Genomic DNA, 144,179 nt, shown 5'->3' with positions numbered 1-144,179 from the left:
AAATATCATGTAAGAAACGAGTTGCCAGTCCAGGTTCGATCCACGATACTGGATGCTTGGGGCTAGTGCACTGGGACGATCCAGAGGGATGGTATGGGGAGGGAGGAGGGAGGAGGGTTCAGGATGGGGAACACATGTATACCTGTGGTGGATTCATTTTGATATTTGTCAAAACTAATACAATTATGTAAAGTTTAAAAATAAAATAAAATTTAAAAAAAAAAAAAAAAAAAATAAAGTTATTCACAGGGCATTCTAGAAAAATTTTGTGAAAAGTGAATATTCAGTGGTTGCTGCTAATTGCCTGTGTTCTCCACTTTGCTACTGCAGATGTGGCCAAAGACTGTCTGAATGAATCCCACCTTTGTTCCAGTTAATAATCCTGCTTTTGGGAGAAGTGAAGCCTGCTATTTAAAACAAGTAATAAATATGTGTCACGCACTGAGGGAATGCTCTCGTTACTCCATGAATAAAAAGCTGTGATCCAAATGAAAGGCTAGGTTATTTTATTGTTTTGAAAGGTCAGAAAATTCAGAGTTTTGGAGACATTTTGGCTTCACATCTTATTCACACCATCTGTAACTGATAATCATACTTTTTAAAAGTAGAGAAACTGACCAAACCTAGAAAAAACTTTGTTGTTGTTCAGTCACTAAGTTGTATCTGACTCTTTGTGACCCCATGGACTGCAGCATGTCAGGCTCCTCTGTCCTCCACTATCTCCCAGACTGCTCAAATTCCTGTCCATTGAATTGGTGATGCTCTCTAACCACTTCATCCTGTGCCTTCTCCATCCCCTTTTGCTTTCAATCTTTAAATTTTAGTAGCATTAAAAATAAACCATTTAAATCAACATAGGTACATTTTCAAAGATGGCTGGGAACACAAATGCTTTAAAAATTCACTCTAATGTCAACTTTGAAATATTGGTTCTGAGGTTTTGCAAAGTTATGACCTGGAGGGTTTACAGGGTCATATCAATTAAAGAGCCTGGGAGGCAACTCTAGTTTCATTTTTTTTCAAAATAATTTTTATGATATGTAATAGAATTTCTTGTAAGGAAAGAATGACCTTCAGCTCAAGGGTGTCATTTCTTAGATGCTCAGTATGACTATAGTTTTTCAACTACCAAATTGATTTTCTAACAATCAAATTGAACTAGCAAATGGACCATGCATTTGAAAAATCTAAATGGTATTAATATATCATTTCAAAGAAGGACCAAACTTCTGTAAATTATGAAAAGATGTTTATTTTCTGTGATAACTGGGATTACTTTTAAACACCACTTTTATTTTCTGTATCATAAATTCTATAACATTAATATGTACCTATGCTGAGGTCTTTCCAAGTCTGTGGTAACACAATTACCAGATCTACTGTTCATTATATCTTTATCTTTAATGAGGGCAATACAATCTCATTAAAACATTGCAGTAAGATTTTGTAAATACTAAATTGAAGCAAAAATAATGTAACAAAAATGCCTACCAGAAATCACCTTTCTTCTGTCAACTACATTGGAGGTGATGACGATTGTGAGTAATCTCAGTGAACTAAATATTTGGCAGTTCAGTCTCTTTTCATCGATGATTAGAACTTTCCAAGGGAAACTTAACAGTTACAGAAAATGGACAGGAAAAGCACACAGAGCTTTAATATCATCCCACAGAGGACAAAAGAGCCAGGATCCTTGTTCAGAGGATGAGGGGGATGGTCAGACACAAGGGTGCTCATTGGTACCTCTAATGCAGTTTGGCTCCCGTAAGTGATGGATGCTGAGCAGAAGACCTGTGGGTGGCATGGCAGCTACCAAGGTCATAGGAAGGGGAACGTGTCTCAGGGGCTGTCAGGACCAGGGGCTCTGGGAGTGAATGAGGTCTAGCTCTGCATAAGGCTGATCCTGTAGTCAGTTATTGCTTCACCTACAGGTGGTCGTTAGATCACCCAGGGATGGACCCAGGCTATGTGCACCCAAGAAGCATCAAGGAGTCCATGGAAGAGCCAAGGTGGCATGGACGCTGGGGAGGCTGCACAGACCTGAGAATCCATTCATCATGCTTCCTCAAGGGCCTGAGTGTCCCTGCGCTCAGAGAAACACTGCTTCAGGGGGAACCTGAAGGAGAGCTGAGGAGCTGAGCTAACAGGCTGAATTCCATCCCCACTCCCTTTCCAATCCCACATCTTGTGTGGAAGCTTGTGAGGAAGGCAAGAAAAGCTATGCAGTTGTAGTTGGAGTAACTTTGTGACATTACAGGGGGGAAAGCAAGCTGTGGCTGGGCCAAACGTGTGTGTTTCCTGCCATTTATTCCATGCCACTATTTCTCAGACTTTTCTTTGACATTTTTATATATTTGTGGTGATACTATCATCCAACATTGACCCACATCTTCAGTTCAGTTCAGTTCAGTTGCTCAGTCGTGTCCGACTCTGCGACCCCATGAACTGCAGCACGCCAGGCCTCCCTGTCCATCATCGACTCCTGGAGTCCACCCAAACTCATGTCCATTGAGTCAGTGATGCCATCTCACCATCTCATCCTCTGCCGTCCCTTCTCCTCCTGCCTTTAATCTTTCCCAACATTAGGGTCTTTTCAAATGAGTCAGCTCTTCGCATCAGGTGGCCAAAATACTGGAGTTTCAGCTTCAACATCAGTCCTTCCAATGAACACCCAGGACTGATTTCCTTTAGGATGGCACATCTTCACTTCGCCCTAAAAGTGGTGGCCTGGATCCATAGTGGAGACTGACAGACCCAACCCCCCCACCACCCAACAGTTTGGAGAGAGCAACCAGCAGTTTCAGATGGACACACCTGCAGAATCAGCCCCATGAATGTGAGAAGCACAGTCCCTTCAAGATTGAGAGGCGAAGCCTGAGGAGGGAAGGAAAAGCCATCAGCCTCCTGGGAAGTATAGTGTTGGTGACGGTCCTGAGCCCCCCCAGCCCAGCCCCAGCCCCCGGCCTCAGTGACCACGGTGGGGCTAGTGGGGGGTGTGTGGGATAAAGGCTGGTTTGTGGAAATGGACATCAAAGGCAGCCTGGAGTCTGCTGTGCAGGTGGATGCTCCTTTGGGCATCTCACCTGCTACTCAGCCAGAGGCCCATGTGGGTAGGGGCAAAGGTGATCTGGGGGAGAAGAGGCTTCCCTGCCATGTCATCAGGGCAAGAACTTATGTTTTCATGGGTCAGATGGAGGTCTCCTGGGGCTGAGCTGCACTCTCTTTCTTTTATTATTATTATTTTTACTTTACAATATTTATTGGTTTTGCCATACATCAACATGCATCTGCCACGGGTGTACACGTGTTCCCCATCCTGAACCTCCCTCCCACCTCCCTCCCCATACCATCCCTCTGGGTCATCCCAGTGCACCCAAGCTTCCTGTATCCTGCATCGAACCTGGACTGGCGATTCATTTCTTGTATATTATACATGTTTTAATGCCATTCTCCCAAATCATCCCCCCATCCCTCTGCCACAGAGTCCAAAAGACTGTTCTATACATCTGTGTCTCTTTTGCTGTCACGCATATATATGGAATTTAGAAAGATGGTAACGACAACCCTGTATGCACTCTCTTTCTTTTGTAATTTAATTTTTATTTTATAGTGGAGTAGAGTTGGTTTATTCTGTTGTGTTAGTTTCAGGTGTACAGCAAAGTGAATCAGTTATAAATAAATACGTATCAGGCCATATTAAAGGGAGGGAGCACAGCCCCACCCATCAACAGATAATTAAAAATGTATTGAGCCTGGCTCTGCCCACCAGAGTAAAACTCACTTTTCCCCACAGCCAGTCCCTTTAATCAGGAACCTTGCACAAGCCTCTGAAGGCAGACAGAATGGAAACCACAATCACAGAAAACTAACCAAAATGATCGCATGGATCACAGCCTTGTCTAACTCAATGAAACTATGAGCCATGCTGTGTAGGGCTACCCAATACAGATGGGTCATGGTGGAGAGTTCTGACAAAATATGGTCCACTGTAAAAGGGAATGGCAAACCACTTCAGCATTCTTGCCTTGAGAACCCCATGAACAGTATGAAAAGGCAAAAAGATATGACAATGAAAGATACCCCCCCCCCAGGTCTGTACGTGTCCAATATGTTCCTAGAGAAGAGCAGAGAAATAGCTCCAGAAAGGAGAAAAGGAACAATATACCCATGTGAACGCAGAGTTCCAAAAATAGCAAGGAGAGATAAGAAAGCTTTCCTCAGTGATCAGTCCAAAGAAATAGAGGAAAACAGTAGAATAGGAAAGACTAGAAATCCCTTCAAGAAAATTAGAGATACCAAGGGAAAATTTTTTTCAAAGATGGGCACAATAAAGGACAGAAATGGTATGGACTTAGCAGAAGCAGAAGATATTAAGAAGAGGTGGCAAGAATACACAGAACTTACAAAATAGGTCTTAATGACCTGGATAACCACAATGATGTGATCACTCACCTAGAGCCAGATAGCCTGGAGTGTGAAGTCAAGTGGCTTTAGGAAGTATTACTAAGAACAAAGTTAGTGGAGGTGATGGAATTTCATCTGAGCTATTTCAAATCCTAAAAGATGATGGTATTAAAGTGCTGCATTCAATATGCCAGCAAATTTGGAAAACCCAGCAGTCATCACAGGACTTGAAAAGGTCAGTTTTCATTCAATTAAAAGGCAATGCCAAAGAATATTCAAAGTACTGCTCAATTGTGCTCTTCTTGCATGCTAGCAAGGTAATGCTCAAAATCCTTTAAGCTAGGCTTCAGTAATACATGAACCAAGAACTTCAAGATGTAAAAGCTGGATTTAAAGAAGGCAGAGATCAAATTGCCAACATTCGTTCGATCATAGAAAAAGCAAGGGAATTCCAGAAAAATCTCTACTTCTGCTTCATTGACTACTCTAAAGCCTTTGACTGTGTGGATTACAACAAACTGGAAAATTCTCAAAGAAATGGGAAAATCAGACCACATTATCTGCTTCCTGAGAAACCTGGAAGGTCAAGGAAACCTATGCAGGTCAAGAAACAACAGTTAGAACTGGACATGGGACAACAGACTGGTTCAAAATTGTGAAAGAAGTATGTCAAGGCTGTATATTGTCACCCTACTTGTTTAACTTATATGCAGAGTACATCATGAGAAGTACCAGGATGGATGAATCACAAGCTGGAATCAAGACTGCCGGGAGAAGTATCACCACCTCATATATGCAGATGATAGCACTCTAATGGCATAAAGTGAAGAGGAACTAAAGAGCCTCTTGAAAGAGGAAGGTGAAAACGCTGGTTTAAAACTCAACATTCAAAAAACTAAGATCATGGCATCTGGTCCCATCACATCATGGCAAATAGATGGGGGAAAAAAATGGAAACTGTGACAGACTATTTTTTTGTGGTCCAAAATCACTGTGGATAGTGACCACAACCATGAAATTAAAAGACACTTGCTCCTTGGAAGAAAAGCTGTGACAATCCTAGACAGTGTATTAAAAAGCAGAGACATCACTTTGTGGACAAAGGTCTATGGTTCCCAGTAGTCATTTATGGATGTGAGAGTTGCACCATGAAGAAAGCTGAGTGCCAAAGAATTGATGCTTTTGAACCATGGTGTTGGACAAGACTCTTGAGAATCCCTTGAACAGTAAGGAGATCCAATCAGTCAATCCCAAAGGAAATCAACCCTGAATATGCATTGGAAAGATTGATGCTGAAGTTGAAACTCCAGTACTTTGGCCACCTGATGCAAAGAGCCAACTCATTGGAAAATATCCTTATGCTGGGAAAGATTGAGGGTAGGAGGAGAAGGGGGCAACAGAGGATAAAATAGTTGGATGGCATTACTGACTCGATGGACATGAGTTTGAGAAAACTCTGGGAGATAGTGAAGGACAGGAAAGCCTGGCATGCTGTAGTCCATGGGGTCGCAAAGAGTTGGACATGACTGAACAACTGAACTGAACTGATGCTCTTCTTCAGATCCTTTTCCCATTTAGGTTATTACAGAGTATTGAATAGAATTCCCTGTAGTATACAGTGGGTCCTTGTTTATTTATTTATTATATAATACTGTGTATGTGTTAATCCCAAACTCCTAATTTATTGTCCCCTTTCCCCGCCTTGGTTATCTTAAGTTTGTTTTCTGAGTCTGTGAGTCTGTCTGTTTTGTAGATAAGTTCATTTGTGTCATATTTTAGCTCCCATCTATAAATTGTATGTGATATGTCTTTATCTGACTTATTTTACTTGTGAAAGTAAGTACTTTATGTACTTTTTAAAAAATTTTTATTTTATTTTTTAACTTTACAATATTGTATTGGTTTTGCCATATATCAAAATGAATCTGCCACAGGTATACATGTGTTCCCCATCCTGAACCCTACATTACTTACTATGATGATCTCTAGGTCCATCCATTTTGCTACAAATGGCATTATTTTATTCTCTTATTGACCGAGTAGTATTCCATTGCATATATGTCCCACACCTTCTTTATCCATTCATCTGTCAATGGATATTTAGGTTGCTTCCATGACTTGGGTGTTATAAATAGTGTTGCAATGAGCATTGGGTGTGTGTGTGTGTGTATCTTTGTGAATTATGATTTTTCTCTGAATATATGCCCAGCAGTAGGATTGCTGGTCACATAGTAGCTCTGTCTTTCTGGAAAGCTCACTCTGTAGGGGATCCAAGTAGTAGTGGGCTTGTTGGATCATTAGGGGCTGGAGTTGGCTTGTCCTGGACACTGAACCAGAGCCAAGTTTATCATTTCAGGAGTTGTGCACTAGGGGGGCTCAAAGGACTTGATAGGTGTGTTCAAGGAGGGGCTGGCCCTGGGGTGTCCCCCTGAGAGAGGGCAATGCTGGCCAGGCATCAACGGCTAAAGGAGCAATGATGACCCTCCAGGGGGTCCTGGTTCAGCAAATTAACCTCTGCCCTGTCACTCCCTACCCCCCATCATTCGGTCAGGACGATCCAGGGCTTCAGGCTGACAAGGGCATCAGAGATGGGGGAGCTGACCATGTCTCTTTCCTTGGACAACTTCACAGCAGTAGAAGGGGAAGTGTTGAATTAGATCTGAGACTGGAATTTTAACTTGGACTGGACCACATTCTAATAAGGAAAAATATTCAGAAAGGTGTGAAGTCGGCTGTGATGACATTCAGGGACAGGAAAGGGCATTCACATGAGGACGGTTGAGAGGAGTGACTGGAAAAATACAGCCATTTCATGTTCATAGCCCCAGTGATCTGCTTTTCAATAAATGAGCAGTTATGAATTCAGATAACAGAAATGGAGACTATTTTATAAGGAAAGCAGGGAGAGTAACTTTTACTAAGCACTTCTTAACAGTCAGGTGGTTTGCTGATATCTCTTATCTTATTTATTCTTGCAGTGAGTTGCCCGCAATTCTCGCCCTTTAACCAGTGAAACTGAAACTGAGAGACATTAAATAACTTACCCAAGGGCACAGCTAATTAATGATGGACCTAGGGTTAAATTTAGGAAAATATGAGGCTAAAACCAGCTGTCCACAGCCACCAATTGAGATGGACAGTTAAACATGCTACATAATAACACTTCCTTCTTGTCTGCTTTCCTTTTCATGTTTTATCCAGAATGAAAATCCTTCTTCGAGGGACAGTTGATGCTAATTGGATTTGTCAAATGTATGTGTCAGTTCGAATATGAATTCCTGATGGTAAGTGTAGCATCTTGCCTTAGTTGTGAATTTCCTGTTTGGGTGGTGTGGTTGATGCTGGGTCAATTCTTAGGCAGGTTGATAAGAAGTCTGGGGTCCCCCAGGAGGAGAAAGGGGTCTGGGGCTCTCAAGGAGGAGAAAGGGGTCTGGAATTCTCAAGGAGGAGGAAAGGACAAATATCTTTTTTTCCCCTCTACATTCCTTAGTCTTAGTCACATAAAACGTTTTTTCTGTCTGAAACCTTTTAAGTTACAAATGGTTGTCCAGGCTCCTATGAGTGTCACAGCCTTCTCCAACTATTACTTGGGGCCCCTGGATCAGAGATCCTCAATATCAGGGTTAGGAGAATATGTTGCCTCAACAATTTGGGGATGACACCCCTCAACAGCAGGAAGTAGTTATGGAACAAAAACAACGCCCCTTTCCCCTGGCAACATAATTCTCCTAAAAGAAAATGGAGGAATGCGAGAGTCAATTCCTAGGCAGGTTGATAAGCCCAGGGTCCCCAGGAGGAGAAAGGGGTCTGACCCTCTCAAGGAGGAGGAAAGGACAAGCATCTTTTTTTTTTTTTTCTACATTCCTTAGTCTTAGTTACATAAAATGTTTTTTCTTTAAGCCTGGAATTGATGATTACACAACAAATAACTCAGTTTAAAGTCGGTACTAAGGATTATATAACAAGAATGTATCCTGCTTGAGGACAGTTTCTCCTACTTGAAAACCTTCTGACTAATCCTGTTATCTTAGGATGTATATTATGGGAATGGGTCAGGTAAGATCTTTCTATTGTTTGTTCTAATCCTGTCATCTTAAATTATAAATTGTGGGAGTGGGTCTAGTAAGATCTTTACAACCTTGAGACATTCTTTTGATATATTATTAATAATCAACTAAAAAAGTATATAACTCCCTTGCTAACACTAGCAAAGGGGGCACTCTCTGTCCCCCTTCTGATGTCTATATCAGAAGCTTTCTCTGTCCCTTTTTGTACTTTAATAAAACTCTGCTACACAAAAACTCTTGAGTGATCAAGCCTGGTCCCTGGTCTCGAAGCTAAATCTTCTTCTTTGGAGATCATGAATTGGACACCGTTCAACATAAGCTATCAATGCCATGGAGGTAAGGTTCACAGACAGATGTTAATGCAACACTACAAACATGCCCATCCTCACCATCTTCTGGAAGTGATGGGTCTGTCAGCATTTCATAGCACGTTCCCCCTGGGACTGGGGGCAAACCTTGCTTCTGGACATGTGTTCACTGGGAATGACTAGCTTCTTTTCTGTTCGTGTCTGATTTAGATTCCTAAATTCAAGTTTCAATTTCCATTTTGAAGAGTGGACAGTGGGGAAAGAAGATGCAGGATGAGGGACTGGGTGAGAAAATGGTTCTCTTAAAATGTCTGATGCTGAAGATGTTGGAAGAACAACTCTGGAGCTAAGAGTGACTGAATGATTGACTCAGATATTCCCGACTAAGGATGCCAAGATCCCAACATCACAGATTAATTTTTCTGATGCTCCTCTCTTCCCGTCAGTTCAGTTCAGTTCAGTTGCTCAGTCGTGTCCGACATCCCATGTAATTGCAACACACCAGGCTTCCCTGTCCATCACCAGCTCCCAGACTTTACCTAAACTCATGGGCATCGAGTCAGTGATGCCATCCAGCCATCTCATCCTTTGTCGTCCCCTTCTCCTCCTGACCCCAATCCCTCCCAGCATCAGGGTCTTTTCCAATGAGTCAACTCTTTGCATGAGGTGGCCAAAGTTTTGGAGTTTCAGCCTCAGCATCAGTCCTTCCAATGAACACCAAGGACTTGTCTCCTTTAGGATGGACAGGTTGGATCTCCTTGCAGTCCAAGGGACTATCAAAAGTCTTCTCCAACACCACAGTTCAATAGCATCAATTCTTCGGCGTTCAGCTTTCTTCACAGTCCAACTCTCATACACATACATGACCACTGGAAAAACCATAGCCTTGACTAGATGGACCTTTGTTGCCGAAGTAATATCTCTGCTTTTGAATATGCTATCTAGGTTGGTCATAACTTTCCTTCCAAGGAGGAAGTGTCTTTTAATTTCATGGCTGCAATCACCATCTGCAGTGATTTTGGAGCCTCCCAAAATAAAGTCTGACACTGTTTCCACTGTTTCCCCATCTATTTCCCATGAAGTGATGGGACTGGATGCCATGATCTTCATTTTCTGAATGTTGAGCTTTAAGCCAACTTTTTCATTCTCCTCTTTCACTTTCATCAAGAGGCTCTTTAGTTCCTCTTCACTTTCTGTCATAAGGGTGGTGTCATCTGCATATCTGAGGTGATTGATATTTCTCCTGGCAATCTTGATTCCAGCTTGTGCTTCTTTCAGCCCAGCATTTCTCATGATGTACTCTGCATAGAAGTTAAATAAGCAGGGTGACAGTATACAACATTGATGTACTCTTTTTCCTATTTGGAACCAGTCTATTCCATGTCCAGTTCTAACTATTGCTTTCTGACCTGCATACAGTTTTCTCAAGAGGCAGGTCAGGTGGTCTGGTATTCCCATCTCTTGATGAATTTTCCACAGTTTATTGTGATACACATAGTCAAAGGCTTTGGCATAGTCAATAAAGCAGAAGTAGATGTTTTTCTGGAACTCTCTTGCCTTTTCCATGATCCAGCAGATGTTGGCAATTTGATCTCTGGTTCCTCTGCCTTTTCTAAAACCAGCTTGAACATCAGGAAGTTCACGGTTCACATATTGCTGAAGCCTGGCTTGGAGAATTTTGAGCATTACTTTACTAGCATGTGAGATGAGTGCAATTGTGCGGTAGTTTGAGCATTCTTTGGCATTGCCTTTCTTTGGGATTGGAATGAAAACTGACTTTTTCCAGTCCTGTGGCCACTGCTGGGTTTTCCAAGTTTGCTGGCATATTAAGTGCAGCACTTTCACAGCATCATCTTTCAGGATTTGAAATAGCTCAACTGGAATTCCATCACCTCCACTAGCTTTGTTTATAGTGATGCTTCCTAAGGCCCACTTGACTTCACATTCCAGGATGTCTGGCTCTAGGTGAGTGACCACAACATTGTGATTATCTTGGTCGTGAAGATCTTTTATGTACAGTTCTTCTGTGTATTCTTGTCACCTTTTCTTAATATCTTCTGCTTCTGTTAGGTCCATACCATTTCTGTCCTTTATCGAGCCCATCTTTGCATGAAATGTTCCCTTGGTATGTCTAATTTTCTTGAAGAGATCTCTAGTCTTTCCCATTCTGTTGTTTTCCTCTATTTCTTTGCATTGATCACTGAGGAAGGCTTTCTTATCTCTTCTTGCTATTCTTTAGAACTCTGCATTCAGATGCTTATATCTTTCCTTTTCTTCCTTGCTTTTTGCTTCTCTTCTTTTCACAGCCATTTGTAAGGCCTCCCCAGACAGCCATTTTGCTTTTTTGCATTTCTTTTCCATGGGGATGGTCTTGATCCCTGTCTCCTGTACAATGTCACGAACATCATTCCATAGTTCATCAGGCTCTCTATCTATCAGATCTAGTCCGTTAAATCTATTTCTCACTTCCACTGTATAATCATAAGGGGTTTGATTTAGGTTGTACCTGAATGGTCTAGTGGTTTACCCTACTTTCTTCAATTTCACTCTGAATTTGGCAATAAGGAGTTCATGATCCTGAGCCACAGTCAACTCCTGGTCTTGTTTTTGCTGACTGTATAGAGCTTCTCCATCCTTGGCTGCAAAGAATATAATCAATCTGATTTCGGTTTTGACCATCTGGTGATGTCCATGTGTAGAGTCTTCTCTTGTGTTGTTGGAAGAGGGTGTTTGCTATGACCAGAGCATTCTCTTGGCAAAACTCTATTAGCCTTTGCTCTTCTTCATTCCGTATTCCAAAATTTGCCTGTTACTCCAGGTGTTTCTTGACTTCCTACTTTTGCATTCCAGTCCCCTATAATGAAAAGGACATCTTTTTTGGGTGTTAGTTCTAAAAGGTCTTATAGGTTTTCATAGAACCATTCAACTTCAGCTTCTTCAGCGTTACTGGTTGGGGCATAAGTTTGAATCACAGTGATATTGAATGGTTTGCCTTGGAAATGAACAGAGATCATTCTGTCATTTTTGAGGCTGCATCCAAGTACTGCATTTCAGATTCTTTTGTTGACCATGATGGCTACTCCATTTCTTCTAAGGGATTCTTGTCCATAGTAGTAGATATAATGGTCATCTGAGTTAATTTCACCCATTCCAGTCCATTTTAGTTTGCTGATTCCTAGAATGTCGACATTCACTCTTGCCATCTCCTGTTTGACCACTTCCAATTTGCCTTGATTCATGGGCCTAACATTCCAGGTTCCTATGCAGTATTGCTCTTTACAGCATTGGACCTTGCTTCTATCACCAGTCACATCCACAACTGGATATTGTTTTTGCTTTGGCTCCATCCCTTCATTCTTTCTGGAGTTATTTGTCTACTGGTCTCCTGTAGCATATTGGGCACCTACCGTCCTGGGGAGTTCCTCTTTCAGTATCCTATTATTTTGCCTTTTTATACTGTTCATGGGGTTCTCAAGGCAAGAATACTGAAGTGGTTTGCCATTCCCTTCTCCAGTGGACCACAATCTGTCAGACCTCTCCACCATGACCCGTGCATCTTGGGTGGCCCCACATGGCATGGCTTAGTTTCATTGAATTAGACAACGCTGTGGTCTGTGTGATCAGATTGGCTAGTAAGAGAAACCAATTGAGATGGTAGGTGTTGTGAGAGGGTATCAGAGGGCAGACACACTGAAACCATAATCGCAGAAAACTAGCCAATCTGATTACATCACCACAGCCTTGTCTAACTCTCTTCCCTTAGCTTCCATGAATTACTCAAAATTATTCCAATTTTGAGTTTTCATACTTGACTCTGTGCTCAGTATTTGATTGACTCTTATGTTCATGTTTCCTAGTTTATTTAAAATTGTTAGTTTAATCATTAGAGATAGGACTGAATTACACCAAATGCTTCCTTTTATCCTGTATATTAATATCTTAAACAGGGACATTTCCTTTTAACATCTGCAGATATACAGTAGTTTCAGACCTTAAGACCTCATGTGCATTTAATCTTGACATTAGATCCATTTGGAGGTTATATTTTTCAGTTGCATATCTGTATAAATTTAAATAACCTGGAATCCATTCCACCCATCAATAGCTAGTCTCATAGCAGTAGGCAAAGCTTTAGTCTCCCATGAACACACAGTTACTCTAAATTGAAGAGGAAAAATAATTCATAAATAAAGATCTATGCAAACTTAACTAATAATTTAAAAGATAAATTTCAGGTTACAATTAGGAATACTTCTAACATTGCATGTCTTATGTTTTGATCTCTAACTTCATAACTGTGCTCATGGCTGACTAACTTCAGACCAACTTCAGATTAACTTCAGGCCAACTGAGTAGTTTATTGGGGCAGGTGACCAATTTAATCTTATCCATCCTTGTTAAGTTTTTGAGACTTGTTAGAACAAGTATCAACACTTTAATTTTTGTTTCCCACTCTATTTTTACAAAACATAACAGCAGATACTTTATAAAATCCAATGAACACCACCAACAAAAACAAAGTCAAAGAACTGCACAAACCCTGCTTTACTGACAAAAGTGGTGATGTTCTGAAATTAAATTGCTGGTCAGAGGACCATCCAGCATGAGACAGCTCCAAATATTTAACTGTCAGGTGCTGTACAAATGTTTGAGTTTAGAAAACAGAAGGAGACTTAAGGTTCCCAGTGAATGATATATACAGGTATAATTTGTGTAAAATTTGAATTTTAGGAAATTTCAGTCTAAGTTTTTTACATTTGCATTTACCAAAGTCCAAGTTTTGCTGTATGTCAAGGAAAGAAAAAAAAAAAAAAAATAGAAAAGAAAAAAAAAAAACAAAAACCCATATAGATTATCTTGAATGCCCCTGCTATCAACTTTAAAGGCTGCTGTGTTACCATTCCTGACCTAATGTCTGTAGAAGGCGAGGTTCAGAAGGTCATGGGCCGTGGCCAACATTGGCGAGGATGAACTAAGAGGGAATGAAAGGTATCAGTTGGTTGATGCAGGCAGTTGGTTTGATGGAAGCTGTTTAAGAGTATCTATTCCCGATTTACCTAACCAACTGAGTGACCACGTGAATCCAGTGATTATTATCTTTAGTAGTAGTAGTGTTAGTTACTCAGTCGTGTCCGACTCTTTGCGACCCCATGGACTGTGGCCCACCAGGCTCCTCTGTCCATGGGATTCTCCAGGCAAGAATACTGGAGTGGATTGCCATTCCCTTCTCCAGAGGATCTTTTTGACCCAAGGATCGAACCCCAGTCTTCTTCATTGCAGGCAGATTCTTTACTGCCTGAGCTACAGGGAAGATCACTTTATCTTTAGTACCTGTTTACTCTTTTGAGTTGAAAGCATAGAAGTGATGGCCTGGATTCACTGTAAAAAATGATGAATGATGCCAAGTTCTTTTAGTATTCCCATGAGCCCTCTCTTCTAAAGCACCGTTTCCATCCCACTGAGTGGGTGTTTGGAAAGCTACCTTAGTAAAAACTCTGAACTGTAATTTTCTTTTTAGCTGAATGAGAACATCTGAAAGTCCATCTCCCATTTTCTTTCATTGACATTAACTCAGTTTGACAGTCTGCACCCAAGAGAACTATACATCACAACATGAACGAGAGTTAGCCAGACGTTTAAATGCTTTTCCAGCCCTGAACTCACAAGGCCATTTTTAACAGTTATTTTGTTTGTAGACTGCTGTTCAAGGTAAGTTCCCAAGTAAAGTTACTGCCATTGTTCCACATGGAGTTCACCGCTATTTGACAACCTATTTTTTTCTTATTTATTTTATTGTAAAACACTTGAGAAGCCCCAGAAGCTAAGTTCTCTTTCTTTCCCATTCAATATTCATCCACTTGTGAACTTATGACAAACTGGTGGCCAATCACAGTCATGAAAAACAGATGATACATGACAAATCAATATAAATTGTGCACATAAAGCTGAGCACATTTATATCTAGGAAGTAGAACACACACTTAAGCCTTCAAACAATTTTGTCTTAAATCAGTCTAAATTGAGGGATCCCATTTTCCCATGATTTTTTCTGGTTCTTTTGAAATTGCCCCTAAATTGAATCTATCATTTTTGTGTACCATAATGAAGACCTAGAACTGAGCATGCTCAGTTGCTCAGTCATGTCCAATTCTGTGACCCCATGAACTGTAGCCCACCAGGTTCCTCTGTCCATGATATTTTCCAGGAAAGAATACTGGGGTGAGGTGCCATTTCCTATTCCAACTTTGTGTTTTATGTTACTTTAATTTGTTGGAGCAAATGAAACTTAGAACCCACATTTTACATTCTTATTTTGTCTTTCTTTCCTTCTTGCATCATGACATTCTATGTGGTTCCAATTTCAGCAATTATCTCTAACATGATGAAAATATCTTTGGTCTCTTCATTTTTCAGTGCTTGACATTTTGATGTATGTTGAGCTGGCTGATTTCCCAAGGCAATGGGGACTTTGGCATAACATTAGCTTTACTTTTATATCTTTTTTTTTTTTTAATATTTATTTGGCTGTGCCATCTCTTAGTTGCAACACTAGGGATCTTTGATATTCCTTGTGACATGTGGGATCTTTTAGTATTCTTGCCTGGAAAATTCCATGGACAGAGGAAGTTGTGGTGGGCTACAGTCCATGGGGTTGCAAAGAGTCAGACACGACTGAGTGATTGAGCACATGCACAGAGTCTAGTTGTCTAGTTGCATCATAGTTCCCCATCCAAGGATTGAATCCAGGTCCCCTGCATTGGGAACATGGAATTTTAGCCACTGGACCACCAGGGAAGTCCTTAAATAACATTAGTTTTTATTCTTAGTCATTGTTTCTAAGAAAGGCCCCTAAATTCATTCTTTAAAAATACCTCTTTGTATCTTAATGTGCAAGACACTGGTTCCTACAGTGGAAGAATTTACCTACTGGTGTGGAAGGAAAGGCATGGACACAACACAACACAGTCTATGAGGTTCTGGGTCATCCAGAGGTAAAGGAAAAGCACTGGTGGTCCGGAGGAAGGAACAGTTGTCACAGGAACCTTCTAACCTCAGAGAATGTGACATCCTTGAACGATAGTCAAGAACTCGATGTGCAGAAATAAGGTTGAAGGCAGAAGAGGGCAGGACATGATGGATATTTCAATGGCTTGGTGTTTCTCTTAAAAAGTTAAGCTCCTTTCTTTAGCAGGCAAAATGGACATCAGTGATTTTCCTCTTTGGCTGAGCTTCAGAATCTAACCCTGAGCTTCACTTAGAGATTCAGATTAACTCATCTGAAGGTCACCTGATGAAGAGCCAGAGTTGGGACTTACTAAGGAGAGTACTGAGGCCCCTGCCTCCATCTCAGATCGCATCCCCCACCACATTCTTCCCTGTTCACTCAGCCTCCACTCCGCGGGCTCCCACCTTGCCTTTTGTTTCCCAGGAGCATCTTTCCTATTAGGATAACCTGCTCTCACCTCTACCCAGGCTACTATTTCAGAGATGACACAAGCTCATGTTTACCAAGCACTCATGCAGTCCCAGGTGCCCTATAGTACAAGGATCATGAAAGGTACTCATTCATTTAATCCTCCTTGTGGTCATATGAGACGTCCTCTTTATGTAGTTGAGGGACCAGGCACAGGCGGTGATGTTTGTACAAGTGTGCAGCTTCCCTGGCATTCAGTGTCCTTGAACCTCAGAGTCCTGATGCTAAACTCCATCAAGCCACCTCCTTTTTCCTTCATGTTGTTGAAGCCTTTTTCTTAGTTTGGACCCTGGCTAGGAAGACAGGAATATTCATGCATACTGAACCTTTTCTCAGAAGCTTTGTTAGACTACCCTTTCTAAAATATCCCCCACCTCATCCCACCACTCTGAGGGCTGGCCCTTCCCTTGCTATTATAATATTCATTTACATTTTCTCAGCCAAGTCTTTCCTCCACTCTCATGTAAATTCCACAAATCTGACTGCTTCCTCACCTCTGTACCTCTAACTCCAGAAAAATGACACACAGGTTTTCAACACATATGTTGTCAGAGCAAAGACTGGATTTCTGGTTTAAGGTGGATCCAAATGGGGATAGATTTGTTCCAGGCATGGTCTTCTCTGATGTGTGTCTGGCACAATGATGTCATGATTTGAAATTCCAAAGGGAAGACTGAGGCTAAGGACTTTTCGACTTCAGGTGCTTGGTGCCTGCTTGAACATGCTGGGAACGTGGCTTCTATGGTGGATACCTACAGCAGACACCCTGCTGTGGGCACCGTACCATCCTTTCCAAGTCCCTGTGGGCAGAGTTGTCCTGCAATTCCTTCTCCAGGAGACTTGGGTGAGCCCAGCTCCGCATCCCTGCAGGATGAATCCTGAGGGCTGGAGCCCATCACAGTGCTGCTGGTCCACTTGCCAATGACCACCTGATGGGGCAGGTGGGACAGTTCTGGCAAGTGAGACCTCAGCAAAGGTCTGCAGGGGCTCTTGGCAAAGGGCTTCTGGCTCTTAAATGAACACAAGGGAGTGGGCACCTCATCTACCCTTTGACACTGTCCCATGTGGAAGGAATTCCTGAAGACCCCTGTCCGACTTGCAAGCATAAGATTAGATAGCCTGACAGCGAAGAAGATAGTCTTCTGAATGGGATGCTGGCGTCTATCCCCAGCTTGGTCACGTGCTGGCGACCTGGTCTTGTGCAAGGCGCCCAGTCTCCCATGACTCCTTCCCCTTCTCCGTGAAGTGGAAAACATTGGATATTCTGAGAATAATTGAGTCAATATGTACTTCAAGTCCCCTCATGTGAAAATAAGAATAATAAGAGGTCTACCGGGCAGGACTGCTATGAGGATGACATGAATTGAAACACGTGTAAGGCACTGATGCTGAGGCCGGTGTACAGACGGTGTTCATGAGTGTAGTGTGAAACAAAAGAGCAGATGGCAGAGTCAGGCAGCCCCAGAGGCAGTGCAATTGAAGCCCCGATTGCACTGAATTTGGAGCTGCCTTAGCTTCAAAGTGCTTTTATATAGGATTTTTAAAAGTAATGTCATAACCTGAGCCTTTAGAATCAGGGTTTTCTGTATCATCCAGTGAAAACCATCTTAATTGATAGGTATCACCCGTAAGTGTACAAATAGTGGAGCTGATGGCCAGTCACACCTGAGATAGTGAATCATAAGCTTCTTTTTCTTAGTTTGGACCCTGGCCAGGAAGACAGGAATATTCATGCATACTGAACAATCTGCTTTCACAAGGGTAAGAATCAACGTTTTAATTCAATCTTCAACATTTAAATTTAAATGCTCTCTACCTCAAGGACCAATGGAGCTGATAGCAACTATAGGGCCCAGTTCTGAATGCAGATACTGTGAAGCATCCTAGCATCATGCAGAGTTTTAAAAATCTTCTTCTCAGGCTAAAATGACAAGAAAAGCTTGACATTTTGCTTTCTTCTCTATCTAGCTCCCATGGCTAAAATTCTCAAGTCCAGAACATGCACTGTTCAATTATCTGACAACTCTTGAATCTCACTGGAGGAAAAAGAGTTTGATTGATGGGTCCAGCTGTGACCATTGTGTAGCATGAATTTTCTGATGGTTTTAAAATGTTGGCTCTGCAGCTGTCATCTGGAACTTGAGAATGCACTAGCATTAAAACGCCAAGCAGAGAAGTGGCATTCTTCAGGGCAACATCAATATACAATTTGTTACATATTCTAGTGATGCTGTCACCAGTGTGAATGTTTTTGTTTTTCTTAAATTCTTGTATTAGTGTAATTGAGCAGTTCTGAAGGGAGTTATCTCAGGCCACTTATTTTCCCAGTAAAGGACTGTTTGCTGAAGTTTTATTTTCTTCCTGCCTATACAATGATGCTGATGATGGCTGAGATGGTGGAAAGTGATTGCTGGTTCCTGCATTTCCACAATTTGTACAGTTTATTAGGGAAACCACTGAAGGAAGGGTTAGTCTGTGTCTTCTCACCAAGACTGCCACAGGGGGATCAGGAGAGTTGAAGGAAGGACCAGAGCAGGAAAACTTCTCTAAGTCAGAGAAGCATGGAGACAATGAAGCAGCAGACTCCGGGCTTGTCTCCAAGCCATCTCTGATTGTTTAGGGCACTCAGGTGGAGTTATTCCCATCTTCCATCGAAACCACCTACCTGGTCCCTCTAGAAGTAGGGGAGAAGATGAAATTTCTACAGAAACTTTAATAAAATGAAAGACCTGGGGTTTTCAAATGGCCAAATAAAGAATGACAAGTTTTTATATAGCATCATTTAAAATGATGCTTACTTATATGCTTTCTTTGTTGTGCTCCAATGACCTGCATCTTCCCTACGTCTGTAGGAGTAAAAGCAATCTAAATGTAACTGGGGTATTTTGATGTCCGATTTTGATAGATCATTTATGTGCTTTCAATGTCACCTTTTCCATCAACAAACAAAAATAAAGCAAAAATTATTATTTAGTTGGAAATATCTGCTATGATATTATAGAAAGGTGAACAAATTTCTTTCAACCTACTTCTCTCTGAAATTTATAAACATTAACAACATGAGCCGTTACATAGAAGCCTATCTTTCTCTTCCTTTTTCTTTGAGTATTTCTGCTCTAAACCCACTCAGGTGTGCTTAGCATAGGAACAATTTGTGACCTTTGTCACCATCAGTTCCCAGCAGATGCTTGCTGCTGTTTTGGGTAATATCAAGAAAAAGAAGAATTAGCTGTAGATATGTGGAAAGCTTGGTAACATTATAGTGAGCATTTAGACATTTTTGTTTGGAAATATTCCACATAAAGCAGAAACTCCTGTATAATTTTCAGAGTTACTTACTCACATGAGGTATATTGACCTTTGTTTTTCTTTGGCTGAACAAAATTTCCCAAGAGTGGCTTCCTTCTGTTCAACCCATCACTTCCCCACAACAATAATCAATAATGATTTAAATTCTTTTGGTTCAGGGACAATTTTTTTTTTTTGTTGTTGTTGTTATTTTTCATGTCTGAAAGTCAAAGATTTAATTAAATATATTCATATTCTTTACTGTCTAGTAGGAAAGCTATTAATATCTTACTGCAGTGTAGCTGGGACTGGTCCTATGAGAAATCTTGGTCAAAGGGAAGGTGGAATGAAATGGCACAGCTGTGAAGATTCAAGGGGACATGAGGTTACATTTGGCTGATTGCTCTGAGCTTGGAATCATAGTGATGACTGTAAGAATTATTAGAAGGAGGAATGAAATAGATTTTCCTATTGTTTCCTCTTTATTTCAGAGTGTATAATGAGAGGATAATAAAAATTTACAGACCTAGGTACAAAGTGACAGAGTTCAGCAATATTGTTAGATAATTTCTGTTTTTTATAAACCTTCTTGCTATTCTTCACCATTATAGTGTTAAGAACTTTTGGTAACAAACTAAGAAAAAAGACATTATATATGAGCATGAGTCTACTTCACTCAGATAATGATTTGCATTTAATGTATGAGAATGCTTATTTTTACATTTTTGCCTAAAATACTGATTTTTTTTGTTGCTTGCCATTGAATAAATTTTTCATTATTTATATGATACAGAAAACTCTTCCTACTTTTTATGCATTTAAGTGGCCAGTTTGTTCTGCATTTATTTGTACCTGTTTATAGCATCTTTTAAAATGTCCTATGCCTTGTATAAAAAACTATCTTCTCTTCCAGTTGATTAAACACAGAAAAAAGCAAAAACAAAAAACAGATTGAAAGCATTAAAACATTGAGATATCAAAGGTAGGCTAAGATAGAGGCAACATTTATCTAATAGGGTTTCAAAAGAAAAAACAAATAAAAGTAGAGAAGAAGCAAAATTAGTATAAGTAATAGATTATATCTTGGACTGATAAAAAATAATTCCTCAGATTATAGAAGGTAGTTAAGTCCTGATATTTAATTAGGTGCTGAGATTTATTATAGAAAAACTGCAGAACAACAAAGATGAGGGTAAATAAAGTGAGCAGTGATAAATCATACATTATAAACAATTGCAGGAATTATAATTTGACTGTAAATTTCATATTAGTGAAGATCGAGGAATAAAAAAATATGACCTTGAATATACTGAGAGAACATAACTATCAACCTAAATTTTCCTTCAATAGTGAGGGTAAAATGAAGATATTTAAAATAAGGGTTAATTTTTGTCAGTCTTAAAATTTTGCTGAAATGAAAGGATGAAGTTTTTAGAAAAGAAGAAAGCTATAGTAAAAAATTAAAATGATGCTGGTAAATGCATACTTTACATATATGGGAAATATAAAAACAATTTAATGATGATAAATTAAAAAATTGAGATTTTAAATACACAGAGGGACTACTATGCCAGACAAATTTTATAATGTAAGATGGATCAAAGCTCTCTGATAGTAGTAATACAGAAATATTAATGTACATCTTTATTAAGTCAAATGTACACATAAAAACTTAAGAGTAATCAATAGAAGAATAGGTTCTTAAATATAGCTAGAGAGAAGATGAGTAGACTGAAAAGTATCAAAGTGAAGTTGCTCAGTTGTGTCCGACTCTTTGCAACCCCATGCACTGTATAGCCTACCCGGCTCCTCTGTCCATGGGATTCTCCAGGCAAGAGTACTGGAGTGGGTTGCCATTTCCTTCTCCAGGGGGATCTTCCCGACCCAGGGATCGAACCCTGGTCTCCCGCATTCCAGGCAGATGCTTTAACCTCTGAGCCACCAGGGAAGCCTAGACTGAAAGATGTATTTAAAGATATTATTTAGAATGAAGTACAAAGATTAAGCATATGTAAAAATGAGAGTGTAAGAGAAGAAGAGTGTTCAGAAAGTTGAATACACCACTGATCGAAATTCTGAAAGAGAAGAACAATGAAGAGAGAAAACTTTGGAAGTTATACTGAGAGTATATTGTTGTTGTTGTTTAGTCACTCAGTCGTGTCCGGCTGTTTCTGATCCCTTAGTCAGCAGCACACCAGACTTCCCTGTCCTTCACCATCTCCCGGAGCTTGCTCAAACTCATATCCATTGAGTCAGTAATGCCATCCAACCATCTCGTCCTCTGTCATCCCCTTCTTCTCCTGCCTTCAATCTTTCCCAGCATCTGGGTCTTTTCTAACGAGTCAGTTCTTGCATCAGGTGGTCAAATATTGGAGCTTCAGCTTCAGCATCAGTCCTTCCAGTGAATATTCAGGATTGATTTCCTTTAGAGGTGACAAAAGATTGCCATCAGCAGATTCAAGAGGTCAAATAAATGAAAGCGTATTCATCTTCTGTGAGACTGTATTATTACTCTCAAACATTTCCTGATCCTTCCTATGGAGGAAAATGCTTTTCACCCAATTAATATTGAGCTTGGCAGTGCAACTTGCTTTAGTTAATGAAGTGGAAGTATCAGTGTTTAAGGATCTCATCTAAGCTGAAGTGTTGAGAGTTAGTGTGTGTTTTGTCCAGCTGTTCTTCCCTTTCATTCTTTTCCTGCCGTGATTCCAGGAAATGCCCTGCTACTGCTGCTGCTGCTAAGTCGCTTCAGTCGTGTCTGACTCTGTGCAACCCCATAGATGGCAGCCTGCCAGGCTCCGCCATCCCTGGGATTCTCCAGGCAAGAACACCGGAGTGGGTTGCCATTTCCTTCTCCAATGCATGAAAGTGAATGGTGAAAGTGAAGTTGCTCAGTTGTGTCCAACTCTTAGCGACCCCGTGGACTGCAGCCTACCAGGCTCCTCCGTCCATGGGATTTTCCAAGCAAGAGTACTGGAGTGGGGTGCCGTTGCCTTCTCCAAGGAAATGCCCTAAATAAAGGCTTATCTACCAGTCTAGATCCCAGACAAATGAAGACATGGAGCAAAGCCATGGTCAACCCCCAGTGGGCATGTAGCATAGATGAGACATAAATGTTTGTTGTTATAATCTATTGATACATTTTGAAGGTGTTTTTGTGATTGCTGTTTAAACTAACTGGGCAGCTCTCAATGTGAAATGACTCTGCTCCCTGGGGATATTTGCAGTTTCTGGGGGCACTTTTGGTGGACACAGCTGGGGAGGGGGCTGTGGTCTAGCAGGTGGCACTGACTGAGTAAAGCCCAGGTATCTGCTAATCCTCCTACAAGATACGGAACAGCCTCCACCATAGAGAGCTATCCAGCCTCCAGTGTGACTGGTGCCAGGGTGAGGCCCCCTGACCCCGTCTCCCCTCCTGGTTATAGGCACCCAAACACAGTGCAGCTAATAGCAGATCACTACAGACACATGGATCTTACAAGGAACCACAGACAACTGGCTGATTACAATCCAAGAACTAACAGTTGGATGGTCAGCTGATTGTTCCATAGAAACCAGAGGACAATGGCTACTGCTTCAAAATTCTGAAAGAGATAACCATAGACATAGAAGTGTATAATCTACAAAACTGTATCTTAGACATGACAGCAAACTAATGGCATTTTCATGTAAACGAAAACTAGGACATTTACCACAAGTAAACCTTAAGTAAAGAGTATATTCCAGCCTCTCCTGACTAAAAGCAACTGTAGTTGAGAGGTCTGAGAGGGAAAAAGCAATAATGAGCAAGCAAAAGGGTAATCTGAGGGCATATTTCAGTAAACATGGAGTATACAACATAATACCTCACAGAGTCAAAGAAAAATGAAGATAAAAGCTAAAATCCATGATAGCCATAATGTACAAATTAGACATTGTTTTCAAACTTCTTCTATCATTTGAAGTTGAGTATGGTTCAGTATAGACATATAAACTGCTAAGGTTTCTGAAACCTTAATACAAAACCAAAATTGGCAGTATTGACAGGGGAAAAAAAAATTGCACAGTGTGAGAGTTGTGAGTTAAATTTTATTTGGGAAAATGAGGACTGCAGTCCAGGAGACTGCTTCTAAGACGGCTCTGAGAAACTGCTCCAAAGAGGCAGGGTGGAGGTGGGGAGGAAGGTCAGTATATGTGTGGTTTTGGAGAATGGGTACATGTAGTTAAGCACATATTTTGGTGGATGCTTGTTGCTAGTCACAAGGAGCAGATATCTCTGTTAATTATTTTAGTGCTTTTCTAGATAGGAGAGGAGAAGGAAATGGCAACTCACTTCAGTATTCTTGCCTGGAGAATCTCAGGGACAAGGGAGCCTGGTGGGGTGCCATCCAAGGGGTTGCACAGAGTTGGACATGACTGAAGCGACTTAGCATGCATGCATGCTAGATAGGAGATACAAGAGTTGGGCTCATGAAGTCTTTTCTCCTGAAAATATCTGTCTGAAGATCTGTTCTGCCAGTTTTCCCCAGAGCACAGAGCACCTCGTTTCTGATCTCTGCCCTGAACTCCTTTCAGGGGGTGTTGAATATTAGCAGCTACAGTGGCTACTAACCTAATCCTTGTGAAGGCAGATGGCCAGTGACAAATTTTGGTTGCCAGCAGATATAAGGAAACCGACAAATTTACAGTTATTTGGGGTTTTCCCCATCATGTGTGAGTTCATTCCATGCCCACACCCAAAGTACTTGCTAAATGAGTCTGTAAAGCAGGTCTTGGAGATACTAAAATGCAGGTTTGGCTTTTTTTTTTTTTCCAGTTTGATAGTATAAGTTTTTTCAATCCATGAGCAATATTTGACTAATACCTAGATGGAAAACTGTCAGTTAAATGAACATACATATATGAAACCCCTTCAAGGATCACAGCCTTGTCTTGGTGAAAAGGCTTCTGAAACTCAATGAAGCCATGAACCATGCCAAGCAGGGCCACCCAAGATGGATAGGTCATAGTGGAGAGTTCTGACAAAACATGATCCACTGGAGAAGGAAATGGCAAACCACTCCAGTATTCTCGCCATGAGAACTCAATGGGAAGTATGAAAAGGCAAAAAGATATGATACTGGAAGATGAGTTCACTGGGTCAAAATGCGTCCAATATACTACTGGGCAAGAGCAGAGGGCAATTACTAATAACTCCAGAAAGAATGAAGAGGCCGGGTCAAAGCAGAAATGATGCTCAGTTGTGGTGGCGCTAGGGGTAAAGAACCTGCCTGCCAATGCAGGAGACATAAGAGACACGGGTTTGATCCCTGTGTCTGGAAGATCCCCTGGAGGAGGGCTTGGTTACCCACTCCAGTATACTTGTCTGGAGAATCCTAAGGACAGAGGAGCCTGGTGAGCTACAGTCCATAGGGTCACAAAGAGTTGGACACAACTGAAGTGACTTAGCATGCATGCGCAGGTGGTGAAAGTAAAGTCTGATGTTGTAAAAAAAAAAATATTGCCTAGGAACCTCGAATGTTTTAAAAAGGAAAAGGAACCAGAGATCAAATTGCCAGCATTCACTGGATCATAGAGAAAGCAAGGGAACTCCAAAACCACTTTACTGTCTTCTGAGAAACCTTCATGCAGGTCAAAAAGCAATAGTTAGAACTGGGCATGGAACAACTGACTGATTCCAAATTGGGAAAGGAGTACATCAAGGCTATATATTGTCACCTTGCTTATTTAACTTCTATGCAGGGTACATCATGAAAAATTCTGGGCTGGATGAATCACAAGTTGGAATCAGGATTGTCGGGAGAAATATCACCACCTCAGATATGCAGATGATACCACTCTAATGGCAGAAACTGAAGAGGAACTAAAGAGTCTCTTCATGAAGGTGAAAGAGGAGAGTGAAAAAGCTGGCTTAACACTCAAGAAACTAAGATATGGCATCTGGTCCCAATACTTCTTGGCAAATAGAAGGGGAAAACATGGAAACAGTGACAGATTTTATTTTCTTGGGCTCCAAAACCACTGCAGATGGTGACTGCAGCCATGAAGGTAAAGATGCTTGCTCCTTGGAAGGAAAGCTATGACAAACCTAGACAGCACGTTGAAAAGTAGAGACATTACTTTGCCAACAAAGGTCCGCCTAGTCAAAGCTGTTGTTTTTCTAATAATCATGTAAGGACATGAGAGCTGGACCATAAAGAAAGCTGAGCACCAACGAATTTTGATACTTTCGAATTGTGATCCTGGAGAAGATTCTAAAGAGTCCCTTAGATTTCAAAGAGATCCAACTAGTCAATCCTAAAGGAAATCAATCCTGAATATTCATTGGAAGGACTGATGCTTAAGCTGAAGCTCCAGTTCTTTGGCCACTTGATGTGAAGAGCTGACTCATTGGAAAAGATCCTGATGATGGGAAAGATTGAAGGCAAAAGGAGAAGGGAATGGCAGAGGATGAGATGGTTAGATAGCATCACTGACTCAATGGACATGAATTTAAGCAATCTCTGGGAGTTAGTGAAGGACAAGGAAGCCTGCAGTCCATGGGGTCGCAAGGAGTCGGATAGGATTTAGTGACTGAACAACAACATACATGAAAATGTAACAAACAGAATTTCATGTTTGCATATTATTTCTGAGTCAGACTCTGACTACCATGTGGACCAATATTGCCAGGATTGCATCTAAGATTCATAGCTTTATTGTATTCATTGATAATGTGAATCATAAAATAAAGATAACATTTTATTTCTATGACCCAAATAATTCTATGACCCAAATATTTATATGATGCAAATAATGTAACATTAATTATTTAAAATCACTGGGAGCATTATCAGATATGCCAATTACATGTGAAACAAATGGAAATTTAAAAAATACTTTTTTTCATTCATTCACTATACACCACCATATATTACTCTACACTTTAGCCAGAGATGAGCAACAGGCAGATAGAGTTAAAGATTAACCTTATAATTGTGATGCATAGTTTCTAATTTTAATACTGAGGCCTTTGGGAAAAAGATAAAGAAAACATTAAAATTATAAAGATACTATTAAATATGCAGTTCTGGCAGGACACAAATTGGTCTCACAGAACATTTTAGTACAGGGATTAATGAGAATTTGTTGGATTGGTTTCATCTGTGAAATTAATAGCCTCCATATATTTCTTTTACTCATTTATTTTCCTTTTGCAGAGGTATTGCATGTTATTGAGTTGGCACATTAGATAAGTAGATATTTTTCTCAGACACATAGCCTAACTGGATGGACATACTGACCATTATTTTCATGTTTTACTGCAATGTGAGAAAATAAACAAATTAAAAAAATGTATTTTTCTTCCATAAATTGAAAAAAATTAAAGTATAAAAAATTTCATTTAATCAATTTTGAGCCCACTAATCACTTTCTGTAATATTCCCCACATTTTTCTGAGTTTCATTTTGAATGGTGATCTGCATGTAACAGCTCACTCAGTATCATAAATTACTATTTCATACTTAATTTTCATGCTTACTTTGGGAAAATCAGCTAGAGCTTTTAATTTCTCCAAGTCCTCAAGGTGACTCCTAGATTGCTTCTACAGCTCCATTTGCAAATATATGAACTTTCTTCTGAGAATTGAACTATGAAGACTTTCATTATACAGTTGTCAAGGGAGTAAATGAATTAGGACTAGCAGAAAAAGAAAATATAATCATAATAACAACTAAAATTTTTTTCGGGAGTTTTCCATGAGCTATACAAGTAATTTACATGTCAAATTCATCTAATTCTTAAAAAATCCAATATATAAGATTGCTATTAAACTCATTTTATAAACTGGGAAACACATAATAAAAATTTTTGCCTCAGTCCATAGAGATCTGGCCTTTGTCCCCAGTTACCAGGAAGTATCCTCTAGACTCTTGGAGTTACCTGGGGGATGAGGTATCCTAGTTATTCATGGTGGATCTTCAGGCCCGCACTGCATGGTTTGTGCTAATGAGATGATTCTGTTTGTTAGTCACTCAGTCTCCCCATGGACTGCAGCCCATCAGGCTCCTCGGTCCATGGGATTTTCCAGGCAAGGATACTGGAGTGGTTTGCCATTGATTGCATTATGCTAATGAGGAAGACTTACCATTTGATTAGAGGATTAGGTCTTTTGGCCAGGTGACCATCAGTTCAGCCTCCAGGAAGCGGGAAGCTGGAGATTGAGTTCAGCTACATGGCAATGACTCAATCGCCCAAGCTTACATAAAGAAACACAGGTATAAACTCTGAATATTGAGGTCTGCTGAGCCCCCGGGGTTGGCGACAGTCTGGGTTGGTGACAATCTGTACACACTCCTGAGAACCAGGAAGCCTCACATTTGGAACACCCTTGCACCCCTCCCCCCATTCTACTCTGCACCTCTTGCCTTGGCTGATTCTCATTTGTATCCTTTGGCTATAATTAAACAGTAATAGTAATTGCATCACCCACTCAATGGAAATAGTTTGAGTAAACTCTGGGAGATAGTGCAGGACAGGGAATCCTGGTGTGTTGCAGTCCCTGGGACCGCAAAGTGTCAAACATGACTTAGGGACTGAACAACAGCAACAGCAATTGTATACAAAGGAAATATAGACATACTGCTGCTGCTGCTGCTGCTGCTGCTGCTAAGTCGCTTCAGTCGTGTCTGACTCTGTGCGACCCCATAGACAGAAGCCCACCAGGCTCCCCTGTCCCTGGGATTCTCCAGGCAAGAACACTGGAGTGGGTTGCCATTTCCTTCTCCAATGTGTGAAAGTGAAAAGTGAAAGTGAAGTTGCTCAGTCTTGTCTGACTCTTAGAGATCCCATGGACTGCAGCCCACCAGGCTCCTCCATCCATGGGATTTTCCAGGCAAGAGCGCTGGAGTGGGGTGCCATTGCCTTCTCCAATAGACATACTAAGTATATCTAATTTTTATGAGTGCTGTGAGTTGTTGTAGGAAATTCTTCATCTTGAAGGAAGTTGTGAGCACCCTTAGGTTTAGTCAGCTGGTCCGAAGTGAGAGGGGTCCTGCAGACCCCCAACCTACCAGCTGGAGTATGAATCAAGGGGAGTTTTGTGAGGATTGTTCCTTTAGGCTTCTCAGTTTGGCAATCTTATTGCAGAACCCAGGTGGACTTTGTGGTCTGGAACCTCTGTCTGTATCCTTGAGTCTGGCTGACTGTGGATAGAAAAAAAAGGTTTATGTATTTTAGCTCATTTGCTCAAAACTCTGGAGTAAATGTTTGTGCATTTGGTACCTAGATCTAGCAGTGTAGTCTGATCCCATTCAGTTCGCCTTAATCCGCTTCATAAAACTATTGAGTGAGAAGATATAGCAAGTTACCTACATATGAATGATTTCCTTTCCAAGAGTGTGTTGTAAGTCCAATTTGTTGTAAGTCCAACAAAGTTAGCTTAGGTACCCAACTGGCATAATCAGCTATTATAGAATTGTACTGTAATATGTTTATAATGCTTTTCACACAAATAATAAATAACAACAAATACAAAGAATAAAGAAAACATTTTTGAATCTTTCAGTACAGTGCCTTGAAAAGTACAACAGCTGGCATACAGGGCTCGCATGGAGTGAACAGGCAAGAACAGTTGCTGACTGGAAGAAGGAGAGGAGGTGGGAGATGGTAGAGCTGAAGGATGGTCAGCAACAGGAGATGGGAACAATTTCACTGCATGCCTGATGTTGTAATAAAATCAATGTAATAAATGATGTTAATGAGATTGAGAAAAACCACATGATTGTCTCAACTGATACAAAAAGGGCATTTGACAAAATTCATGATAAAAACACTCAACAAACTAGGTACAGAAGGAAGCTATCTCAACATAATTAAGTTCACATATGAAAAACCCAAACCCAACATTATATTCAGTGGTGAAAGATGGAAAGCTTTTAAGATCAGGAACAAGATAATGTCTACTCAACATGGTACCTGAAGTCCTACCTACAGTGATTAAAATGGTAAAGGAAGAAAGGCATCCATATTGGGAGGGAAGAAAACAGTCTCTGTTCACAGGGGACAGTTCCAAAGCTACTGCTCTGGTCCAGGTGAGGGAGGAGAGTGGCTTGGATACTTTGAAAGTTGTGTCAGAGAAAGACTCTCTTTTGGATTGACTTTTGAGCTGAAACCAGAAGGATGAGGACAGATACATGAACAGCCAAGAATAGAGCTTTCCAGATACTTTTGCTCCAGATGGGAGTGCTGAGCCATGCAGAGAGGAGGTATGAGCCAGATCATTTCTTTCTGTTTTTTGTTTTTAAACATGCTTTCTTTTTCTTCCTTTTTTTGGCTGCACTGCACGGGGTGTGGGATCTTAGTTTCTCTACCAGGGATCCAATCTCAGTCTCTGCATTGGAGCAGGCAGTCTTAACCACGACCACCAGGGAAGCCCCAGACCACGTCTGTCCTTGCAGCCCTCTGGGGATTCGAAATGAACTCAGAAGATATTTCAGATCATGGCCTTGTGGTATACACAGCAAGACATTTGTAGAATAACAGGAACAGAATAGAGGATGGCCAAACAGAGGTACAAGAATCTTACTGCTGCATCAGAGGGAAAGAATAATCTAATTCAATTTGTCTATTGACATATATCTATTTGAAAAAAAAATAGTATTCATGCCTTGAAGGATGAGTATACTTTCAGTAAACAGGGACAGAGGGGAGCACAGACCAGACTTTGAGACTGACAGAAATAAGTTACAATGGAGAGTGTCCTAGTTTATTAAATTATATCCAATAAATATCCTCTTACCTTAAATAAGAGGATAAGGAAATGGAGAAGGAAATGGCAACCCACTTCAGTATTCTTGCCTGGAGGATCCCATGGACGGAGGAGCCTGGTGGGTTACAGTCCACGGGGTTGCAAAGAGTCAGACATGACTGAGCGACTTCACTTTCACCTTAAATAAATACTCCCCCCTCAAGGTGAAGTTAAGATGTCTTAACTTTAGCCCTCAGTGCTATACTTGTGGGTGGTACAGGGTCACCTTAGGAAACTCTGGTGACAACAGCCATGTGCGTGCATGCATGTTCAGTCGCTCAATTGTGTCTGACTCTTTGTGACCCCATGGACTGTAGCCCACTAGGCTCCTCTGTCCACGGGATTTTAGACAAAAATATTGGAGTGGGTTGCCATGCTTCCTCCAGGGGATTTTTCTGACCCTGGGATAGAACCCATGTCTCCTGTGGCTCCTGCATTGACAGGTGGATTCTTTACCACTGAACCACCTGGAAAGCACACAGCTATACTTTTCTTCTATTTTGAGAACTTGTTTGTACAAACAGCGTAGGGGAAACTGATTCAAGTTTCCAAACAAGCAGATGTACCATCTCTGCTTTGTGGACCCTGTTAAATAGTGATAAGCACAACTGACTGGTGAAGATATTAACCATGTTTTATCAGCAGATATATAGCAATAATTATGGTTACTAAAACAGGATCTTGGAGAAGGCAATGGCACCCCACTCCAGTACTCTTGCCTGGAAAATCCCATGGACGGAGGAGCCTGGTAGGCTGCAGTCCATGGAGTCTCAAAGAGTCGGACATGGCTGAGTGACTTCACTTTCACTTTTTACTTTCATGCATTGGAGAAGGAAATGGCAACCCACTCCAGTGTTCTTGCCTGGAGAATCCCAGGGACAGGGGAGCCTGGTGGGCTGCCATCTACGGGGTCGCACAGAGTCGGACATGACTGAAGTGACTTAGCAGCAGCAGCAAAACAGGATCTCCAGCTAATACATGTGAATAATGCATCACCTCACACTTCACAATTACACTTTGAAATAGGTAATATTATTATGTCAATTTGTAGATGAGTCCACTGAGGCCCAGTGAGGTCTAAGCTATAGTCAAAAGACATTCACCTGTGAAATCCTAAGCTAGAGTCAGACAAAGTCCAGCTGACCCTTGAGGCCAAGTCTCTAGTTATTATAGCCTACTGGCAATTCCGTGTTACTACTGACTTTTAAAGAATCTTGGCTTGGAATGCTGTGTAATGTCAATATTTTTAACCAGATATTTAGAGATCTAGTTGACCTCTTTTTTGGGGGTACATTTTATTTTCTGGACATTTCAAGTAGGATTGAAGTTGCTTCCAAATAAATACAGCATAAACACAACCAGAATTGTGTTTTCAAGGGCTAAGTTATTCTTTTGGTAAGTGCTTTTTATTTCAGTTCAGATGATTCTGTTAAGCAAATAAGATTAAGCTCTGTTGTATAGTTGTTTCAAAGCAAGTTTCACACCAACTTAAGAGAAGCCTTTGTAGAATGTTTGTTCCATTACTTTTGATTAGCTGATCAACAACATTCAATTTTGTTCTCTGTGAAAATGTGCAGCTTAATAGGTTTCATATGTTGTTGTTCAATTTATCTGCCTATTAGGAGAAGTCATTAAGTGGAAGAAACCAGCTTTTGGAAATAATGAGTTTTTCATTTACTGGTACAGGCATTTACTTTAAAAAGGCATCATTAATCACGTAGTTAAACCACTAATTAAAATGTTTTACTTAAATTTGCTTTATTTTCCTGAACAACATGAAACACCAATTTATCATGTGGATGGCATGCAAAAATCAAAGACCTCTGTGGTCCCAGTTGTCATTAAAAGTTAATAATAGCTCAGCTTTGCCTTTCTTTTGTCACGTGCCCTTGTGCGTGTGCACATAGCTTTGGTCACTCAATCCTGTCCGACTCTTGGCGATCCCATGGACTGTAGCCTGCCAGTCTCCTCTGTCCATGGAATTCTCCAGGCAAGAATACTGAAGTGGGTTGCCATTCCCTTCTCCAGGGGATCTTCCCAGGCCCAGACCCAGGCCTGATCCCTGGGTCTCCCACATTGCGGGCAGATTCTTTACCATCTGAGCCTCCAGGGAAGCATGTATGTATATATGTGTGTGAGAAATATTCTACTCAATCACATGTGTGAGATAGTTTCTATTAACAAAGAAATCACCTTTCAAAATATATGTCAACTTTAAAGCAAATCATCTGAATATACACAATGTATCAAAAGTAAACATTTGCCTTATAATTGCTGGAATTTTTGTTTTTATTTCTATTGGTGTCTTTTTGTTGGTTTAAATGAAAATAATTGATTTATAAACTCTCCATTAGATAAGGATCATGTTTTTAAGGAAACTAATGTGTTCTAGCTCTTCTTTTTAAATAAGATTTTGGAACATCACTAGAAGATAAGAAGCAGGATATTTGGGTGGAAAAACAATAGAATGGGAAACAAAGAGATTATTGTTTTGTTTATAACCTGCCTCCAACTTGCTATGCAGTGCAGATCACTACAGCTTCTGGGGCCTGAACTTTCCAAAACTTGCAAAATGACAAAGTTAAAGCTCATGGTTTTATTTTTGCTTCTAGATGTAATGTACCATGATGTTACACTATCATTTCATTTTTAGGTAAAGAAACACATTTTCTAAGAACATCAGTTCAGTTCAGTCACTCAGTCCTGTCCGGCTCTTTGCGACCCAATGAATTGCAGCATTCCAGGCCTTCCTGTCCATCACCATCTCCTGGAGTTCACTCAAACTCACATCCATCGAGTCGGTGATGTCATCCAGCCATCTCATTCTCTGTCATCCCCTTTTCCTCCTGCCCCCAATCCCTCCCAGCATCAGAGTCTTTTCCAATGAGTCAACTCTTCGCATGAGGTGGCCACAGTACTGGAGTTTCAGCTTTAGCATCACTCCTTCCAAGAACATAGATACACAAAATATTTCTTTTCCTCACATCCTTTGCCATTTTACAATGTTTTATATTATGTTACTTGATTTGAAGGTTCTAAACCACTGGATAAAGGTCTGATCTCAAATGAAGAAAATAAGAAAAATGATAAATGCTGGGATATCACCTGTTTTTCTTTTTCCCAAAAGATAAAAGGGAATTGTGCTGTGTTACTGTTTCGCATCATCTAAAGACAAAGACATTCCTGTCTCCGCAGTGTGGCACTGTGTGCTGAGGTTAATGAAACCTGGAAGCTTACTCGTACGGATGCACACTACAAAGCTTCCCAGGTGGCTCAGATCGTAAATAACCCGCCTGCCAATGCAGTTGATCCCCGGGTTGGGAAGATCCCCTGGAGAAGAGAATGGCTACCCACTCCACTATTCTTGCTTGGAGAATTCCACAGATAGAAGAGCCTAGCAGGCTACAGTCTATAGGGTCGCAAAGAGTCAGATACGCCTGAGCAATTTTCAAACACACTTTTCACACACGTGCCCTTCAGAGAAGAATCTTGTTTTGTTCTTTTTTTTTCTTTTTGGCATGTCAGAATTGAGAGCAATAGAGAAATATAACTGAAGGTGTAAAGAGATCATCCACATTGCTCTAATTTACTTGAAAATGTTAGCTATTTTTGGTTTAGGAGGTTGATAGCTTAACTATAATTGGTGTGAGTGCTGATAAAAGAAACCATGGCAACAAGTGACCTTGGGAAGTGGGAGGACCATTCTGCACAGCAAACCACCAGAATTATTTACTTACTGCTTTTCCTGTGCCTTTTTTCCTTCCTGAAAATATTAAATGTAGTGTAACAGCATGAGTTTTAGAGTCAGGGTTGGCTCTAGTTGCACACCTTGGGCAGCCTAATAAATCTTAGTGGATCTAATTGTCATCTGTTGTGAAATGGGGGTCAGTAGAGTCTACTTCACGGATGTGTTTCACAGTTGAGGGAAATGACATCATCCATTTGACAGCATCTATGGGGTTCCTGCTGTTTCCCACGCATGGAAGGAAAATGAAGAGTCAGAATGGAAGGGCTCCTATCCTAATGGATCTTATATTCCACACAAGTTATGAATAAATGTATATATGGTTCCTTGAAGTGATAATTAGCAGACATGCACAAGGATCTAATAGATCCTTGCTGCTGTTAAGTTGCTTTAGTCGTGTCCAACTCTGTGCGACCCCATAGATGGCAGCCCACCAGGCTCCCCCGTCCCCGGGATTCTCCAGGCAAGAGCACTGGAGTGGGTTGCCATTTCCTTCTCCAATGCATGAAAGTGAAAAGTCAAAGTGAAGTCACTCAGTTGTTTACGACTCTTACCGACCCCATGGACTGCAGCCTACCAGGCTCCTCCGTCCATGGGATTTTCCAGGCAAGAGTACTGGAGTGGGGTGCCATGGCCTTCTCCATTAGATCCTTACTCTCATGTAAATACAGCTGTTCATCTAAAGCTTGACTACATTGTACAGCACATTCACTAAATGATTGTTTAGAGTCCTCTCGAATATACAGAACTTACCTCCCAAGGAAACCCACTAACTTGGGGGGAAAGCACTAATATATAGATGGTACGAACCAAAGTCATCACCATCCCCCAGTCCTCACTGAATGATACAGTCAGATGTTGGAGACCTGAAACCTTCCCCCAATGTCATCTGTTTTCTAGACAAGCACCTTTGACCATGACCCGTGAGCAAGTTCTGGAGCCTTTCAATTTTCTTTCACTGCTTGAGTTTTCCTATTTTCTTTTTAATATCAAAACGCCATATGGCTTATGGCCATTGAAGAATAAAATACACTCATGAATCTGAAGCTAATGTTATCTTTGTTCTGGACATTTCCCTGTCTGTATACTTTAGCTTAAGATCACATTAACTCTTTTGTCAGTCAGATAACACAGTTGTTATTATTCAGATTACTATCAGAACTTGTTAGACGTTTTACATTTTCACTTCAACTTTTAGCCTGTCCTTCCTTCCTTCCCTCCTTTCTTTCATTTCTTTGTTTCTTTCTTACTTCCTCCCTTTCTTTATTTCTTTTCTAGCTCTGTTCCCACTCCTTTTCTGGGACTGCGTATTTGATGTTCTGAAACCCAGTGCAGGAACAATATTTCTTTTCATGAGACTGATTTGGGAATTATGGAGATAATCATTTCATTGTCTCTGGCTTATGTTGTGTTGATACTTGGGTGTAATTTAGCATCCTTGGGTGTGGTTGTTTAAGCAGTTGCATGTTCCCTTATGTTTGAGATGGAAATGGGGACCCACTCCAGTATACTTGCCTGGAGAATCCCCATGGACAGAGGAGCCTGGAGGGTTACAGTCTATGGGGTTGCAAAGAGTCAGACACAACTGAGCACTTACACACATACATTCCTTTATCACAACTTATATCAGTCTGGTTTAACACAAAAATCATAAAATCCATGCTCCCATCTTATCTGAGTGTGGATAGCTTGTGCATCTTAGACCAAAGCCCTTCACGTTCAGCCTCGGCTGGTGCCTCTGCCCGGTGACCTGGCCTGGAGGGCTGCTTCTGTGATCTTCTCTGGACTGGCCACCCCTCACCTCAGAATTCTTCTTTCGCTTCCCATTTGCGAGGACCTGAGACTTGTAGTTTTGGGAGTCTAGGATTTCACGTCTCCATCTCCATTTCACTTCATTTCCTTCTTCACTGCTGACTTACATTGTGTCTTGTTGTGTTTTCTAAGTTACAGCAGAAAAAGAGGAAGCTTTGTGCGCTTTATTTTTTGAAAATATAAATTTATTTATTTTAATTGGAGGTTAGTTACTTTACAATATTGTATTGGTTTTGCCATACATCAACATAAATCTGCCTTTTGTTTATGAAAGAGACTTTTGGCTTGAGTTTCAAGCTTGCAGCGTCACCCATTGGACAGTTATTGGTAAATCGACTCATCCAGTGTAGCAGCGTTAAACTTGACAACAATTTTAGTGAAGTTTTCATGCATTAGAGAGACATTTAGAAAATCATTGTTTGCCCTGACTTTGCTTCCACTGAGAGAATATACAATCATACTTACTAATTAGAACAACTCTTTCTTTATTCTGGACAAAGAGACACGGATCAGAAGCTCAACCAGCAGCAACACTCAGTGGGAGGCGTCATAATTCTATGTGCTTATTCATCTGAAAGTTGAGTGAACATGATTTAATGATGACACCTCCAAGCTCTTGATTTAAAATTATATACAATGTACATCTAATTCCTTGGAAATTCTTTTAAGAGAGTATTTTCTTTGATTTTTTAGTTTTTTTTCTCAATACCTGTTAAAGCTAGTTTTTAATTTCAAGATAATTGTAGTGATTGCATGCTCAGTTGTGTCTCTTAGTGAACCCAGGGCTGTAGCCCACCAGACTCCTCTGTCCGTGGAATTCTCCAGACAAGAATACTGGAGCAGGTTGCCATTTAATTCTCCAAGGAATCTTTCCGATCCAGGGATCAAACTCGAGTCTCCTGCATCTTCTGCATTGGCAGGTGGATTCTTTACCACTGAATCACCTGGGAAGCCTGAGATAATTGTAGACTCACATGAAGTTATAGGGCTTCCCAGTGTCTCTGATGGTAAAGAATCTGCCTGCAATGCAGGAGACCTAGGTTTGATCCCTAGGTTGGGAAAATTTCCTGGAGTAGGGGATGACAACCGACTCCAGTATTCTTGCCTGGAAAATTCCATAGGCAGAGGATCCTTGTGGGCTACAGTCCATGGGGTTGCAAAGAGTCAGAGATGATTGATCGACTAACTTTCATGTGGTTATAAGAAGTAACAGAGAGAGATCCCAGGCACCTTTATTGATCTCCTTCAATGGTAGTATTTTGTAAAGCAATCGCATTACATGTACATTAACACAACCAGGAAATTGGAATTGGTGCAGTGAAAATGCTGATCATTACCATCAGCACAGGGGTTCCTTCAGTGGCCCTTCTACATCACATCCACTTGCTGCCTGCTCACCTCACCTTTATTCTTAACCCCTGGAAACCACCAACTTGCTCTCCAGTTCTGCAATTTTGTCACTTCTGGAATATTACATGAATATAATCATACAATATGTAAACTTTCAAGATTGGATTTGATCATTCAGTTTATTTCTCTGAAGATTCATTGAGGTTGATGTGCATATCAATAGATGCTTTTCTTTCATACTGCTAGGTAATATTCCATGATATTTATATATCAGTTTTTTATATCTGTTCCATTATTTTTTATTATCTGTTCTCTCACTGAAGATGGTAATTTCCAACATGGGATTATTGAATCAAGATACTATGAACATTTGTGTACATGTTTTTGTACATAAAATGTAAGTCTTCATTTCTTTGGGATAAAAAACCACAATTGGAATTGCTAGGTTGCATAGTGGCTGCATGTAAAAATTATTTCCATTTTTATAACTATAATTCTCAAGTAACACCTCAATGATAGAAATTACATAAGAAAGGCTTTTTGAAGTTGAATGTTCATAAATTAAATCACATTTTTAATATAATACCATGACTGTATGTTTTGAAAAATGGAGCATTAAGAAAAATGTCTACATTAGTAATAATTATTCCCTATTTAGCAGCTTTATTCCATAGCTCCATAAATGCTAGCTTCATTATGTATATTGGATTTTTAATGGACAACCTCCAGTGAATTTCTATAGTGCTTGCTTATTTCACAAGGGTAGTAGTGGAGCTGCTCTTATGTGCTGCTCTGTCACTCCATAGCCATTCTGAGCACTGGTTATTATTCTGTCCCCAGGCATTATATTTTCATAATCCAGAACTGAAAATAGGTTTAGGTATTTAAGTTTTGATTAAAATGAACTTTGTCTTTCTTTTCCTCTGCATTGTTCATCATCAAAGGGTAGCAGCCTAATTCAACTAATGCATTTGGGATACAACAAAGACAAAACTCATCAGGGTCTTGGGTGGTTAAATTGTTTGAACATTATGACTTCTTTTTAAACTTTTTTCTTTTATTGAAGTATAGTTTAATACTATACAATGATTGATTTACAATGTTGCATTAGTTTCATTATGATTTCTTGATGAAGCATTTTTCTCCCTGAGGTCACAGGCATGATGTCATTCTTTACATTAAAACAAAACAAAACAAAACAAACAAAAAAAACACTTGACTTAGAGAAACTTGTTCTCCCTAAAGTTATCTATTACTTAGATATATGTTTGAAGAAAGTCTTCATTGTTCTGGTTTATTTAACTAAAGGGTTTATGTGTTTTTTAAACTTTAGTTTAAAGTAGACTTTTCAGTGTGTTTTGCTCAGTTTTTTCTTAAATAAACAGAAATACATTCATAGATTGTGCAAATTTATTCCAATTATGTAGTCTGGTTAAAACATAATTTAAAATGTAATACATTTTAGTGCTTTAACACATATTTGATTTATTTACTATTTACCTTATATATTTTTGGAAAGGACATGTTAGTTCCTCTATTGAAAGTTTATTATTATTTTTTATTTTTATTTTATTCTTTTAATATAAATTTATTTATTTTATTATAACCTATGAAATCACTGTAATTATTAACATTTCTAAAGAAAATTATATGGAATTAGCACCTGAATGAGAGAGACTTCCATCATCCAAGATGCTCACAGCATGTCATTTGTGAGGTTTACATCTGACTTTCGTGTGAGGTGGCTTCCTTCTCTTATGTGCATAATTGGAGCAAACATTTTCTAATCTATGAAAATATCTTTCTAATGTAATAGTTATCTTCTGTCTCAAGTTGTTTGATCCAAGGGGAATTATATGTACAGTAGAAACAAAATAATCATTTGCAAGATAATCTAAAGAGAATATTTATGTTATTTTGTTGAGAGTGAGTTTAACTTAGTAACTGTTAATCATTAGTGAGGTGAGAAATGATCACTGTACCTTGATCAGTCAAATAGATTTCCCTTCTGATTGGGTTTCTAAGAGTCTGTGTATGGGGAAATCTCAAGGAAAAAAATGCATTTAAATCACCAGTTAAGGGCCTTTCCCCCAAATCCTCATCTGGTTCTCATATTGTGGGCTAGTGACTTGAACCATGTGTAAACATCAAGAGTGTTTCAACTTCAGACCAGGTGCAAAGCTGTCTGGAGCTTTGTCCCTTTCCCCCAGATCCATCCCAAGGAACCACCTTAATGAGAGGACATCTGGATGCTGGCTACCAAACCAGCTGCACCAAAGTGAAGGAGAAAGTGAGGAAAATACATGAGAAAAGAAAGAAACTGACCTCAAGCAGTTCTACTTATCATTTTCTTCCCTCACCTGTAAACTCTGGTCCCCTGGATGGTCTGTGTGCAGGTCCCTGTGGACTCCACATCTTCCGTGACAACTGAGCATGTCTTCCTGTGTGTGCTCTGGGGTGGATGGGAGAGACTGAGGCACTGAACTTCCAGAGATGACAAGCCTGGAACCAGGGATATCAGAGATCACCTCACCTAACCTCCTGATGTTGTAAATGAGGATTAGGGTTTGCAGAGCTGTACCTACTTTTCCAGGTCCACAATGCTGTCTTAATTCTAATTCACCATGCTGCTCAATTCAGACACTGTTTTTCCAAATTGTCTTACTTATTCCCTAACTGAGGCTCAGTTCTTTCAGGCAGTTTCAATGTCATAGTATCAAGTTCATTAAAGCTGTATTTTAAGTTTGTGAGAGAAGCTGTGGGGTTCCACCCTCCCAAAAGAAAGAAGGAAATAAGATGAATGGCAAAGTCCTGTTCCATTAAAATCGTCCATAACAGCAGATGGCTGAGTTTTCACCTGCTGGTTTTGTTCCCTCAACAGGCCTCCATGGAGGCCATGAACATCCTCTCTCAATATTGCTAGAAGGACTGTTGACATCTGAACTGTTCCTTTATCAAAACATTCATCCTCTGCTGTTGTATGAGGTTCTTCTCTATCAAGTGTAGTGGTAAATACACTTGGTAAAATAGAAAACAGTCCCTACAAACAAAAACATAATCTATGTTACTGGTAACCATTATGAGATAAACCCCTTCATGGATCACTGCCTTGTTGTGAAGGGGCTTCTGTAACTCAGTGAAGCTATGAACTCAATGAACTCTATGACACATAGAAGAGGAAAAGGTAGAAGTAGTGACAGATTTCCTCTTCTTGGGCTCCAAAATCACTGTAGATGATGACTGCAACCATGAAATCAGAAGATGATTGCTTCTTGGCAGGAAAGCCATGAGAAACTTATACAGTGTGTTGAAAAGCAGGGTCATTACTCTGCTGACAAAGTCCCTATAGTCAAGGCTATGGTCTTCCCAATGGTCACATACGATTGTGTGACCTGTACCATAAAGAAGGCAGAGTGCCAAAGAATTCACATCTTCAAACTGTAGTGCTGGAGAAGACTCCTGAGAGTCTTGGACAGAGAGGAGACCAAACCAGTCAATCTTAAGGGAAATCAACCCTGATTACTCACTGGAAGGACTGATGCTGAAGCTGAAGCTCCAGTAATTTGGTCACCTGATGTGAACAGCCGACTCATAGGAAAAGTCCCTGATGCTGGGAAAGATTGAGAGGAAGAGGAGAAGAGGGCGTCAGAGGAAGATATGGCTGGATGGACTCACTGATACAATGGACATGAACTTGGGAAAACTTCAGCAGATGGTGAGGGATAGAGAAGCCTGGCGTACTGTAGTCCACGTGCTCTTTGCTGGAGTCGCAAAGAGTCAGACACAGCTGGGCAACTGAACAACATTATGGATAAAACTTGGGGACGAAAGAAAACAAAATCATTGTTCGGAATAAGTTGCTCAGTTTATAAATTCAGCAGAATCACAATCCAGTACTCCTTAATACCTAATGTGCCTGGGAATTCCCTGGAGTTCTTGTTAAAGTCTAGCTCTTAACCATTTTTTCAGGGTCTGAGACCCGGAAACTTGCATTTTAGATAAGAACTCTCCCACTCCCCTCACTCTCTCCAGCTGGTTCTTTTCTGACAAATCCTGAGGAGCATGGTCTTTGCTGACTGTGGAAGACCCCCTCCAAATGGGGGGAATTCTGGAAGTCATGTGCTATGGCTCCTACCTCAGCCTCCAGGATGGTCACAACTGGAAAGGCTGATGGAATTCCTGGTCCCTTCCAGATCCTCCTCCTAATGACTCCTGTGGTCATTGTAATCTGTTATTATCGTCAAACCTCATTTTCTTCCATGAAGATTATTTTCCATTTTATTTGCCTCACCTACTGTTTCAATTTGTTTATGAAGAACTTCAAATAGGTGATCTTAAAATACCCCTTTGCCCCTACAGAGCTATAATTCCCAGGTTCTGTCTAGTCAATTTAGTAACGAATGACTCATAGTTGACAGTGATGAAACAGGTTTGACTTCAGTATCATATCAGAAATGTCCAGCCCCGGGAAGAGAGTAAGAAGCACACATAAATAAGGGTATTGCTTCAGAAGCAGAGAAATCCTTATTTCCCTCTATCTCTAGGCCACTGTAATTGCTAGGTCATTGGTTACTCATATCAGAATTTTATTTTCATGATGAGATAAAGAGTTTATACATAGAATTCTATCTATTAAAGTATTTTATATGATTTATTTTTAAAATGGCAAATCTTTGTGAATAAGATAGAAGATTGACTAGACAATACAGATTTGTAAATAGGGAGAAAAGGCATAGAAGGCAAAATTTATTTTTCAAAATGTATTAGCATAATTTGGGCTTCCTAGTACAAAGAACCTGCTTGCCAACGCAGGAGATGTAAAGAGACGTGGGTTGGAGTTGGACCCCTGGATTGCGAAGATCGCCTGGGGGAGGGAATGGCTATCCACTCCAGTATTCTTGCCTGGAGAATCCCTTGAACAGAGGAGCCTAGCAGACTACAGTCTGCAGGGTCGCAAAGAGTTGGACACAACTGAAGAGACTTAGCACATGTGAACCCATTAGCATAATTTAAACTGGAACTTGAACTATGAGTGTGTGTCATTTGGAAGGACATTTTTAAGTGCCCTGATGGGATCCTGGGTAAGGTTACCATGGTTCCCTGGGGATGTGGAATATTCACGGATAAAGTGAGAGACGATTGTCCTGCAATAGTGCCTGTTTGCACATAGTGTGAGGGAAGTTCAGGCAGATTTCCCACAGCATTTATTTAAAATCTCTCACATATCTAGGGATTTCATCCCTCCCGGTTCTAGTCAGGACCCCACTGGAAAGCAATGCAAACGTTTCCATTCACAGGTGAACTTCCTAGCTTTGATTTCTTTGGGAAAAAGTAGCTGACTTTTGTCTTTCAAAGTTTTTTTTTTTCCTACTGTGAAAATGTTCTGTATTGTATTTTTGTTAGATTAATCTTGTATGCTCTGTGCCACTTAATCATGGCAACTGGAAAACAAAAACATTCTATTAAATCTACATGACAAAATCTTGTTAGTCTTTCAAAAGTATGAAAAGAGCTGATTCATTTTCACCTTTTGAGTAGTTATTGCAATACATTTTTCTGAATAGTGAATTTTCAAGGGAAAGTTATGTTACCCTGGCAGGGCTGACATGACAATTTAAAAAGCTGTGGACAATATCTCACTCACAATATAGCATCATACCTATTAGGTTAGCTGTGAATTGCGAATGGGGGAAAAAAAAAAAAAAAACCCAAAATAGGACAACCACTGATGATCATGACCAAATAAGTGGCCAATGTTATGAAAATTTAGTGAAAATTTATATATTTAATGAAAGAAATGCTGGGTTCTCAATCATGGTAATATAATGAACTGATTGTGTGATAACTTTTGTAATATATTTATTGGTAATATCTAAGAGGTAATTTATAATATTCATTCTAGATATTCTATAAACTCTTAATATTAGCACGCATAGAATCATAACTGAATACACAGTTTTTTTATGGTATAAAAGAGCTGAATAAACATACAAAAAAAATACTAACATATCCCATAGCAATGTAATCCTGCTCAAGATGTTAAACAGAGAATAAAACTGATTATTTCCAGTTTCAAATGATGTTTTTCTTGAAGAAAGAGATGTGTAGAACCTTTTCCAATTTTCCATAAATGAAAAGATATGGACTAGGAAAAGAGCATTTGTAAAAGTTATTCAAAACTGGTGCAAAAACCTAATTATTATCAGAATTTTGAGGTTTACATTCATTTTAAAAGTCAAAAGTAATAAGATTATATATAAAAATTATCTTTTTCTACTACTGATTTCATGTTCAGGACACACAATCACTTTACCTGTGTATTTAGTGACAGTAATCACTAAGGTAGTATTGGCAATCAGCAGAAATCTTCCCCCAAATGCATAAAAAGCATAATTGCTATGCATGCAAACTTGTCTTATGGGCACAAGAGCCTTTCTGTTCTTATTCAGAGATGTTGTAATTATGAAAATGAGCTGAGGACACATAAAATTTAGTGATTTAACCCCCATGAACTGGGCTGCCACTAAGAATGGGTCCCCAGGGAACTGTCAGCTCATTAACAAGTGGGAATCACTTTTATGAACAAGAGATTATTCCTTTAGATTCTCAGCGTAGAGAATGTTTCCTTTTTTCCTTTGCAGCTGGTTGCCATTAATATTTCTTAAAATGAACAACACTCTGCTTTTCAAGCCCCTTCCTCTATTGTACATTAAGAAGATAAAGATGATTAAAAGACCAGGATGGAAGGACTCCGGCTAAATATACTTTCCTACCCTTCTTCTCTCATTCAATAAAACAACTGTGGAGGAGCAGTCTGGCCTGAATCACTGTGGTTGGGTTGAGACATATCTCCATTTTGTTCTTGCATTTTAAACATGAAATCCTGAACAGAAGGAACATCCAGTCTGAGATGTGAAGAATTGGCATACAGTGTCAGTATCACTGATCAGTATTGAATCGGCCACTCACCTGTTTGTAGACTCTGCTTTCTATTCTTGCAGGACTATTGGAAAAGAGGGGTGATTTTCTGTCGTCTGTGTTTACTTGAGCGTGGATATATGGAAAAAATAGGTTTTGAGCAGCTTCAGTTTTAAGCCTGATTTTGACACTTTGTGTGTGTGTGTGTGTGTGAGAACATCTGTTATGTTTCAGCTGGAGTTTGGTAGAGAATGAAAAGGCTGTATATTTCAGACTGCTTCATATACATCATTTTATGACCATTTACACTTATTAGTTTAGGAATTATCTGCCTTTAACAGACAATGGAATTGAACCTCAGAGATATAGTGTTCAAGGTCATTGAGCAGGTACATAGTGAAGAGGGTATTAAATCCAGAGGGTGACTGGAGTCCATTGTAAAGCAGCAACTGGGTCCCCTGCTTTTACCATTTGAAGCTGATATGGACATACTCTGAGAAAGAGACTAATGGCCTCATTTGCATAGGATCAGGGAGATTCCCAGGATGCAGTGCTCTTGGTGCTGAGATTGGTATAGTCCAGGGAAAAGCATCACCATCTAGGCCATATCCCTAGACTTAGAATTTGAAATCAAAGTATTCCCTTGGCTTTGAGAAACACACAGAAAATTATTCACCCAGTTAAAAAAATCTTAATATTTCACCTGGCTTCTCTGATGGCACCTTGACTACTATCTGCCAACCAAATCTACTTCTAAGCTTTTTCCTCTTTCTAAAGAAAGCCATTAATATGAGTATTTCTTCTCCATCTCTCTCACCTGTTTCCTTTCTTTATATCTGTGGAAACTTTCAATCTTTCTTGTCTCTGTCTGCCAGGATAAATGGATATATGTAATATTAATACTTAAATATAAATGAATTCCTTTATATACTGATGATAATTCTGGTTCACTACCATTAATTATGAATTTATTTTGATCTGCTGTAATGATAACTTTTTATAATATTATATCATCTAAAATATCTAAGACAAAAAACATTTTTTAGTACTTTATATCTTTGATTTAGTCATAGTATGTGGTCTTCAAACAGTGATTGTAACTGGCATTTACAGAAAATGAAAAAAAAAGACACAACCAAAATACTATTTCAGATAGCTAAGACCTTCCCTCTTGTTTGGAATGTGAACTAGAATCTTCCCAAAGTTCTGCTTGAGTTCCTTCCCCATCTCATTCAAAGGTAATGGAATATTTATGGACATAAAACTATTCTTTATGTTGCCCAGAATCTTAGAAACCTCAGTGTGAACCTACAGCTCCACAATGGCCATTTTCTAAAATTGCTTCATTAACCTCAGAATCCCTAGATGACATTTAAGAGAATTTTATATATCAGAAGTAATAAAGACTTTTGCCTTGGTGAAATTAGTCTTTTTGTAACAGGAATGGTCTGTAGGAAAGCTCACTGTGTGAAAAGTTTTCTGATGTTCCTGCTACTGTTTATTATGATGAGCTTTTGATTTAATTTTCAGTCGCACAGTGCAAGTATCTGGGACATGCTTGCATTCATTTGGCCAGCACTAAATCAATATTTGCTACATCCAATCTATCAGGTTGTCATTTACATTCAACAATAACAAGAGAACAATATGTTTTTTTAACAACATGAAAGCAATGCTTTTTACTCCAGGTGTTTGTGGAGCCAATAAAAGTGTAAATACTCAGGCTATAAAACAAAATGCCATCAAATCATTCTTCATTACAGACCACTCTAATTAGTGATTAAAAGAGTTTCCTCTCCTCCAAAACGTGTCATAGTTTTCCCCCAAACATTTACTTATGTAACTCATAATGTTGAATAAAAACGTGTCTGATGTTTTTCTGACCAGAGTGGGTGATTTAAGGTCCACGCAAGGAAGCAAGCTGGGGGCTGGCACTCGGGCAGAGAAAGAAGTCTGTGTCCTCCTCTGAGTCCGCCTCTTCCCTGAGACCGAATGGCCTCAGAGACACAGCCTGTGGGTCCCTGTCAGCACCTCAATATTGAGAGGAGCAACCGGGATGTCCTCCAAGATCCCCTCCTGGGAAAACCCAACCCTCTCCATGGAGAACTCTTGTTAAGAGAAAAGCACAGTTAGAGAAATGGATTGTTCAAGGAAAGTTTTTATTGAGGTATAGTTCATTTTCAATGTTGTGTTAGTTTCTGGCATACAGCAAATTATTCAGTTATATGTATATATATATTCTTTTATATATTCATTGTCATATTCTTTTCCATATAGGTTATTACAGGGTACCGAATATAGTTCCCTGTGCTATACAATAAGACCTTGTGTTTATCTAAAAAAATGAACCTGTCTTTGTCCACATGATGTAATGAAGCACAAGTAATGGTAAATCTGAGTGAACTGTCTTTATATGTATAAGATAAAGTATATATTAAATAAATATTTATAATTACATAAATATAAAATAGATATATACATATATTTAATTAAAATATTAACTACATATACTATATTACATATACCTATATTTTAATTAATTCCTAAGAGCAATATGGCCTTGTTTAATGCAGCTGGACTTCTGAGCAATTTCAAGGTTGACTTGAATAGAAAATGCAACCAAAGGTGCTGTAGAGATCCAGACTGTAGCTTCTCTGACCCACATCCCTGGGGCACTCAGGGTCATGACTTATATTCTCTGTGGTAAAGGTTATACTGAGACAGGAGATAGATGGGCTCCAGGTTAGACATTTACAACCTGTTTGCACTTCTTGAGGCATGAAGAAGTGGGCTTCAGACTGGATACTTAAACTGTTAGTATTTTCCGATTTAAGAGATAGGTGGACTCCAGTTAAGGTATTTACAATCAGCCTTCTGTTTGCCCTCTAAAATGGAATTCACAACAGAAACATGGTAAATAGCCAGTGTTTGTCTCTTGTAAACACCTTAAGGTAATATCATGGCAATGGTCAAGGTAATAGGCATGGCAAGGACAAAGAGGCAAAACCCTGTTTGAGTAAAGGATTAACGGATCTCTCTCTCCCTTCTTCTGGGAACAAGGGAGACACTAAACATGCACAAAAAGGCTCCTTGCGGGTCAAAAGTCAAGGGATAATTCCAGGCCATAATGAGTCTTGTTCCTCCCAGAAGCCTTCACTTCAAGATCCATCTTTGCTGAAGGGTGTGTGTGTACCCAGGGGAGAGTCCTAGGTTAGGTCAGGTGTGGGAAAAAAACCTCAGATAATTAGCATGAAGGAAGACAAAGACCAGGAAGAACTGACCTATAAAATGACTTAACCACCTCTTCTTTACAACACTCCTACACTCAATACGCTTGCACCCTTTCTCTCTGGGTGTGCATCTCTGCCTTGTTTTTGTCTTAACTAAATAAACTGTTTCTCTGTGTGCTCTCCCACTTGTTTTATACTATGTCTCTAATAATATACTTTATGCTTGCCTTTATAGCTTCTGCCTCCATGATAAATGAATTTTTCACTACAGCAGTCAATTCTAAAGGAAATCAACCCTGAGCATTCATTGGAAGGACTGGTGTTGAAGCTTCAATACTTTGGCCACTAGATGCGAAGAGCTGACTCACTGGAAAAGACCCTGAGCTGGGGAAGATTGAAAGCAGGAGGAGAAGGGGACAGCAGAGGATGAGATGGTTGGATGACATCATTGATTCAATGGACATGAGTTTGAGCAAACTCCGGGAGATGGTGAAGGACAGGGAAGCCTGGCATGCTGCAGTTTATGGGGTCTCAGGGTTGGAAACGACTTAGTGGCTGAACAACAATAAAAATCCAAGGAAAAATAGCTTCTAGCCTCTAACTCTTGCTGGTCTGGTGGCTAGGATTCCTGGTTTTCATCCAGTCTACCCAGGTTCGATTTCTGGGCAGAAATTAAGATCTCACTTCATGCCACCACTCACTGCTGTCTCACTGAGATCAGTACCACTGAACTTTCCAAAGGACACTGAGGAGTGACTAGTCATTCAGCAGCAGGGGTGATGGGCAGAATCTTTCCTTCCTTCTTGGCCTGGAAGGATGCATTGCCATCTCTCGGCTCAGACTGAAGGAAGGGATACCCATGGCTACCATTGTATCATTTCAGTTCTTTTATTACAAATATGCCTAAAACCACTTTGTCACTGAGTTTCTGCCTTGTGGGGACACCATGTTGTCTTGCTACTTCTCTGCACTTTTTGACAGTGTGGGTCTTGATCAGTAGCATTATCTGACCCATCACAGTTTTGTGCTGTGTGGTACCCAGCCTGTGTCACCGATGGGGAATCTCCTGCTCCTGGTGATCCAAATGCGGGGTCTTGATCTCCAGCCCCACAGTCCCCGGCAGCTTCAGGGCCTCCTGTGTCCTCCATGGCTCTTGTCCTCTTGTTTTCCCTTTGTCTTCACTTGTGAGACACTGTGGATCTGACATTACAGTGAGATGTTAGAGCTGACTTTCCATTTTCTCCCAAACACCAGATCACACAAACGTTCTCAAGGTTCAAGGTGGCCAAGAGGGGTCATCACACACTGTGGAAGGAAGTTATAGCCTTCCACAGTTTTGATAATTCCATTTGTTCATGTCCCAGCACTTTCCCTGGTTGTTGATAGGAGACCCTTCTAAGATCCTTTGAGAAATGTGGACCACTCCTTATCACTGAACTGGAAGCCCTGGGATTTTGGTGGGTAAAATTTTCTCCATTGTGAGTTAACTGCTCTTTTTTGTAAGACTGAACTTTGACATGTTGTGCTGTGCTTAGTCGCTCAGTCATGTCTGACTCTCTGTGACCCCCATGGACTGTAGGCCGTCAGACTCCTCTGTCCATGGAGATTCTCCAGGCAAGAATACTGGAGTGGGTTTCCATGCCCTCCTCCAGGGGATATTCCCTACCCAGGGATCGAACCCAGGTCTCCTGAATTGCAGGTGGATTCTTTACCATCTGAGCCACCAGGGAAGCCTGAACTTTGACATATGACATGCCAAAGTAGTGCCATTATACAGTAATGCTGCTGGTCTTGGTGGACCCAGGGAGTGTCAACTTAAAAAAATGGTCAAAACCTAAAATTGAGAGTTATGTTTTATTTGAAAGGAATTTTAGGACTTTAAGCCTGGTGGACAGCTTCTCAAGTAACCCTGAGAGAACTGTTCCAGGAGGCAGGGGAAGGAGTAGGTTACTTAGAAGTTTTCCAACAAGGGATAGGTAGACTGAACATCAAAAGATTATTGTTAATTAAGGAAAACCAGATATTTGAAGTTAAGGAGTTTAGTGCTTTTCTTTGTATGGGAAGATGCAAGAGTCCGGGCTTACTGAAATCATTCCTTTTTTTTTTTTTTTCTTTTTTTAATTTTATTTTTATTTATTTAATTTTTAAAATTTCAATTTATTTATTTTAATTGGAAGCTAATTACTTTTCAGTATTGTAGTGGTTTTTGCCATACATTGACATGAATCAGCCATGGGCTTACATGTGTTCCCCATCCTGAACCCCCCTCCCACCTCCTTCCCCATCCCATCCCTCTGAAATCATTCCTTTTATATGCATAAAATGAAATAAAGTCATAGGATCAACAGAGGAAGAGAATTTAGAGAACAAGGGTGATTTGATGATTCCATACCTTTTTGAGGAGAAGAGTGATGACGGATGAATGGATGAGGAAGTGGTAGCCATGGAGACAAGTTGCTGGTCCCAACTCCACTTCACACCCTCCAGCGGGGAAAGTCTTCCCCAACAGCTAGCAAACACCTTGCAGAGGTTTTTGCTTAAAAAACTAAATGATTAATTAGGCAACAACAAACCCTTGTTAGGCAAGACACCAGAACAATAGAGACAAATGTGGGCTTTTGATGGAACACTTTTCCAGACTAGCCCACCCCCTGCTTATCCCAGAGTTGAGGCTGCTCCCAGAAGCATGGGGTTCCTAGAGATCTGCGGTCTGGGGGGCTCTGGACAAGGACATTCACAGAGATCCCAGGTATGGCAACCCAGAAGGCTATCCTGAAATGTGAGCTGAAAGCCAATGTGAGGCAAACAAAGAAGAAACTAGTCATGTGGAAGAGAAGAAATAGGTTAAAATAAATGATTGCACAATTTATTGTGGGGCAGGGAGGAAAGCACCGGATAGATTTAAGAACAGAAAGGAATGAATCAAATTCATTCAAAAGAATGAGAAAACAAAGAAAGAATGAAAATAACAAAGAGCTCTTAGATTAAAAATTATAGATAATTTTTAGGTTAAAAATTATAGATAACAAAAATTGGTTTTACTATTTGAATACCAACCTAGAGTATCAGTCACAAAGACATTTAAGTAAGTTGTTTTCTGCATCTTTTGGTTTGTTTTCTTTTTGCAAATAAGACCAAAAATTTATTGTAAATATTGTCCCTATTTCCTGAATTCACATTTCTAAATAATCTACTATTTAAAATAATCTCTGCCCTGGGCTACTCACTTGGCTTTATTGAGAAATGGTGCTTTGTAGACAATATTTTTATCTGGAAAATCTATTCAATGACATTAGTTATTCAGTTCAGTTCAGTTCAGTTCAGTTGCTCAGTCGTGTCCAACTCTTTGCGACCCCATGAATAGCAGCACGCCAGGCCTCCCTGTCCATCACCAACTCCCAGAGTTCACCCAGACTCACGTCCATCAAGTCAGTGATGCCATCCAGCCATCTCATCTTTTGTCGTCCCCTTCTCCTCCTGCCCCCAATCCCTCCCAGCATCAGTCTTTTCCAGTGAGTCAACCCTTCGCATGAGGTGGCCAAAGTACTGCAGTTTCAGCTTTAGCATCATTCCTTCCAAAGAAATCCCAGGGCTGATCTCCTTCAGAATGGACAGGTTGGATCTCCTTGCAGTCCAAGGGACTCTCAAGAGTCTTCTCCAATGCCACAGTTCAAAAGCATCAATTCTTCGGCGTTCAGTCCTTCTTCACAGTCCAACTCTCACATCCATACATGACCACAGGAAAAACCATAGCCTTGACTGGACGAACCTTTGTTGGCAAAGTAATGTCTCTGCTTTTGAATATGCTATCTAGGTTGGTCATAACTTTCCTTCCAAGGAGTAAGCGTCTTAATTTCATGGCTGCAGTCACCATCTGCAGTGATTTTGGAGCCCCCCAAAATGAAGTCTGACACTGTTTCCACCCTTTCCCCGTCTATTTACCATGAAGTGATAGGACCAGATGCCATGATCTTCGTTTTCTGAATGTTGAGCTTTAAGCCAATTTTTTCACTCTCCACTTTCACTTTCATCAAGAGGCTTTTTAGTTCCTCTTCACTTTCTGCCATAAGGGTGGTGTCATCTGCATATCTGGGATTATTGATATTTCTCCTGGCAATCTTGATTCCAGCTTGTGCTGGAATCCAGCGTTTCTCATGATGTACTCTTCATATAAGTTCAATAAGCAGGGTGACAATATACAGCCCTGACGCACTCCTTTTCCTATTTGGAACCAGTCTGTTGTTCCATGTCCTGTTCTAACTGTTGCTTCCTGACCTGCATACAAATTTCTCAAGAGGCAGGTTAGGTGGTCTGGTATTCCCATCTCTTTCAGAATTTTCCACAGTTTATTGTGATCCACACAGTCAAAGGCTTTGGCATAGTCAATAAAGCAGAAATAGACATTTTTCTGGAACTCTCTTGCTTTTTCTGTGATCCAGCAGATGTTGGCAATTTGATCTCTGGTTCCTCTGCCTTTTCTAAAACCAGCTTGAACATCAGGAAGTTCACGGTTCACATATTGCTAAAGCCTGGCTTGGAGAATTTTGAGCATTACTTTACTAGCGTGTGAGATGAGTGCAATTGTGTGGTAGTTTGAACATTATTGGCATTGTCTTTCTTTGGGATTGGAATGAAAACTGACCTTTTCCAGTCCTGTGGCCACTGCTGAGTTTTCCAAATTTGCTGGCATATTGAGTGCAGCACTTTCACAGCATCATTTTCAGGATTTGAAAGAGCTCAACTGGAATTCCATCACCTCCACTAGCTTTGTTCCTAGTGATGCTTTCTAAGGCCCACTTGACCTCACATTCCAGGATGTCTGGCTCTAGGTCAGTGATCACACCATCGTGATTATCTGGGTTGTGGAGATCTTTTTTGTACAGTTCTTCTGTGTATTCTTGCTATCTCTTCTTAATATCTTCTGCTTCTGTTAGGTCCATACCATTTCTGTCGTTTATTGAGCCCATCTTTGCATGATATGTTCCCTTGTTATCTCTAATTTTCTTGAAGAGACCCTTAGTCCTTCCCATTCTGTTGTTTTCCTCTATTTCTTTGCATTGATCACTGAGGAAGGCTTTCTTATCTCTCCTTGCTATTCTTTGGAACTCTGCATTCAGATGCTTATATCTTTCCTTTTCTCCTTTGCTTTTCGCTTCTCTTTTTTTCACAGCTATTTGTAAGGCCTCCCCAGACAGCCATTTTGCTTTTTTGCATTTCTTTTCCATGGGGATGGTCTTGATCCCTGTCTCCTGTACAATGTCACGAACCTCATTCCATAGTTCATCCGGCACTCTATCAGATCTAGGCCCTTAAACCTATTTCTCACTTCCACTGTATAATCATAAGGGATTTGATTTAGGTCATACCTGAATGGTCTAGTGGTTTTCCCTACTTTCTTCAATTTCAGTCTGAATTTGGCAATAAGAAATTCATGATCTGAGCCACAGTCAGCTCCTGGTCTTGTTTTTGCTGACTGTCTAGAGTTTCTCCATGTTTGGCTGCAAAGAATATAATCAATCTGATTTCGGTGTTGACCATCTGGTGATGTCCATGTATAGAGTCTTCTCTTGTGTTGTTGGAAGAGGGTGTTTGTTATGACCAGTGCATTTTCTTGGCAAAACTCTATTAGTCTTTGCCCTGCTTCATTCTGTATTCCAAGGCCAAATTTGCCTGTTACTCCAGGTGTTTCTTGACTTCCTACTTTTGCATTCCAGTCCCCTATAATGAAAAGGACATCTTTTTTTGGTGTTAGTTCTAGACGGTCTTTTTTTTTTCTTTCATTTTTTTCAGTCGATTGCTGGCTTTCGGTTTCAAGTCACCTGTACTCCCACTGCCCTGCTGCCCCTGCTCAGACCACAGCGCTCGCCCGGCTCAAGGTGACTGACTCACGTCCTGCCTTTAGCTCTAGAACTCGGCACACTCTCTAGACGGTCTTGTAGGTCTTCATAGAACCGGTCAACTTCAGCTTCTTCAGCGTTACTGGTTGGGGCATAGACTCGGATTACTGTGATATTGAATGGTTTGCCTTGGAAACGAACAGAGATCATTGTGTTGTTTTTTAGATTGCATCCAAGTAGTGCATTTCGGACTCTTTTGTTGACCATGATGGCTACTCCATTTCTTCTGAGGGATTCCTGCCCGCAGTAGTGGATATAATGGTCATCTTAGTTAAATTCACCCATTCCAGTCCATTTGAGTTCGCTGATTCCTAAAATGCCAACATTCACTCTTGCCATCTCTTGTTTGACTACCATTATTCTAATATTTAAAAATACTTTAAATGCAACTACCTATTCAAAGTCTGCATAAACCTAGAGAGAATAAAAGAAAACTCTGACAGTATCTTGGAACCTACTTAAAAACTCTGCAATAGCTTTTTTCTTTGTGCCTCATAGTACCCCTGTGACCTGGTACAGATTTGTTACAATGAGTATTGTTTTACTTTTGGAATGAAAATAGATTATTTAGAAAATTGTTCATTTCCATTCCTGAGGACTCCTCAGGTGATAGTTCAGCACCATCCTCCCCCTCCCTTTTCAGCATCTCTAACGAATTGATGCCTACACTTGTCCATCCAGTAAAGTAAGGGACTGAAGGGATCGTGCACATGACATCTTTAATAACTGACTCTACCTTACTCAGTCTGACTTTTCAGGGACCCCGTGTTCTAGTTACAGTGCAAAGTAAACAGGAGATGTGAAGCACTGGAAGCTTCATTATTGATGCTTTGAAATGGCACCAAGTGAGGGGAGGGAATCCTGGAGACAGGATATGCATGTTGTGAGTGAAGGAGAGAGAAAATGAAGCTATAACCTTGTAGCTTCATGATACTGCTCAGATAAAACCTTTCTTCTAACATTTAAAATAATCTTTTATAGCAACTCTGTGCTCACAGTATGCAGATTGGAGGCCCACTGTGTACAATAAGGAGGTACTCTAGTTTTTTTAAACAGCAGGACAATATAGTAAAGTAATGTTACTAGAAGTTATTTTTCTGTGTGTCAATTAGGTGGGGATGAGAAGATGGTGAGATAATAATCAGGATAATTAGGGCTTGGATAAGAATGATGTTTTGGGGAAATAATATACTAAAGTTATCATTCAGCTTTAACTTCACCAAGTGACTAGAATTAGGATAATATTTTCTTTATCACTCTTCTGGGTCTAAAGTTATACTTGCAAATGAAATAACAGTATTTACATTTTGCTTTACTAAACTTGGCCTAGAAATATTATTCAAGTTTACATAAAGAGATTATTGCTTTTTGTCAAAATTCTGTAGATTAGGCTAAAATTTGTGGTTTCTTTATTTTTTGGAGTTTTTGAATCTCTTGATTTTCAATTAAGAAAATAAAAATGAGATCATCTTGAATTTGTGATAAAAATTGTATCCTGTAATTTTATTTAACATGAATAATATTTACTTTTAAACTTGACTTTAATGCTTTACAATATATTGTTTTCTCCTAGTAGACTTCTTTTCCTGCAGCTTTTCACTAGTGACTTCATAAAATTTCAGAATAAAAGAAATATACTGAAGCTGACACTCAGTTGACTCAGTTTTACTTAACAGCCCCTACCCCCTGTGGTGTGACAGACAAGGTTTAGAAATAGGGCTTTATAGTGAACCTTCTGACAGAGCGCTAACTGGAAAGCATGTGTGGTGAGTTAACTGGTATAGGCTTTCTTATAGGGATAAATGAGTTTAAAGTGCATCCAGAACTTCAAGCCTACCATGTGCAAGAATACATTCTAATCCCCTGTGATGTTACATTCTTGAAAGTGATTATCATGATGTCAGACACAGAGTACATATTCTTTCTTTTGCTGTTCTCACATGGTGTGTTCCTAAAACAATCTACCTTCCTATAAGTAAATTCAGTAAAGAAACATCTTGTCTAATTACTAAACATTCATTGCTAAAAAATTCTCCTTTTTATGAAGGCAAAATTTGACTTTCATTTCCAACAACTGATTATAGTTTCTTTTATGTTGAGAGTGGAGAAGGAAATGTCAACTCACTCTGGTATTCTTGCCTGGAAAATCCCACAGATGGAGGAGCCTGGCAGGCTAAAGTCCATGGGGTGGTGAAGAGTTGGAGACCACTGAGCAACTTCTATCTTTATATTGAGAAACTGAAGTCAAATATTTGAAATAATATATTCCCTGATATTTTCTCTTTTTCTAAGCCAAACCATACTAGTTCCTTTTGAATGATCCTCATAACAATTCAGATATCATGCCATTCTTTAAGTTGTAGACATAAGTGTTGAGCTAGTTGTGGGTGACATGTATAGGCTGCGTTTGCTGACACTTTCTTATTTTACAGCATGTGTGTTCACTGTGGCAGATATGAAGGTGGCATCTCTTTCCATACAGAATTCAAAGTATTGCAATGATTCATCATTTTGACAGTTAAAAAAATTTCATCTTTAAATTAGCATAAAATTCAAAGAGTATTAGTAAATAACCTAAACTCAAGAAGCTAGTTATGACAGACTGGCTTCTCCTTCCATACCTGTCTTATTGTCTACTTCTTTTCTGATTACTCTACAGTACTTGCTGCTGCTAAGTCGCTTCAGTCGTGTCCCACTCTGTGTGACCCCCTTAGCCTGCAGCCCACCAGGCTCCCCCGTCCCTGGGATTCTCCAGGCAAGAACATTGGAGTGGGTTGCCATTTCCTTCTACAGTACTTGGCCACCATCAAATATCAGTGCTCTATTTGGTGATATAAGTTTTGTGGCACTCTTTGTAATATATAAAAATCTAGGGTAAATGATTTAAATTCATTCAAAAGAAAAAAAACTATGCTTATTCATATACATACTGGTATTTATAGTTTTGCTTGTGTTTGCATATTTACTGGTAATATAGGGTATATGTATATATGCATGTATATATATGACTAATGATTAACACACTCACACATGCACACGCACATATATATATCGTGGTTGAGTGACTATGAAATAATAATTCTTAGCATGACTGATTTTGTTTTAAAACAAAAAAATCAAAATAGAGAGAAATTTAAGAAAAAGAAGGGACTGAATTGCTTAGTGAAACTAACTAGCCACCTGCAGTGCTCAGTTTAGGCACGAGGGATTGAATGTCATCATCTGGTCTTTGTTTTCCAGTTTCCCAGCTTTGCTTCTCCATGATGTTACCCTTGTCTTCAGCTTCTGTAAGAAGCTTCTCGGTTGACAAGAAAACAATGCCATAAGCGACTACAGTTATGATCCATGGTCTCAGTGGAAGTGAGGGCAGTTTATTGCTGCTCATAGAAATATCTTGAGGATGATTGTTCCTAGAGATACTCAGATTACCTTGCAAACTTAAAGGTTTCTAGATATTTTCTCATGTTTACAAACTGTTCTTGATCTGAAAGAGATGGAATTTGATTGCTCTGATGCATGGTCCTTGAAGGTTCTGGCCACTCCCTTCAAAGAGACAATTTCTACATATTTAATAAAGGGAAGGAAGTTGGTCTCTCTCTCTCTCCAGTCACATACACATAAATTATGTCTGCTTAATCATTTTCTAGTGTTTCCCTAGAGAAAAGAAAAAAAAAATAAGTTGGCTTTCAGTGACTTGAATCATAAAAGAATGCCAATTGTCTGATTAATACAAGAAATGTCTCTCTTGGAGTTGTTTATCAGAGCTTGGCCAGGTTATAATCTGTTCTTTTGTCTTCCTCTTCTAAAATGGTAGATTTCTTCACTGCTCAAATACTAGAAACAAAAGAGAGAAAAAAAAGCTCAATAGCAGAGGATAGAGAAAACTCTATAGATAATATTTACTGTATATAATATTGTATATTAGAGAATAAAAGAATCCATATGAAAACTCTTGATATTTTTTATCTCATAATAATCTGAAATCCTTAAGGAGTGCTTCAGAACAAAATTACAGATTGATCCCCCTTTCTAGCATTATGACAAGCTAGATGTACTTTAGACTTTAAAATCCTGGGCTTCAATGGTGGCTCAGCTGGTAAAGAATCCACCTGCAATGTGGGAGACCTGGGTTCAATCCCTGGGTTGGAAAAAATCCCCTGGAGAAGGGAATGGCTACCCCCTCTGTTGTTCTGGCCTGCAGAATTCCATGGACTGTATAGTCCATGAGGTCACAAAGAGTTAGACACAACTGAGTGACTTTCACTTTCAAAATTCTGAATAAGATATACAAACTATTTAAACATAGTTAGTTGTGCTTGAAATTTAGAAAACTAAGAGTCCAGAAAGGATGGGTAGAAAAAAGTGTAGAGAAGTGATAAGCTGAAGCTTGTGTTTGCTTGACGAAATATGCTTTATATTCTTGCATGAAGAACTTACTTTTAAATTAGCCTCAAAATTCCCATACAGAATATCTAAGGAGCATTTGTTCACATTCAGGAATCACAAGCATATGACAATAAAAGCCTTGAAGTGAGAGTCAGATAAAAAAAAAAAATCATAGAACCAGAACTGATCTGAGTCTGTATCTTGTTTGAACTGATTTGGACTTTTCTAAGCTTAAATATGCATAACAATGTCTAGTAACATATATAAGTGTGCGTGAGTATGTGTGTGGGGTGTGGAAAGAAAGACTAGAAATGAAAAATATAATTTCCAAGCAATAAAAGAAAAAGTGAAACGAACAAAATGAGTCAATTCAACTGAAAGTAAGAAAACAGAAATGAAAGAGAAAAAAGACAAATAGTACAAAATAAAGTGAAAGTGAAAGTCACTCAGTCATGTCTGATTCTTTGCTACCCAGGGACTATACAGTCCATGGATTTCTCCAGGCTAGAATACTGGAGTGGGTAGCCTTTCCCTTCTCCAGGGGATCTTTCCAATCCAGGGATTAAATCCAGGTCTCCCTCACTGAAGGCAGATTCTTTACCAGCTGAGCCACCAGGGAAGCCCAAGGTGATGTGAAAGTTGGACAGAAGAAGTGAGTCCTGAGTGCTGAAGAATCGATACTTTTTGAACTGTGGTGGTGGATAAGACTCTTGAGAGTCTCTTGGACATCAAGGAAATGAAACCAATCAATCCTAAAGGAAATCAATCCTAAATATTCATTGGAAGGACTAATGCTGAAGCTGAAGCTCCAATACTTTGGCTACCTGATGTTAAGAGCCAACTCATTAGAAAAGACCCTGATGCTTGGAAAGATTGAAGGCAAGAGAAGAAGGGGGCAACAGAGGATAAGATGGTTGGAAGGCAGCATGGACTCCTTGGACATGAGTTTGAGCAAGCTCTTGGGAGATAGTGAATGACAGGCATGCCTGATGTGCTGCAGTCCATGGAGTCACAAAGAGTCAGACATGACTTAGTGACTGAACAACAACAACAATGATGATGGAAACAGATCTGAATGAATTAGTAATGACAAAAACCATAAGTGGAGATCTTAAAATGCTAAACTGTATGCATCTCTGAATAATAACATAGCTTCAAAATCTGCAGATAAAAAAATTGACATAAGTAGAAGGTGAAATAGATGAATCCACTAAAATGTGGGGTTTAATACAACTTTTTCCAAAATAGATCTATTAATCAGATTTCACTGTTCTTATAGTGACATGCATTGTCTACATGTTTATATCACTATTATGAAATGTTGAAAGCCAATATGATGATCCACAGATGTGAGTTTTTATACTGTTGTAGCTACTGATAGCTGACAAGTGTTAGGTTATAGGTATTAAAAAGGCTTTTCCTTCTAACCTTGCTACCAGGTAATTTTTGTAGTAGAAAGTACCAGATAATACCATAACACCAACTAATGCTATACAATCAAAGCAATAAGGCACAGAGACAGGCACTATGAGAGATGGGATGCCAAAGTTAAGGATCCTGCAGAAACAAGACAGAATCCCAAACAAACCAAGCCCCTCATCCAAAAAGATCAGCCTTAAAGACATTGCAGTGCCTTAAACTGATAGAGGGTATGTACTTTTAAAGCAGGAAAGTCATCAATTGCTCAAAGTTCTTCCACTGTCCAGAAGCTCAGGAGGAAAGACAGAAGAAAGAGGGAAAGAAAGAAGGAAGGAGGAAAGGAAAGGATGATGAAAAAAAGAAAGGAAGAGAGAAAGGAAGAAAGAAAGACAAGCCACCTATATCTATACAAAGTTGCTGAAAGAAGAAAACAGAAAATAAGAATCATACACTTATAGCCATTGACATCTCTATTGTGCAATTGGCTGAACAAACATTGAGATTATGAAGTAAATGTAGCAGTGAAAAGAATGAGATCAATTTACAAACTCGAGTGATTTCCAGGATATTTTGTTAATAAGTAAAGTGCATAGAGTATTCACACTATTATTCTACTTTTGTGGAAGAAACAAGGGCTATAAGAACATAAACATGTGCCTGCTTTTTTGTCTTAAGAAACATAAAAGGACAACTTCTATAACTTGTGTAACTTTGAATTCTAGAAACATGTTACTGTTTGATACTTCCAACAAATACAACGAGATTAATAACAGGGGAAATACCCAAATCTGAATATTAACAGAATTAGACACTGGAAGTGTGTTAACAATACAAAAATATACCTGAAAAATAACAATGCATTTTGAGCACAGTGCTTTGATACTGGAAGCTCAGTTAAAAACAAAAATAACTGCAATGAAATATCAGATTTCTTATAATAACTATGTTTTTGGTAATGGTACATACAGATGTAATAACTTGAAACTATTTTGTGTCTGTCAAACTGACAACATTACTGCATATATTGTTATTTTAGGCCACCATGGTTCTTACGGTAAAGAAAGAATACAAAATGGGAAAGGTAGGAAATAACACTATGATATTCGGTTATAGTTAGAAGTGTCATTATGAAATAATAATAATTAAAAAACCCTCAGTTTCCTAATTCTGACTTCTAAAAGGGCCTTGAAATAAGGACAACCCAATGACTATGAGAGCATGATCCTTTGCCTGGAGAATTCCATGGACAGAGGAGTCTTGTGGGCTACAGTTCAAGGGATCACAGAGTTGAACACCACTGAGCAACTAACACTTTCTCTTTTTCACTAATGACTGTGAGCACAACTAATGGTCATGCCCCCTTCCTTTTTTTCTTTCCCTAAATGACATTCCACACTAAGAATTATCAGAATTCTCTGGGAAAATATCTGATTCCGGAGCTGTCACAGGGAAGGTACAAAATGAGCTTGCAACATTTTGTGTCAGAAAATAGATGAGAATTAAATGAAGGGGGGAACCTCAAAGGACATAGGAACCAGTTTCACAGGTTTCCACAGGCCACATTATATGCAGAGTGCATCATGCAAAATGCCTGGTTGGATGAAGCACAAGCTGGAAAGACTGCCAGGAGAAATATAAAATAACCTCAGATATGCAGATAACACCACCCTTATGGCAGAAAGTGAAGAAGAACTAAACAGCCTCTTGATGAGGGTGAAATGTTGGGATCCTTTAATGAACCGGGACCTGGTGGTCTGGAGGCAACGATAAGAAAGTGAAAGAGAGAAAGAGGCTGATACTCCCTGGTTTACGCAGAAAACCAATAAAGTCCTTGACGTAGGATTTGCGTCTCTCACGAAGGCACCAGGCGCCCTCTTGAGAGTGGGTGAAGGCACAGGGTGCCTTCTTGAGAGAGTCTTAGGAGCTTGGGCAGGAGAGTGAGCAAGACGGGTCTCTGCGCTCCAAGGAATCAGCCAAAGAGAGAGAGAGAGAAAGAAAGAAAGACACGGGGACCAAAGCTCTGATGGAGCAAAGGTGCTTTAATGATTTTTCTGTGAGTATATATAGGCTGTAGTACAAGAAGTTTCTTTCATCAATGATAAAGATCAGAAAACCAAACGTACAGTAACCGTTACCAAGGGAACAAGGGCTGATGACGATCACAAGGTCAGGAGACAATCCATATCTCAAGAAAGGGGATCAAGACTAAGCAGTTTTGTCATAAAGAGAATATTTACTAAAGGAGATTCAAGCCTGTCTCACACAATGACCCCAGTTCCTGGGAGCAGCGTGCTGTTCTGCTTTAAAAGAAACAAAGGACTTGTGAGAAACAGCACGTAGGAATCCTCCTGTTAAACATTCCCTGACAGTGAAAGAGGAGAGTGAACAAGCTGACTTAAAACTCAACATTCAAAAAACTAAATTGTGGCATCTGGTTTCATCACTTCAATGCAAATAGATGGGGAAACAATGGAAACAGTGACAGACTTTATTTTCTTGGGCTCCAAAATCAATGAGCAGTGACTACAGCCATGATGGATGGTATGGGGAGGGAGTGGGGAGGGGGATTCAGGATGGGGAACACATGTACACCCATGGCAGATTCATGTTGATGTATGGCAAAACCAATACAATATTGTAATTAGCCTCCAATTAAAACAAATAAATTTATATTTTAAAAAATTTAAAAAGCTAAAAAGAAAAAGATGCTTGCTCCTTGGAAGAAAAGCTATGACCAACCTAGACAGCCTATTAAAAAGCAGAGACATTACTTTGCCAACAAACGTCTGTCTAGTCAAAGCTATGGTTTTTCCAGTAGTCATGTATGGATATGAAAGCTGTACCATAAAGAAGGCTGAGCCCTGAAGAATTGATGCTTTTGAACTGTGGTTTTGGAGAAGATTCTTGAGAATCCCTTGGACTGCAAGGAGATCCTACCAGTCCATCCTAAAGGAAATCAGTCCTGAATGTTCATTTGAGAGACTGATGCTGAAGCTGAAGCTCCAATTCTTTGGCCATCTGATGTGAAGAGCCAACTCATTGGAAGAGACCCTGATTCTGGGAAAGATAGAAGGCAGGAGGAGAAGGGGACAACAGAGGATGAGATGGTTGGATGGCATCACCGACTCAATGGACATGAGACTGAGCAAGCTCTAGGAGATGGTGAAGGACAGGGAGGCCTGATGTGGTTCAGTCCATGGGGTTGCAAAGAGTTGGACACAACTGAGCGACTGACCAGCAACAGCTTTAGCCAAACCTGGGAAAATCTGATAAATGAGTGACAGTAACAGATCATAGAGCCTTTAAATATTCAGAAGTCTATAATAGTACTTTTGTGATATTCTGATTTATAATAAGAAATATATATTTGGTCTGTGTACCCCTTTCTGGCACAGGCCTTCTATATTCCTAGGAATTGCCTAGGGAGATCAAGCTGCCTTTTGTCATGTTAATGAGGTGAGTTTTAGAAAATCTGGAGTCACCTAAGGGTAGGGGCTGGTTGCCAGAGGAAACAACACATGACTGGAGGAGTCCCACCCCTGACACCAGGGAGGAGGAGGGCTAGAGATTGAATCATTATGCATGGTCAATGATTTAATCAATCATGATTGTGTAATTAAGTCTTTCTGAAATCCCAAAAGGATGGGGTTCAGAGGGCTTCAGAGTTGGTGAACATGTGGAGATTTAGGGAGAGAGGTGAGCTCAGAGTGGGGAAGCTCCACACCCCTCCCATACCCTGCCCTATGTACTGCTTCCTTCTGACTATTTCTGAGTTGTGTGTGCACTTATTCACTCAGTTGTGTCTGACTCTTTGCAGCCCCATGAACTGTAGCCTGTCAGGCTCCTCTGTGGAATTCTCCAGGCAAGAATACTGGAGTGGGTAGCCATTCCCTTCTCCAGGGGATTTTCCCAACCCAGGGATCAAACCTGGGTTTCCTGCATTGCAGGCGGATTCTTTCCAATCAGGGAAGCCTGTTCCTGTGTTACACCCTTTTATAATAAACTGATCATCTCAATCATAAAATGTTTCTCTGAGTTGTGTGAGCTGCTCTAGCAAATTAAACCTGACGAGGGGGTTGCAGCAACCTCTGATCTACAGTCCATTAGTCAGAAGTGCAGGTGACAACATGGGCTTGTGATTCACACTTGAAGTGGTGGGGGACTGTCTTGTGGGGGAAACCCTTAGCCTGTGAGGGGATGGAGTCAGGATTGAACTGAGTTATAGGACACCCAGCTGGGATCAGGGAATCACGTGCTGGTGTGGAAACCCCTCCTTCCAATGAACTGTAACTGGGATCTGGGTCTTTTATTGTAAGAACACTAAGTAATAAAAGTAGAAGAAACAATGAAGTCAGAAAGTCATTTGTAACCATCATGTCAGCAAAGCTACATGATTTTGGAAGTTCTAGGAGAAATCTGTTCCCTCACTGGTTTCAGTTCCTAGAGACCACCTACACCCTTGGCTGGGGGTCCCTTCTTCCACCTTCTGAGAATTCATATGAGGACATCTGAGGGGATTACTCTGCTTATCCTAAAAGTCAGTTTGGAAACTCATTATCATACGTGTACATTTCCTTCAAAATAAAAATTTTATTTAAAAAGTTTACACTTTAGAGAAATTGATAATGATTTAGATCTAAAATTCTAGATTATAGTGATGACTGCCTTAGAACACAGGGACAAAGTAAAAATGGACTAGAGAAAAGCTTTCATCAGGAAATCATAAACTTAATTTATAAGGTTAAAAAATTATGTGTATGTGTAATATGCATGGTTATTGTTTCATATATATAAAATTTATGTATATATATGCATATATTTCTGGGGAGGCAGAGTTCTCATGACCTTATTGCCCCAAATATAACGTGCACACAAGCTGTGTGTTCACTTTCTCTGCTTCACAGGCTGGCGTTGGGATCCATCTCTCTGACGGCCATCAGGTATCTTTGAAAGGCCTTTCACAACCCAGAGCTCCAGCATCATCTACATAAGTAGATTTTTTTCTAGTGCTTAAAGATTTTTTATGTAGGATCATTATGATTCTAACTTTTCCCTCCTCTAAATGATTAACTGCTGTCCTAACATGATTTTGCAAGTGATCTGTATTTTCTCATGAACAGTAAATGCTGCTTTTGTTAAATTTTAAATAACTCAACTGTACCTTAAAATAGTAGTAAGGTTCAATGCACGATACTGGATGCTTGGGGCTGGTGCACTGGGACGACCTGGAGGGATGGTATGGGGAGGGAGGAGGGAGGAGGGTTCAGGAGGGGGAGCACATGTATACCTGTGATGGATTCATTTTGATGTTTGGCAAAACTAATACAATTATGTAAAGTTAAAAAAAAAAAAATAGTAGTCTCTTACCTGATTCTTTCAGATGCTGCTTTGTTGTGGTCAGTGTTTGGTTTTTCTTAGATGACTATGTTTTTGGGATGACTGTATGCTTAATGAAATCATAATGTGCTTGTTAAATATGATGAATTATGTCTGTGTCAGACTCTGATATTTAGTAGTAGGATTGAAAGATGCTGTTCCCCACCCCACCCCCCCCCCCGCTTTGGTAGACTTAAAGGACAATTTAAAAATTCATGTGGTGTACTGCAGAGAGACATAAAACTGACATTTCAAATTCATTGTACAGAGTCTCCGAGTCACATTTAAAACCTGAGCTGTAATTTGACAGGAGAAAGTTTCATCAAGAGTTGGAGCCCCACAGAGTGTGACCAGCATCTCAAGCAAGTGTTCTGAAGACCGCCTCTGACACTGAGAGCATGACTATTTCACAGAAAGATGTGTTTATGTACTGACATTCTGGGGTAATTATTTTTATTGAAAAAGAAAAATAAGGAGGGAAAGAAGGAGAGAAGCAAGGAAAATAAGGAAAGAAGAAAGGAAGGAAAGAAAAAAGGAAGAAAGGGAGGAAGGGAGAAAAAAGAAAATGAAGTGGAAAATAATTCACCAAATTCTCTCTATGGCTATCATAGCACATTGAGGGCCAGATTCAGTGGGCTCTGGGACCATATAACTTAATGTAAGTCATTACTTAGTAACTTTTTTGCAAATTATGTTATAATAAGAAACATCAAACTTCTGTTTAATGGTTTTCATCTCCAGAGAACAGGGGCATTGAAGTGTATTGACAAAAGTTATTATTTTACTGGATTCAATCAATTCGAAGTCTATGAATGTTTTCGTCCTTGACACAATGTTCTTTAAATAATGTTTTCAAAAATGAAATAACATAAAACATCAAAGCACAAGCTTTGATGTCAAACCTGTCTTTCGTCTTCTTTTCTTCTCATGCTTTCTTACACATGTCCTGGATGAGACAGTGGGTCCATCAATACCTTTTATTATTATAGCATTTCATGTAACATCATAGAAAATAACCTATTTCTAGGTTATTTTTTATAAACATGTTAAATATGCTAATGTAAAATTTTGAAGGTCATCAATTTTTGAAAATGAAATGAAGCTTGCTTTTTTTCTAAATTTATGAAACAAATTATGGGCTAGCCATCCTAATACAGATAAGTAAAATAATTTCAAAAAGATTTTTTCTTGTGTTTCATTTTTTAACACTGTAAGAGTCATCATAAACTTTGTTTTACACACTGTTAAAAACTTTATTAATAAACTCATTTTTTTTTGTTTTTTTTTTTACCAAATCCAATGACATGGAAAAATATACTGTCATTTATTATCTGAAATGTGGATTTTAGTTTGAAAATGTTACTGAGGTGAAGGTCAGTTCCTGGTGTTTTGGACCATCTTGGTTTGGCCCTGTTGTCCTGGTATAATTATTAATAGTGTCTCTTTTATTCTTAAAGTGCCCTTGTTTGTCACCCTAATCATGGTCAATTGTTTTGATTTTTTAAAGATAAGAATTTTCCAAAGTGACATCTAGAAAGATTGCAAAATAATTTCTTTCCTGGACATTTATAAATATATTTTGTTGGTGGTTGTACAAAATACAAGAAGAGTAATTGACTGCCGGGGTCCAGCCCTGGTGGATCCAGGGAATTCGAAGGGGGGACGTCTTCGGTGATCAGGATATGATAGAATTAAATATATAAAGAGTGGTTACATAAGGATAGCTCAGTGAGAAAATTCAGTGGAAAAAAGAGGCTGAATAACTTGGTTTACGTGGAAAGCCAATAAAATTTCAAGACAAGAAATTTGCATCACCTACATAGGCTGCAGGTGTCCTTCCGTTCTCCCGAAGGAGAGGAGACACTAAGGCCTCCCTGATCCAATCTTAAAAGCCCAGGCATAATTAGTAGTCTTGACGAGCCTCCATACTCCAGATGGGAATTCAGCCAGAAAGTGAGAGAAAGAATGACATGGGGAGACCAGTCTTTCCAGGAACTGATTCCATTCTTTATTTTCCAGGGTCCACTTTTATACACAGAGATGTAATACAAAAGTCACGTGGAGTCAGCAGTCCTGACTTTTATCAAAATCAGGTGCTTCATACAAATGTATACAAAGGTTTTAGGGGTGTTACATCATCTTCTGGCCAGGGGGCCTGCTAACAATTTATGACCCTCTCCTTGTGACAGCGGTCAGTCAACCAGAACACTTATTTACTCCAGGGGTGATTATTCTTAAAACAGACACCACCTTCCGAAGGCACCAGATAAAGTTACATTCGTATAGGGTGAGGGTGTAGTGGGTTTTAATTAAGAAAAGAATTTACTTAGCCTAAGGTCCAACGAGATTAATATCAAGGTTAATACTTACTTCTCTTATATGTTCAGATCAGATCAGATCAGTCACTCAGTTGTGTCTGACTCTCTGCGACCCCATGAATCGCAGCACGCCAGGCCTCCCTGTCCATCACCAACTCCAGGAGTTCAGTCAGACTCACGTCCATCGAGTCAGTGATGCCATCCAGCCATCTCATCCTCTGTCGTCCCCTTCTCCTCCTGCCCCCAACCCCTCCCAGCATCAGAGTCTTTTCCAATGAGTCAACTCTTCACATGAGGTGGCCAAAGTCCTGGAGTTTCAGCTTTAGCATCATTCCTTCCAAAGAAATCCCAGGGCTGATCTCCTTCAGAATGGACTGGTTGGATCTCCTTGCAGTCCAAGGGACTCTCAAGAGTCTTCTCCAACACCACAGTTCAAAAGCATCAATTCTTCGGCATTCAGCCTTCTTCACAGTCCAACTCTCACATCCATACATAACCACAGGAAAAACCATAGCCTTGACTAAACAGACCTTTGTTGGCAAAGTAATATCTCTGCTTTTGAATATGCTATCTAGGTTGGTCATAACTTTCCTTTCAAGGAGTAAGCGTCTTTTAATTTCATGGCTGCAGTCACCATCTGCAGTGATTTTGGAGCCCAGAAAAATAAAGTCTGACGCTGTTTCCACTGTTTCCCCATCTATTTCCCATGAAGTGATGGGACCGGATGCCATGATCTCAGTTTTCTGAATGTTGAGCTGTAAGCCAACTTCTTCACTCCCCATTTCACTTTCATCAAGAGGCTTTTTAGTTCCTCTTCACTTTCTGCCATAAGGGTGGTGTCATCTGCATATCTGAGGTGACTGATATTTCTCCCGGCAATCTTGATTCCAGCTTGTGTGTCTTCCAGTCCAGCGTTTCTCATGATGTACTCTGCATAGAAGTTAAATAAGCGGGGTGACAATATACAGCCTTGACGTACTCCTTTTCCTATTTGGAACCAGTCTGTTGTTCCATGTCCAGTTCTAACTGTTGCTTCCTGACCTGCATACAGATTTCTCAAGAGGCAGATCAAGTAGGTGGTCTGGTATGCCCATCTCTTGAAGAATTTTCCACAGTTTATTGTGATCCACACAGTCAAAGGCTTTGGCATAGTCAATAAAGCAGAAATACATGTTTTTCTTGAACTCTCTTGCTTTTTCTGTGATCCAGCAGATGTTGGCAATTTGATCTCTGGTTCCTCTGCCTTTTCTAAAACCAGCTTGAACATCAGGAAGTTCACGGTTCACATATTGCTGAAGCCTGGCTTGGAGAATTTTGTGCATTACTTTAGTAGCATGTGAGATGAGTGCAATTGTGTGGTAGTTTGAGCATTCTTTGGCATTGCCTTTCTTTGGGATTGGAATGAAAATTGACTTTTTCCAGTCTTGTGGCCACTGCTGAGTTTTCCAAATTTGCTGGCATATTGAGTGCAGCACTTTCACAGCATCATCTTTCAGGATTTGAAAGAGCTCAACTGGAATTCCATCACCTCCACTAGCTTTGTTCCTAGTGATGCTTTCTAAGGCCCACTTGACTTCACAATCTAGGATGTCTGGCTCTAGGTCAGTAATCACACCATCGTGATTATCTGGGTTGTGAAGATCTTTTTTGTACAGTTCTTCTGTGTATTCTTGCCATCTCTTCTTAATATCTTCTGCTTCTGTTAGGTCCATACCATTTCTGTCCTTTATCCAGCCCATCTTTGCATGAAATGTTACTTTGGTATCTCTGATTTTCTTGAAGAGATCTCTAGTCTTTCCCATTTTGTTGTTTTCCTCTATTTCTTTGCATTGATCGCTGTGGAAGGCTTTCTTATCTCTTCTTGCTATTCTTTGGAACTCTGAATTCAGATGCTTATATCTTTCCTTTTCTCCTTTGCTTTTCGCTTCTCTTCTTTTCACAGCTATTTGTAAGGCCTCCCAAGACAGCCATTTTGCTTTTTTGCATTTCTTTTCCATGGGGATGGTCTTGATCCTTGTCTCCTGTACAATGTCACGAACCTCCATCCATAGTTCATCAGGCACTCTATCTATCAGATCTAGGCCCTTAAATCTATTTCTCACTTCCAGTGTATAATTGTAAGGGGTTTGATTTAGGTCATACCTGAATGGTCTAGTGGTTTTCCCTACTTTCTTCAATTTAAGTCTGAATTTGGCAATAAGGAGTTCATGGTCTGAGCCACAGTCAGCTCCCGGTCTTGTTTTTGCTGACTGTCTAGAGTTTCTCCATGTTTGGCTGCAAAGAATATAATCAATCTGATTTCGGTGTTGACCATCTGGTGATGTCCATGTGTAGAGTCTTCTCTTGTGTTGTTGGAAGAGAGTGTTTGTTATGACCAGTGCATTTTCTTGGCAAAACTCTATTAGTCTTTGCCCTGCTTCATTCTGTATTCCAAGGCCAAATTTGCCTGTTACTCCAGGTGTTTCTTGACTTCCTACTTTTGCATTCCAGTCCCCTATAATGAAAAGGACATCTTTTTGGGGTGTTAGTTCTAGACTGTCTTGTAGGTCTTCATAGAACCATTCAACTTCAGCTTCTTCAGCGTTACTGGTTGGGGCATAGACTTGGATTACTGTGATATTGAATGGTTTGCCTTGGAAACGAACAGAGATCATTCTGTCGTTTTTGAGATTGCATCTAAGTACTGCATTTCACACTCTTTTGTTGACCATGATGGCTACTCCATTTCCTCTAAGGGATTCCTGCCTGCAGTAGTAGACAATGTTTATCTGAGTTAAATTCACCCATTCCAGTCCATTTTAGTTCACTGATTCCTAGAATGTCGACATTCACTCTTGCCATCTCTTGTTTGACCACTTCCAATTTGCCTTGATTCATGGACCTGACATTCCAGGTTCCTATGCACTATTGTTCTTTACAGCATCGGACCTTGCTTCTATCACCAGTCACATCCACAGCTGGGTATTCTTTTTGCTTTGGCTCCATCCCTTCATTCTTTCTGGAGTTATTTCTCCACTGATCTCCAGTAGCATATTGGGCTCCTACTGACTTGGGGAGTTTCTCTTTCAGTATCCTATCATTTTGCCTTTTCATACTGTTCATGGGGTTCTCAAGGCAAGAATACTGAAGTGGTTTGCCATTCCCTTCTCCAGTGGACCACATTCTGTCAGATCTCTCCACCACGACCCGCCCATCTTGGGTTGCCCCATGGGCATGGCTTAGTTTCATTGAGTTAGACAAGGCTGTGGTCCTAGTGTGATTAGATTGACTAGTTTTCTGTGAGTATGGTTTCAGTATGTTTGCCCTCTGATGCCCTCTTGCAACACCTACCATCTTACTTGGGTTTCTCTTACTTTGGGCGTGGGGTATCTCTTCACGGCTGCTCCAGCAAAGCGCAGCCATTGCCCCTTACCTTGGACAAGGGGAATCTCGTCACCACCGCCCTTCCTGACCTTCAATGTGGGATAGCTCCTCTAGGCCCTCCTGCGCCCGTGCCGCCACGGCTCCTTGCACGTGGAGTTGGTCCTCCCAGCCACTGCCCCTGGCCTCGGGTGTGGGGGCATGGGGTAGCTCCTCTGGGCCACTGCCCCTGACCTTGGACGTGGGGTAACTCCTCTTCTTGCTGCCCCTGACCTCCGACACTGGGTATCTCCTTTTGGCCACCCCCCTGACCTTGGACGTGGGACAACTCATCTTGGCCGCCTCCCTTCGGGCATGGGGTCCTCCCAGCTTCTGCCCCTGACCTCGGACGTGGGGTGGCTCCTCTTGGCCGTGCTTAGTGCACCGGTCGCAGCCGCCTGTGCTTAGTTATATTCATTAATGTGTATAAGGGGCAAGGGATATGGAGATGTAGCAAATATTGGCTCAACAAATGAAAAACCCTTCACCAATACAATTTCTAATCAGCCCACTATACTACACTAATAATTTCCTAACTTCTCAAAAGAATCTGTTTTTAGAAGGTTTAAAGCACCTTGTGCCTCTCACAGTTGGGAGGCTATGAACAATCACATGTGGCCCGGACAAACCTGTCAGGCAGGCTAGAGAAACTTCAGAGGAGTTTGTAGGTTGAAACACTCCTGTCATGCCCAGGAGTTATTATTAACTGGAGCTCTAAGTTAACTTCTTCTCCGAGAGAGGTGGTGGGGGACAGCCCCCTGTAAAGTCAGAGGTGTAGGTGAGAGCACAAAGCAGCAAAGTAGGCAGACACTGGTTTTGGGGGTAGATGCTCGAGAATTTCCAGGGGGACTCCTGAGGCTTGATCTTGCCTTTGCGTATGCCGATCCTCCTTCCTCATGACCTTTGCCAAGGGTGGATTTCCTCACGCTGGCTCCCAGCAATTGACCTTGGTTATTCCCCAAACCAACAGGATTGTTATTGCCAGCAAAGCAAAAATCTTTAGATGAAATACTATCCTCAATCACAGGTCTTTTTCTGGAAATTCATTTAACCATCAAAATCATTTAACCATAGAAAGGGTACTTTTGTAAATGAAGGAGATGAACTGAATCTCACCAATGAAGGCTTTCCTGGTGGCTCAGACAGTAAAGAATCTGCCTGCAATATGAGAGACCTGGGTTCGATCTCTGGGTTGGGAAGATCCCCTGGAGAAGGGCATGGCAGCCCATTTCAGTATTCTTGCCTGGAGAATCCTCATGCATCAGCTGAGAGAGACTGAAGGCAAGAGAACAGGATGAAAGAGGATCAGATGGTTGGGTGGCATCACCAATTCAATGAACATGAGTTTGAACAGGCTTTGGGAGATGGATAAGGACAGGGAAGCCTGGCGTGCTGCAGTTCAACAATTCCCATTGATTCTAATTATGTTGGATGGAAGCAATGTACAAGAAAAATATAAGAACCTTATGCATTAGGATTTGTGAAAATTCAGTGACTCATAATGGTGACAGAAATGAATTGAAAGTGAAAGTCACTCAACTGTGTCCTACTCTTTGCAACCTCATGGACTATACAGTCCATGGAATTCTCTAGGCTAGAATACTCCACTATTCTAGCCTTTCTCTTCTCTAGGGGATCTTCCCAACCCAGGGATCAAATCCTGGTCTCCCACATTGCAGGCGGATTCTTTACCAGCTGAGCCACAAGGGAAGCCATGAATTGCTATTGCTCAAATTCTACCTGACATTAGAGTCAAAGCCTTAGAAAGAAGATAAGAAGTTTGCTTTTCCACTGGGAAGGACGTTTCTCATTGTGAGCACCCAGGTGCCCTCTTTAAACTCAGGGCAAAATTTCATATGATATGCTTTCTTTTATCCTGTTGATTGTTCTTGTGTGACTGTTGGAATAAATGGGGCTGTTTCACTGTATTTAAGAAAAAAGATGAGAGGGTTAGAAAAAAGGAGGAAAGCTTTTTTAGCACTAGAGGAAGTGACTTCAATACTCAGGCTGGCAGAAGAGCCTTTGAAAACATGAAAAAACATACTGTGAGTTCTATTCATAGTAAATTTAATGTGTAAAGATGGAGGGAAAAAATGAAACAAATAAAAAACCAATCAAAAAAAACCAAAAAAGAAGTAAAAAGATGGGGAAAATGCCCAGGAGGAAGAAGAATTTGTATATTATGAAGGTTGTCATTAAATCTACTTAAATTCTTAATGAATAGTTTAGCATTTGTTTTGAAAAGAGAAATAATGTGAAAGTATGAATGATCCTTCTTTTGTTTGTGAATAAATGCTGTCAAACAAAGCAAATCTTGAAAATACAAACATACTTAGGGGCTCAGCAATTTACTTACTAAACTATGAATTCATGAGCATTCCCTGAACAGCTGCTCTCTACACAGGATGTGGGAAGAAGTCCTTGATCCTAGCATCCTCCTGGGAAAGCTACTGTCCAGGGACAACCTAGGAGCTGGCTGAGCAACATAGGATCCTGTTATTAGGATGAGATTCATGCTGTGTATGGGTCCTGAGTGTGGTGGATGTGTAGATTAAGCAGCTCATGAAGAAGAGTTACAGAAACAGGGTCAATAGCCAGTCTTTGTCTCTTGTAAACATCTCAAGAAAATAATCATGGCAAGGACAAAGAGAGGTAAAACCCTGTCTGAGTAAAGGATTAAGGGATCTCCACTTTCTCCTTTTTCAGGGTAAGGGAGATACTATATGTGTGCAGAAAGGCTCTTTGGAGTCAAAAGTCAGAGGATAATTTCAGGCTTTAGTGAGTCTTGATCCTCCCAGAAGCCTTCACATCAAGATCCATCTTCGCTAAGGTGTGTGTGCACACCCCAGGGGAGAGTCCTGAGACAAATTAACTAGGGGTGGGAGGCAGAGCAAGATGATTGGCCTGAGGGAAGACAAAGACCTAGAAAACCGCTTTCATTTAAAGCATTTAAACTTCACAAAGGCATGATTCTCTCTCTGAGTTTGCCCATGTACCTTTTCACACATATTTTTCTTTTCAGTAAACTTTTTACTCTATTCTTTACCTTCTGCCTCCTCACCTGAATTCATTCTTGACTAGGCAGGCAGGACTAGGGACTCTAGCCTTAACTGCTGGCTCCTGTGGTCCAGTAATTAGGACTCCCAGTCTGGGAAATTAAGACCTTGCTTCCATCTACCTCTTGCTGTTGCTTACTGAAAGCTGCCCTTTACTGCTGTGTGTGTCTGAAATCAGATTCATGAAACTGGCGTGAGAACTGACCATAGGAGATTGTCAGTACAGTGAAGCCAAATGCACTCTCTGTACCAATTAAGTCTTGGAGACAAGAGTTTAAGGGAAAGTAGAAAAAGACTGCTTTATTGCTTTGGCAGGCAAAGGGGGCCACAGTGGCCTAATGCCCTCAAAACTATGAGTCTCACCCTGGAGCGGGTAGTGAGGAGTTATATAGGAATGGTCCAAAGAGGGCGTGATTATATTGTGGACATTCTTCTGATTGGCTGGTGGTGAGGTAATCGGGAAGCAGCATCATCAACCTTCTGGTTCCAACTGGTCTGGGGTCTACGTGCTTGTGGGCAGCAGACAGTTAACTTCTCCTACCTACTGGGGGTTTCAGCCTCTTCAAAACAGCTCAAAAATACTGTTATGTATGTCCCTTAAGGGGGATCCAGGACCTTGCCTTAAGGCTGCATCATTGCTTCTTGATGGCTCTTCCCTTGTTTCTGCATCTCCTCTTTTCCCTGATTCAATTCAGTCAGTTCAGTCACTCAGTCATGTCCAACTCTCTGCGACCCCATGAATCGCAGCATGCCAGGCCTCCCTGTCCATCACCAACTCCTGGAGTTCACCCAAACTCATGTACATCGAGTCGGTGATGCCATCCAGCCATCTCATCCTCTGTCATCCCCTTCTCCTCCTGCCCCCAATCCCTCCCAGCATCAGAGTCTTTTCCAATGAGTCAACTCTTCGCATGAGGTGGCCAAAGTACTGGAGTTTCAGCTTTAGCATCAGTCCTTCCAGTGAACACCTCGGACTGATGTCCTTTAGGATGGACTGGTTGGACCTCCTTGCAGTCCAAGGGAGTCTCAAGAGTCTTCTCCAACACCACAGTTCAAAAGCATCAATTCTTCAGTGCTCAGCTTTCTTCACAGTCCAACTCTCACATCCATACATGACCACTGGAAAAAGGCTATGGTTTTTCCCTGATTAGCAACTGCTTAAACCTGCTTGTTGAAACTCAGGGAAAGTCATGAAGACTGAATGAAGCATATTTCCTGTAATCATGAAATGGGGGACACAGAAAGGCTTTTGTGTCCAGGAGCCCCATAAGGTCCTGCTCAGTACTGAAAGTAGCCCACTTTGAATGACTAATGCTAAACTCTGGATATTCTTTCTTTGTTTGGCAAGTTTAGAAATTTCAAAAAATAGTCTAGAAAAATAGAATTGTATAAAATTAAGAGGAAATGTCCCCAAACTTTCCCGTCCACAACTTATTGCCAATTTGTGGCCAGTTTTGTCTTTGAGATGTTTTCAAAATCTTTATATTTCCCATATCTCATATATTTATATACGTATCATTGTATTATTTTCTATTTTTTAACTCTCCTAAGAATGCATAACATTTAGTAGTTATATTTTCCCATCTTTTACCTTGTACCTTTTGTTGTTGTTGCTTAGTCACCAATATCATGTCTGACTCTTTGCAACCCTATGGACTGTAGCCCACCAGGCTTCTGTGTCCATGGAATTCTTCAGACAAGAATACTGGAGTGAGTTGCCATTTCCTTCTCCAGGGAATCTTCCCGACTCAGAGATCGAACCTGTGTCTCCAGCTTGGCAGGCAGATTCTTTACCACTCAGCCACACAGGAAACCCTTGTATCTTTTAACAGCTGATTTTTGTGAGATATATCCTCATAAGACAGCCTTGTCCCATTGAAAAACACTCAGGTTGTTACTGAGATTTTGCCAGTAAAAATTTAGGATGAATTTAAAAAATGCAGCATGTGTGTATATGCAGCCAAGTCTGAGTATGTTTAGACATAGAAGTGATAAATCAGGGAAAGCTCCTTTTAAAGACGTTATAGGTATTGCCAGTTGTCTCTTATATTGTTCCAATTTTTAACTCCATCAACAGTGTTGGAGAGAAAGGTAGCAAAAAGTTTCAGACAAGACAAGGAGGCTGGAAAACTGACAGGAAAACTTTTGAAGTTCTTTTAATTGTTTCAGACCCATGGGATCTCAGAGCAGCCTTGGGACTCAAGTCTGTCAAAAGCAACAACCTATAATAGCCATGGTGCCATCTCTGGAAATATTTTTCTACTAGTTGGTAAGTTATCTTTGGCATTAGAAGTAATTCTTAACCTCAGTTGGGCAGAGAGTGGGTCCTTGGATCAGGAATGGCATCTATATCAGTGAACTGAGTCTCAGATGAAGTTTTCCTAGGTGACCAGGAGCAAGAAGGGCTGTTTCTAAAGAAGTGGTCCAGTCTCATCACAGAGACAGAGCTGAGCCAAGGTAAGTTTTGGTCCATTTTTCATATTGTTCTGGTACCAACCTCTGACTTTTCAATTTATTCAGTTTGTAACAGTCCCTTATGTTTGCATTCATAATCAAGTTCTCTAAAATTGACTAAGTGGAAAAGAAGAGCATCTGAGAAAATCCCCTCATCAAAACTCTAAGGAAATTTAGGTTGGGATAATTGGAAGCTAAATAAAGCAACTGAATGGAATAACAGAAGGCTCCCAGTATAATGGAAGGAGGAATGGAAAAGAGTATGTTAGGTAGGATCTGCTCTTTTGCTTTGATGAACTTCAAAGAAATATGGTTTCTATGAGTGAAATAAAAAATCAATATAAGACAGTTGGTATAAGAGAAAAGGTCAGAACTATAAAAACTTTATAACTGTGATACTGTAAAAATAAAATCAGCAATACGAAGGACAAAAATGATAAAGTCTCTCAGAATTCAGAAGCAGAAACAAAGGGTTGAAAACAACCAGGAATCTATTTTACAACAAGATAATGCAGATGCTAAATACCAACTTACCTAATTGGTTAATCGGTTCTCTATAAGAAAAAGTGAAAACTTTGGAAGAAGACAAATATTCAGAGACATAAGTAAGGCAGATGGAGGGGAGGAAAAATTCTGTGTGTAGACCTCTGTTTACAGAGCTAAACAGTTAAGAGATATCAGGCAAAATGACTGGGGTGAGAAACCTGTGTTCAAGGAAAAAAAGCCTGATGTATCTTTACTAGAGTTTTTAGTGGAAAGATAATATATTTTATATAATTCTTGGTAGACACAGAAGTTAAAGAGAAAAAAAAAACATTGTTGCAAATGAATAAAATTATAGTATCATCAGACATCATCCTGAATGTCAGAATAAACACTGAAAGCATGAACTGGCAAGTCAAAAAAAAAAAAAAAGACTAATAACACAAAATCACACCTAACAACAGTTGTGTAAAGGACAGAACTTGTCTTTGTCTGACTTGTTTCAGTTAGCACGCTGCCTGCAAAGTCCATACTGCCCACAAAGCATCTGTTGCTGCAGATGGCAGGAATTATGGAATATAAAAATAAAAATTACCAATCTTCCAGAAAAAAGAGATCAGATTTATGGTTGCCAGAGGTGCAGATTGGATGAAGGCAATCAAAAGGCACAGACTTCCAGTTACAAGATAAAAAGTATTGGCCATGGCATGTACAGCATGATGACTATAACTAGTATATTTCAAAGTTGCTAAGGGAGTAAATCCTAAGAATTCTTAGCACAAAAAGACATTTTAAACTCTTTTTTGGGGGTGAACTATATGCAGTGGTGAAGTGGTGGGTTTTTACTGTGTTAAGCAATAAATCAAGTCATCGTGTGTATACCTTACACTTATCTGATGCTGTATGTCAATGACAATTCAATAAAACTGAAAGAAAAAAAAAAGGACAGGAACAGATAATTCATGAAAAAATACATGACAGAAACAAATTCAAACCTCTCCAATATGGACAATACTTCAAATACAGTGCTGACTAAAATTAGAAGTTCCTATTTTCATTACCCTCTTGACAATAATGAAGTCTATGGGTGTCCAGTGTTTTAAAACAGTCACACACACATCATTCAGTGGACAGTTAGTGTTACAGATTTATTTACTCCTGTGACTTATCCCGATGCTCCTTAGGGGCAGCTCCCTTCACTTCCACTCATCCTGTAAATTCAGAGGAACTGACCACACCCACAGGACAGGGCTTGGTGCAGAGGTGGGCACAGCCTACGTCAGGCTAGGTGAGACTTGATGCCAGCATTTCTGTTCACTGTCCTGAGGAGACTGACCCCTCTGCTGGGTTCAGTGTTGCAATGGTGTGAATCTGAAGTCACTGGGGGTGGTCAGAGGGCAGTCACCACAAGGAGACAAGAAGACATCACAAGATGGAGCAAACACCTTGGGACTGGCAAAGCTAATTGGGGGTTTCCAGTGAAAGATGATGCTGTGAAAGTGCTGCACTCAATATGCCAGCAAATTTGGAAAACACCGCAGTGGCCACAGGACTGGAAAAGGTCCGTTTTCATTCCAATCCCAAAGAAAGGCAATGCCAAAGAATGCTCAAACTACTGCACAATTGCACTCATCTCACATGCTAGTAAAGTAATGCTCAAAATTCTCCAAGCCAGGCTTCAGCAATATGTGAACTGTGAACTCTCTGATGTTCAAGCTGGTTTTAGAAAAGGCAGAGGAACCAGAGATCAAATTGCCAACATCCGCTGGATCATGGAAAAAGCAAGAGAGTTCCAGAAAAACATCTACTTCTGCTTTATTGACTATGCCAAAGCCTTTGACTGTGTGGATCACAATAAACTGTGGAAAATTCTGAAAGAGATGGAAATACCAGACCACCTGACCTGCCTCTTGAGAAATCTGTATGCAGGTCAGGAAGTAACAGTTAGAACTGGACATGGAACAACAGACTGGTTCCAAATAGGAAAAGGAGTACGTCAAGGCTGTATATTGTCACCCTGCTTATTTAACTTCTATGCAGAGTACATCATGAGAAACTCTGGGCTGGAATAAACACAAACTGGAATCAAGATTGCCGGGAGAAATATCAATCACCTAAGATATGCAGATGACACCACCCTTATGGCAGAAAGTAAAGAGGAACTAAAAAGCCTCTTGATGAAAGTGAAAGTGGAGAGTGAAGAAGCTGGCTTAAAGCTCAACATTCAGAAAACGAAGATCATGGCATCTGGTCCCATCACTTCATGGGAAATAGATGGGGAAACAGTGGAAACAGTGTCAGACTTTATTTTTCTGGGCTCCAAAATCACTGCAGATGGTGATTGCCGCCTTGAAATTAAAAGACGCTTCCTCCTTGGACGGAAAGTTATGACCAACCTAGATAGCATATTCAAAAGCAGAGATATTACTTTGCCAACAAAGGTCCGTCTAGTCAAGGCTATGGTTTTCCTGTGGCCATGTATGGATGTGAGAGTTGGACTGTGAAGAAGGCTGAGTGCCAAAGAATTGATGCTTTTGAACTGTGGTGCTGGAGAAGATTCTTGAGAGTCCCTTGGACTGCAAGGAGATCCAACCAGTCCATTCTGAAGGAGATCAGCCCTGGGATTTCTTTGGAAGGAATGATGCTAAAGCTGAAACTCCAGTACTTTGGCCACCTTATGTGAAGAGTTGACTCATTGGAAAAGACTGTGATGCTGGGAGGGATTGGGAGCAGGAGGAGAAGGAGACGACAGAGGATGAGCTGGCTGGATGGCATCACTGACTCGATGGACATGAGTCTGAGTGAACTCTGGGAGTTGGTGATGGACAGGGAGGCCTGGCGTGCTGCGATTCATGGGGTCGCAAAGAGTCGGACACGACTGAGAGACTGAACTGAACTGAACTGACTGTGTGGCATAATTTTAGCCCAGAATGAAGACACAACTCAAGTCACTTAATAGTAAGAAAGGAAAAAAAGGAAGAAAGTGAAGTTGCTCAGTGTGTCCAACTCTTTGAGACCCCATGGACTGTAGCCTAACAGGCTCCTCTGTCCTTGGGATTTTCCAGGCAAAAACACTGGAGTGGGTTGCCATTTTCTTCTCTATACCTCTAAAACTCTTGAATTATGCAAGCCAGTAAATTCTCACATGAATTATTTCTCACAACAGAAAGGATCTTAGCCAATGCATGAATACCCATAACCCACCAAGAATCTTAGGAATGTATACGGAGTCTAAGACTAAGAGGTGTGCATGTGTGTGTTGTTTATGACACAGATAGTTTTACTAAATTTAAATTGTAATTACTAAAAGGCAGCATAACCAGTGGGTGGATAAACTTTGGTATGTTAAAGTGACACTGTAAAGGATATAGGACTAATGATATAATTGCAAAGGCAGCCTTTTAATTTTTTTTATTTTTAATTAAATAATTTTAAAATTTGAAGTATAGTTGATTTACAGTGTTGTGTTAGTTTCTTGTGTACAGAACAATAATTCAGTTATACATACAAATACATATTTTTTTTCATATTATTTTCCACTATGTTTTATTACAAGATATTGAATATAGTTTCCTCTGCAAAACAATAGGACTGTATTGTTGATCCATTCTATATGTAATAATTTGCATCTGCTAATCCCAACCTCCCATTCCTTCCCTTCTCCACAACCTTCCCCCTTGGCAACCATCAGTCTGTTCTCTATGTTTGTGAGTCTGTTTCTGTTTTGTAGATACATTCAATTGTGTCACATTTTAGATTTCACATATAAGCGGTATCATATGATATTTGTCTCACTGTCTGACTTACTTCACTTAGTATGATAATCTTTAGTCCTGTCCATGTTGTTGCAAATGTCATTATTTCATTCTTTTTAATGGTTGAGTAATATTGCATTGCATGTATGTACCACATCTTCTTTACCCATTCCTCTGTTGATGGACACTGAGGTTGCTTCCATGCCTTGGCTACTGTAAATAGTGCTACTGTAAATAGAACTTAGGGATACAGGAAAGGCAGCCTTTTTAGATGTTGTTAACTAGATCATCTGCCTTGTTCTGTTCAAACTGTACCTGGAGTCTGGCTGGTTTCAAGGTCAACTGCAGATTTTTTTCCCCCTTTCCTTTGTTCCCAATGGAAATCTTGTCATCAGAGGCCTCTTTGTCTGGAACGCAACTGAGATCAGGATTTGGGGCTTGGATGAACATGCTGGTCCTGTTTCACATTTTCTATTCTCAACAGTGATCTCTAACTAATGGGACTATGGGAGTTTTAATATCTTTTATTCTCTCAAGTTTTCTACTTTTTCCAAATTTTATTAAATGAGGACCAGTCTGAGAGGCAGGATGAGAGAGGCCCAAGATGATGTCTCTGTATGGAGGGTCCCAAAGGTGAAGACTTTCAGAGTTTCTGGGGCAAGTCTGAGGGGTGGGAATCAGAGGCGATGTTACCAAGGAATGGGGGTTACAGCATCACAGATCTTCCTGCTGAGTGTGTGTTTAGAGTGGTAACCATAAATGAGAGGCCAGAATGCTGCAGAGGGAAACAGAGGGGGAGGTTTGGAGGTCTGAGGAAAAGATTTGCTGCGGTTGATATTTTAAACGCAATGTTTGTGTATGCTCAGTTGTGTCTGACTCTTTGAGACCCAATGGACTGTAGCCAGTCAGCCTTCTCTGTCTGTGGAATTTTCCAGGCAAGAATACTGGAGTGAGCTGCTATTTCCTCCTCCAGGGGATCTTCCCAACCCAGGATTGAACCCATGTCTCCTGTGTTTCCCACATTGGCAGATGGATTCTTAACCACTGCACCACCTTTAAACTCGATAGTGGAACATTAATAAATGGGAAAAATAATGGTTCTTAGGAAGGCCCAGAAGCACTTGGACAGAAAGCAGCTTTAGGAAATCTAGTTCTGGGGAGTCCTCATCCTAGTCTGCCCCAAACTGGCCCCTTAAAAGGATAGGTGAACCCATTTGCAGGGCAAGAGTAGAGATGTAGATGTGGAGAACAGATTTGTGGACATGGCGAGGAGGAGGGTGTGGGGGATGTGGTGAATTGGGAGATTAGGATTAACACATATACACCACCATGACAGACAGCTAGTGGGAACCTGCTGTATAGCACAGGGAGCTCAACTCAGTGATCTGTGATGACCTATATGGGTGGGATGGGGGTGGAGTGGGAGGGAGGCTCAAGTGGAAGGGGATACATGTATACATATGGCTGATTCACAGTGATGTACAGCAGAAACTAGCACAACGTGTAAAGCAATTATATTCTAATATAAATAAATAAATAAAATATAAAACTAAAAAAACAAAGGAAAGAACCTCTGAGCTAAACCAAAGTCCACTTTACAATTAAACAGGAAGAATGTTCATGAATGTGTCAAGAATTCCTCCCCTGATGAGAAAAACGTTCTCCTTGACAGAACATCAAAATTGGTTTCATGGAGTTGAATTAATGCAGGTCAAGTGCTTTTGAGATCCCTCAGTGGAAAGAATAATAAAACCGCCAAGCGCAAACTATTCTTTATCCTTCATCTTTGAGAGATTCCTGGATCTGTCACAAAAATAAAAAGAATTTCAACTTTTGAATAGCAAGTTTAAAGTCGATTATTCTTGATGGTTATCAGGATTTGTCTATAACAAAACAAAAAGCTACAGCTTAGTGTGTGTTTTTATGCATTCTTACTTTACCAAATTGGAAAGGAAGCAAGTCATTTATTGTTTTTGTCATTTAAAAATTATTACTAAAAGATGTTTCATTGAAGGTTTTTGAATAAGGCAATGATTTTTATGGGGCTTCCTGCTTTCAGTGATGTGAACCAGGGCCTTATTATATAGTTTCATGAGAAATACCGCCAGTGACCATAGCTTCGCTAATAATTTGTTTGCATTCTTATAATTTCTTTTTCTTTTTCATCTAATTCATTATTATCTAATGAAAGAATGGGGCGAAATAAGTATTCCTTAAGGCTCAAACATGTGAAGTGCTTTTCATTTGTTTTGTTAAGGTTATTGTTAGTCTCAGACCAAGAGATTAAGACCTTAAAAATGATATTGTATTAAAATTCTGGAAATGTAGAGGAATAGATTTTATAAGGAAAATAGCATTTTTTAGGGTCAGTTTAGATAAAAAGAATGTTTTCACTTACTGTAATTATAAGATGAAACTTTGAGCATGAGTCTTTGAGCAAGAGTCTACAATGTTGAGGAATAGATCTTAAAAGGAAAATTGGTTTTTTAGATTCAGTTTAGGCAAAAAAAAAATATTTTTATTTAGTGTAATTATAGCATGAATTTTTCAGTATGAATCATAAAGCTCAAGGATCCCCTGAAAAGTCTCTCTCTAGCCTGTTAGTCTAATACAGTTTTTTTTTGTCGTTCCTATGACTTTTAAAAAAACTTTTTTCCCAAGGGTTTTTATTTTGTATTGGAGTATAGTCAGAACTCCAGTACTCTTGCCTGGAAACTCCCATGGACAGAGGAGCCTGGTAGGCTGCAGTCCATGGGGTCGCGAAGAGTTGGACAGGGACACCACTGAGTGACTTCACTTTCACTTTTCACTTTCATGCATTGGAGAAGGAAATGGCAACCCACTCCAGCGTTCTTGCCTGGAGAATCCCAGGGATGGGGGAGCCTGATGGGCTGCCGTCTCTGGGGTCGCACAGAGTCGGACACAACTGAAGCGACTTAGCATAGTCAGTTAACAATGTTGTGATCGTTTCAAGTGAACAGTGAAGAGACTCAGCTATACATATACATTTATCCATTCTCCCCAAACTCCCCTCCCAGGCTGCCACATAACACTGAGCAGATTTCCCTGTGCTATACGGTACCTCCTTGTTGGTTATCCATTTTAAGTAAAGCAATGTGTACCTGCCATACCAAACTTTTAACTAAGGTGAAATTTATATAATATAGTTAGTATTTTAAAGTAAACAAATTTGTGGCATTGAGAACACTCTTAGTGTTATGCAATGAGCAACCCCATATAGTTCCAAAAAAGTCTTTTCTCTCCAAAGTGATTCCATATCTATTAAATTACTGTCCATTCTCTGCTAACCACCACTCTTCAATCTGTTTCTGTGATTTTAGCTGTTATGAATGTGTCATGTAAATGGAATCATACAGTGTTGATATTTCGTTCCTGGCTTTTTTTTCACTTAACATCATGTTTCCAAGGTTTGGTCAGGTAGTATACATTACTACTTCATTCACTTTTGTGAATGAATAATATTCTGCTGCTTGTATATCCTAAAATTTGTTTATCCACTAACCCATTAATTTGAGTTGCTTGCATCTTTAAGCTATTGTGAATAGTGTCACAGTGAAGATGTGTGTCCTTTTATCTGGTTGAAGACCTATTTTAATTTTTGTCTTGCACACCTAGGCTTGGAATTGCTGGGTCCCTTGGTAATTTTATGTTTAACCATTTGAGGAATTTCCAACTCTCTTCTGCAGCTTTTAAACCTTATCACCAGCAAGGTACAAGGTTTACAATTCATCTACAACCTTGACAAGATGCTATTTTTCATTTATTGGATTTCAGATATCCTAGTGTATGTGAGTGGTGCTTCATTGAGGTTTTAGTTTGCATTTTCATAATCACTAATGTATGGATGTGAGAGTTGGACTGTGAAGAAAGCTGAGCACTGAAGAATTGATGCTTTTGAACTGTGGTGTTGGAGAAGACTCTTGAGAGTCCCTTGGACTGAAAGGAGATCCAACCAGTCCATTCTGAAGGAGATCAGCCCTGGGATTTATTTGGAAGGAATGATGCTAAGGCTGAAACTCCAGTACTTTGGCCACCTCATGTGAAGAGTTGACTCATTGGAAAAGACCCTGATGCTGGGAGGGATTGGGGGCAGGAGGAGAAGGGGACGACAGAGGATGAGATGGCTGGATGGCATCACCGACTTGATGGACGTGAGTTTGAGTGAACTCTGGGGCTGATGGACAGGGAGGCCTGGCGTGCTGCAATTCATGGGGTTGCAAAGAGTTGGACACGACTGAGTGACTGAACTGAACTGAACTGAATGATGTTGAACACCTTCTCATATACTTGTTGGTCATTTGTATATTTTATTTGAATAAATGTCTATTTAAGTTCTTCTTGATCATTCTATTGCTTATTTTGACCATTTAAAAAACCAGGTTGTCATTTTCTTATTGAATTACATGAGTTATTTTTTGTTCTGATTATCAGACAGACCCTTAGTAGATCGTGACTTGTAAATATTTTTTCCTTTCTATGGGTTTACTTTTTCACCTTATCAATAACATCCTCTGATATACTGAAGATTTTAATATTAATGAAATCCAGTTCACCCACTTTTTCTTTTGACTCTAATGCTTTTGTTGATGTAACTAAAAAAACTATTGCCAAGTCCAACTCAGAAATATTTACTGTTGTATTTTCTCTATGAGATTTATGATTTCTGCTCTTGTATAGGTCATTGATATATTTAGAGTTGATTTTTGTATATTGTGTGTGGTAGGGGGTCACCTTAGGCTATCGTTTCACCAATATCACTTTTTAAATAATCAGTGTTCTTTCCCCATTTATTGATTATAACATTTTGCTCAGAATCAATTGGCTACAGATGAATGGCTTCATTTTTGGGCTCTCAGTTCTATTCCATTGTGCTTGTGCTTATACTACATTGTTTATTATTGTAGCTTTGTCATGAGTTTTGAAAAGGACATATGTGAGGTCTTCAGGTTTGTTCTTCTACTTTTATATTGTTTTGGCTCTTGAAGTTTCTTTCCAAATTCTATAGGAACTGGGTTCTCGTTCTGTTAAAAAGACTTTGGGAATTTTGATAGGGCTTGTTGAATATGTGGATTACTTTGGGAGTATTGCCATTTAAAAATTGTTAAGTGTTCATTACACAAACACTGCATATCTTTCCATTTATTTAGACCTTATTTAATTTCTTTAAAAATGTTTTAATTTTGAGCATATAAATCTTACAATTCATTGATTAAGCTTATTGTTAGGCATTTTATTCTTTTGAATACTATTATAAAAATGGACTCAAGTTATTAATTTCCCTTTGAATAGTTCATTACTGACATGTAGAAGCATAACATTTCTGTGAGACAATCTTATATCCTGCAAAGTGTTCTGAATTTGTTTATTAACTCTAGTGCTTTTGATTGGGTTCTTCTTTTCTATGTGTAGAGTTGTGTCATTAAAGATTATGAAGATAAAGATTTTTATTCTTTCTGATGTGGATGCCTTTAATTCTTTTTCTTGACTAACTTCTCTGGCTAGAACTTTCAGACAATGTTGAATAGCACTGATGTAGGTGAGCATTTTTGCTTTTTCTGTGTCAATTGAAATCAGTATGTGGATTTTTTTTTAATTGAAATCAATATGTTCCTTTATTTTATTCATGGATTACACTGATTGGTATTCTTCTAAAAAATATTTATTTATTTAGCTTCACTGAATCTTAGTTGTGGGATGTGGGATCTTTCATTGCAGTATGTGGCTTCTCTAGTTTTGGTGCACAGACTTGTTGCCCCATCATATGTGGGAACTTAGTTTCCCAACCAGGGATCAAACTCATGTCCCATGCATTGGAAGGTCGATTCTTACCCCTTGGATCACCAGAGATGTCCCCTGACTGGTATCTTAACAAGCTTTACCTACTGATAAAAACCCCAATAGTTCATAGTGTATAATCCCTTTAATATGCTATTGAATTAGTTTTCCTAGTATTTTCACGAGGAATTTTGGATCTATATTCATAAGAGATATGGTTTTTCCAGTAGTCATGTGTGGATGTGAAAGTTGGGCCATAAAGAAGGCTGAGTGCTGAATAATTGATGCTTTTGAATTGTGGTATTGGAAAAGATGCTTGAGAGTCCCTTGGACTGCAAGGATATCAAACCAGTCAATCTTAAAGGAAATCAACTCTGAATATTTATTGGATGGACTGATGCTGAAGCTCCAATATTTTGGCCCCCTGATGCAAAGAGCTGACTTATTGGAAAAGACCCTGATGCTGAAGAATGTGCAAACTACCATACAATTGTGCTCATTTCATATTCTAGCAAGGTAATGTTCAAAATTCTTCAAGCTAGGCTTCAGTATGTGAACTGAGAACTTCCAGATATACAAGTTGCATTTAGAAGAGGCAGAGGAACCAGAGGAGGAACCAGAGGATGCCAACATCCTTTGCATCATAGATAAAGAAAGAAAGTTCCAGAAAAACATCTATTTCTACTTCATTGACTATGCTAAAGCCTTTGACTGTGTGGATCACAACAAACTGTGGAAAATTCTGAAAGACATGGGAGTAGCAGACTACCTTACCTGTCCCCTGAGAAACCTGTATCCAGATCAAGAAGCATATTAGAACAGAACATGGAACAACGAACTGGTTCAAAATTGGGAAAGGACTACATCAAGACTGTATATTGCCACTCTGCTTGTTTAACTTCTATGCAGAGTATGTTATGCAAAATGCTGGGCTGGATGAATCACAAGCTGGTACCAAGATTGTGGGGAGAAATATCAATAACCTCAGATATGCAGATGATACCACCCTAACTGCAGAAAGTGAAGAGGAACTAAAGAGCCTTTTGATGAATGTGAAAGTGAAAGAGCTGGCTTAAAACTCAATATTTATAAAACTAAGATCATGGGATCTGGTCACATCACTTCATGGGAAATAGAAGGGGAAAAAATGAAAAGAATGACAGATTTTATTTTCTTAAGCTTCAAAATCACTGGGCGCAGTGATGGCAGCCATGAAGTTAAAAGACACTTGCTCTTTGGAAGAAAAGCTATGACAAACCTGACAGCATATTAAAAAGCAGAGACATCATTTTGCAGACGAAGGTCTGTATTGTCAAAGCTATGCGTTTTCCAGAAGTTATGTACAGATGTGAGATTTGGGCCATAAAGAAAGCTGAGAGCTGAAGAATTTGATGCTTTCAAACTGTGGTGCTAGAGAAGACTCTTGAGAGTCTATTGGGCTGGTTACACTTTTCACAGACAAATGATGTTAATTATTTTTGGTGTATAATTCAGAAAATTTATGTACAAAACACTAATGCTATTGGATCTTGTTTTAAGCAAGTGATATAATATTGTTTATACTAACACATCTTGCTTTGTCACTCAATATTTGGGGAATCCTTTTCTAGCAGTATACTTAAATCTAGTTCATTTAATGATTGCATCTGAAATTTTTAATATATGCATTGTAAATTATTAATTTTCCTTTAGTTTTTATTTGAAATTATTTCTTAAAATTAAGCTGAATCCTAATTTTACAGCAAAAATGATCATAGAAATAAAGAGAAAATATATTTTTAATGATCCAGGATTAGTGTACTGATCAAATCCAGGAAAGAATAATACATTTTTATTTTGAAGCTGTAGATCACTCAGAAAGAAAAGACTTGACAGATTAAAATTTTATATAATTCAGTATTTTACAAAAATTTAAAATTGTGCTTAAAAAATCCACAGTATTTTCAAGAATAATTTTTGAATGCATCAAAAAGAATAATAGCATTTGGGAAATGTTATATCAATTTTTTAAAGTAAATGAATTAGTCCTAGTTTGTTTAAGTTACTCAAAGACATTCATAAGAAATCCAAGTTCTCCAGAGACAAGTGGATGAAGTGCATTTCCCAAAAGAGGAAATATTTATGGTAAGCACACATTAACTTCAGTAGCAATGAAAAATACAAATTAAATCACACAGACCAATATCAAGAAACAATATGAAGTTGACAAATGTGATGAATGTAATACTCAGAAACAATGAAAACCTTAATTCTATAATATGTAGAAACTGAATACAAATTAGCAATCATTCAATGATAACAAATAATTAAATACATATTCTTACAGGATCTGAGAGACAAAGTAAAAAAAATAAAAATGGTTTTATGATATGTTTATGTGTAATAATTTTAAATATTGAATTTGTGTGTTATTCTTAATTTTAAAAAATAATAGGAAAAATATTTAGGTGTGAAGTTCCTAGGTCTGTCATTTACTTTTAAAGCAACAGCATTCTGTGATAGCTAATTCTCTGTTCTATCTCTATGTTGTGAGATTTGCCATTAGGTACTATTCTATTTGATGTCAGGAAGCATTTCTAATTCATCTCAGTGGTTTCCATACACAGGTGCTAACCAAAAAAACTATCAATTTAAAACAATGAATCTGTCCACCTTTTGGTCCCTAAGTGCCATAGGGAATACTTAAGGCCAGTTAATTAAATGTAGAGCTTTTCAGAAGCTGAGTGATTTCCACTTCTGAAATGTCCTTGAATATTAATAGAAAGGTGAGAAAAATCAAAACAGAAGATAATACGTGTTATACAGCATACTGGTTTACTAGGGCTGAGAAGCAAAATACCATGGGCTGTTTAATCTGAAATGATTAAAACTGCTCAATTGTAGTAAACAATACATGCCTATTTTCCTACAGTGATAGGAGCTAGAAGTCCGAGATCAAGGTGAGGCAGATTTGATTTTGCCAGAGTTGTCTCTCCTTGGCTTGCAGACAATCACCTTCTCACCTTGTCCATCCTTGGGGGCTCTTCCCCTTCCTATAAGGACACCAGCTGTACTGGACTAGGGTTCCATCCTCATGACCTCTTTGAACCTTTAGATGCCCTACGGTCGTAATGGGGTTTAGGCCTTCAGTGTATTCTTTTTGAATGGTATACAGTTCAGACCATTACATGCAACATATTTAAATAATTCATTGAATAAGTTATCATTTTCAATAGCACATTTCATAAAAATGTAGCAAACATTTATCTATTATAACTTTGAAGGTAATATCGCATGGTAACATCTCAGAATCTTTGTGACTAGAGGTCCTAGGTCAAATGACCACACTGCTTTCTCTCTCTCTCCAGAGGCCAGATGATGCACACAGGATATGTAGAGTTCACATCTTTGGATGAAACTTAGACAGTGGGAGGGTGTTGAGAAGATAAATATGGTCTCTTTTCTCTTTGGAGAATTGCACTTAGTAGGAGAAGGCAATGGCAACTCACTCCAGCACTTTTGCCTGGAAAATCCCATGGATGGAGGAGCCTGGTGGGCTGCAATCCATGCGGTCGTGGAGAGTCGGACACGACTGAGCGACTTCACTTTCACTTTTCACTTTCATGCATTGGAGAAGGCAACCCACTCCAGTGTTCTTGCCTGGAGAATCCCAGGGACGGGGCAGCCTGGTGGGCTGCCATCTATGGGGTCGCACAGAGTCGGATACGACTGAAACGACTTAGCAGCAGCAGCAGCAGCACCCTTGGATCCTCCTGAAAATCCTTCCAGAGAGGTTTCAGGTGGCGTGAAGTTGAGTGAACTCATTTTTATACTCCAGCATCAGACAGTACACTGATGCATTTTATTGCTTTGCTTCACTCTTGTTCGTGTTCACTTTGTTTCATCTTGTGTTTCCTGCTCAGACTTGCACCCTCCCAAATAAAGTGTCAGCATTTTAATCTCTCCCTCAAGCTCTGTTTCTAACTTAGAAAACACAAGTTAATACAAACAGTGTGTGAAATGATTCTGGAAAACAAATCCTCAGGATGAGATCTAGGAGTTGGATTGCTCATCCATCTGAAATCATCCCTTATGGGTGCTAAGAAGGGTGGCAGTGTACAAGCGCCTGTGTCCTTATCTTTTGAAGTAAAACGTTGACTCAGGAGTTAATGATGGGGAAATATGAAGATGTAGAAACAAAGAATAGCTGTTGGGCTAAGGAACTGGTACCAATTTAAACTGTAATTTTGCCACATAGCAGAATCAGAATCACTGAACTCCCAGTTCCCTGAAAGATATAGACACACATTCCTAAGCTGTTTTTACAGGGAGATGAAAACTGCTGACCACAATAGCATAGACACTAGACTGGTTGAAACAAGAAGGTTGAAGATGCTTGGAACTTCACATTGATGCCACCAATCCAAGAACTGTCCCCATGCTGATCATGCCCTGCTCCTTGAACACTATAAAACTCCTCACCACCCCTTCCATGGCGGGTCATGCAGTATTTGGGGTATTAGCCCACTGTAGCCCCCTTTGCCTGGCAAAGCAATTAAAACTACTCTTTTCTATTTCACCCAAAACTCTGTCTCCATGTTTCTATTTTGCATTGGTGAACACAGGCCAAGTCTCGACAACTATAGCTCTTGGAATGCAGTTGCACCAAAATGACTTAAACTTTTAACTGGTTGAATTGAAAGAAGGTGCAAGGAGAGGGCAGAGATGTAACTTGATGCTTTCATCTCTACCCGCCTACCCTCCATCTTCACTGTGCTGCTAAAAGATGCCTCAGTCTGCCCATGCCCACGCCAAGACTTTCTGCCTCTCTCTGTTCCTCTGAGAGCCTCTCCCACATGGTTGTTGCCTCTGTCTGGTTCTCAGGATAAAACCACAGTGTCATTCTTGACTCCTGCCTTTTCCACAAGAAATTCTTGCCCGGAGAGAAATTCCAACAGCAGGTGTAGGTGCCACATCCTCTTCCTTGGCAGGCGGCCACTGGCCAGTCCTGGGGAAGGTCCAGCAGACCCCCATTTGGACCGAGCAGCCCACCCTACCATGGCCCCTCACTCCCTCCCACCAGCCCACCCCACAGTCACTGACCTGTCGGGGAGTTTGACCTGAGAGACACCTGTAGGTGCTCTTGCTGCCCAGAGCAGGTGTTTATAGACCTCAACTCAGACTCAACTGGGAAGGGCTGGCCAGCAGGGTCAGGCTGTCCAGATCAGCCAATCCTCGCCCACCAGGGGTTCATAGCTGCTGAAAATGGGCTTTGTTGATCTGTCCAAGGCCAAGGAACAAGTGTTGGATCCTGAGGGTGGGGTTGTATGTGGGGCTGCATAGGATGTTTTATTATGTATGTTTTCTTTAGCTATTATAATTCCTACCAAGAAACACACTTGTTAGGAAGAACCAGACTTGGAATGAAATAATCAGTACTACTAAATTTTCAATGCCTCCCATCTCCATTTTGATATTATTTTGTAAAATGTTACAGAGACTGCAGGAGTAAATGCTTTATTTCTGTTACTTATCCAATGTCCCTACTGAATTCAGAAATATTCAGTGTTGGAGAAGGACCATCCCGAAATTACGTGATACAGTTTGTAGTTTCAAGAAATGCCATGGTCTGGGTAAGGATTTGCCTAATGACATAAAGAATTTCAGGTCTGGATTCTGAGCCTTTGATATTTAGAAGCTATTTTACCTCAATGATTAAAAAATATATGTAGTATAAATCCTGAATATTGTTTCTACAGAACTAAAAGCCATTGATGCCAAAGAAGATATGCATTTAAAAATTAACCTTTATGACTTTTAGAATAATAATTTTCTTGTAATTGAATTATACTTCCTCAATCCGCTGAGTTGAATTTATTTGGATTCTTCTGAAGCATTATTTTTATAACACATTTCATAATTTTTTACTGCCTTTCCTGGAAGTATTATAGCAACAGGATGGGACTGACTTTCCTATAAAAGGCTAAATTTGTGTAATGTGTTTTTGCAATATATTTTATTTTTTATTAAATATCCATAAGCGTTCCAGTATATGAAAATTCATAACTTCAAATCAAATAAATTAGAGTCAACTAAATTCAGTCACTTAAGTATTTTTTAAAAACATTGTATGTCTTTAAGATATCTGCTAATGTGGGAAAAATGATGAAAAATACATGGTATTTGCCTTAAATTTGTTCATATAATGTGGACAAAGAGATGAAACTTAGTAAAACATGTGATTCAATAAGATAATGTTAAGGTCCATGCCAGAGATAAAGATAAATTGTTATGAGAGTTCAAAAAAAGAAACATTTTATTTAGTTGAAATGGATCAGGAAGCTTATTGATCTTGAATGGTTTTATTTAATTATGTGTCCATACATTTTGAGTGAATTTATAAATGAGTGTCTTAAAAAAGAAGTTGCTTTCCTCTAAGTATTATAAGTAATTTGTTTACTGATTTATTATAATTATTAATTTAATTATTGGTAGCATTGATTGTTATGTCTAATAAATAGAAGCTCAAAAGACAAAATGATAGGAAGCAGATAATTATCTCTGACATATTAGTAAAAGTCCATAGGGCAATTTGATTTCCAATACATTTTTTAACTACTCATACATTTCTTGCTTACATTCCCAAGCATTATTTCTAATAATTTCTAAGACCAATAGTGATCAGACATTAGTCATTCCTGTGTGTTTATGTAGATACTTTAATGGCAGTTTGTCTCTGCTTGTCATAATCCTTTGAGTATATTTGGTCTTGACCTTTACAAATAAACCCATTAGATGTTATCTCCTTTTGTCATTTTCCCATGAAAAAATCAGGGCTTTTCCTGACTAGAATAGTCTCCAGCTCAGATCTATAAGACGTGGTAACCTATCTTTCTTTCTTCTCCTTAAACTTTTGAGCTATGACTACCAACTGTTACACTCTTTATGCTATTTTGGTCTTGTGGTGCAGATTTTAAACTCTTTTTTAAAAACTCTCAAAATCTTAAGCCTTGATTTTTTGATAGAATTTAAAGCTCTTACTATTTCTCTTGGGAGTTTCCTACCAGTTTTTATTTTGCTATTTTTCACTGAGGCAGTTTTTCTTACTCTGTATCCAAGCTTCATACACATTACACAAATGGTTCTGTAGCAGCAGGAACTCTGCAAGAACATTTAAAAAAATCCTCTTTTCTTTTCTGCTTTTACTTTCATTTTTCTTTGTGAAATTCCAAAGAACAGTTTGTGTGTTCCAGTGCAGAAGAGTCTTATGGTAAAGTGACAGGTTGCACCAGTATTTATTTTGCCTGGAGAAAAATGTGAACAAATAAACCCAAAGGGTCTCTTTTCCTTGGAGAAGATATGATAACTTATCTTTTGGATCCAATTTAGTCACAGATCTGAAAGCAGAATCCAAAACCCTACGGTTTATCAGTCTGACTTGTTTAATGAGTATTTGGAGCCAATTGTTGATTGCTAAAATACAAACTTTAAATCTTAGAATGTGACATTGTATTGAAAGAAAATTGTCAAAATATAATCTCAATTTTATAATTTCATAATCAATGTATTGATATGCAAGTATACAGAGAGAAATTGGACCAATGTTTTAAAAGACTGTGAATTAGAACTTGCTTTAATTTTATTATGGAATGGTCATTTCCATCAACTAGAGACAAAGTAACAGTTATTATTCATGTAAATACTTTAAAAAATTGTTCAAGTCTCTTTGGGAACAGCATAGATTTTAAAAAGGCATTACTTTTTACCATAATGATTGCAGGCATGAAATTAAAAGATGCTTACTCCTTGGAAGGAAAGTTATGACGAACCTAGATAGCATATTCAAAAGCAGAGACATTACTTTGCCAACAAAGGTCCATCTAGTCAAGGCTATGGTTTTTCCAGTAGTCATGTATGGATGTGAGAGTTGGACTGTGAAGAAAGCTGAGCGCTGAAGAATTGATGCTTTTGAACTGTGGTGTTGGAGAAGACTCTTGAGAGTCCCTTGGACTGCAAGGAGATCCAACCAGTCCATTCTAAAGGAGATCAGTCCTGGGTGTTCTTTGGAAGGAATGATGCTAAAACTGAAACTCCAGCACTTTGGCCATCTCATGTGAAGAGTTGACTCATTGGAAAAGACCCTGATGCTGGGAGGGATTGGGGGCAGGAGGAGAAGGGGACGAAAGAGGATGAGATGGCTGGATGGCATCACTGACTCGATGGAGGTGAGTCTGAGTGAACTCTGGGAGTTGGTGATGGACAGGGAGGCCTGGCTTGCTGCGATTCATGGGGTCGCAAAGAGTCGGACATGACTGAGCGACTGAACTGAACTGAAACCAGTTCTTCCTGACAAGAATAAATTTTTTCCTACAAAGTGGCCTTAAAATAGTTTATTTTATTTGCATGTACTTTTAAAAATTTAAGCATCATTGATTTATAATATTGTGTTAATTTCAGGTGTGCAGCAAAATGATTCAGTGATATATATATATATATCCCAAAGTAAGGCAATACCAAAGAATGTTCAAACTACCACACAATGCACTCATCTCACATGCTAGCAAAGTAGTGCTCAATATTCTTCAAGTGAGCCTTCAACAGTATGTGAATCCAGAAATTCCAGATGTTCAAGCTGGATTTAGAAAAGGCAGAGGAATCAGAGATCAAATTGCCAACATCCATTGGATCATAGAAAAAGCAAGAGAGTTCCAGAAAAATATCTACTTCTGCTTTATTGACTACGCCAAAGCCTTTGACTGTGTAGATCACAATAAACTGTGGAAAATTCTTAAGGAGATGGGAATACCAGACCACTTTACCTGAATGCTGAGAAATCTGCATACAGGTCAAGAAAGTGAAAGTGAAAGTCACTCAGTCATGTCCGATTCTTTGCGACCACATGGACTATACGGCCATGGAATTCTCCAGGCCAGAATACTGGAGTGGGTAGTCTTTCCCTTCTCTAGGGAATCTTCCCAACCCAAGGATCGAACCCAGGCCTCCCACATTGAAGGCAGATTCATTATCCACTGAGCCACAAGGGAAGCCCGTATAGATCAAGAAGCAACAGTTAGAATAGGACATGGAACAATGGACTGGTTTGAAATTGGAAAAGGAGTAGGTCAAGGCTGTATATTGTCACCCTGCTTATTTAACTTAATGCAGAGTACATCATGTGAAATGCCAGGCTGGATGAAGCACAAGCTGGAATCAAGATTGCTGGGAGAAATGCCAATAACCTCAGATACACAGATGACACCCCCCTATGGCAGAAAGTGAAGACAAAATGAAAAGCCTCTTGATGAAAGTGAAAGAGGAGAGTGAAAAAGATGGCTTAAACTTAACATTAAAAAAACTAAGATCATGGCATCTGGTCCCATCACTTCATGGCAAATAGGTGGGCAAATAGGTGGGAAAACAATGGCAACAGTGTCAGATTTAATTTTCTTGGGCTCCTAATTCACTGCAGTTGGTGACTGCAGCCATGAAATTAAAAGACACTTGCTACTTGGAAGAAAATATATGACAAACCTAGACAGCATATTAAAAAGCAGAGACTTTACTTTGCCAACAAATTTCCTTCTAATTAAAGCTATGGTTTTCCCAGTAGTTATGTGTAGATGTGAATGTTGGACAATAAAGAAAGCTGAATGCTGAAGAATTGATGTTTTTGAATTGTGGTATTGGAGAAGACTCTTGAGAGTCCCTTGGACTGCAGGGAGATCAAATCAGTCAATCCTAAAGGAAATCAGTCATGAATATTCATTGGAAGGACTGATGCTGAAGCTCCAATACTTTGGCCACCTGATACAAGAACTGACTCACTTGAAAAGACCCTGATGCTGGGGAAAATTGAAGGCAGGAGAAGGGGATGACAAAAGATGAGATGGTCAAATGGCATCACTGACTGGATGGATATGAATTTGAGCAAGCTCTGGGAGTAGGTATGGACAGGGAAGCCTGGCTTGCTGCAGTCCATGGGGTCGCAGCAAGTCAGACATGACTGATCGACTGAACTGGCATATTATGCATATATAGGTACATAATATATGCTGCTGCTGCTAAGTTGCTTCAGTTGTGTCCTACTCCTAGTGACCCCATGGACTGCAGCCTACCAGGCTCCTCTGTCCATGGGATTTGCCAGTCAAGAGTACTGGAGTGGGTTGCCATTGCCTTCTCCAAAGGAGAGTTGAGGTGCTTCCAAAAAAAACTTTGGTAGAGAAAATAGGAACGCTAAATCCCAGGAAGCCTGTAACAATCTACAATTGGGCCAAGTTAAAGACAAAACTGTCCGAACAATTTTGAAGTCTAAAGGAAGTTGAAAACTAGTTTGTGAATTTTTGCTCTTGTAAAAAGTTACAAAAGGTGGGTTTGGTCTCCTTTGCAATGTTCATATTATATTCATTTTTAATATGAAGAAATAGTTGGGTTTTTCTCTCCTACCATGTTCTTCTAGCACAACTGGTCAGCAATTTTCAATTTCAGCTATTTTTATAAGTACCTGTTAATCAGCACAGTAAACTCAGGGCTGAACCATATACACACATCTCATAAATGGAACATTTTAGGATGTGTGTTGGAGAAGGCAATGGCACCCTACTCCAGTACTCTTGCCTGGAAAATCCCATGGACGGAGGACCCTGGTGGGCCGCAGTCCATGGGGTCGCTAAGAGTCGGACATGACTGAGCGACTTCACTTTCACTTTTCACTTTTATGCATTGGAGAAGGAAATGGCAACCCACTCCAGTGTTTTTGCCTGGAGAATCCCAAGGACAGGGGAGCCTGGTGGGCTGCCGTCTATGGGGTTGCACAGAGTCGGACACGACTGAAGCGACTTAGCAGAAGCAGGATGTGTGTATACAAGACAATATGTAAGCAACTGTCACTCTACTTGAAAACTTGTTTCCATATAAAAATTTTAAAAACATCCCTTTCAGTGTGTGTGTGTGTATATATATATATATGTATATATATATAGTGGAATATTACTTATCCATAAAAAAGAATGAAATAATGCCATTTATGCAACATGGATGGACCTAAAGATTATCATACTAAGTGGAGTAAGTTAGAGAAAGACAAATACTATATAATATCACTTATAAATGGAATCTAAAAAATAATACAAATGAATATATTTACAAAACAGGAGCAAACTCATAGATATAGAGAACAAACTTATAGTTACCAAAAGGGAGAAGGGATGCAGGAGATAAATTAGGAGATTAGGATTAGAAGATACATGTATGTGTGTATATATATATATATATATATATATATTTGCCAGTATAGATTATTGCAAAATATTGAATATATTTCCTCATGCAATAGGTCTTTGTTGTTTATCTTATTTTGTATATATTAATGTGTATCTTCTAATCCTAATATACACCACATATTTTTTATCCATTCATCTGTTGGTGAATATTTAGGTTATTTCCTTTGTTTTGGCTATTGTAAATAGTACTGCTATGAACATTGGAGTGCATGTATCTTTTCAAATTAAATGAGTTTTCACCTTTTCCAGATATACACTCTGGAGCGGGATTGTTAGGTCCCACTATCCCAATATGGTAGCTCTATTTTTAGTTTTTAAAGGAGCCTCCATAATGTTCTCCATAATAGGTGCACCAATTCACATTCCCATAAGCAATGGGAAAGTTCCCTTTTCTCCACATCCTTTCCAAAATTTATTATTTGTATACTTTTTGATGTTGGACATTCTGACCAGTGTAAAGTGGTGTGATTTGTATTATATTTCTTTAATAATTAGTGATGTTGAGCATCTTTTCATGTGCTTACTGGTTATCTGTATATCTTTTTTTGGAGAAATGTCTATTTAGGTTTGTTCCCCATTTTTTAAACTGGGTTTTTTTTTTTTATATTGAACTGTATGAGCTATTTAAATATTTTGGAAATTAATCCCTCATCGTTCACATAACTTACAAATATTTTCTCCCATTCCATAAGTTGTCTTTTAGTTTTGTTGATGGTTTTCTTTGCTGTACAAAAGGTTTTAAGTTTCATTAGGTCCCATTTATTTTTTCTTTTATTTCTATCACCTTGGGAGACTTATCTAAGGAAATATTGCTATGATTTATGTCAGAGAAATCTTTGCCTATGTTCTCTTCTAGGAGGTTTATGGTGTCTTGTCATATTTAGTCTTTAAACCATTTTGAGTTTATTTTTATACATATTGTGAAGGAGTTTTCTACTTTATTGATTTATGTAAGACTGTCTAGCTTTCTCAACAACACTTGCTGAAGAGACTGTCTTTTTTTCATTAAATATTCTTGCTTCTTTGTAGAAGTTTAATTGACCATAGGTGCATGGATTTTTCCTTGGTCTCTCTATCTGTTCCCTTGATCTATGTGGATGTTTTTGTACCGGTACCATCCTGTGTTGATTACTGTAGCTTTATAATATTGTCTGAGGTGTAGGAGGGTGATACCTCCAGCTTTTTCTTTTTCTGAGGATTGCTTTGGAAGTCCTGGGTCTTTTATAGTTCTGTATACCTTTTGAGATTATTCTTGTTCTGGAAAAATGTCATGGGTAATTTGATAGGGATTGCTAAATCTGTAGCTTGTTTTTGGTAGTATGGCCATTTAAACAATATTAATTCTTCAATCCAAGAGCATGGGATATCATTCCATTTCTTTGAATCATCTTCAGTTTACTTTAATAATGTTTTATAGTTCCACATATAAGTCTTTCACCTCCTTGGTTAGGTTTATTCCTAGGTATTTTATTAATTTTGATACAGTTTTAAGCAAGATGATTTCTTACTTTCTCTTTCTGATATTTCATTGTTAGTGTAAAGATATGTAACATATTTCTGTATATTAATCTTTTATCCTGCTACCTTCCTGAATTCATTTATCAGTTCTAGTAGTTTTTGTGTGGAGTCTTTAGGATTTTATACATACAGTATCATGTTATTTGCACATAATGACAATTTTACTTCTTCCCTTCCAATTTGGGTATCTTTTATTTCTTTTTCTATCTAATTGCTCTGGCTAGAAGTTTCAATGTCAAGTTAAAGAGAAGTGATGAGAGTGGACATTCTTGGCCTTGTGCCAGAATTTGGCAGGAAGGCTTTCAGATTTGAGTATTGTATTGGTTGTGGGTTTGTTGTGAGTGGCTTTTATTATGTTGAGATATGTTCTCTCTTTACCCCTTTTGGCAAGATTTTTGTCATGAATGGGTGTTGAATCTTATCAAATGCTTTTTCTGCATCTATGGAGATAGTCCTATGGCTTTTGTCTTTCCTTTTGCTGATGTGGTGTATCACACTGATTGATTTACATATGTTAAAAAATCTTGGTGATCCTGGAATGAATCCAACTTGATCATGGTGTATGATCTTTTTTATGTATGTTGGATTTGGTTTGCTAAAATTTTGTTAAGGGTTTTTGTGTTTATATTAATCAAAGTTATTAGCCCTTAATCTTTTTTGTTGTGTGTGTGTTTTTTTTTTTTCCTTCTGGTTTTGGTATCAGGGTTACAGTGGCCTCATAGAATGAATTTGGAAGTCTCCACTCTTCTTTGATCTTTTGCCAGTTTGAGAAGAATCTGTATACGATCTCCTTTGTATGTTTGGTGAACAATAAAGTGAAAGTGAAAGCCTCTCGGTCATGTCCGAACTCTTTGTGACCCCATGAACTCCTTGTAGCCTGCCTGGCTTCTCTGTCCATGTAATTTTAAAGGCAAGAATACTGGAGTGTGAAAGAAATCAAAGAGGACACTAATAGATGGAGAAATATACCATGTTCATGGATTGGAAGAATCAATATAGTGAAAATGAGTATACTACCCAAAGCAATTTATAGATTCAATGCAATCCCTATCAAGCTACCAATGGTATTCTTCACAGAGCTACAACAAATAATTTCACAATTTGTATGGAAATACAAAAAACCTCGAATAGCCAAAGCTATCTTGAGAAAGAAGAATGGAACTGGAGGAATCAACCTACCTGACTTCAGGCTCTACTACAAAGCCACAGTTATCAAGACAGTATGGTACTGGCACAAAGACAGAAATATAGATCAATGGAACAAAATAGAAAGCCCAGAGATAAATCCACGCACATACAGACACCTTATCTTTGACAAAGGGGGCAAGAATATACAATGGATTAAAGACAATCTCTTTAACAAGTGGTGCTGGGAAATCTGGTCAACCACTTGTAAAAGAATAAAACTAGAACACTTTCTAACACCATACACAAAAATAAACTCAAAATGGATTAAAGATCTAAACATAAGACCAGAAACTATAAAACTCCTAGAGGAGAACATAGGCAAAACACTCTCTGACATACATCACAGCAGGATCCTCTATGACCCACCTCCCAGAATATTGGAAATAAAAGCAAAAATAAACAAATGGGACCTAATTAAACTTAAAAGCTTCTGCACATCAAAGGAAACTATTAGCAAGGTGAAAAGGCAGCCTTCAGAATGGGAGAAAGTAATAGCAAATGAAGCAACTGACAGACAACTAATATCAAAAATATACAAGCAACTCCTACAGCTCAACTCCAGAAAAATAAATGACCCAATCAAAAAATGGGCCAAAGAACTAAATAGACAGTTCTCCAAAGAAGACATACAGATGGCTAACAAACACATGAAAGGATGCTCAACATCACTCATTATCAGAGAAATGCAAGTCAAAACCACTATGAGGGTACCATTTCATGCCAGTCAGAATGGCTGTGATCCAAAAGTCTACAAGCAATAAATGCTGGAGAGGGTGTGGAGAAAAGGGAACCCTCTTGCACTGTTGGTGGGAATGCAACCTAGTACAGCCACTATGGAGAACAGTGTGGAGATTCCTTAAAAAACTGGAAATAGAACTGCCTTATGATCCAGCAATCCCACTGCTGGGCATACACCCTGAGGAAACCAGAAGGGAAAGAGACACGTGTACCCCAATGTTCATCGCAGCACTCTTTATAATAGCCAGGACATGGAAGCAACCTAGATGCCCATCAGCAGATGAATGGATAAGAAAGCGGTGGTACATATACACAATGGAGTATTACTCAGCCATTAAAAAGAATACATTTGAATCAGTTCTAATGAGGTGGATGAAACTGGAACCTATTATACAGAGTGAAGTAAGCCAGAAAGAAAAGCACCAATACAGTATACTAATACATATATATGGAATTTAGAAAGATGGTAATAATAACCCTGTGTACGAGACAGCAAAAGAGACACTGATGTATAGAACAGTCTTATGGACTCTGTTGGAGAGGGAGACGGTGGGAAGCTTTGGGAGAATGGCATTGAAACATGTATAATATCATGTATGAAACAAGTTGCCAGTCCAGGTTCGATGCACGATACTGGATGCTTGGGGCTGGTGCACTGGGACAACCCAGAGGGATGGTAGAGGGGAGGGAGGAGGGTTCAGGATGGGGAGCACATGTATACCTGTGGTGGATTCATTTCGATGTTTGGCAAAACTAATACAATATTGTAAAGTTTAAAAATAAAATAAAATTAAACTAGAAAAAAAAAAAAAGAATACTGGAGTGAGTAGCTGTTCCTTTTTCCAGGGGATCTTCCCAATCTAAGGATCGAACCCAGGTTTCTTGCATTGCAGGTAGATTCTTTACCATCTCAGCCACCAAGGAAGCCCACAATAAATGATAACTATTTAGAATGTATTTTAAATAAAGATGTAAAGGGTGAATACAGCTTCTAAATCCATATTTTTCAACAAGCTTTGTAGGATCCAGCCAGAATGTTGAATGCCTGAGGCAAAGTGTGATCTCACTTGCATACACACACAACTTCTTTGCCTATCTTTTACTTCATTGTAATCACTTTGGGGTTAAATTCAACTCTCATGTAGCCTGTACTTCCATCTACACAAGTGACCACAGTTGGAAGAAAACAGGCATCCATGCCAACTGCCCTCAATTTAAATTTATGATCACTAATCTTCTGTGAACCCGTGTTCAACTGCCATGCTATATTTCTGTATATTCACTCTTCAACTCTCCTAATCAGCTCTTTTATAGTCTCTCTTCTGAAATCTTCAATGCCTCTTTCATCATCCTTACTCTCAGCTGATGAGCTTAATTTTATTTTCACTGAGAAACAGGATGCAATCACAGACCATACACAAGCTCATTCTGTTGCATCTTCTCATTTAGTGCATCTGGGCATCTTTGCTCTTCCCTCTTTTGAAGCAAAATGTACTATCTGCATTTCTGACTTAAGACAACACCTTCATCTGTGAGTCAAACCCCATCCATCTGCTATAAAGGGCATGATAGCAGTCACTGTTCCTTTACTCAGATGCATCATCATTTTTCTTTCAATACTTTGTCTTTCTCATCATATACATATGCTACTTTTCTCCCTTATTAAATCAAAGCAAAACAATGAAAAGCAGAAGTGTTCGTTTATTATCTGTTCTGACTACCTCTCTGTATTCCATTCACAGCAAACCCTTTCCAGAGTAATGTCTACCTTCTGGCTCCAATCTCTCTCCTCCTGTTTTCTTTGGATTTTCATTTACCTCTATTTCTTATTCTTGCTCTTCTATGATAACTACTCTTGTCTAGATCTTCAATTACTGTTCAATGCTAACACAAATCTTGTCATACTTGATCAGCGTCTTTGGACATAGTGGACGCCCTATCTTTCTGTTCAGGCCACGTTGGCTGCTCATCTACCATTTCTACCAGTGTTGGTCACAGGATTGAAAGTGAAAGTTGCTTAGTCATGTGCAACTCTTTGTAACTCCATCACCTAAACAGTCCACGGAATTTTCTAGGCCAGAATACTGGAGTGGGTAGACTTTCCCTTCTCCAGGGAGTTGAACCCAGGTCTCCCACATTGCAGGTGAATTCTTTACCAGCTGAGCCACAAGGAAAGCCCAAGAGTACTGGAGTGGGTATCCTATCCCTTCTACAGTGGATCTTCCCAACCTAGGAATCAAACCAGGGTCTCCTGCATTGCAGATGGATTATTTACCAACTGAGCTATCAGGGAAGGTTGAGTCTTTGGATTTCTCATTCTATTCAAACTCATCCCCTAAATGTTGGTCCCATGTTTGTGAGTAATGTTTGTATGCCAATGACCCCCCAAATATATCCTGCCAGTCAAGAGTGCTGATTATTTATTAGGCATCCAGTCTCAACACATCCCACACTGATCTTCCCTTAAAACTGCTTGCTACTATGCCTTTCCAACTTAATAAATGTCAACACCATTTTTAGAGTTGCTCAGTACAAAACTAAATTCATCTTTCTTTCACTCCCCATATCCAGTCCAGAAGTAAATAAAATGCATCCAGAATCTGGTTATACCTTAATCATTTCCCCCTCAGTCATCATCTTCTTTTTCTCGGATATATAATAGTTTTTCTTGCCTGCTCTGCTCCATGGCATTTTTCTTGTTGATCTTTCCTCAGTGTAAAAGACAGAATGGTAAAAAGTCAGCTCACTTTATTCTTCTGCTCAAAACTCTTTCAGAGCTTTTCATCTCAGTCAGAATAAAACTTAAAGGCTCACAAATTTCTACACACTAGCCCTGAGGTCATTTTCTGTATCATTCTTTCATGTTCACTCTGTTTCAGGTCACCAGCTTCCTTGCTGACCATCAATATAACTAGTGTCACTCTTGAGTTGGGTCTTTGTACTTGCTGTTTCAAATGCCTAAAACTTTTTATCTAGATATTCTTTTTGACTATTTCTTACACTTTCTGCTCAAGTATAATTATTTTGTTGAGGCATATCTGATCACTTTATCATTAAGCTTCCCATCCCTCTTCCTTGCTTTATTTCCCCATGGCACTAATTCCCATATAAGATATCACAGTGGACCTTTGAGCAACGCATGCTAGAACTATGTGGGTCTACTTACACATGGATTATTTTTCAATAAATACATAGTGTTACAGTACCACATGATACATGGTTGGTTGAATCCACAGATACATGAGCTGCAAATATGAAGGGGCAACAGGAGGATTTTCCACCACACTGGGGTGGGTTTAAGGTCAGTTGTACATATTTCACTTCTTGATTTGTTTATTGTTTGTCTCTTTCCACTGAAAAGTGGATTACAGGAAACTAGGTTTATTATTAGTATTAGACCAGCACAATGGTTAGAATATAGAATATCTGGCATACAATGTTGCTTAGTAAATATTAATATGTGTATAGTGTATGAACCTGCCTGCAATGTGGGAGACCCAGGTTCAATTTCTGGGAAGAGATCCCTTCTCTCATGGGCAGATCCCCTGGAGAAGAGCATGGCAAGCCCCTCCAGTATTCTTGCCTGAAGAACTCTATGGACAAAGGAGCCTGGTGGGCTACAGTGCATGGGGTCACAAAGAGTTGGACATGACTGAGTGACTAACACTTTCACTTTCATTTTTATAGTGGATGAAACAGATGGATGGATGGATAGATAGAGGATACACTGTAATGTTTAAATAGCATCACTGTTTCCTACCAGCTCATTCATTTAATAAGTACTGATCATATACTAAGCTAAATTTTGGGGGTAAAAAACATTAACACTACATAGTCCCTGCCTTTGAGAAACCCTCAAGTTAACTAGTGAGGTATATTAATAAAAGGATGGTCATTATGATAGAATGTGGAGGATTTTGTTAAACAGGCAAACATTTGATGAAATCAATCAGGATGAGTCTTGAAAAATAAGTAAAAGATAAACAAGAACACGGCAATATGGGAGAGATGGCTGAGATAGTGAAAGCAGTGTGAACAGGATCCTTAGGTGAGAAAAGGCATGTGATGCTCAGAGTGGGCTGCTGAGTCCCTCAGGGAGAAAGAAGTAAAGGGTGACAAGACCCTGTCAAAGACGGCAGTGCTGTTCTGTGATTTTAAATAAAAAATATATAAGTCATCTCATCTGGGGAATATGAGTGCCCTTAATCATTCAAAGCTATGATTTTTCCAGTAGGCATGCACAGATGTGAGAGTTGGGCCATAAAGAAGGCTGAAGTGAAGTGGAGAAGTTAAGTTGCTCAGTCGTGTCCAACTCTTTGCGACCCCATGGACTGTAGCCTACCAGGTTCCTCAGTCCATGGAATTTTCCAGGCAAGAGTACTCGAGTGGGTTGCCATTTCCTTCTCCGGGGGATCTTCCCAAACTAGGGATCGAACCCGGGTCTCCCGCACTGCAGGCAGATGCTTTACCATCTGAGCCACCAAATGGCTGAGCACCAAATAATTGATGCTTTTGAATTGTGATGCTGGAAAAGACTCTTGAGAGTCCCTTGGACAGCAAGGAGACCAAACCAGTCAATCCAGAAGAAAATCAATGCAGAATATTCATTGGAATGACTGATGCTAAAGCTGAGGCTCCAATACCTTGGCCACCAACTCATTGGAAAAGACCTTGATGGTGGGAAAGATTGAAGGCAAAAGAAGGTGGCAGCAGAGGATCAGATGGTTTAGATAGTATCTCCAAATCAATGGACATGAATTTGGGCAAACTCCAAGAGATGGTGGTGAAGGACAGGGAAGCCTGGCATGAAGGACATGGGGTTGCGAGAGTCAGATACGACTTAGTGTCTGAACAACAACATCAAAAATCATTCAATATTAAGCATATAAGCACTTCAAATTGTTTAAAATTCAAGCCCAGAATATCCCAATTTCTTTCCAGTAAGAAAAAAATTTATTTTGATGCTAAAAATCATTAGAAAACAATTCTCCAAAGTACTCTTTTCCAAATCCCTAGAACTGTTTGAGAAAGGAAGTTAACTGCATACACACACACACACACACACACACACACACACACACACACATATGGGCTTCTCTGGTGGCTCATATGGTAATCTGCCTGCAGTGCTGAAGACCTGGGTTTGATCCCTGGGTTGGGAAAGAGCTGCTGGAGGTAGGCATGGTAACCCACTCCAAATATTCTTGCCTAGAGAATTCCCATGGAGAGAGGAGCCTGGCAGGCTACAGTTCATGGGGTCTCAAAGAGTCGGACGTGACTGAGTGACAAAGCACACACACACACACACACACACACACACACACACACACACACATATGGGCTTCTCTGGTGGCTCATATGGTAATCTGCCTGCAGTGCTGAAGACCTGGGTTTGATCCCTGGGTTGGGAAAGAGCTGCTGGAGGTAGGCATGGTAACCCACTCCAAATATTCTTGCCTAGAGAATTCCCATGGAGAGAGGAGCCTGGCAGGCTACAGTTCATGGGGTCTCAAAGAGTCGGACGTGACTGAGTGACAAAGCACACACACACACACACACATATATATATATATATGCCATATTTTTCATATCAAATTCAAAATGCTTGTGCAAAAGTAGATAGAATAATAAGCAGGTGGATCCTTAATAAACACTCATAGATAGTGATCTTATGACACAGATGCTAAAGAATTATTTCTAGTGTCTGAGCTAGGATTTGGTAATTCCTTGTTGTTTACCATTCATTCTTCAACGCCACTGCCAAATCCAAGTTTGAATCAAAATCTCTGAGGGTGGGGCTAAAAGATCTGCATTTTAAGCAACTTTCCTATTGATTCCAATACAAATAAGGTTTTAGAGCCTTGGCTTTCAAGTTGTAGGTTATGTGTATGTGAGAGAGAAAAAGCAAGTATGCTAGAATTCAGAGATATTTGCTGTTCTTCATTTACCTTCTCACGTAATGCAGGATTTTCTGTTATGAGGCCATAAGCAGACAAGCAATAAGGCCTTATTGAGGCATATTTTAGCTCATGGACTATGCCTCCTATTTCTATTTGTGTTTAAGATCTGCTTCAGTAGGCTCTGAGATAAAAGGTGTTCAATGAATAATAATGATGATATAATAATTGCTTCTAATTTTAATCATTCTTGCTTTAATTTGAATTAATGTTCTCTATTTTGGTTATTTGTAAGTTTAGAGGAATCTGATCCACCATTTCATTACCAGAATTGATGTAACTTGACAATTACTGTTGTTTGACACTGATTTTTTCACTTTTCTCTCTGAAGAAGTCCGTATTTCTCTATTTTTTTAAAAAATACTTTTCACTATTTTACTCTATTCATCTATATCCCCTTCAACTTTATCACATCTCTTTCAATGTGCATTAAGTGGCTTTCTTGAATCTAGACTTGTATGTGACAAAGATCAGATTACATCTCTCAGAAGGCGCAGCCACATTGCCCAACCAGTGTGTCAGTACTCTACTAGAAAGTGGAACTGTGACTTTTGGTCACATTTTCTTGGTGAGAACTTAGTTATATGGTTACCACTAACTTTGAGGATGGTTAAGAAGTATCACCAGGGATATTTCTGGGAAACATACCCGGGAATAATATTACAGGGAAACTATTGTGATCAGCTTTAATTTTGCTTCTATGGAGGAAAGAAAAAAACATACATTTGGGTACACAAACAACACAACTCTAATACTCTTTATTGGGTTAAGGGAAAACCATTTATCCAAATTGGCTAAGATTACACTTTTATGATGATAAAATTTTGTTGCATGCTTTTTTTTTTTTGCTCGCATGAAAATGATCATATGATATTTCTTCCGTAGTCAATAAGAGTTCAATTTGACTCTCTAATATTAGACTTCTTGAATTCCAAGAATTACTTAAAACTTGTAAATTTTCTATTAAATCCGTCACTGGATTTAATCTACTAAAACGTTTTTAGGATTTTTGCACATATGTTTATCAATAAGACTGAATTTAATTTCCTTTTTAAATATAGTATTGATCCAGTCTCAATACAAATAAAATAATATGGGGTCATCAATTAGGTGATCTGAAGATCTTGCCAGAGGTTTTTCTGTTTTATTAGTGTTTTCAAAAGTCCTTTTTGGCTTGTTGAATTTCTCTTTGTTATCTATGCCCTTTTGTTCTTGCCTTAGTTAGTATCTTTAGCCTTATAACTTACCTTTTAACAAATTATTGGTGATTTTCTAAGTTCTTTTCTTAACTTTGTGATTGTGTGCTCAAATCAATATTCAGGCCAAATTTTCAAAAATAAGTGTTTAATACTTTGCTCTTAGTACTTTAAAAACATGCTTTATTGTTCTTTTCAATTTTAAGTATTTACCAATTGACATATTATTTTTTCTAGTTCATCTAGAAATTTGTTTCATAAAGTTTTAAACACATTAAATTTAAATTTATCTTTTTTATATTGATTTCCGATAGATTTGCATTGTAATAAGGAAATATAGCCTGTATGATCTTCACTGTTTGTAACTTATTAGATTCACTCTAACTCTAAATATTTATAGAATAATATTTGCATGGTTAATGTTCATAAATTTTTATGGTTACTTGAAAATAATATTTTCTTGAAACAATAGAAATATTGAGTCTCAGTGTTTTAATTTGTGTTCAGTTTTTTAACTATCAAAATTGTCTTTTCAAATTCCAGTGTGAATTTTTAAGAAAAATTTTCCATCTTTTCTTTTTGACTGAAAACAATTTATTAACATTTTTGAATGATAATTGAAGTTGGTGTAAAACCATAGAGTATCATTTGTTTTCAGCACTTCAAAGATGTAGCACTCTTCTGGATTCTGTTTTGTTGAGTTGTCCTCTATCACAGAAATCACTATTACTTTATAGATAATCTCTCTTTTTCTCTATGATTGCTTTTAGGGGGCACTCCATAGTTTGATGGGTTGTGCCCATTTATTACAGGCTGAGTAGTGAAAAGTGATTACTATTTATGGCATATATATTAAATTCTAAAAAAATGTGACTAACATCATGTCAGTCAAAAACTCAAAATAATTATTCAACTGAACACAATTACTTATTATATTCATAAAAGGTAAAAAACTTTTTAGAACTCCCATGTACTTGCCTTTTGAGATGACTAGTTTTCTACTGGTTGTTTATTCTGTTGTAAAAGCTGGGTAGGAAAGGAAAAAAGGATTGTAGTATTCTTAAATCTGTGCCATGTTAAAATTAACCGTGGGTAATAAAAAGCAAGCCCTAACTTGTGGACTGTATTTGCAAATATTTCTCAGTCTATAGGCCCCAAGCTCCCAATTCCTATATTAGTTAATTTCTATTATTAACTATTCTACTTTTCTATAATGTCCTCTTTATTTAAAATAATTGGCTAAAATATTACGATCTATAATTTTTCATCAAGTAATAAAAGAAAAACACTGTTGTCGCACTTCAAGTGGTATTTAGTGATGGAATTATAGTAATCTCCAGCTTAGAAAATCACTAGGTTTTCTCAGCCAGTTTTCCCTAGTTTCTTATTTATAATAGCATGGTATAAGAATAGATTTTCTTTTAGATATTAAAATAGAGAAAGGCAGTTAAGAAGCATTATGAAGATTGAAAGAAGTCTCTAGGAAAGCATAATTCCTTATTCCTGGGGTTTCTTCATTATCTGTAGCTTGGTTTTAAAAATGCTTGAACATATATTTTAGCAAAATCAGTACATTTAAGCTATAATTTAACATTTTGGTTTTTCAGAAATAGCTTAGCTGTACTAATTCCTATTTACTTTCCTCATAGCATTTTAGAAAATTTTTGTTAACAGTAAATGTCATGAACATGGGTGAAAATTCTGAATCTCAGTCTTCAGGCTGACATTGGCCATACTTGTGCATCCAGTGTCCATCCCAGAGAACAGTTCAATCAGTCTCTGAAAAATTTATCACACATAATGTTTTCCCTTGACAGCTTTCCTTTCTAAACAACTCTCTCAAGCTCTACTGCCCCGTGGGGTAGGGCCTAACCACATGTTCTTAAATTTAAAATAAAAGTAAAGTAAGCTTAAAAATGCAGTTCCTCTCTCCCATTAGCTGCATTTTAAGGCTCTCGATGGCCACCCACGGACAGTACAGTGAGGAGCATCACCATCGTCAGTGGAGGTTCTGTTGGACATGCTTCTGTAGCAGTGACATGCTTTCATGAGAGATTCATCCACATGTTTTTCTATTAGAAATAGTAATTGTAATGGTTACAGAAACTATCCACTATATTCACTAATGATGGAGATAAATGATTTTATTAGAAGCATATTTTAGTAAGACTCTTTATCAGGAAAGTGACAGATAAAATAGAAAGTCTGGGTTTTTTCCCAATATTTGATTAATTTCATGTGTACAGCAAGGTGATTCAGTTATATATATATATATATCAGTCAGTTCAGTTCAAGTTCAGTCACTCAGTCGTGGAATTAAATGATGTGAGGCAATCATTAAGGAAACTAAAAAGTAAGGCTTGTAAAGCCTAATTTTGTTTCCTGATAAAGCCTGGTAAAACATTGCTCTTTCAAATCCAGATAATTTACTATATTTTTCTTTATTTTTGTATTACTCCAAAGTTTATTACTTTTGAGACATTGACTAACTAGTGTATATTTTCGAGGAAGAAATAGGTTCTTCTATGCTATGGTCTATGGCAATAGTCATACCTCTTTGAAGAAAAAAGAAACATTTTCAAGATTATTTTGCATATAGTAGGGAAGAGCTTAGAAATAGACTAGTATTTCATGGTTTTATAAGGTTTCCTCTTAGCTAAATGTGAACAAGGATCCTTTTGTTGTTCTGCTGCTTATATATCTCTCCATTTATTTGCTATTTCTCTATTCAAGAAAGATTTCTTTCTTATAATTTTCCCCATATCTTCGATGAAAAGATACATAGTTTTTCTTTTTTCCCATTGTAATAGCCATTTGGCAAAAAAAAAAAAAAAAAAAGTGAAGCCTAAGCTATCCATTGAACAGGGCAAACCTATGTTTCTGTGTGAAGTTTATTTCTTTGGTTACCGGGAAACCCTCTGTGAGCCATTAAGTAGAAGCAGTTAACTTCTAGAGCCACACATAAACTATAAACCTACATGAACTTTGGTTGTTCTCATGTCACACAGACAGGATTAGACACTGCATTGTAGACAGCTGAACACCATGAAATACTGTACCCTGCCTCTCAGAAGGAAACATGACAAAAATAAGTAAATATGAAAATAAATAGACTGTTGAATTTTTTTATTACTTAGTACTACTAATTCTGTACAATTCAGACATTAATATAATATGGATCATTATATATTACTCAAAAATCATTCATACTTCCATGTATGTTAAATAATTTTATTAGAAACTAAAAGATTGTTAAATGTACTCTCCTTAGACCCGACAATTGTGTTCTACTCTTAGGAAATATTAAGCCTCTATACAGAAGTTTAAAAACAAGTATATCTAACTATAGATAGAGACAGATATTGATAGATATATGTATTATTATTTTAGCTTCCTTATAAGCTAAGTTCTACACAATAATTATTCCCTTTGATGAAAAAGAGAGAGCAAGAAAAAGAAATAAATAATTTCATGATTATTTTGTATGAAGTAGGGAAGAGCTAGATAGCATATTCAAAAGCAGAGACATTACTTTGCCAACAAAGGTCGAACTAGTCAAGGCTATGTTTTTTTCCGTGGTCATGTATGGATGTGAGAGTTGGACTGTGAAGAAGGCTGAGTGCCGAAGAATTGAAGCTTTTGAACTGTGGTGTTGGAGAAGACTCTTGAGAGTCCCTTGGGCTGCAAGGAGGTCCAACCAGTCCATTCTGAAGGAGATCAGCCCTGGGATTTCTTTGGAAGGAATGATGCTAAAGCTGAAACTCCAGGACTTTGGCCACCTCATGTGAAGAGTTGACTCATTGAAAAAGACTCTGATGCTGGGAGGGGTTGGAGGCAGGAGGAGAAGGGGACGACAGAGGATGAGATGGCTGGATGGCATCACTGACTCAATGGACGTGAGTCTGACTGAACTCCTGGAGTTGGTGATGGACAGGGAGGCCTGGCATGCTGCGATTCATGGGGTCGCAAAGAGTCGGACACGACTGAGCGACTGAACTGAACTGAGGGAAGAGCTTAGTAGGAAGCATCAGGAATCTGTCTTCCACACTAGGCCACAATTTCCCTGGAAGCAACAATTGCACTCTCTGATGTAAATATTTGGAACTATGGAGTCCATTGAATGCTTGAAACCTCCAGAGAAAGGCTTGCATTGTTAACTGCAGTTCAGTTCAGTTCAGTCGCTCAGTTGTGTCCGACTCTTTTCGACCCCATGAATCGAAGCACGCCAGGCCTCCCTGTCCATCACCAACTCCTGGAATTCAGTCAGACTCATGTCCATCGAGTCAGTGATGCCATCCAGCCACCTTATCGTCTGGCGTCCCCTTCTCCTCCTGCCTCCAATCCCTCCCAGCATCAGAGTCTTTTCCAATGAGTCAACTCCTCACATGAGGTGGCCAAAGTCCTGGAGTTTCAGCTTTAGCATCATTCCTTCCAAAGGAATCCCAGGGCTGATCTCCTTTAGAATGGACTGGTTGGATCTCCTTGCAGTCCAAGGGACTCTCAAGAGTCTTCTCCAACACCACAGTTCAAAAGCATCAATTCTTCGGCACTCAGCCTTCTTCACAGTCCAACTCTCACATGCATACATGACCACAGGAAAAACCATAGCCTTGACTAGACGGACCTTTGTTGGCAAAGTAGTGTCTCTGCTTTTCAATATGCTATCTAGGTTGGACATAACTTTTCTTCCAAAGAGTAAGCGTTTTTTAATTTCATGGCTGCAGTCACCATCTGTAGTGATTTTGGAGCCCAGAAAAATAAAGTCTGACACTGTTTCCACTGTTTCCCCATTTATTTCCCATGAAGTGGTGGGACCGTATGCCATGATTTTAGTTTTCTGAATGTTGAGCTTTAAGCCAACTTTTTCACTCTCCACTTTCACTTTCATCATGAGGCTTTTGAGTTCCTCTTCACTTTCTGCCATAAGGGTGGTGTCATCGGCAAATATGAGGTTGTTGATATTTGTCCAGGCAATCTTGATTCCAGCTTGTGTTTCTTCCAGTCCAGCGTTTCTCATGATGTACTCTGCATAGAAGTTAAATAAACAGGGTGACAATATACAGCCTTGATGAACTCCTTTTCCTATTTGGAACCAGTCTGTTGTTCCATGTCCAGTTCTAACTGTTCCTTCCTGACCTGCATACAAATTTCTCAAGAGGCAGATCAGGTGGTCTGGTATTCCCATCTCTTGAAGAATTTTCCACAATTTATTGTGATCCACACAGTCAAAGGCTTTGGCATAGTCAATAAAGCAGAACTAGATGTTTTTCTGGAACTCTCTTGCTTTTTCCATGATCCAGCAGATGTTGGCAATTTGATCTCTGGTTCCTCTGCCTTTTCTAAAACCAGCTTGAATATCAGGAAGTTCACGGTTCACATATTGCTGAAGCCTGGCTTGGAGAATTTGGAGCATTACTTTAGTAGCGTGTGAGATGAGTGCAATTGTGCGGTAGTTTGAGCATTCTTTGGCATTGCCTTTCTTTGGGATTGGAATGAAAACGGACCTTTTCCAGTCCTGTGGCCACTGCTGAGTTATCCAAATTTGCCTGCATATTGAGTGCAGCACTTTCACAGCATCATCTTTCAGGATTTGGAATAGCTCAACTGGAATTCCCTCACCTCCACTAGCTTTGTTCGTAGTGATGCTTTCTAAGGCCCACTTGACTTCACATTCCAGGATGTCTGACTCTAGGTCAGTGATCACACCATTGTGATTATCTGGGTCGTGAAGATCTTTTTTGTACAGTTCTTCTGTGTATTCTTGCCACCTCTTCTTAATATCTTCTGCTTCTGTTAGGTCCATATCATTTCTGTCCTTTATCGAGCTCATCTTTGCATGAAATATTCCTTTGGTATCTCTGATTTTCTTGAAGAGATTCCTAGTCTTTCCCATTCTGTTGTTTTCCTCTATTTCTTTGCATTGATCGCTAAAGAAGGCTTTCTTATCTCTTCTTGCTACTGATATATATATATATACACACACACACACTGTATTATATATAAAATATACTCTCATATATGTGTGTATCTGCATATCTATATATCTGTATATGTAATGCTCAAAATTCTCCAAACCAGACTTCAAAAGTATGTGAACTGTGAACTTCCAGATGTTCATGCTGTATTTAGAAAAGGTAGAGGAACCAGAGGTCAAATTGCTGACAGCTGCTGGATCATAGAAAAAGCAAGAGAATTCCAGAGAAACATCTGTTTCTGCTTTATTGATTATGCCAAATCTTTAATTGTGCAGATCACTACAAACTGTGGAAAATTCTTCAAGAGATGGGACTACCAGACCACCTTACCTGCCTCCTGAGAAACCTGTGTGCAGGTCAAGAAAACAGTTAGAACCAAACATGGAACAATAGACTGGTTCAAAATTGGGAAAGGAGTACACCAAGGATGTATATTGTCACCCTGCTTTTTCACCTTATATGCAGAGCACATCATGTGAAATGCCAGGTTGGATGAAGCACAAGCTGGAATCAAGATTGCCAGGAGAAATATCAATAAGTTCAGATATGCAGATGACACCACCCTTATGACTGAGAGTGAAAAGGAACTTTATGAAAGTGAAAGAGGAGAGTGAAAAAGTTGGCTTAAAACTCAACATTCAAAAAATGAAGCTCATGGCATCTGGTCCCATCATTTCATGGCAAGTGGATGAGGAAACAATGGCAACAGTGACAGACTTAATTTTCTTGGGCTCCCAAATCACTGCAGATGGTGACTGCAGCCATGAAATTAAAGGATGCTTGCTCCCTGGAAGAAAAGCCATGACCAACAAAGACAACATATTGAAAAGCAGAGGCATTACTTTGCTAACAAAAGTCTGTCTAGTCAAAGCTATGGTTTTTTCAGTAGTCATGTATGGATGTGAGAGTTGGACTATAAAGAAAACTGAGTGCCGAAGAATTGATGCTTTTGAACTGTGGTGCTGGAGAAGACTGTTGAGAGTCCCTTGGACTGCAAGGAGATCCAACCAGTCAATTGTAACAGAAATAAGTCCTGAATTATTCATTAGAAGGACTGATGCTGAAGCTGAAACTCCAATATTTTTGGCCACCTGATATGAAGAACTGACTCATTGGAAATGACTCTGATGCTGGGAAAGATTGAAGGCAGGAGGAGAAGGGGACAACAGAGGATGAGATGGTTGGATGGCATCACTGACTCGATGGACATAAGTTTGAGCAAGCTCTGAGAGTTCGTGATGGACAGGGAAACCTGGCATGCTGCAGTCCATGGGGTTGCAAAGAATCAGACGCAACTGAGGGATTGAACTGAACTGATACATCTGTATGCTTCTCAGACAATTGCAACCTCCCTCAAGGCAGAAACTGCTATTACCCACATTTTCCAGTTAAGGAATTTGATGCCAAGAAGGTGAGATTAGAACCCACTCTTGTTCTAGAGTCTAGAACACCTAACCACCATATTCTACTGCTTCTCAAAGAGGGAACCTTCTGACTGTAATGAAATTGTTTAAATTACCATATTCCACAAGGAATCACACACATCCATGATCATCGCTATGAAGCCATAGGGCTGCTTGGAAATATTGCACCTTTTCTTCAATAGAAGCCTTGCACTCACTTTTAAATAATTCAGTAACTATTTCTGAATGTCAATCATATGTAATATTCTATTCACTATGGCTTCTTTTAAAGAAAATGAAGTCGCTGATCATTGCCATGAATATTGAATAAAGTAATTGCTAAAGCATTTTCTTCAGGAATGTTTGGGCCATGGCAACTTTGGAATGATTGATTTAAGAAATCCTGATTTTAAAAAAAGGGAAAAATGGGTACTGATATGTGAATTCAGTTCAGGATTTAAACAACCTTGAGTATAAAAGACAAAAATAATGTTTTCCTGGTTTTAAATAAATATATTAGTGTGTGTAGCATTTATTTACAACAGGAAATCTAGCATTACATACTCATAAATAATGCAAATTTGAATGTAATGCTGATCCCCTGTGTTCTCAAATGTCAAAAGGCTAAAGTTCTTGTCTTCTGGAGGATGGACAGTTGTCTGAAGGAGAGATTTAGAGTCAGCGGCAAGGCCTGGGCAAGAAAGAGCAGAGAATCCCTGTTTCAAAGCAGGAGACAGTCAGAACATGAGCCCCAGGCTTTCCCATTTAGCTGATATTCAAGTTCACGGCTGTGATTCCATTAGTCTCATGCTAACACAGTCTTGCCTTCTGCTTTATTTCTGAGCCATATTTATTGTGTTTTGGAGAAGACACATTGTGAAAAGGTAAGCCATTTTATTTCAGGTTGCTCTAAAGTATAATATAAACACATATGCAGATAATAAAATGTGAACATATATACAGCCTGGCCTTATTTCCAAGTTGAATTCAGTTTTGTGTTGTTTATGACTTCTTTTGATTTTCTTTATTTCTATTCTTATACCATATGAATGACACTGAGCACCACACATCTGGCTTTTGGTAATCTTTAATAGGATTCTATTTCACTCACCCTTCATCTTTTTGCTCTAGCAAAAGGACACTTTAAGGACAAAGAATTAAGCTTCCCCTTCCCCAGCACTGATTCCTGGCACCCACGTCTCAGGCTGGCAGGACTCACTATTTCCTATCATCTTCCTTGTTTCTAGAACACACTGTGTGCTAACTGTCCCTTTAAAGAGCCTGCACATTTAACATGCTTGGTCTGTGATGGTCAGTTTTGTGTCAATTAGTCTGGGCCACAGGGTTCCCAGATACCTGGTGGACAATATTTTGGGTGTTTCTCTGATGGTGTCTTGATGAGATCCACATGCTGAGTAAAGTAGGTTATCTGCCCAGTATGGATAGTTAGCATTCTAGTTTTTTGAAGGTTTTTATAGACTGCAAGGTTGACCTTCTGTGAGGAAGGCGGGCTCCTCATCCTGTCTGTTGTAGCTGGGAAAATGACCTCTTGGCTTTGCTTGGCTCTTGAGCCTGCGGCCTTTAGACCTGAACTGTGTCAGCACCCTTGTCTCAGGCCTTGGGACCCAGCCTCCCAGGGCTCCACGTGCCAAAGACATCCTTGGAACTTCTCTGCCTCCAAGTCATGTGAGACAATTTCTTATAATAAATTTTATAGTAAATAAGTATACAGCAGTCCTTTGGAGAATCTTAACTAATACATGATCTTATTCCACTTGTCCCTGTTATGTTATCTTAATTGTCAAAATGCCAGTCTTTTAAGGTCTTGATTAGTAAGAGATTGACCATAAAGATGCCCCCTGCACAATTCATAGAACAGCTTTTCACAATGGACACTGTGGCAGTCATGGGCCCTCAGGTACATTACGAAGAGGGGTGATTATAAAGGTTTTATGGGAAAGTTGGGCTTTACCAGACAGGCTTTGGTTTGAGGGACTGAGGAAGATAATATTTATTGATAGGCTATAGGTACTGATCTCTGCAGTCATGATTCTTTTTGCAAACAGCAAAAACCGATTGTGAATTACTTGGGCAGAAAAATAATTATCATGAAGACTCAAAAATAAGCAAGAGGCAAGGTCACTGATTTGGGCAAAACATCTCCAAGGTCACCCTATGCTGGCTTTGGCATTGACATGGCTTCTGATCAGTGGACACACCTGTGATGGCTGCCAGCCCCATGACTGCATGCCAGGCACCATCCTGGAAAAGCAGATCTAAACCTTTCCTGGATTTTTTTTTCCAGGTGGGGTCACCCACCTAAGAAAGTACCATCTGATTGGTTAGGATTATGATTATTGTATATTCCTTATTCCAATTACTCAGGAAAAGCAAGTATCTAGGGTTTTTATGGAAGGCAAGGAAGGGGTCTGTCTTTCCCCAAATCTCAGTCTTCAAAAGCAGAAGAAGGAGTTTAGATTCTTAGGAGAAAAAGTATCACCAAATCCAAGAAAAAAAATAATCATAGTAGCTTTAAAGATAGTTTAAGAATTAATTCTCAAGAAAATATAAAGAGTACTTATTATTAAGGGCTTTTTGCTATTTGTGGGCTTCCCTGGTGGCTCAGCTGGTAAAGAATCTACCTAAAATGTGGGAGACTTGGGTTCGATCCCTGGATTGGGAAGATCCCTTGGAGAAGGAAACGGCTACACACTCGAGTATTCTGGCCTTGAGAATTCCATGGACTGTATAGTCCATGGGGTTGCAAAGAGTTGGACACGACTGAGCGACTTTCACTTCACTTCACTTGTACTGTTTGTGCTCAATTCATGGGCGTGGCTGGGAGGTGGGGGTGGTGTGATGATGCTCTAGGGAGGCCAGGGTCTCTGTGCTGATACCTGTCACTTAACCAGTGGGGTGACTGTGATCCCAGAATCAGTAATAAAAGTCTGGAAATACTCCAAATGAATGAAGATGGCAGGGAGCTTAGTTGGAAAAGGCACATACATCAGAGTCACTCCTGTCCTACCTGGATTGTGATACAGATTCTACTGATTAACTTGACAAGGTTATTTTATTTTTTTAAAAAACCGTCTGAGCTTGTTTTCCTAGTTGTAGAAATGGGAACAATGGCAACTTCTTTGGGTTTTGGTAACCATTAAATGAGGTTATCCTTTTTAATGGCTGAGTAATACTCCATTGTGTATATGTACCACAGCTTTCTTATCCATTCATCTGCTGAATCAGTTCTAATGAGATGGATGAAACTGGAGCCTATTATACAGAGTGAAGTAAGCCAGAAGGAAAAACACCAATACAGTATACTAACGCATATATATGGAATTTAGAAAGATGATAACAATAACCCTGTGTACGAGACAGCAAAAGAGACACTGATGAATGGAACAGTCTTATGGACTCTGTGGGAGAGGGAGAGGGTGGGAAGCTTTGGGAGAATGGCATTGAAACATGTAAAATATCATGTATGAAACGAGATGCCAGTCCAGGTTCAATGCACGATACTGGATGCTTGGGGCTAGTGCACTGGGACGACCCAGAGGGATGGTATGGGGAGGGAAGAGGGAGGAGGGTTCAGGATGGGGAGCACATGTATACCTGTGATGGATTCATTTTGATATTTGGCAAAACTAATACAATTATGTAAAGTTTAAAAATAAAAAAAATAAAAAAAAAAGAATCTACCTGCCAAAAAAAAAAAAATGAGGTTATCCAAGTTAAAAGATGTATATATTATTTTATACAATTTACATATGATAGTCTGAGAATCTAATAAATTGCTTTCTAAAATTCACATAGAAATAAATGAATTGAGTATTTGTATGACAGCTGTGCTATAAATTGTGGTAACTCAAGACATCATGGATTCAGAAAAATTTCTTTAGAACTGTGAGTATAATCCACACATTTTTATGAGCTCTATAGTCAATTAATTTGAATTACCATTACAGATTATGAAGCATGAAAATATTCATTCTTAAGAGAAGTTTAGGCAATCATTTGACCAAGGCCCAAGGTGGTAATTCTTATTACAGATTTCAGGCCATGAATAATATATCTTCCATCCCTTGAACAAACTTACCTCTGCACAGGGTTGAAGTTTAAGGTCACGGTGCTAATTTGGGCAGACATACTTTGAAATGTTACTATTCAGGGTTATAGCTGATATCATTTGGAAACCCTACATTTAAAAATGGATTAAAGAAGGGAGTCTTTTGGTGGGAAGCAAAGTTAAAAAGAAAATTTCTAAATCTTCATTTACATGCTGAAATAGGGGAAGATAATTCTCATTACTTATGTTACAATTATATGTTCTTAATTTGGCATAAAGCAAAATATAGAACTTCATTTTCTTTTGATCAGCAATTGGATGGAGATCGTGCAAATGCAATTAACCAGCAAATAGCAAACTCCATTTTTCTATTTTATTAAAGGTCAAAAGTTATCTAACACTCTTTCTTCTATTGAAAGGGAATTAAATAAAAGTTTGACCCTTAGTGAGTCAAAGTTTGGATGAAAGACACAAAATATAAGTTGAATCTGCTGAACGACCTTGGTGAGAAGCAGGCTGGAAACAGGAAGTAGGTGTCCCCACTACTGGTAAGCGGAAGAGGAAATGAGGCAGACAGGTGATGCAGCATCTGTGCTGCTTATTTTCATAGAATCGACCCCACATGAAAGGGACTGTTATTCTGTCTTTTGGGGAGGGTCAGGGGATTTTGTTTCCTCCAGGTCCCTTGTTAAAGGTGGGGGGAGGGCTATCCGCCATTATAGAATGATAGATGATAAGCTTTTCTTGTTTACAGTCGAACAATGTGATGAAAACAATCCAAACATTCTCCACGGGATGGGTGAGTAAACAAAATGTGGTAAACACATACAGTGGAATAATAGTCTTAATGAGAAATGAAATTCTTCCACAGGTTAAAATGTGGATGAACCTTAGAAATATTATGCTAAGTGAGACAAAACACACATAACTATGGTTACCAGGAGGTAGGTAGGGGAGGGACAAATTGGGAGGTTGGATCTACAGGTACACACTGCTATGTGTAAAATGGATAACAAATGAGAACTTACTGTGTAGCTCAGGGAACTCTACTTGATACTCTGTCATGACCTATATGGGAAAAGAATCTAAAAAGAGTGGGTGAAAGTATAACTGAGTTACTTTGCTGTACACCTGAAACTAACATAACATTGTAAACCTATTATACTTCAATAAAAATAGACAGTTCTCCCCATGGGAAAAGAAAACTGGTTTCTTTGTGGGGAAAAAAATCCCAATAAATCAAAAAGGACAAATATTGTATCATTCCACTTATATAAGGTATCTAGAAAAAGCAAATTAATAGAGACAAAAATTATACAAATGGTTCATAGGGACTCAAGGGAGGAGACAATTAGGACTTATTGTTTAAAGGGTACAGAGCTTCTGTTCATGATGAAAAAAGTTTTTGAAATGGGTAGCAGTGATGGTTGGGCAATATTGTGAATATACTTAGTGCCACTGGATGGTAGACTTAAAAATGGTGCATTTTATGTTATGCAGATTTTATCACAAAGAAAAAGTTCTAGGGGGAGGAAATATGGAATAGTTGTAGGAGATTCTTATTATTTTTTATCTGAAATAAGGACAGTTTAGAATTTTACTCAATCATTTGCCATGGATCAAACATTGAACTTGCTTCCTTTTCAATGCCAAAACTGAGTGCAAATGTCATGATAGTTAGTTGCTAATATTTTATCAGTACATACAAAGGCCTCAAATGTAACTAATTTCCTCATGAAAGATAGATGCCAAAGAGCCTTCCCTTAGTATCTGCAGGCTTGACCACATGACCCATTGGAAATTTATTTGCAAGCCTTTCCCACCTTTGTGTGTGACCTTCTGCTACAGTTTCAGGATTGAGGGTGGAGGTTGCTTATTCTAGAGACAGAAGCATTATTGATTTCTGGTTATTAGGGCAATTGCACTGACAAGGCAGCAGCATTCTATGAATTAGTTGGGAGCCAGTGAGTCAGAAGCCAGGTAGGATGTATATATAGAGAGAGACAAAGTGCATGAGACTCCATGAAACACCATACAGACTCTCTTGTGCCTTGGATCTAAGGAAGTCTTGTTTCAAAAGAACAGTTTCTGTGAATGAATTCGTGGAGATGGGTTAGAAATGAACAGGTTATCAATATCTGGTTCCTTGGCTATATCCCAAGGCTATATACTTATACTTACCTGGATTTCAATTTTGCTTTTAGTTCTTAATTTGGAATGTGGCTGTCCTCATGTACTACAGTTACTTTTTAAATTATTCTAAAGCTTTGAAAAGAACTCTTAGATTTTGTTTTGATCAAAGAACATTAGTTTTTGTGGATTGATAAATTAACATAGTTCATCAATTTGAAAGATTTTAATGAAAATTCATTGTACCCTGGAAAATTCTATAAAAATTAATATTTAATCATGGAGAAGTCTTATACTGAAAACAGTTCCCTAAGGCATGTACTAATCTCCAGTTAAGGGCTGGTGAATCATGTCCTTTGTACACCATTTTATTTTGCTTTGTTTCTTTCTATTGTATTTCTCTTACTGAGTTCTTTAATTTTGCAACATATGGAGAGGGCGAGGGTGGGATGATTTGGGAGAATGGCATTGAAACATGTATATTATCATATGTGAAATGAATCACCAGTCCAGGTTTGATGCATGAGACAGGGTGCTTGGGGCTGGTGCACTGGGATGACCCAGAGGGATGGGATGGGGAGGGAGGTGGGAGGGGGGTTCAGGATGGGGAGCACATGTACACCCATGGTGGATTCATGTCAACGTATGGCAAAACCACTACAATATTGTAAAGTAGTTAACCTCCAATTAAAATAAATAAATTTATATTTTAAAAAGCAACATATTATTAAAAAAAGTCTATCATCTCTCTTTCATGGAACTGCATAATAGCTAATATTATCACCAAAAAGTAGTGAAATTTAAAAATAGCAAACTCATTTGAGGATAGCTGACAGCTTAACTTAAGAAATCATAGTAAACCATAGGTTTTTTTTTTTTTTTTTAAGATTGGAAAAACTGTAAAACTTTGTTCTCTGAAATTAAGTAACCTAAAATAATCTTCAAATCACTTTGAAGAATCCAGTAGATTTTATTGAAGGGTTTCTTTAGTAATATTCATATTTACAACTACCTTTGCTTCTGATTTTGTATTTTATCCAAAGAGAGAGAAAAAAGTCTTTCTTTTGGAAAACTTATTGCAATAGAAGATGAGGGTAGTCATAAAATGTGGATGCTAGCAGTCAGGTCAAATCATTTCTAACTTCCCTAGAGTTCTCAGGGAGGTTTTGTTGCTTATGTTTTGTGGTTGTTCTTTATTTGCTTGTTTTTACATTAATACTTTCAGATTTCCTTCTGGAGCAAGTTCCTTTGGTCTATAAGTTCTGAATCAGCATGTTATGTGTGATACTATTTCCTTATCAACTCTGTTTGGTTGTTGTTGCTGCTGCTACTGCTAAGTCACTTCAGTTGTGTTCAACTCTGTGTGACCCCATAGACGCCAGCCCACCAGGCTCCCCCGTCCCTGGGATTCTCCGGGCAAGAACACTGAGTGAGTTGCCATTTCCTTCTCCAATGCATGAAAGTGAAAAGTGAACTACCCACTGATTCTGGGGGAGGCCTTTTATTAGCTACAGCAAAGAGATTTTAACTCTTCTAGTGAGATATATGAACTCAGTCATGTTCTTAAAATCATATTTTCAGTTTTCTTTTTCTTTAAATTTAAGAAAATAATTTTGCTAAATATAAAAAGGCAGGCAGCTTGATACCAAACAGAAACAGTGGTCTCCAAAATCCTGCGGTAGGTATCTGGTCACAGAATTTATATGTGACTATGAAGAATTACACAAATGTGGTCTGTATTTCATAATTGTATTGTTCAGCCTAAAATCAGTCAGCTCTGTACTATTAGTCTTAGTAATTGTCATAAAGAGGTTGTAATAAGGCATGTTTAGTTTTTTAAAGACAAGGACAACATTTATGAGTGTCTTTAACTTCTGCCATTTCTGCTACTCCCAGCCTAGCTCAGGCGTCACACTAAACAGGTGGTTAGTTACCCATTGGAGTATAGATGAGAGTGAATGGGTTTATCAGGCCACAAAGAGCAGTGGGTGCCTGTCTCATTGGAGGCTGAATAGCCTGGAGTACATGCATGTATCAGAGTTGGAAGACACAATGCCATTCCCTTTATCCAGCACAAAACTGTTTCTTTTGACCAGCATAGTTATTGTTATGCATTTATATTGAATTTGAATACTTTAGGTAGGGTATAGGCTCTGAACTTGAAGTTTTCAGAGTGATCGTTAGTCCCTGTTTTGTAAGAGGAAACAAAGACTTCGTGGGGTCTTGAAAGCATGATCTTCACTTTTAAATTAGCTTTAGAAGAAGGCTACCACTCCGGTGGCAACCCACTCCAGTAATCTTGCTGGAGAATTCCATGGATAGAGAAACCTGGCAGGCTATATTCCATGGGGTTGCAAAGAGTCAGGCATGACTAAACAACTGTCACTAGAAGAAGCACTATCTCCAGATACAGTGCAAACTACACTGAAATATTCCTTAGTCTGCTTACCCTTCCTTTCTGCTGCATAATTCTTCATCCCTCTCACTATGCCCCTCCCCACCCTATCCCACCACTTAGGGAACTAGGGCCCTTCCCTCATTGCTGACAGATAATATATATGAGAATTCAAGATCTTATTAAAATGTGTTTAATGCTCTTTGCTTTCCAGAATACTCATATTTTAAAGAGGGCAAAGGAAATAAGAACAGAGGAAAAGAATGTGCCCTTGATGAGACCTCAAAATGTATGTAACACAAAGAAAAAATACTTTATAAACATTTTATCAAAATCTTGCATCAATTCTATAAGGAAATGGATTCTTTGAAATGTTAAGCCCAAAGTCACATAGCTGCTAAATTAGATCTGGAATTGGAAGTAAACTTATCCCAGGGGTAACGTGAGGTGTGGTTCCCAGGGCTTGTGTTGGAAACTCCTTTATCCTCAGCCACAACGACTTAACCCTTTGATGTTCCAGTTTAGAGAATCAGGCTTATCTGCAGATTTTCTTTGACATGAGGATTACCATCTAAGCTATGCACTCTACTTTTAAACTTGTCCTTGGCACAATAGTAAGGATGCATTTTTTTTCCCTTGCTGTCATATTTCACCTAAAGAAAAGCAGGATTGTGTAGTAGAAAAGAGTATCAGTTTTGCAAATGAGACAAATAATTTTTTCTGTCATTGAGAAAACTTATGGCATATGAATTGTGTCTTAATAATGTTTTTATAAAATTATTAGGTTAAAAAGGGAACATAAAACTTCTTATTCTGCTACGAAGTAGCCATGTGTCATTATGTGCCTATGAGTTTCATTTATAGAATTAGAAACTGATGTCTACATGTGGCCTTAGAAAGTTGAATGGCATGACTTGCAGGCCTAGTGAGCAAAAATCATTTCCTTTACTCTGCGTCTAGACTATTTCTAATAAGTATGATTCCAGGAAATATCATGTATGTCACAAAGACATATGGACAAATACAATCTCTAGGCAATGTCATATTTAGACATAATGTCTAAATAGACACAAATGTCTAATTATCTGTATCTTCTAAGAAAGAAATGACAAATAGTTGAACAAAATTACATCGATATATGAGAGTCATGCACAATAGATTTTCAGTCATTTATTCCAAGATTTGTTTCTACATGTGTAACATATTTTGACTCTTTTTGGGCAGATGCACTGTCTCTGAAATATTACATTGATCACTCAGGTTGAATATCTCCCCCATCTTTGAGCACTCTTATTATTTAGCTCTCTTATCTGTAGCAGCTGCTGAATTAAAGAAGGAAAAGAGAAAACAGGATTACAAGAGAGATGGGCCAAAAAAGACATGTTAAGGAAGCTCCAAGAAAATTAGAGATACCAAGGGAACATTTCATGCAAAGATGGGCTCAATAAAGGACAGAAATGGCAGAATAGGTGGCATGAATACACAAGAGAACTGTACAAAAAAGAGCTTCACGACCCAGATAATCATGATGATGTGATCACTCACCTAGAGCCAGACATCCTGGAATGTGAAGTCAAGTGGGCCTTAGAAAGCATCACTATGAGCAAAGCTAGTGGAGGTGATGGAATTCCAGTTGAGCTATTTCAAATCCTGAAAGATGATGTTGGGAAAGTGCTGCACTCAATATGCCAGCAAATTTTGAAAACTCAGCAGTGGCCACAGGACTGCAAAAGGTCAGTTTTCATTCCAATCCCAAAGAAAGGCAATGCCAAAGAATGCTCAAATGACCGCACAGTTGCACTCATCTCACATGCTAGTAAAGTAATGCTCAAAATTCTCCAAGACAGGCATCAGCAATACATGAACGGTGAACTTCCTGATGTTCAAGCTGGTTTTAGAAAAGACAGAGGAACCAGAGATCAAATTGCCAACATCTGCTGGATCATCGAAAAAGTAAGAGAGTTCCAGAAAAACATCTATTTCTGATTTATTGATTATGTCAAAACCTTTGTTGTGTGGATCACAATAAACTGTGGGAAATTCTTCAAGAGATGGGAATACCAGACCACCTGACTTGCCTCTTGAGAAACCTATATGCAGGTCAGGAAGCAACAGTTAGAACTGGGCATGGAACAACAGACTGGTTCCAAATAGGAAAAGGAGTACATCAAGGCTGTATATTGTCACCCTGCTTATTTAGCTTCTATGCAGAGTACATCATGAGAAACGCTGGACTGGAAGAAGCACAAGCTGGAAACAAGATTTCCGGGAGAGATATAAATAACCTCAGATATGCAGATGGCACCACCCGTATGGCAGAAAGTGAAGAGGAACTCAAAAGCCTGTTGATGAAAGTGAAAGAGGAGAGTGAAAATGTTGGCTTAAAGCTCAACATTCAGAAAATGAAGATCATGGCATCTGGTCCCATCACTTCATGGGAAATAGATGGGGAAACAGTGGAAACAGTGTCAGACTATTTTTCTGGGCTCCAAAATCACTGCAGATGGTGACTGCAGCCATGAAATCAAAAGTCGCTTACTCCTTGGAAGAAAAGTTATCACCAACCTAGATAGCATATTGAAAAGCAGAGACATTACTTTGCCAACAAAGGTCCGTCTAGTCAAGGCTATGGTTTTTCCAGTGGTCATGTATGGATGTGATAGTTGGACTGTGAAGAAAGCTGAGCGCTGAAAAACATGCTTTTGAACTGTGGTGTTGGAGAAGACTCTTGAGAGTCCCTTGGACTGCAAGGAGGTCCAACCAGTCCATCCTAAAGGAGATCAGTCCTGGGTGTTCATTGGAAGGACTGATGCTAAAGCTGAAACTCCAATACTTTGGCCACCTCATGCAAAGAGTTGACTCATTGGAAAAGACCTTGATGCTGGGAGGGATTGGGGGCAGGAGGAGAAGGGGATGACAGAGGATGAGCTGGCTGGATGGCATCACCGATTCGATGGACATGAGTTTAAGTGAACTCTGGGAGTTGGTGATGGACAGGGAGGCCTGGCGTGCTGCAATTCATGGGGTCGAAAAGAGTTGGACATGACTGAGAGACTGAACTGAACTGATATGAAGGAAGCTCCTTTATGATCTTTATCACCTCCTATTTTATCTTGCTTCTCTGCAATCTCAGATTTTCCCATATGGAGAAATGGGAAGAGGGGCATCATTTATAGCTCCAACAATGTATTACTATATAAATGATCATGATGATAACAGGACCCTCAGGAGGAGAGGTGAACCACCCACATAACCTCTGTACCCATTTCTGAGAACAGTATCATCATCATTATTCTTATCATCAAGGTTGGGACCATTTACTTCTGGCTTTGTATGTGTCAGGCACTAAAATCAGCATGCCACATGTATTTGTTCATTTAATTTTCAAAACACCATGATCCAGGTATTTTTATCTTAGCCCACTTGCTTTTAAAGAAATAGAGGCACAGTTTAGTTAAGCTAGCCACTTGAGGTCACACTTGAACCAGTACTTGGAGGCAAGTCTGTCTGAGTCCACAGGCTGTGTATGAAATCTCTATCCTAAAAGGTATTTAAGTCCCAAAAATGTAAAGCTGAATTACAGTTCTAACTAATACTTGTTTATAGCTTGGGATGCTTACACAAGGGTAATCTTCCCAGGGTCCCTGAAGAAAAATCAAATCTATTGCTTAGATATTAAAGACATATCTAAGTAACCTTCAAGAACTCTGACACTACACGAATGAAGTGGGACATGCACTGAATTCAGTCAGCTGATCTGAGTGTTGAGCCCTTAAACAAAATTTATCTTTGGCTTCTGTTTCCTCATCTGTGGAATAAAGAGATGAGGGCCAAATAAATGATTATCATTTGTTCATTCTGGGTCAGAGACTCTCCCTTTTTCTTGTTTTCTGAATAAAACCTTTATTTAGAAATATAATTCATGTACCATAAATTAGCTCTGCATAGTGCACAATTCACCAGGTGGTAATTCACTAGTGATAAAGAACCCGCTTGCCAATGCAGGAGACTTAAGAGACACCAGTTTGATCCCTGTGTTGGAATATCCTCTGGAGGAGAGTGAGAACCCACTCCAATATTCCAGCCTGAAGAATCCCATGGACAGAGGAACTGGTGGGCTATAGTCCATGAGAACTCAGAATTGAACACAATTGAAGCGACTTAACTGTAGCTCACAATTCAGTGATTTTTGAAATGTATCCAAAACATTCTGCAATCTCTAATCTATCACCATGTCTAATTCCATTGCTTCATTGCCAGTCACATCCCCTTCTTTGCTCCCTCCAGCCCTTGGTGACTTGGCTTACTTTCTGTCTCTATGGATTTGCCTTTTCTGAATATTTCACCTAAATGGAATTATGAGCAATGGCTTTCTCTCAAGGTTCATCCATGTTGTAGCATGCATCCATACTCATCCTTGTTGTTGACAAAGTCATTTGATTATCTATTAATTGGTTGGTAGATATCTGGAGGTGTTTCTATTTTTGGCTATTTAGAATAATGCTGCTATAAGCATAAGTTTTATGTGAACATATGTTTTTGTTTTTCTTGAATCAGGATTGGAATTGTTGGGTCCTATGGGAATTTTATCTTGAACAGTTTGAGGAACTGTCAACCTGTTCTCCAGCATGGCTGCAGCATTTTCCATGCCCATTGGTAATGAGTGAAGGTTGTCTTTTTCCCCCCACATTCCGAAAACACTTGTTGGTTGTATTGTCTATCTTTTTATTTCAGCCTTCCTTCTGGGTAGGAAATGGTATCAGTTACAGTGGTTGTAATTTGTATTTCCCTAAAGACATGATCTGGGCATTTTTTCATTCAGTTCGGTTCAGCCACACACAGTCGTGTCTGACTCTTTGTGACCCATGAACTGTTGCATGCCAGGTTTATTTGTCCATCACCATCTCCTGAAGCTTGCCCAAGCTCGTTCATCAAGTAGTTGATGCCATCCAACCAATTCTTCAGCACTCGGCTTTCTTATGGTCCAACTCTCACATCCATACGTGACTACTGGAAAAATCATAGCTTTGACTACATGAACCTTTGTTGGTAATGTCTCTGCTTTTTAATGTGCATCTAGGTTTGTCATGGAGAAGGCAATGGCAGCCCACTCCAGTACTCTTGCCTGGAAAATCCCATGGACGGAGGAGCCTGGTGGGCTGCAGTCCATGGGGTTGCTAGGAGTCGGACATGACTGAGCTACTTCACTTTCACTTTTCACTTTTGTGCACTGGAGAAGGAAATGGCAACCCACTCCAGTGTTCTTGCCTGGAGAATCCCAGGGATGGGGGAGCCTGGTGGGCTGCCGTCTATGGGGTCCCACAGAGTTGGACACGACTAAAGCGACTTAGCAGGTTTGTCATATCTTTTCATTATAAATTGCCATTTTCATAACTTCTTAGATAAATAGCTGTTCAAATCATTCATCCATTTAAAAGTTTAGGGCTATAGTTAGTGTCCTTTATACAATAAATTATTTATATGGTTATTTTTTTGGTGTTATTTATTTCCTTACTACCTTTACCAATGCTATATATTTATTGGGGTGGATTTGAGTTCCTAGCCCTTGTCCTTTCATTTCCACCTGAAGGAAACCTTTTGCTATATTTTGTAGGGCAGGTCAGCTGGTGAAGAATTCTTGATTTTTGCTTATCTGAGAATCTACCAATTTCTCCCTTATTTTTGAAGGACAGTTTTGCAGGATATGCTATTCTTGTGTGACTTTTCTTTTTTAACTTAGTCTTGAGTATATTACCCCAACTTCTCAACTATTTATTCCTGTTGAGAAGTCAGCTATTCACCTTTTTGAAGCTCACTGTTGATTTTTCAACATGAATTTGTTATTTTTAGAGTCTCAAATCTATAAATTTTAATGTAGATAAAAATGTTTAACCATGATATTTGATAGGTTCTTAACACTAATTTAAAATGTAAGTATTATGTACCTATTATTGCAGTGCTTTTGAATCATTAAGTCAGCAAAAATAAGACCGGGGGAAGACGGTGGCTCAGATTATGAACTTCTTATTGCCAAATTGAGACTTAAACTGAAGAAAGTGTGGAAAACCACTAAACCATTCAGGTATGACATAAATCAAATCCCTTATGATTATACAGTGGAAGTGAGAAATAGATTTAAGGGACTAGATGTCATAGACAGAGTGCCTGATGAACTATGGACAGAGGCTCATGACATTGAACAGGAGACAGGGTTCAAGATCATCCCCAAGAAAAAGAAATGCAAAAAAGCAAAATGGCTGTCTGAGGAGGCCTTGCAAATAGCTGTGAAAAGAAGAGAAGTGAATAGCAAAGGAGAAAAGGAAAGATATACCCATCTGAATGCAGAGTTCCAAAGAATAGCAAGGAGAGATAGAAAATGTTCCTCAGATATCAACACAAAGAAATAGAGGAAAACAACAGAATGGGAAAGACTAGAGATCTCTTCAAGAAAATTAGAGATACCAAGGGAACATTTCATGCAAAGATGGGCTCAATAAAGGACAGAAATGGTATGGACCTGACAGAAGCAGAAGATATTAAGAAGAGATGGCAAGAATACACAGAAGAACTGTACAAAAAAGATCTTCATGACCCGGATAATCATGATGGTGTGATCATTCACCTAGAGCCAGACATCCTGGAATGTGAAGTCAAGTGGGCCTTAGAAAGCATCACTATGAGCAAAGCTAGTGGAGGTGATGGAATTCCAGTTGAGCTATTTCAAAGCCTAAAAGTTGGTGCTGTGAAAGTGATGCACTCAATATGCCAGCAAATTTTGAAAACTCAGCAGTGGCCACAGGACTGCAAAAGGTCAGTTTTCATTCCAATCCCAAAGAAAGGCAATGCCAAAGAACGCTCAAACTACTGCACAATTGCACTCATCTCACACACTAGTAAAGTAATGCTCAAAATTCTCCAAGCCAGGCTTCAGTAATACATGAACTGTGAACTTCCAGATGTTCAAGCTGATTTTAGAAAAGACAGAGGAACCAGAGATCAAATTGCCAACATCTGCTGGATCATCGAAAAGGTAAGAGAGTTCCAGAAAAACATCTATATCTGATTTATTGACTGTGTCAAAACCTTTGACTGTGTGGATCACAATAAACTGTGGAAAATTCTGAAAGAGATTGGAATACTAGACCACCTGACCTGCCTCTTGAGAAACCTATATGCAGGTCAGGAAGCAACAGTTAGAACTGGACATGGAGCAACAGACTGGTTCCAAATAGGAAAAGGAGTACGTCAAGACTGTATATTGTCACCCTGCTTATTTAACTTATAGTCAGGGTACATCATGAGAAATGCTGGGCTGGCAGAAGCACAAGCTGGAATCAAGATTGCTGGGAGAAATATCAGTCACCTCAGATATGCATATGACACCAGCCTTATGGCAGAAAGTGAAGAACTAAAGAGCCTCTTGAAGAAAGTAAAAGAAGACAGTGAAGACATTAGCTTAAAGCTCAACATTCAGAAAGCTAAGATCATGGCATCCGGTCCCATTACTTCATGGCAAATAGATGGGGAAACAGTGGAAACAGTGGCTGACTTTATTTTCTTGGAGCGGGGGGGGGGGGGGGGGGGCTCCAAAATCACTGCAGATGGTGGTTACAGCCATGAAATTAAAAGACGTTTACTCCTTGGAAGGAAAGTTATGACCAACCTAGAGAGCATATTAAAAAGCAGAGACTACTTTGCCAACCAAAGTCTGTCTAGTTAAGGCTCTGGTTTTTCTAGTAGTCATGTATAGATATGAGAGTTGGACTATAAGGAAAGCTGAGTGCCCAAGAACTGGTGCTTTTGAACTGTGGTGTTGGAGAAGACTCTTGAGGGTCCCTTGGAGTGCAAGGAGATCCAACGAGTTCATCCTAAAGAGATCAGTCCTGAGCATTGGAAGGACTCATGTTGAAGCTGCAACTCCAATACTTTGGCCATCTGATGCAAAGAGCTGACTTATTTGAAAAGACCCTGATGCTGGGAAGGATTGAGGGCAGGAGAAGAAGGGGTGATAGAGGATGAGATGGTTTTATCGCTCAATGGACATGAGTTTGGGTGAACTCTGCAAGTTGATGATGGACAGGGAGGTCTGGAATGCTGCAGTTCATGGGGTCGCAAAGAGTAGGACACAACTGAGCAACTGAACTGAACTGAACTTTGTTCTTTAAAGAAAATTCACTGGATAATAGACTCATGCTGTTTGATTTCTATATTAGGCAACTTTTAAGCACAAGGTGAAAAACTCTGAGATGTAATGCATTTTAAATGAACTTGATAACTTCTGTGTCTTTTTAAGGCTCAAACATATTTTATATTCTGATACACAAACAAATGAGAAAAATTTCGTTGAATCATCATGTATCCTATATATCTGGGCGCTACTTGTCTACCTATTAGAACTAGAACTCTGATTGTTATTGTCATTTGGAGTCCGTCAAGTGTGTGAATGGGCTTCCCAGGTGGTGCTAGTGGTAAAGAACCTGACTGCCAATGCAGAAAATATAAGAGATGTGAGTTTGACCCTTGGATCTATTCTTGTCTGGAGAATCCCATGGACAGAGGACCCTGGAGGGCTATAGTCTATATGGTTGCATGGAATCGGACATGACTAAAGAGATGCAGCATGCACACACGCAAGTTCATGGATCTCATACCAAAGTTATTTCAAAGCATTGTTTAAAAAACCAAGAAAGTACTAGGAATATCTTCTTTAGTTTTCAATGTCTGTTGTGTGATTTCTTACCCAGGAATTGTTCCTTTTTCCTCTTTGTCTGATGTTCTGAATTCTTGGATAGGCGCAGGAAAGTTTTTACAGCAGAATCTTGCTTTTTTTTTTTTTAATTTTATTTTATTTTTAAACTTTACAATATTGTATTGGTTCTGCCACATATCGAAATGAATCCACCACAGGCATATACGTGTTCCCCATCCTTTTTACAGAAAGAAGCAAATTCCAGAAACAGTTGCTAGGAAATAGCTAGGTTCTCTGTTCCTTAGATATCTTACTGTACATTATCTACTCAGTAAAATTATGTGAACACATGACTGATCTTACAAATGGGGGTCAGAGGGAAGGAATCAGAGAGGTAAATTGCTCAAAATCCCACAATGAAGAGGTAAAGGAAGCATTCCTAAGTTGTGTTCCTTTTCAAAGTCTTTTCCCGCTAATCTGAGGACCTGCAGGAAGAGTGGGGGACTCTGCCCACTGCTCACATCCCCACATGGCCTGAAGAGTAGATGAACACAGACCTTGATTTACTTCATGCCCTGTCCCTTACACGCATTGTAGGCATCCTTTAAATGATGATTTAAAAAATCAACGTATCTCATTCTTTAATTTACCTCTAAATTTCACTTTGTGGGATGATAGTCACCATTTACATACATGTTCTCTGTGAATGCTTTTGACACAAGTTGCTGATTCTCCCCTATTTTTTGCCCTGGGGCTATTTCTTAAAATGAGACAACGTTTAAAGAATCACCAAACAATAAACATTGTGCATAAAATGTAGGGCAAAAATGATAAGGCTTCACTGAGGTGCTTTACCCTGCTTGATAAAGAAGATCGCCTCTAAGTTGTTGCCTCTTCTTCATTAGTCTCAAGGTGGCTGCTCATTAAAATCATGCATTAAGGAAGTCACAAAATAAGGGGAAGTCTAGGACCTGCCGTTACTTGCAAATAGTGGATCTTTCCCTTTCCAAGAACACCAAGGGAGAAAGCATGTCGTTCAACAAGGACACACGGGTGTTACATTGATTGGAATGGAAAAAAAGCATGGAAATTACTATGTATAAAGGGTCTTGTAAGAAAGAAGTTACCATAGCAACTGTGGCCTCATAGACTGTACTGAATAATGGGATTTATTTCAGCATAATCACCCAGTCTTTTCCTGTATATCCTTCCCTGGAGACAATGAATCCATGTACCACAGCTACACAGAAAATTATCCTGCTTGGAAAGGACTCCTCTCTTTAATATATGCTTGATAATGTATAAATATCAGTATTTGATGAGAAATTGTCTTTTGTAGTTACCCTTTCAGAGACATTAGGTTAAAACATTCTATGTAAAAGCTGAAATAGTCAGCCACCTTTGTGATCTGAATACAAATAAGAGAAGGAAGAAGAAGCAAATGTGTGTGTACTTTTTCTACAGGATCATGAAATTATAACCTCTGGCTATTCAAATAAATTAAACTATTAATTAAATTGTGATCATTCAATTACCCTTTTCCCTCCATTTTTGAGTTTCCTTTCAGATACTTCAATTCACAGCATTCATTACAGAACGGTCACGATGCTTTTCCTCTGATGAGGGTATTCACAGCAAACTTGACTGGCTTCCCTGGTAGCTCAGCTGGTAAAGAATCTGCCTGCAATGCAAGAGTCCCCGGTTTGATTTATGGGTAGGGAAGATCTGCTGGAAAAGGGATAGGCTACCCACTCTGTGTTCTTGGGCTTCCCTGATGGCTCAGCTGGTAAAGAATTCTCCTGCAATGTGAGAGATCTGGGTTCGATCCCTGGGTTGGGAAGATCCCCTGGAGAAGGGAATGGCTACCCACTCCTGTATTCTGACCTGGAGAATTCCATGGATCCTATAGTCCATGGAGTTGCAAAGAGTAGGACACGACTGAGTGGCTTTTATTTTGACTGTTTTCAAACACGTGTTGAAGTGTGTGTTCATCTCTTCGATTTTCATTTTGAAGAAGAAAGATTCGTTTTCACAGAGTAAATGAACTTTTAAAATCCCAGAGTCTAGTCAGCAGGTGCATATTATTCATAATCCTATAATTATGCTGCTGAAAGAGGATTTTTGTCACCTGCCATTAGTGGAATGGCTCAAGGATGCATCTCCCTGGGGTGTTTATACTGCCTAACATCCTACAATATGCTCTGCCCACACAAGGAGGTTTTTCACAGAACGCTGAAGCTTTCCTTCTTTCCTATAATTTAACTAAGAATAACATCCACCTCAGCTTTGATTTAGGGACCTGGGATTTTAACCCTTCCAGAGACAACAACAAGTCAGCTGGTTGCATGATCACCTGTGGAATTCACCACCTAAAACTAATGTCCAAAGATCTCCTTGCTCTTCCCTAACCTAGATGACATGTGCCATGAAATGAGAATTAATCTCATAAAATGGGTTTTCTGTTAAGCTCAAACTTCTAATTAAATTTAAATATTATGACTTCATTCTATTAATGTGGCTCATCATGAACCCCAAGAGGACACCTTTAATTCTAAACTATTTAAAGGAACAAAAATTAAGCTCAGCACTGTTTGGCTGAGTCCTCTTAGTTAAAAATCAAGTGAGTGATTTTTAAATCAATAGAGAGAAATGCCAGTAGCACCATCTTGAGAAAATTTGATTACACCTTAATGCTCCAGATCCTCCAAAACAGGTGCTTTCCCTCTGTCCCCAAGAGTCTCCTGGAATGAAAGTTCAGGGTAGGTCCAGAAGGAAGGGAGGTTGCTCTAAACAAAGCGGGTAGGACATGTAGTTCTATGTCCTGAATGAAGCCACTCCCATCACGCCCTGTTCTTTGTCTCCCCATAGAGAGAAAACATAATAGGTGTGTAGAGTTCATAGTCACCTTGATTTTACCTGTTTTTTTTTTTTTTTTTTTTGTGTGTGTGTGTGTGAAACTACAATATCAGACTTTAAGTTGTACAGGACTCATCCATTCACACCTCATTCAAGCTATGTTCTATGTTCCCCTTGCCCTTCTGAAATCAAACAGCCCAGGGCTCTGGCAGGGGGCCCAGGAAGGGCTGCAGACATGCTTCAGTATTTTTTTTTAATTTTTTTAAAAAAATTATTTATTTTAATTAGAGGCTAATTACTTTACAATATTGTATTGGAAATGTGTAGTTCTGTTCACTGTCTGGTTTCTTTTTTGATGATAGCTGCTGCTAAGTTGCTTCAGTTGTGTCTGACTCTTTGTGATCCCATAGCCTGCCAGGCTTCTCTGTCCATGGGATTCTTCAGGTAAGAATACTGGAGTAGGTTGTCATTTCTGCTTCCAGGGGATCTTCCCAACCCAGAGATCAATCCTGCATCTTCTGTACTGCAGGTGGATTCTTTGCTGTTGAGCCACCAGGGAAGCCCAACACTCCTGGGCAAAGCCTCTTGTTCTGGATGACCAAGACCCCAACCCTGTCTGCTCAAAGCCCTGGGACCCTGCAACGTGGCTTCTCTTGGCCCCAAACCTCAAGGCTCCCAAACAGCTCCCAGCCATAAGCTCTTTGTAATTTTCAGTCTGTTCTCAGGATTTTGTTTAACACTTGATTCAGCTACAGCAAGACTGTAACTCTCATACATGACAAACCAAGAATGGACGAAGACTTTGTGAGATTTCCCTTGAACTCTTTTATGGCAGATGTGTTTACACAGAAGTACAGGGCTTCCTTGTGGCTCAGGCAGTAAAGAATCTGCCTACAATGCAGGAGACTGGATTATTCCCTGGGTTGGGAAGATCCCTTGCAGAAGGAAATGGCTACCCACTCCAGTATTCTTCCCTAGAGAATTCCATGGACAGAGGAGACTGGTGGGCTACAATCCATGGAGGTCACAAAGAGTTGGACATGACTGAATGATTCACACTTTCACTTTCACAAAGTGAGCATAATTTTCCAGAGTCCAGTCATCCCTCAGACCCACAACCTGCAGAAGCACTATCACCTGGAAACAACTTCTCAGCATCCTTTTTTCTTTTCCAGAGTTTTTCTTTGGAAATAGAAGAAGTAAAGCACAGGGTAATGTGTCACCACTAACAACAAGGAGAGAAATTCTGTAATTTTTTAAATTCCGAAGATGGGAATAGGAGTAGAAAAGAAGTGAAAGTGAAAGATGCTCAGTCATGTCTACTTTTTTCAGCTTCAATGTCAGTCCTTCCAATGAACACCCAGGACTGGTCTCCTTTAGGATGGACTGGTTGGATCTCCTTGCAGTCCAAGGGACTCTCAAGGGTCCTCTCCAACACCACAGTTTAAAAGCATCAATTCTTCAGCACTCAGCTTTCTTTTTAGTCCAACCCTTACATGACCACAGGAAAAACCATAGCCTTCACTAGATGGACCTTTGTTGGCAAAGTAATGTCTCTGCTTTTCAATATGCTATCTATGTTGGTCATAACTTTCCTTTCAAGGAGTAAGCATCTTTTAATTTCATGGCTGCAATTACCATCTTCAGTAATTTTGGAGTCCAAAAAAATAAAGTCAGCCACCATTTCCACTGTTTCCCCATCTATTTGCCATGAAGTAATGGGACCGGATGCCATGATCTTCGTTTTCTGAATGTTGAGCTTTAAGCCCACTTTTTCACTCTCCTCTTTCACTTTCATCAAGAGGCTTTTTAGTTCCTCTTCACTTTCTGCCATAAGGGTGGCGTCATCTGCATATCTGAGGTTATTGATATTTCTCCCGGCAATCTTGATTCCAGCTTGTGTTTCTTCCAGCCCAGCGTTTCTCATGATGTACTCTGCATAGAAGTTAAATAAGCAGGGTGACAATATACAGCCTTAACATACTCCTTTTCCTATTTGGAAACGGTCTGTTGTTCCATGTCCAGTTCTAACTATTGCTTCCTGACCTGCATACAGGTTTCTCAAGAGGCAGGTCAGGTGGTCTGGTATTCCTATCTCTTTCAGAATTTTCCAGTTTATTGTGATGTACACAGTCAAAGGCTTTGGCATAGTCAATAAAGCAGAAATTGATGTTTTTCTGGAACTCTCTTGCTTTTTCAATGATCCAGGGGATGTTGGCAATTTGATCTCTGGTTCCTCTGCCTTTTCTAAATCTAGCTTGAAGATCTGGAAGTTCACAGTTCATGTATTACTGAAGCCTGGCTTGGAGAATTGTGAGCATTACTTTACTAGCATGTGAGATGAGTGCAATTATGCAGTAGTTTGAGCATTCTTTGGCATTACCTTTCTTAGGGATTGAACTGAAAGCTTACTTTTCCCAGTCCTGTGGCCACTGCTGAGTTTTCCAAATTTGCTGGTATACTGAACGCAGCACTTTCACAGCATCATCTTTCAGGATTTGAAATAGCTTCAACTGGAATTCCATCACCTCCACTAGCTTTGTTCATAGTGATGCTTTCTAAGGTCCACTTGACTTCACATTCCAGGATGTCTGGTTCTAGGTGAGTGATCACACTATCGTGATTATCCGAGTCATGAAGATGTTTTTTGTACAGTTCTTCTGTGTATTCTTGCCACCTCTTCTTAATATCTTCTGTTTCTGTTAGGTCCTTACCATTTCTGTCCTTTCTTGAGCTCATCTTTGCATGAAATGTTCCCTTTCTTTTTCCTTTATTTTATATTGTTTACCTTTTACTAGCTTTTTGAGAGTGTTTAAATAGTTTATATTCAATATCTTTTTAATTGATGAAAATATATGAATTACGAACTTTCCAATAAAAGTGCTTTTTTAGTTATATCTGATAAGTTTTTATATTTTTGTTGTCATATTCTGAATTTCATTTCATATTTCCTCTCTGAACCAAGATTTGTTTAAGGAAGTGTTTTAAAGTTTTGCATTAGAAGAGGCATTTTATAATTCTGTTAGTAGATTTTTGCTTCATTCAGTTTTGACTAGTATTTTCTATGCTATTTTTGACTTCTTTTAAAATTTATTTAGATTTTCTTTGTGAGTAAATTTATGGTCAATTTTCTTAAAATTGTATATAGTATAGATTTAGATTTTATTTTGTGAATAGATTAAAAAAATATTTTTTGTCTTAAGAGAATAAAGCTGCTGCTGCTGCTGCTGCTAAGTTGCTTCAGTCGTGTCCGACTCTGTGCGATCCCATAGACGGCAGCCCACCAGGCTCCGCCGTCCCTGGGATTCTCCAGGCAAGAACACTGGAGTGGGTTGCCATTTCCTTCTCCAATGCATGAAAGTGAAAAGTGAAAGTGAAGTCACTCAGTCGTGTCCGACTCTTAGTGACCCCATGGACTGCAGCCCAACAGGCTCCTCCATCCATGGGATTTTCCAGGCAAGAGTACTGGAGTGGGGTGCCATTGCCTTCTCTGAGAATAAAGCTACATACATTTAAAATGAGTCATATTGGTCTTTTGTGTTATTTTGTGTTTTAACTTTATATAATAGTTACTGAAAGAATTTTGTTTTGTGGGCTATTTTTTTTTGCTATGTTTTCATGTGTGTGTATGTGTTTCTTTTTGTTTTGCAAAGTTTTTGTGCTATTTTGATAGACTGTGATTTTAAAAATTCTTATTCTTAATAAAATTATATCTTTCTCTTAGATGTCAAGTTTTTAAAGACAATCTCTTCCTTACTATGAACCATGCTAAAATGGCCTATTTCCTTTTTATTCTTTTTTTCTCTTTCTCAATGACTGGACTATTTTGATAAATAATGTTGCTTTTCTTAGTTTTTGACTCTGTGTTCTGTTCTATTGCTATGTTTTCTTTAGTGCTTAAATTATGTTTATGCTGGTGCTTATATTATATTTATTTATAAACAAATACATTTATTTATACTTTGCCTATCTTTTATAAACAGTATTTTCTTTTTAAATAGTCTACCTTTTCCTCTCTTCATGTCATTATTTTTATTTCTGGATTAGATGTCCTTTACTGTGTTTCCCATAAAGTCTATTTTCTTTTGTGTTCCTGCAATATCATCTTTATTTTTGTTATATTTTCTTTGATTTTCTTTTTTTTTTCCTCTGTAGCTTCCAGCTCCCATTTATTTCCTTCTGTTATCTTGACACCAGTTTTTGCAGTTCTTGACTTTCTGATCAGTGATTTTCTTTAATAAATGCTTTTAATCTATTAAGATTTTTTGATTCATGGAAACTATTTGGACATAGTTTTTTTTTTTTTTTTTTAACTGCTCCATGGCAATATTTTGTTTTTAATAAATTTTCATCCATTGTTTATTTTTCTGCTCTTTAAAATATTTTTTCCTTTTTTGGTACACATTTTGGATGCTGTTTTAAAATTCACCACTGTATAAGTCACATTTTCTAGAATCAGTGCCCGTGCAGCCAACCAGACACAGTGAAATGCCCCCTGAGGACCCGCTGTGGCTGTGGCTTCACACAAAAAGGGTCTCTTGGTAATTCTTCCTGCAGCCCTGCTTCTCTTGTCTGTTTGAATAAAGGCTGTGATGAGAAGTCATCTTCCCATCCTGCTGAGCCAATAGCTCCTTCCTTCATTATTGTCAAGAATAGATATGACTTTGCTCTGCTGGATAACCTTCTCACTTTTAAGAAATGAATGCCTTTGCTGAGACAAGCTGATCTGCTGCCTTGAGCAATGGGCCACAGCATTTTTCTTTTTTCCTCCCAGCTCGGGTCTGTTCCATCTCACTTGCTCTTGTAAACCTTACATATTTTTGAATCTGAAAATGTGTCTTTTTCTTAACTTTGCTGAACATTTGGTTTGTAGCTTTTAAAAATTCTTTCTTCTTTTTTTTTTTTTTCCATACAAATTCTGGAACAAGTTGCTTTAAAATTGTATTTTGATTTTTTAAAGGTCATCCTTACATTTTTCTTAGAGAAATATATCTTAAAGTTTTTTCAATCCAATCTTTTCTCTATCCTGGGATTCTGTCTTGGGGAGCATAAAGTGACTGATTTTGGCCAATGATTCATATGTGCTTACAGCTTCTACAACCTATAGGTGCTTGCTGATAGAAGCTTAGCATTGCAAGGTGAGTGGTTATGAAAATATTAAATAACTTTCCCTGAGCCATAAAATAATGATCTGACTTTACCAGCTGTCAAAGTTGTCAATACTTGTCAATACAAGACTGAACACTTCTTATGACAGTCTGAGTTGTGCCTTCTTGGGAATATAACATTTAATAACTTGAAAATCAGTCTAGAATTCAGCCAAAGAACCAACTTCCAGTGTTTTATTTTCATGCTTAGAAAAAGAAAGTTTCAAATGATTACGTACAATATAGAAAAGAATATGTACCTTTTAAAAAGCATATAATAATGACAAAGTGAACATCTCACTGGTCTGGCTAATGCCAGTTAATGCATGTTATAACTTGCAAACAGGAGTCTTAAGGTTTCCAGCAGCCACAGATGATAAGAGAAACGCAGATTGTGTAACAATTATTATCAGATAAAAGGAGACTTGCTGATATTTTAAAAGAAACTGATTTTCTAGCTACTAAAATGTAAAGGAATTTTCATGTGAGTCTGTAGCCAAAAACTATGGAGTCAGCATGGACACTCTTTGGCAGAAGGGTTTTGTTCATTTGCTTTATGGTGGGGTGGTTGTTTTGATCTGTGATGAAAGCAGAGGGCTGGCTGTGGGGAAGTGAACCCTTGTAAGTGTTCCAGCAAGATTGGTTCATGAGGCTCAGAGTGTAGATTTCCAGTGAGTTCTGTTTGGTGATTCTCAGCTATACTCTGCAGGACACAGAAGCTTACTGCTCCAAAGCCTGGGCCTGAAGAATATTTACTTATCAACAGATAAAACCTCTCACAGATTCATTTATAAAAAAGCTTCTCCCACTCTTAATGATTAGTAGCCTACAGGTCCTCCTCATTTTAGTGTTGACATATTTAGGTCTCTGAATCAGTGATCCAGATTTCTTCCATATGAGTCAACTTTGGAGAAAACCTTCCACTTGGGCCTCAAGAAAAAAAAAAACTAGGGAGAGAATTAATATTTATCAAGTGTTCTGGTCTCTGTGTGAGATACTATACTGGTGTTAGCTCATTTAATTATCTCAAGGCCTCTCCCAATGTGTCTCTTCCTGCCTTTGTGCTCAGGAGAAGATGTGAGTGAGGATCCAAGGACCAGGGCAGCAGGAAGTGAGGAGAAGGGCTTCACCCTGGACTCCCTGCTCCAACTCTGATCACTTTCTAGGACCTCAGACCACTCTCAACAGTTTGCCATTGTCTATATACTCATTAAAGAGTGAAAGGTATATAAAATCAACATGCAGAAATCCCTTGAAATCCTATACACTAGTAATGAAAAAATAGAAAGAGAAACTAAGGAAACAATTCCATTCACCATTGCAACGAAAAGAATAAAATACTTAGGAATATATCTACCTAAAGAAACAAAATACCTATATATAGAAAACTATAAAACACTGGTGAAAGAAATCAAAGAGGACACTAATAGATGGAGAAATATACTGTATTCATGGATTGGAAGAATCGATATAGTGAAAATGAGTATACTATCCAAAACAATCTATAGATTCAATGCAATCCCTATCAAGCTACCAACGGTATTTTTCACAGAGCTAGAACAAATATTTTCACAATTTGTATGGAAATACAAAAAACCTCAAATAGCCAAAGCAATCTTGATAAAGAAGAATGGAACTGGAGGAATCAACCTGCCTGACTTCAGGCTCTACTACAAAGCCACAGTCATCAAGACAGTATGGTATTGACACAAAGACAGAAATATAGATCAATGGAACAAAATAGAAAGTGTGAAGATAAACCTATGCACCTATGGACACCTTATCTTTGACAAAGGAAGCAAGAATATACAATGGAGAAAAGACAATCTTTTTAACAAGTAGTGCTGGGAAAACTGGTCAACCACTTGTAGAAGAATGAAATTAGAACATTTTCTAATACCATTCACAAAAATAAACTCAAAATGGATTAAAGATCTAAATGTAAGACCAGAAACTATAAAACTCCTAGAGGAGAACATAGGCAAAACACTCTCTGACATAAATCACAGCAGGATCCTCTATGACTCACCTCCCAGGATATTGGAAACAAAAGCAAAAATAAACAAATGGGACCTAATTAAACTTAAAAGCTTCTGCACAACAAAGGAAACTATAAGCAAGGTGAAAAGTCAGCCTTCAGAATGGGATAAAATAATAGCAAATGAAGCAACTGACAAACAACTGATTTCAAAAATATACAAGCAACTCCTGCAGCTCAATTCAAGAAAAATAAACGACCCAATTAAAAAATGAGCCAAAGAACTAAATAGACATTTCTCCAAAGAAGACATACAGATGGCTAACAAACACATGAAAAGATGCTCAACATCACTCATTATCAGAGAAATGCAAATCAAAACCACAATGAGGTACCATTTCATGCCAGTCAGAATGGCTGCTATCCAAAAGTCTACAAGCAATAAATACTGGAGAGGGTGTGGAGAAAAGGGAACCCTCTTACACTGTTGGTGGGAAAGCAACCTAGTACAGCCACTATGGAGAACAGTGTGGAGATTCCTTAAAAAACTGGAAATAGAACTGCTTTATGACCCAACAATCCTATTGCTGGGCATACACACCGAGGAAACCAGAATTGAAAGAGACACGTGTACCCCAATGTTCATTGCAGCACTGTTTATAATAGCCAGGATATGGAAGCAACCTAGATGTCCATCAGCAAACGAATGGATAAGAAAGCTGTGGTACATATACACAATGGAGTATTACTCAACCATTAAAAAGAATACATGTGAATCCGTTCTAATGAGGTGGATGAAACTGGAACCTATTATACAGAGTGAAGTAAGCCAGAAAGTAAAACACCAATACAGTATACTAACGAATATATATGGAATTTAGAAAGATAGTAATGATAACCCTGAATGTGAGACAGCAAAAGAGACACAGATGTATAGTACAGTCTTTTGGTCTCTGTGGGAGAGAGCGAAGGTGGGATGATTTAGGAGAATGGCATTGAAACATGTATAATATCATATAAGAAACGAATCACCAGTCCAGGTTCAATGCATGATACAGGATGCTCGGGGCTGGTGCACTGGGATGACCCAGAGGAATGGTATGGGGACGGAGGCGGGAGGGGGTTCAGGATGGGGAACATGTGTACACCCATGGCAGATTCATGTTGATGTATGGCAAAACCAATACAATATTGTAAAGTAATTAGTCTCCAATTAAAAGAAATAAATTTATATTAAAAATAAAAAAATTTAAAAAATAAAATGCAGGAAAAAAAGAGTGAAAGGTAAATTTAAGACTGAGATACATTAAAAATGAAATCTGAAGAAGGAAGCACTGAAACTTACTTTATTTCATCAAAATCAATCAATATATATTTCAATATATATTGTATTCTTGCTTATTTTATTTATAATGAACTTTATTTCTTTTTGGAGGGCTGATTGGGAGAATGAAATCCCAAAGATGTAATTTTTTAAAACACTAAGATCTTCTGCTTCCTGTTAGGTTCATTTAAAAGTGTAATTGGGTTTATCAAAGGGATAATTTCAGGCTTTTTTTGACCTAAGCATCAGAGTTCTAACAAATAGATTGAAAGGTCAAATATATTTTTTATACTATCATGAAGATTGTTTGATGTTCTTCTGTTTTATTTTAAATTGTTGTTTGGAAATGAACAAAGAAAATAGCAGTGTGCTTTGTTATTGTTTTTCTCTATTTGTCATTCTGTTTGGAAAATGATTATGAAGCAATTATGCTGCAAGAAAGTTCTGAGTCTTCCCACATTAGGGTCTGGAGGGAAATATGAAGACAGAATAAGCTGATGAAGTTTATTGATGAAGTAGCATTACACTTAAAGTAGATGATTATTGGAAACCTATTGATAGGCCATATAAAGCCTAAGTGATCAATAAACACATTCTCAACTGTGCCCCAACTGTGACTGGAAACATGATCAAACCATCTGCAAGCATGTCTTAA

Source organism: Bos taurus, chromosome 17, assembly GCF_002263795.3.
Source record: "Bos taurus isolate L1 Dominette 01449 registration number 42190680 breed Hereford chromosome 17, ARS-UCD2.0, whole genome shotgun sequence".
Lineage (NCBI taxonomy): Eukaryota > Metazoa > Chordata > Mammalia > Artiodactyla > Bovidae > Bos > Bos taurus.
The sequence above is the reverse complement of the archived record's forward strand: the minus strand, read 5'-3'. Positions refer to the sequence as shown.